This window comes from Mytilus trossulus, chromosome 8 (genome assembly GCF_036588685.1).
Source record: "Mytilus trossulus isolate FHL-02 chromosome 8, PNRI_Mtr1.1.1.hap1, whole genome shotgun sequence".
NCBI classification, from domain to species: Eukaryota; Metazoa; Mollusca; class Bivalvia; order Mytilida; family Mytilidae; genus Mytilus; species Mytilus trossulus.
Window position 1 is genome coordinate 19,412,388 of NC_086380.1, and position 144,179 is coordinate 19,556,566.

General features: G+C 32.1%; 6 protein-coding genes and 1 long non-coding RNA gene across 8 annotated transcripts; 4 read left to right on the top strand and 3 right to left on the bottom strand.

Moving 5' to 3' along the window:
- Nucleotides 1-921: 921 nt before the first annotated feature.
- On the top strand, nucleotides 922-17,167 carry LOC134680671 (sphingomyelin phosphodiesterase-like). Its single transcript, XM_063539805.1, has 13 exons — nucleotides 922-1,455; nucleotides 3,206-3,370; nucleotides 4,134-4,254; nucleotides 4,727-4,833; nucleotides 6,373-6,542; nucleotides 7,040-7,150; nucleotides 7,897-7,977; nucleotides 8,651-8,738; nucleotides 10,956-11,038; nucleotides 11,887-12,079; nucleotides 12,792-12,881; nucleotides 15,612-15,706; nucleotides 16,699-17,167. Exons 1-13 carry the CDS (start codon nucleotides 1,114-1,116, stop codon nucleotides 16,823-16,825), a joined length of 1,773 nt encoding a protein of 590 aa, XP_063395875.1. The 5' UTR covers nucleotides 922-1,113; the 3' UTR covers nucleotides 16,826-17,167.
- Nucleotides 17,168-18,386: 1,219 nt separating this feature from the next.
- Nucleotides 18,387-38,718, bottom strand: LOC134680672 (ion channel TACAN-like). Of its 2 annotated transcripts, none has more exons than XM_063539808.1 (12): nucleotides 38,563-38,718; nucleotides 35,771-35,889; nucleotides 34,597-34,713; nucleotides 34,011-34,070; nucleotides 32,994-33,089; nucleotides 31,977-32,066; nucleotides 31,192-31,257; nucleotides 27,621-27,682; nucleotides 24,048-24,140; nucleotides 23,441-23,505; nucleotides 19,937-20,005; nucleotides 18,387-19,614 (listed from the first exon to the last, which is right to left on the bottom strand). In XM_063539808.1, the coding sequence occupies exons 1-12, from the start codon at nucleotides 38,671-38,673 to the stop codon at nucleotides 19,468-19,470; spliced, it is 1,095 nt and encodes a 364-aa protein (XP_063395878.1). In that variant the 5' UTR covers nucleotides 38,674-38,718; the 3' UTR covers nucleotides 18,387-19,467. The 2 variants fall into 2 exon arrangements, with proteins under 2 accessions (XP_063395878.1, XP_063395877.1); XM_063539807.1 differs by lacking the exon at nucleotides 27,621-27,682 and adding an exon at nucleotides 27,742-27,803.
- A 4,632-nt stretch (nucleotides 38,719-43,350) lies between these two features.
- On the top strand, nucleotides 43,351-52,960 carry LOC134727425 (E3 ubiquitin-protein ligase RNF25-like). Its single transcript, XM_063591807.1, has 8 exons — nucleotides 43,351-43,473; nucleotides 44,954-45,029; nucleotides 45,692-45,794; nucleotides 47,142-47,209; nucleotides 47,690-47,759; nucleotides 48,152-48,370; nucleotides 50,269-50,487; nucleotides 51,398-52,960. The coding sequence occupies exons 2-8, from the start codon at nucleotides 44,965-44,967 to the stop codon at nucleotides 52,958-52,960; spliced, it is 2,307 nt and encodes a 768-aa protein (XP_063447877.1). The 5' UTR covers nucleotides 43,351-43,473; nucleotides 44,954-44,964.
- A 17,425-nt stretch (nucleotides 52,961-70,385) lies between these two features.
- Nucleotides 70,386-101,990, top strand: LOC134680673 (carbonic anhydrase 2-like). The gene is made up of 8 exons (XM_063539809.1): nucleotides 70,386-70,586; nucleotides 93,187-93,210; nucleotides 93,932-94,108; nucleotides 94,749-94,894; nucleotides 95,736-95,828; nucleotides 97,788-97,854; nucleotides 99,098-99,255; nucleotides 100,432-101,990. The coding sequence occupies exons 1-8, from the start codon at nucleotides 70,523-70,525 to the stop codon at nucleotides 100,618-100,620; spliced, it is 918 nt and encodes a 305-aa protein (XP_063395879.1). The 5' UTR covers nucleotides 70,386-70,522; the 3' UTR covers nucleotides 100,621-101,990.
- Nucleotides 101,991-119,697: 17,707 nt separating this feature from the next.
- LOC134727426 (uncharacterized) lies at nucleotides 119,698-120,252 on the bottom strand. Its single transcript, XM_063591808.1, has one exon. The coding sequence runs from the start codon at nucleotides 120,250-120,252 to the stop codon at nucleotides 119,698-119,700; it is 555 nt and encodes a 184-aa protein (XP_063447878.1).
- An 8,151-nt stretch (nucleotides 120,253-128,403) lies between these two features.
- LOC134727427 (uncharacterized) lies at nucleotides 128,404-128,958 on the bottom strand. The gene has a single exon (XM_063591809.1). The coding sequence runs from the start codon at nucleotides 128,956-128,958 to the stop codon at nucleotides 128,404-128,406; it is 555 nt and encodes a 184-aa protein (XP_063447879.1).
- A 6,512-nt stretch (nucleotides 128,959-135,470) lies between these two features.
- Nucleotides 135,471-140,271, top strand: LOC134681713 (uncharacterized). The gene is made up of 3 exons (XR_010100671.1): nucleotides 135,471-135,642; nucleotides 138,156-138,320; nucleotides 140,001-140,271. It is a non-coding gene; the product is annotated as an uncharacterized LOC134681713 (long non-coding RNA).
- Nucleotides 140,272-144,179: the final 3,908 nt, after the last annotated feature.

The following is a 144,179-nucleotide window of genomic DNA, read 5'->3' on the forward strand; positions in this document are numbered from 1 at the left end:
CCAAACAAGTACAAAGTTGAAGAGTATTGAGATCCAAAATTCCCAAAAGTTGTGCCAAATACGGCGAGGGTTATCTATGCCTGGGATAATAACATCTTTAGTTTTTTCGAAAAATTCAATGTTTTGAAAACAGGAAAGTTATAAAAATGACCATATTATTGATATTCGTGTCAACACCGAAGGCTGGTGATACTATCAGAGACGAAACGTCCACCAGCAGAGGCATCGACCCAGTGGTGTAAATAGTTATCAAAGGTACCAGTATTATGATTTAGTACGCCAGACACGAACACATTAAAAATGTATTTGAAAAAGAACACACTCACACAAATGATATAATGGGAAAAGAATGGGTCCATTATCCGAGGGCTAGTGCATTCTTACAGGTGCCTAGATTATAATGATGACAATTCATCATTTTACTTTTCTATACTCAAAAAGGAAAGAAAAGAAACGCATTTTAATATAATAAGAAACAAAGAAAGAATATCAGTTTCTCTTTATTCTCGATAATAAACTATATGAATTGCCGAAATAGAAATAAGTCTTTCCACCCACCATCCCCCTAAAAAGGAAGTGCTGATGTACTTAAATTTCTCGATTAGAAAACTAAAGAAGTAGATTTAAAGTAAGACACTCTGGTCATTTATGATTCGTATTTTGACGATACATTTGAATCATTACCAGGTTGAAAGGAGTCATATTTATTATGATAAATTTACGAAAACTAGATCTTTAAGTATATACACATATGATCAACCCATGTGACAGTAATAAATTTCTTTTATGTTGAAAGTTTATTCACTTTAAAAGTTTCCTTATGATCTAACACATATATATTGTACTGAATTAGAAATACATTGTTTCGTTTCCGATTGATTGGCGGTAAACTCGACCAGGAAATGATTTTTTTTCAAACGCAGTACATGTATTAAATCTGAGGTTAACATGTTTTAACATATGTAATGGGTTGACATTGTCATCCGATTAAATGGTCATATGTGATGTTATAATAACACCTTGTATACACTATATTGTGATAACATCAATTGTTATCACATGGACATTCAACCTACTTTTGAATTTAGACGTGTAGTTACATAAGTTATAACCATGGACAAGACATACTTCTTTATTATTTCGGCAGTAGCCTCAACATTTTTCTTGTCACTTGGACCAATATTGTACAATCGCTATTTGAGTGGTACTGACTCGACACATGACTCGAACTCAATAATAGCTGGAAATATACGACAGAAGCCTCCGATAAAAATAGTTTGTGGCAATCTAGAAAATATACCGTGTGATGTTTGTAAATTGTTTGTGGTTGGACTACGTGAATTAATAGGAAAGCAAGCACCAGAAGCTGACATAGTAAAATTTGCAATTGGAATTTGTAACACATTTCATATAGAAGATGAGAGGGTTTGTCAGGGCATTGTTCGAATGTTTAAGGTAAGTCTTTTGTAGACGAAACACGCGTCTGGCGTAAATATAACATTTTAATCCTGATCTCTATGATGAGTTTATTTGCAACCACTTGGTCGATGCCACTGTTGGTGGAGATTTATTTCCCCGAGGGTATCACCAGCCCAGTAGTCAGCACTTCTGTGTTGACTTGAGTTATCATTGATATAGATATAGGAAGATGTGGTGGGAGTGCCAATGAGACAACTCTCCATCCAAATAACAATTTAAAAAGTAAACCATTATAGGTTAAAGTACGGCCTTCAACACGGAGCCTTGGCTCACACCGAACAACAAGCTATAAAGGGCCCCAAAATTACTAGTGTAAAACCATTCAAACGGGAAAACCAACGGTCTAATCTATATAAACAAAACGAGAACCGAGAAACACGTATATATTACATAAACAAACGACAACTACTGTACATCAGATTCCTGACTTAGGACAGGTGCAAACATTTGCAGCGGGATTAAACGTTTTAATGGATCCAAACCTTCTCCCTTTTTCTGAAACAATAGCATAACATCACAACATAGAAAAACATACGATAAAATATCAATTGCCAGACTTAACTCAATCAAAAAACGTATGATTATGTCTATAATTATAAGTTATCTGTTAACAAACTTTGAATTTTGGTAAAAATCTAAGACTTTTCTACCTCAGGAATAGATAAACTTAACTGTATTTGAACTTCTAGTACTTTTTGGTCGTCAATGCTCCTCAAATCCGTACTTTATTTGGCTTCTTAAACATTTTTTGATTCGAGCGTCACTGGTGAGTCTATTCCAGACGAAACGCGCGTCTGACGTAAATATAATATTTTAATCGTGGTATCTATGATGAGTTTATCTGTTTTGGATCATATTAAAGTGTTGAATAGTAAATATATAGAGAGAGATCGGTCATACGTCAAATAGACACACACATAAAACATAACTACTAAAAAAACTCCTTAAAGTACTATATTTGGAACAATACAAAAAGTCATGTAGACATTACTAGTTCATAACTAAGAGACCACATGCGTTGAAAAGCAAGGATATTCGTATACCTGTTCTAATATTTGAACATAAGGCAGAAACCATTTGATTTTCGGGGGGGGGGGGGGGGGGGGGGGGCTATGGATTCTTTTTCTGGACATAGTTGAAAAACAATCTACTTTTTTCGCGACCAGTCGAAAACATTTTTTTTCTTTCAATTTTAGCATTACATATACTGGCTGGGGTTAAAAAAAAACAAATTATTTTTTACTCCAAAAACTGGAAACAAACTTTTTTTTCCGAAAAAATCCATAGCCCCCCCCCCCCCCCCCCCCCCCCCTGAAAATTAAATGGTGGCTGCCTAATACACTATACTACAAACGAATGGTTTAGCATTAAAAAAAAACAAAACATAAATGGCCAAATGTATATTTTAATGAAACAAAATGTATATTTAAATGCAACAAAATATATCAAGCTTTGCATGCAAGTCCTTTCATAATTATGTCATATCACAAAACCTAGTAATAATGACAATTATAACAAATTAGGGAGATAGAAGAAAGGCTAGATTATTTTATCATGTTTATACATCTAGTACAGTTTTTGCAAGTTATCTCAAATAATCTACCTTTAGACCGTGACGTGGAAAAGTACTAAAGGATACACAAGTCAAAACAAGCAGAAAATAGTCTTTCAAACGAAGACGTATGAAGGAACAAATCTAATTATAAAGATGTTTTAAATTTTACAGGATGAATTCGTCGGAGTAATTGAAAAATTGGTTTTGTCTCCAGAAGAAGCATGCGGTCTTGTAGTTGGGGAAAGTTGTGGAAAATCCTACAATCCAGATGATATGTGGAATATCACTCTTCCAAATGTTCCAAAACCTCCAGTGAAACCTTATGTACTCCCACAGGTAAATCGTTCTCCACCCAAACATTTATATAATATGTGGAACATCACCCATCAAATGTTCCAGCTTCAAGTGAAACAACACGATCTCCTAAATGTTTCCAAATCCCCCGAGGAACCACACATGCTCCTATAAGTAACTTATTTAAGACTTGATGTTTTATGGAATATCACTCTTCCAAATATCTCAAAGCTCCAATGGAATCACATGAATTCCCACAGGTTAAATATTTCAGACTTAAACATTACGTGAAACATCACTCACAAAATGTTCCAAGCTTCAAGTGAAACAACACATTCTCTCAAATGTAAATGCAAAATCAAAAGCTCAAACACTACAAACGAATGGAAAATCATATTCCCGAATTGGTACAGAATTAAGGCAAAATAAGAATACCGCTGTTCCTATGTCATAAATCGATTCCACGTTCCAAACTAAAACTGAGGGACTATGCACTATAATAGAAAGACAATGGAACAACAGAACACTGAACTGTGACAAAAATAATGGCCAACATACATAGAAACGAACTTTTTAACGGACTATTATACAAGGTTATTTAGTACATATATTTCTTTATGTAGAAACTGTAAATTAAACAGTAGAAAAAAGACAGCAAGCAAAATATATGATTACATTGTAACAAGAATTTATGAAAATTAATTAAAAATAAATTATTTGTTAACTGGTTGTTTACTTAACTTGCTTCTTTATGTGCTTCAATTTTGCGTTTGTCATGTTATCACGGATATTATTTTTTAACTAGCCTGGATCTCCTAAACTTCGGATACTACACCTAACAGATATCCACATAGACAGCCAGTATCTGGCAGGAGCTAATGCTGATTGTGGTGAACCTCTGTGCTGCAGAATAGGAGATAAGATGAGTAAGTATATATAATGAAAGCAGAGAAATAAAATACTTATTAAGATTTACTTTTACTTCTATTTAACCAGAAACACAAACTTGATAAACAAATTATAAACAACCAATGAAGTGTAGCTTGCTTCTTCTATATGAACAATCATAGCAAGACTACATCATATTGAGAAGGCACATACAACAGTAATTCGTTATAGCTCTTTCTTCTTCAATTTTACCATGGTCTATTTTCCGTTACAAAGTCGCATTCAAGGCTCACTTGTTTATACAATATATATTCTCTACGATATTTAAAAGTTTACCATCATGGAAATCCGTGTAAGAGATGTTTATTTTTTGCCATCTTGATGTTTTCTTTTTATGTATTTTGCTCTGGTGATGCATTTTCAAACCTCTTACCGCCATATATTCAAAGCTTTTGTTCTTGTATATGTAGGATCGATTAATTTTAATTTTGAATCTTGTCTTTTTTTTAGCAACTGGTGCAAAGGCTGCTGGTAAATGGGGTTCATTGGATGATTGTGACCTTCCTTATGTTACATTAAAAAGTTTATTTGAGTATCTCAGGAGTATTAAAGATCAGGTAAATCATCAGTTATCTTAAACCATTTTTTTTTGTGTAGAGTAAATTTTATTCAGCTTATATCACAGACCTTCAAAACAAGGAAACTCAATTTGACTAAAGTGTTGTTTTATATTTCTTTTTATAAATAATTGTTTTATTGTTTTGTTATTTTGCTGTCTATCTGACATGTAGGTAGCCCATATCTGCATTGAATAATTTTTTGCTTTTACATTGTCATCGAATAAAACAATCCAGAAGGTATTGTCGACCTCACAAGAGATTGTAGATCATTTGTATGCCCCACCCACGATAGTAGAGGGGGCATTATGTTTTCTGGTCTGTTCGTCCGTTCGTCCCGCTTCAGGTTAAAGTTTTTGGTCAAGGTAGTTTTTGATGAAGTTGAAGTCCAATCAACTTGAAACTTTTTACACATGTTCTCTTTGATATGACCTTTCTAATTAAAGTTTTGACCCAAATTTCACGGTCCACTGAACAAAGAAATAAGATAGTGCGAAGCTCAGGTTAAAGTTTTGGTTAAAGTTTTTGGTCAAGGTAGTTTTTGATGAAGTTGAAGTCCAATCCACTTCAAACTTAGTACACATGTTCCCTGTGATATGATCTTTCTAATTCAAATTTAAGAAATTTACCCCAATATCATGGTCCAATGAACATGTAAAATGAAAGTGCGAGTGGGGCATCCGTGTACTTTGGACACATTCTTGTTCTCCATTTCTTTGTACATTTATATAAACTGTGGATCTGGAGATATTTAGACCATGACTGTTTTCATGACATTGTTTTATATCCTCATTCCAGTCATTGGGATATGGCCATATGCAGGTAACCATCGATATTTTACGTCACGTAGCATATGACGGAGTGTAGATGAACAGGAACTGTACAACTTTCTGTTACACATGAGGTTTTTTTACACAAAGAAGGCCGTTAGTTTTCTCGTTTGAATTGTTTTACATTGTCTTATCGGGGCCTTGTATAGCTGACTATATGCGGTATGGGGTTTGCTCATTGTTGAAGGCCGTACGGTCACCTATAATTGTTAATGTTTGTGTCATTTTGGTCTTTTGTGGATAGTTGTCTCATTGGAAATCATACCACATCTTCTTTTTTATATTCGCTGCCATGGGTTGTTTTGGGGTTCATGTTACCCAATCTATTTGTTAATGTGTGGACTGTTGTCGTGTGAAGGCTCTCTGTTGGTCATTGTGTTGTCTGTGTTTCTTCCATTTGTTTATTCTCTCGGTTTCTTCTTCGCTTTCTTCCTATTGTAATTGCGTTTGTTTAATTTACATTGAAGATATATATTTTCATGAACGAATGAATTTTTAAAATTATTTCCATGAACGAAAGAATTTTTGTAGTGGTTTGATAACATTTGGACACATTCTTTTGATAATCATTATAGAGTTATTTTTCGCCGACCAATATTTTAGATATATATTTTGTTGCTTTAACTAAGCTTACTGGATTCATTAACATAAATCATTAAGTTTTACCAAAACATTTCAACTATAGTATTGTTTTACCATCTTATTGTAGTTTGACTATGCAGTGTTTACTGGAGACCTGCCGGCTCACAACGTTTGGAACCAGTCCAGATCAGACATTATTGGAGCTATGGAACTTGTAGCCAAAATGTTCCTAACCTATCTGCCGGGTAAACAGATTTATCAGACATTGGGCAATCATGAAAGTGCACCTGTCAACAGGTGAGAAAAAGACTAGTGTGAACGTTGTGTCTTTAAATCTCGTATTCTGGATGTTTTAATTGCACTTGGTACACGTCTAGAAAGGTTAAGAAATTCATTATCAAAAACTCGTTTAACTAAATCAAAGTAGTTTGTCATTTGACTCCTTTAAAATATTTGTTACTTTGGATCTCTCTCTCTATCTCTGCTCTTTTGTTTGCAATCCTAGTTGAGATGATTGTTCGTCCAAATAAGTTTTTACTCCTTTCCGAATTTTCTATCACTCCAATTATTTTAACATGCATGTATAGCGCACGCAAATCTGAATGCACTTGAATAATTCAATCTGTTAGTGATAAAATTAATCTGTCAACTAACGATGTTTCCATTTTTGTTTTCTTTTCTTACGAAATCTTTTTTGTAATGATAATCACGGAATCTTCAACTTTTCATGGGAACTAATACTCCTGACATTAGAATAGACCTGCTATTAGATATAATTGTTTTTCTTAATTCAGTTTTCCACCGAGCTACATAACCGGAAATGATGCTGAGACTTGGCTGTATAACGAAACAGCAAAACTTTGGAAAAACTGGCTACCTGCAGATACCATGAAAGATATAAAAAGGTAACAAAACATTAACATTAAGTTTTCAATATTTTAAAATTATTTATTTATGATAATATTTCAACATGAACCTTTGCAATATGCATGTTTATCTTGTAATAATGCTTCTGGATTGAAACCCAAGTTTCTTCTAAACCGGTTTCAATTGACCAAATCTGAATTTTATCGTAAATCTCTGACAATTTAAGTAAATAATTTGAAATGAATTATTTCATTTTGTTGCATTTTATTTGCATGGACATAAACTCAATTGCTTTGCTTCTTTCATTGGGAGTGTAAATATATATAAAGACGGACGTCGCTCAAAATTCAACTTTTGAAATACGTAACTAGATTTACATAGACTTTTAAAATGCTCTTTATTGTAAAATATAAATAGCTAATATAGAATTGGATACATTCTGAAAATGCCTCGTTACTTTAAAATTCACATTTTATATAAATATCCCCGAAGGGTACATTTGAAAAACAAATCTATCATTCTCTTTTTCGAATCTGGTAGTGTAATTTACATATATAGATGCGTGATACAGTGCAAAGTATTTCTTTCAATCATAAATGTGAATATAGTCCTTTCTTTAAAATCTTGTTCTGCATTTTCGGAAATGTAGACAATGTTTATGTACCAATGTTAGATATTATTTCGAAAGTCTTGTGTTGTCTGTAAAATCTTCAGATAGTTTGATGATTGTTACCTAGTTTTGATCATAAAAATATCTTGTCATGGGATTCTTATTTCGTTGTAGAGCAGGATATTATACAACAATGATACAACAAGGACTCAGAATTGTGTCCCTCAACATGAACTACTGCAATAATCAGAATTGGTAAGTAAAAACATTAGTCTGAGTACTAGGTTGAAAATTATATCAGAATACAAGATTCAAGATTATTTCAGAATATAAGGGATTTTCATAATATTTGGTTGAAGAGGATTTCAGAATTGTCATTTCTAAAATTTAAGGAATTTTTAAATGCTTATTTCGATTTTTAATAACCATTTAACCAAAGATAGGAAAACTTCATTATGATTATGTATTACTTAAATTTGGCAAAACATTATGACTTGATGACAATTGACGGTCTGTGTTAATCCTGTTTTTTTTTTTAAACTTGTTTCCTACAGTTGACAACTTCTACTTATTTGACGGAAATGAACAAACCACCAATGTGATATTTGTCATATTATGAATGTTTTTTTGTTAAAAAAATAAGTTAAATTATGAGAGAGACACAGTAGTCATTGATACCAACACAATCGTTAAGGGTCTCCCAAAAGTTGTAATTTGCATTGTTTCCAATTTATAGTATTTGCTATTTTTGTATATTTTGAAAGAGGGACAAAAGATACCAGAGGGACAGTCAAACTCATAAATCGAAATTAAAATGACACTGAATATAATTAATACCCATAATCTGTGAGATATAAGTTGAAATACGTTTAAATGTTCGTAATTAATACTCAATCAACATTAGATAAATAAAACGTTAAATCTGTAGGTGGTTATTGATTAATACAACTGATCCCATGGGACAACTCAGCTGGCTTATGAATGTTCTACAAAAGGCCGAGGACAATAAAGAAAAGGTACGACACATATGAAATACAGCTGATAATTATCAATATAATATATGTAAAATATGTATTTAAAATAGTCCAATTAAGTAATTGATTGAAATTTAAACCTTATAACAGATATAAAGTGATTCATTCGTTTGATCTGTTTCATTTTGCCCTTTGACTAGGTTTTTTGTCGTTTTTAATTTTCTTCTGAGTTGTGTGTCATTGGGATTTTACCTTTTTATACTCAACTTAAATAAAGGCAACAGAAGTTTACCGGTGTTCAAAAGTCATACATACATTGAGAGAAAACAAATCCGTGGTACAAACAAAAATCAAAGGAACACATCAACTATAAGCGGAAAACAAAGGAACAGCAGGAACACTGAAGTGCAACAAAAACTAACGTCAACATACATAGAAACGCAGTATTTGATGACATTTAAAAAAGTGGGTTGAACCTGGTTTTATGGCTAGCCAAACATGTCGCTTAAATGACAATGTAAAACAATATCGTTAAAATGACAGCACAAACACAAGCATGTAAAACAATATCGTTAAAATGACAGCACAAAAACAAGCAAGAACCTTAATAACAGAGGAACGCACAAACAAATAATATAATGGTCGACACAACATGCAAACAGCAGAACAACAACGGACATCTAACATCAACAACATACACCAAAGGACAAAACGAACAGTGACGCACTTACGAAACGAACATGCAATCTCGAACTTTATAGCTCTTCATCATTTATATAAGCTTTGGATTTCAAATATTTTGGCCACCAGCATCACTGAAGAGACATGTATTGTCGAAATGCGCATCTGGTGCCGTTAATTTTATTACTACCACTGGGTCGATGCCTCTGCTGGTGGACTATTAGTCCCCGAGGGTATCACCAGCCCAGTAGCCAGTACTTCGGTACTGGCATTACAATACGGATTTTTTTTGTGTTATTTAAATTTGCTGTTACGAAATATTAGAAATTATTATAAATTAAGGAATGTATCTCCCTCATGCAAAGCTCTGATTCCTTTCACGGATTTGGCTATTCTTTTTGGACCTTTTGGATTATAGCTCTTCACCATTTATATAACATTTGGATTACAGATATTTTGGCCACGAGCATCACTGAAGAGACGTGTATTATCGAAATGCGCATCTGGTGCAAGAAAATTGGTACCGTTAATTTTATTATACCGTGAATTATTTACAAAATTCCAGTCCAAATAATTTTCGTGACAATGATTTTTTTTTTTATTATTTGGAATACAAACGATAAGACATACTACTATCCAACTAACTGAAACCATAATAGAACCTTATATATTAAACAAACCCATTAATGTTGGATATACAAAATACTGAGACACGTCGTAAAGAATCGCAAATTCACACTCGATATACTAGTTATATTCGGTAATATGTCACTTTCGGTACTTATAACACGGAAGTAAATTTCTTATGTAAGATTTATTTGGACGGAACTTCCAAGTCTGTTGTAAACTGAAAAGGGGGAGAGGGAATTAAACATGATGAATCTTTACTGTTTCACATCAGCAGATTTTTGTACTATTATCTCGGACTAGATCATTTTGAACATACGCAAAATCAATCTAATTAAAATTAAATCCTTTAATTGCTCCTGTTCTGATATATCGCGCATCAAGATCTTTTAATTTTAATTAGATTGACGCAAAATAAAGGAACTTTGATTGACAACATGACACTTTCAATCTATAATTTTATTTCAGACCAAAACCATAAAATAATTGACAATAACAATTATAAAATTGAGAATGAAAATGGGGAATGTGTCAAAGAGACAACAACCTGACCATACAACAGACAACAGCAGAAGGTCACCAACAGGTCTTCAATGCAGCGAGAAATTCCCGCACCCGGAGGCGTTCTTCAGCTGGACCCTTAACAAATATATATATACTAGTTCAGTGATAATATACGCCATACTAAACTACATTATACACAAGAAACTAAAAATAAAAATAATACAAGACTAACAGAGGCCAGAGGCTCCTGACTTGGGACAGGCGCAAAAATGCGGCGGGGTTAATAGATATATGTGGTGTGAGTGCCAATGAGACAACTCTCCATCCAAATAACAATTTAATGAGATAACTTTTTACTTATCGTATTACTTCATGTCATTTTCAACAGTGTCTCTTATGTATCTGTCTCCTCTCTTTTATCATTATTTGATCATGATTCTTTAATAGGTTCATATCATTGGTCATATCATCCCCGGTGGTGGCAGCTGCTTAAAAGCATGGAGCTGGAACTACTATAAAATCATCAACAGGTATATCTCAAACTTGCTAGGAAGAAAGCAAATTTATTTTTTAAAGTGTTGTCTATGTCATTTATTATAAGAATATCATTGCGTTGATCAGTCTGTATATTTAACAAGCTAGGGCTTGAATTTACCGAAAAAAAATAAGGATTTTCTTAGCCCAGGCATAGATTACCTTAGCCGTATTTGGCACAACTTTTTGAACTTTTGGATCCTAAATGCTCTTCAACTTTTTACTTGTTTGGCTTTATAAATATTTTGATATGAGCGTCACTGATGAGTCTTATGTAGACGAAACGCGCGTCTGGCGTACTTAATTATAATCCTGGTACCTTTGATAACTATTTACCGTGTTATTGTTAATACTCCTGGATTTACCAAGTATATATTCGCTCAGCTTAGTTTTGATATTTTCGTGTCAAGTTTGATTTTTTACCTGTATTTATTCATGAATGTATCTATTTTAGCTTATTTTTATTACTTCAATTAAAAGCTTCTTTTCTATACAAACCGTTTTCATTTTTCTTATTCGTATCTTATGTACAGACTACCCAACACTGCAGAACCATGCCAGTTGCTCTCGCAATAAATATAAGGAGATATAAAATACGACTCCACTAGCTCGGTGTATTTGGATTTTCGATATTTGACCTCCTATAAAGGTTTGAGCTATTGTTTTGTATCAAATATAGGTATCAGCCTATAACGATGTAGAATATTATAATATAATTGTGGTGCTGTGTTTTTTGGTTTAAACAAAAACAAGCAAATATTAAAAGATTGATAGTTCATACTAGTAATTCTTATTCTCATTTATTGTTTTTTTTTTCTTTACAAAACTGTTTTTATTTGACTAGATATGAGAGTACAGTTACCGCACAATTTTTCGGACATGTTCATAATGAGATGTTTACTATGTTCTATGATGAAGTTCAGTTTAAGAGACCAACAAGTGTCCTCTATAACCCAGGAAGTGTCACTACGTTTTCTAACTTAAACCCAGGATTCCGTATATATGAAGTAGATGGACATTACAATGGAAGTTCATGGGTATACATATTATTTTAATTTTCTACTGTGTAATCCTTCTTCCGATTTATAATGGATATCATAGTTCAGCTTTACTTTTACTAAAGGTATCTAACTCCGGTTTTACTTGGTTTACATCAAACACCTGATGAGTAATTTCGAAAAAGGTTCGGTTTAAAAGTAAGCAGATATTAAGGGGCAACCAAAAACATTGATGAATATTCTTAAAGGATATCTACTTACTATTATTAAAGATAATCCATTTTAAGATTTAGAAACAAGTCTGTTAGCATAAAGCAAATATGCAAAACACGTTTAAAACATGTATACCAAATGTAACCAGTGTGTTGTCAATAAAAACAAAGCAAGCATCTTGATTGCGAAAAACATTTTTTTTATTTACAATTCTGATTTGTTCCTTCATTATAGGGAATTTTTGTATCTACGTTGGGCTTAATTTTTAAGGAATAAAAAGTTGTCTCAATTTTGAAAGAGGATATGTTAAGGTTTGAAATGAATTCATGCTATACTTTTGCACAAACAAAAACAATAAGATTAAAGGTGCTTTTAACAGTTTCTTTTGATCACAATATAAGTTTCACGTCTTGCAATATTTCTGTTTCTAAGTTTCGATTACCTATGAAATAGATCGACGGCACAACGATATTAATTCCAAATATATAAACTAGTAGTAGTTGTGATACAGGTTTGATTAACACTGTTTTCTTTTCAGTATCCTCTAAATTACCAGAATTATTATTTGAATTTGACAAAAGTCAATAAAGACAATACGCCAGTGTGGGAACCTGAATACAATGCAAAGGTGAGAATTCAGATAGCTTAACAAATTTTAGGTTGCGCACCTGAAAATGGCATAGGATGTACAAATCATACTATCTCAGGATACTGTTATATTATATTTTGACATAATTGTTTCAGTTATATTTCCTCTTCACTTGCGATAGCAGTTTACTGAAGTTCAAAGTTTGAAAGTCAACTAGTTATAAAGACAAATCAAGATTAAACAAAATCCGACAGAATGGCGACAACTTGTGAAGAACAAAACGGGGTGCGTCGACAGAAAAGGCGTATCCTCCCATAGAGGCAACAATACCATGCGAGTTCACAATTAATCAAAATGCGAAAATGGGAAATATCACAAAATCGATTGCTGACAGATCAGACAATTATATTGGTATCTAAAATATTTAGATCAAGAAAACATGTTTTTAAAGACTTGGACACCGTGACATCGTATCGGACAACCAGCTCGTGATGGTTACCGTAAAACTTAAGATATGTCGATTTCAGTTCTTTGTTTTCCTTATAACTCTACCAGAGAGATTTATGTGTAAGAAGCACACCCCTGTTGATAATGTCCATATAATGTGACTTTGCGCGAGCGTATCGTATAAAATGAAATAAGAAAGCGGCATAAAATGGAGCAGAGTGTATATCACTGCTGAGAAGTGGGAAGATGACAACAATCATCACGTTTCTCATACATTCTATGTATAATTTATACATGTGTGTCAATATCGAAAAGAAAGGAAAAAAGATCTAGACATGGGGCAGACCTTCTACTTTTAGTAGTATTCTTTACCCCATGTTTAGAAGGATATATGAGAAGTGAGCACTCATTGAAATGTACATAATGGAGTGACAGAACATTTTCAATATAACTAAAAATTTGTATGGGTTCCGCGGAACCCAGTGTCTCACCTTATTTTGCTGTTAATCACAGGCTCAACAAAAATGAGGAAAAAAAACAATAAAATTATTCCTGTTGATACTATCTTTTGATCATAAAAAGCTTCTGTCCAAGTTTGGTAAAAATCAAAGATAGTTTATGATCTAATAAATGTTTTAAAAACTTAACTGCAGACTGCATGTACTGTTAACTGGAAGAAAAACTAAGTCCATTTATAAGTAAAATACAGATACACAGGTACAAAATTTTAACAAAATTTCCTTCTAGATACTAGCTTTTGATCATAAAACAGCTTCTGTCCAAGTTTGGTACAAATCTAAAATGGTATAGGAAAGTTATTAAAAAAACAAACTTTAACCAGAGTGAATGTAATGTTTCCCGGCAGAAAAAGTCCATTTATAAGTAAAACTGAAAAAAAAGGATTTTTATTTTTACAAAATTTACTTCTGGATACTATCTTATGATCATAAACAAGCTTCTGTCCAAGTTTGGTAGAAATCCAGTACAGTTTAAGAAAGTTATTACAATTTTAAAAAATTTAACCACAAAGTGAATATTTGTGGACGCCGCCGACGACTATGCCTTCAATGAAGGATGTAAATGTATATGTGGTATTCACAGTTTTGATGTGAATTCTCAGATAAAAACAAAAAGTTAACTGCAGTAACCCTATTTTTTTTTTACCAATCATGCCTGTATGTGTTGTTCGTATATATTAAGTCAATAACATGATTTCTATGCGATTGTGTTACAAGTGAGAGATTAAGCTAGGTTTAATTCACCATTTTCTATACAAGGAAATGCCTGTACAAAGTCAGGAATATGACAGATGTGTTTTATTCGTTTGATGTTTGGACTTTCCATTTTGAATTTTACTTTGAGTTTGGTATTTTTGTTACTTAACCTTTTTTTCAAGTTTTTTAGTGAGACATGTTAGTTCATCATATATCGTAGATTTTAAATGCTCTTTCGAATATATGAACACACCTTTGATAAAGTGTCCATGTTTTGTTAATCTGGCATAGTCATTAAATGCATCAATCAGTGAGCTGAAATTCTTCAATCGGTTAAGAGCTGTGAAATTTGACACATGTTGGGTCTTTGTCCAGCAACTCGCATGGGAAAGATACAAAACAACAGTCTGGAGTTTTAGATCTTAGATCCAAAAGGGTATAGGTCTCTAATTTCCTCCTGTGGTTCAAAATCACGAAAGCAATATAAGTTTGGCGTAGGTAAATGAAATGAAAGGTGTACTTTTATCTATGAAGGAATCAGATGTTGCTTTCTATAGATTTTTGGTGGATATTTTTTGCTTTTATTGATGGCATTCAAACTTTTAATAGTTGTACATATTATATAAACAAAAGTTACATTATCTTTGAATATCATATGGTTATCAATGTTTACAATTATTGCAAACAGTCTGTACTGAGAGAATTAGCAACAATATTGAAAGTGTGTTGGTCTCTTAAACTAGTGATTTGAGTTTTGATAATGGATGGGAAAGAGTTCATTTTGCATATTGCGAAATCCAATAAAGTTATTTAAAAGAAAACAATGACCTATTTGAAGTTTATAAAAATATATAATGTTATCCTTTCGGTCTGAATTATATAGGAAAAGTGCCGACTTTGAAACACATTTCTTAATGACAATGTAAAATATCTAGAAAAATGTAAATACATATATTATCTAGTATTGAAGTAAGTTTTGATACTATTAATAAATACAAAGTGCTTAAGTTACGGTAGGGGTCAGTCGTGATTTGCATATTGGCTAAAACTGCCTCTGAAATACTGGGGAATTGGTTTATTTTTAAAATATTTAATTCCTTTATTTCAGGCTGATCTGGGACTAAAAAGTCTATATCCAGCAGACTGGGATGATCTGATCAATAGGTTTAAAACTAATGACACACTGTTTCAGATATATTATAGGTAAGGTTATATTCAAATGGAAGATCATCAAAAAATAACAAATTAACATTAAGCTTGGTCCTTAACTAGAACTAAATGTATGTGTTACCTTGTTTTCAAGCTACAAGATTTGTTTGAATTCTACTAGGGAAAACACGTTTCTCTGACTTGTAGGAAAACTATAAACTTGAAACATTGAAATGAATGAATCTTCAGCCAGAAGTGAAATCTTTCAGCAAAAAAAGGGAAAAATTAAAATTTCTGATATCGTTTCTTGTAAATAACAGAATTATAATTTTTCAGTATCTGTACATCTTCTTTGCAACATAAAATGCTATGATTTAATATATCTCCTTAAACAATATATGTAATATATGGAGCAGGATCTGCCTACCCTTACGGATCACATAAGATCATCCCATTTTAAGTGGGGTTCGTGTTCCTCAGTCTTCGGTTTTCTTTGTTATGTTTTGCATGCTGTTGTTTATCTTTTGTTTCCATTGTTTATATTCCACTTATAAGTTTGAATGTTTCTTTGGGATTTTCTGTCTCTCTTTTACACAAAACATGATCAATTGTTTTATGTAATAAACTTTTTCTGTGAGTAAACACAAGTTATTTCTCTAAGATAAAAATAGTATATTATAGTCTTTAATGTAAACATTTGAAAAAAGCCTATATATATTGCATATCTTTAAAAAAAAAATGCTAGTTAACAAAGGTGGTAGGGTGTTTTGTGCAACTGCCAATTCAACTAAAAATGAGACTAAAGATATTCAAAAAAAGACAATTTGTTGCAAAACAACCCTTGCACAACAACCAACAGTGCATAAAACACAACATAGAAAACGAAAAAACTGAAACATTAACCCCCAACAAAATCTCTAGAGATCTCAGGTTCTCTACAATTGTTAACAGATCCAGCTCCAAATATGGAACCTTAGTGTTTTTCTCATGCAAGTACAAAATAAGTGTTCTTCGTGTTAATATTTCTACATTTTTTGTTATTTCAGGTACACTCAAAAGTTAGCAACCAAAGAAATATGTGGTACTGACTGTAAAAGTTCTCTCTTGTGTGATCTTAAATCAGGACGTTCACATGACAATGCCAATCTATGTAAAGATGTCACAGGATATTAGTAATACTAGTAATCTGTGTGACAGTTTAAACTGACTCCGAAGTATTGAGATTGTAAATATAGATGTGCAATATACATTTATCTATGCGACATTCAACTAACCTATTTGTGACCATATAAAACGAACATTAAAATCTGAGATTATTTACAAAATTTGTGATATAAGAAATGTTTCAATTGGTCAATTATATTAGTATATCAATGTTTACTTTTAAATCAAATCTGAGCCTAGACCAGTACATTTGTTATCATAACATGTGAAAATTGTTCTAGCAAACTCTGATTAATGAGCAGTTATATTTCTTACATATATTATGTGCAATAAAGTCTTATTTTTACTGAATAATTTACCAGATTTGTAATCACATAAGCAACACGACGGGTGCCACATGTGGAGCAGGATCTGCTTACCCTTCTGGAGCACCTGAGATCACCCCTAGTTTTTGGTGGGGTTCGTGTTGTTTATTCTTTAGTTTTCTATATTGTGTCATGTGTACTATTGTTTCTCTGTTTGTCTTTTTCATTTTCAGCCATGGCGTTGTCAGTTTCTTTTGGATTTATGAGTTTGACTGTCCCTTTGGTACCTTTCGACACCTCTTTTACAGTGAAGGAATTTTTATAGGACCCATTCCTTCTCTAAAGACCCATATAATATGCAATGCATAACAAATGGTAGTCCTTGTCAAGAGTACAAAATGAATGTTTCAAAGGACAACCTTAATATATATTATGCAATTTTCAAAAACAAAGTTAATTCATACAATATGGAAAATGCAAGTTTCTAATGGATATTCATTAGGTATACATCAAAGATATGCTATGTGGTATGGAAGGTGCATTTTCTTTTATGAAAAGTGCAAATTAAAATTGTTTTATGTTTCCCATGTCAAACAGAGCTAACTTCTATGTCGTTTGGTCCCTGGTAGAGAGTTGTCTTATTGGTAATCATACTACATCTTATTTCTACTCATTGATTGCCATGTTTTTACGTGCCTTACAGTATCCAATAATCAATATCAAAGAGAAGTCTTGTCCCAACAAAGATACCATATAACTAGAATGTTCACAAATGAGGACAATATAATAAATCAAACAGATATATATTATTTATTGTTCTCAACAAGCTTTATCTGGTAAGAATGGCAACATAAATAAACTCTTTTATCAACTAACAATTCTGTCACAGGGAAACATTATTGGTACAGACTTCTATTGATTTAATATTACTAAAATGCAAATAATAGAAAAACAGCATTTTGTGGATGGCTAAATTGTAGGTTCTACTATAGTACTACATTTAGTTATTAGTCCATTGGAGATAATTCCATTACATAAATAAATTCTTAACCTTATAAAAAAACTATTATAACATACATACTATAAAACAGTTTATATTTATTGTGTTCCACATGTATTTGCTTGCTGTACTTAATACAGTGCCAATGATTCCACACTAAGTTACGCCAGAGCCAGGTCTTTGATAGCACATACTTAGTGAATTCAGAATTTTAGAGATCTGTTTGTGATATGTGTCCATTGAGATGTGTGTTGACTACTCCATGTCTCAATTATACTGTTTGTTTTCTTTCCCTTAACTTCCATTCGCATTTGAAGGAAAAAAATGCAATACCATTTTTATCATTAATTATCTGTTACATATCTATTTTGTGACATTCTTAAATTAGCACACTACAAAGAATCAAATATTCAAACAACAAAGAAAGCACCAATATGGACTCTTAGAATACAATAAATGAATACTCAGTCAGAACCTGCTACATTGTACCTCAGAAAACAAAATAGTTCTCACTTGTTTGAAAGATGGATGGATTGTATTGCTACTCAAAGTCCAGTAATATCAATATTTTCAGAGAGTCTTTCAAACCATGTAGTTCTGACCTTGACCTGTTCACTCTTTGCTGCTAAATGTTTTGAGGAGAAACATTTTAATTTTATTTGGCTCGACTCAACTAGCAACATACAGCAATCCAAGAAACACGAAACTACAAGACCAATGATGCCTAAATAAAACTAATAGAAATTTATATAAATATAACTAACATGTATTAAAGTGCATTGTCATGTGAGCTGATTTTGTAAAAAAAATAATTTCAGAGTATTTTTACACATATAAAAACTCATTGATGAAAAAAAAGATACTGTTTTCAAGCGCTCTAATTAAGAATATATCAATAAGTTTTGAGAAAGTGCTTCAACCAAAACTATAATGCCCCAGTGCTTCACCTGAGAAATGACAATATAATATCTAAAATATTCTAAGATAAAAAAATTAAAGACCAGCAATTAACAGATTGTACATTAGTTCTCTTCCAAAATACTTCCAATCCACAAAATACAATTGTGAAATTAGAAATAAAATTGCAAATGTATTGTTATTTTATTTTAAGCATAATAATTGCTTCAACATTCATATTTTTCTTCTTTTGCCAATTTTTTAATTTAAAAATCTAATTTTTGGGCAAAATAAACTTTTTGTCAAAAATACAACTATGTGTTCATTCTATAAATGCAATTGTAATATGGTATATTAGTCTTCTGAATTCAAAACAAATTGTGACAGCTGTACAAGAATTTAAAATTAAATATTCTAAACATCTGATTGGTCAGGATTGTGTCATGTGACTATTTTGCAGCACCATTATTGAATTTGTATTTGCTTGTTAGACTACGACTCCTCATTTCTCCTTGGATCTTGCCTTGTACTACCTTCAGAGTAGTTGTTATATTCCCAACAGACAGAATAAAGTGGATTATAGCTAGAGCAGTCACCTTTAAAGAAACAAAAACAATGATGTTGTTACTTCAAGAAATTACTACATAAATCTACAGCCTCTTGGATTAATGTTGAGGGTTTCCAGATATACTTTTAGATTTCTTCTGTTGATAACCCTTATGAATGAAAAAATGTCATATATTGTACATGCTTCCAATTTTATTATTGCCATATCCACTTTTAACATTCTTCTGTTTCTTTTTACGATTTAGTTTGCTGGTGTACTATTTTAAAAAACATTGTTATTTTACTGGTTTTAATTTGACTGAAAAACTCAAAAGACATGATAAGCTTTTTAAAACACAAAACACTACCCACCTGCCATTCATTTGTTTGTGGTAGAAGTGACAACTTGAATAATGTGTAGGCGTTGTACATCTGGAAAAACTGAAATGAAAAATATAGGATATAGCATGAATGTTTTATGGAATGATATACACAGTATTTGTGAAACTAAATTTCTCAAACTTTATGATTCTCTGAAGCCATTCGAGTATCGATGTACTTTGGATTCAGTATAATTCATTGGATACCAATTTTTGTGGGTTTAGTTAAAACATGTTAACCACAATTTCATATGTTCATCAAATTACAATTTTTCTAGAGGCTTTGAAAAGCATAGATAAGCAATACCACGATTTCAAATATCCACGAAAATGCAAGTTTTCCTCAAGGCTCAATCCAGGCCTTACTATATATGTGACATTGACTTTGTCATTGCTTAGTAAGTACATGTAAAGGAATCTAATCTATAGTTATTTTTTAAAAGTGTTTGTTTTTTCTGTACTGGTTTTAATTGTATGTAATGGGGGGGGGGGGGGGGGGGGGGGATACTCGAATGGCTTCAGAGAATCAAGAATATCATTTAGCATAGGCTAATAAAAGAAACAGTTCTTTGTGATTAAATGTTTTGCATATTCAATGCAATGAAGGAACCTTTTTCACACATCTCTGTCTTCACAGGAAGTGGGCATTATAATTAAGACTATTGTACTTCTCCCCTTACTCAAGCAAGGTCTTACAATTAAGGAATGACTGTAATATTTTTTTTATGTCTATGAAGAAATAACATAAACTAGAGGCTCTCAAGAGCCTGTATCGCTCACCTGATTCTACTTGGGTTTTTGAAATCATATAAAAAAATATAAAATTTGGCTAAAAGTGACAACACAACCTCATTTATAAGAAAAGGAACATGTTTAATTTCATTCAAAAGTCCCCCACTGGCGGCCATCTTGGATGACGGATCGGCTACAAAGTAACAACACTTGGTCAGCACCTCATAAGGAACATTCATGCCATGTTTGGTTTTATTCCATTCAGTGGTTCTCTAAAAGAAGTCATTTGTATGCATTTCCCATAGGGTCCTATGTTAAACTAAGTTCCCTGCTGGCGGCCATCTTGGATGATGGATCAGCTACAAAGTAACAACACTTGGTCAGCACCTCATAAGGAACATTCATGCAATGTTTGGTTTTATTCCATTCAGTGGTTCTCTAAAAGAAGTCATTTGTATGCATTTCCTTATAGGGTCCTATGTTAAACTAAGTCCCCCGCTGGCGGCAATCTTGGATAATGGATCGGCTACAAAGTAACAACACTTGGTCAGCACCACATTAGGAACATTCATGCCATGTTTGATTTCATTCCATTCAGTGGTTCTCTAAAAGAAGTCATTTGTATGCATTTCCCATAGGGTCCTATGTTAAACTAAGTCCCACGCTGGCGGCCATCTTGGATGATGGATCAGCTACAAAGTAACAACACTTGGTCAGCACCACATAAGGAACATTCATGCCATGTTTGGTTTCATTCCATTCAGTGGTTCACTAGAAGAAGTGATTTGTATGCATTTCCAATAGGACCGAAGTGATTTGTATGCATTTCCAATAGGGTCCTATGTTAAACTAAGTCCCCCGCTGGCTGCCTTCTTGGATAATGGATCAGCTACAAAGTAACAACACTTGGTCAGCACTCCATAAGGAACATTCATGCTATGTTTGGTTTCATTCCATTTAGTGGTTCTCTAGAAGAAGTCATTTGTATGCATTTCCCATAGGGTCCTATGTTAAACTAAGTCCCCCGCTGGCGGCCATCTTGGATGATGGATCGGCTAAAAAGTAACAACACTTGGTCAGCATCCCATAAGGAACATTCATGCTATGTTTGGTTTTATTCCATTCAGTGGTTCTCTAAAAGAAGTCATTTGTATGCATTTCCCATAGGGTCCTATGTTAAACTAAGTCCCCGGCTGGCGGCTATCTTGGATGATGGATCAGCAACAAAGTAACAACACTTGGTCAGCACCTCATAAGGAACATTCATGCCATGTTTGGTTTCATTCCATTCAGTGGTTCTCTAAAAGAAGTCATTTGTATGCATTTCCCATAGGGTCCTATGTTAAACTAAGTCCCCCGCTGGCGGCCATCTTGGATGATGGATCGGCTACAAAGTAACAACACTTGGTCAGCACCCCATAAGGAACATTCATGCTATGTTTGGTTTTATTCCATTCAGTGGTTCTCTAAAAGAAGTCATTTGTATGCATTTCCCATAGGGTCCTGTGTTAAACTAAGTCCCCTGCTGGCGGCCATCTTTGATGATGGATCGGCTACAAAGTAACAACACTTGGTCAGCACCACATAAGGAACATTCATGCCATGTTTGGTTTCATTCCATTCAGTGGTTCACTAAAAGAAGTCATTTGTATGCATTTCCAATAGGGTGCTATGTTAAACTAAGTCCCCGCTGGTGGCCATCTTGGATAATGGATCGGCTACAAAGTAACAACACTTGGTCAGCACTCCATAAGGAATGAATATTCATGGTATGTTTGGTTTCATTCCATTTAGTGGTTCTCTAGAAGAAGTCATTTGTATGCATTTCCCATAGGGTCCTATGTTAAACTAAGTCCCCCGCTGGCGGCCATCTTGGATGATGGATCGGCTACAAAGTAACAACACTTGGTCAGCACCCCATTAGGATAATTCATGCTATGTTTGGTTTTATTCCATTCAGTGGTTCTCTAAAAGAAGTCATTTGTATGCATTTCCCATAGGGTCCTATGTTAAACTAAGTCCCCGGCTGGCGGCCATCTTGGATGATGGATCGGCAACAAAGTAACAACACTTGGTCAGCACCTCATAAGGAACATTCATGCCATGTTTGGTTTCATTCCATTCAATGGTTCTCTAAAAGAAGTCATTTGTATGCATTTCCCATAGTGTCCTATGTTAAACTAAGTCCCCCGCTGGCGGCCATCTTGGATGATGGATCGGCTACAAAGTAACAACACTTGGTCAGCACCTCATAAGGAACATTCATGCCATGTTTGGTTCCATTCCATTCAGTGGTTCTCTAGAAGAAGTTCAAAATGTAAATTGTTAACGACGACGACGACGGACGACGACGACGACGGACGACGGACGCCAAGTGGTGAGAAAAGCTCACTTGGCCCTTCGGGCCAGGTGAGCTAAAAATTTGGTACACACTGAATAACGCGTGAAGCGGTTTATTTAACAGTGTGCACCACATTTTTATGTTAGTTCAAATAGACAGAAAAAGTATATATCATTTCTTATAATTTAATTCTAAATTCCATTTTAAACTGTAGAAAACAATGAAAAAACGTTGATGACGTCACGGTCACATGACTAAATTATGTCTATGGGCTCAGAACAAAATAACGTTAGCCAATCAGAAGATGCGTTACATCCAAAATTAAATCATTCAGGTATAAAAGGACATGTCTATAAGCAGTAAATGTATAGCCAGTCAAGGTCGTTAAAAAAATCAATTTGTTAGTAAATGTTCCATACTTACATAACCTCCAAACAGGAATGGCAACAGAAAAACTAATCCCTTGAACATCCAGGACATAAATCCCTCTAAAAAACAAAAAGAAAGTTATATTAGGAATGGCAACAGAAAAACTAATCCCTTGAACATCCAGGACATAAATCCCTCTAAAAAACAAAATAGAAAAGTTAAATTAGATTATCAAATCTGCTAAGTTAGAAAACAATGCCTGAACAAAGGTTTTAATTGCTTATGTCATAACTGGTTTATGTTTCATAACAACATAATATGGTTTTAAAATTATATGTAATGATGTTTTTGATTCTACTCAAAATGGTATTGTCATATAATATTTTGATATCACATGATATGCAAGGGTAATGAAGTCTGCAGACACTTTTTAATTTGTCAAACGATGAAAAAAAAGGTTGATTAATTGGCGCTGTAACCTTGACCTTTGACATTGCCTTAAAATTACCAAGTCTTTTTTTTCAATCTTAAAGTACATTATTACCAAATATGCAATATTTATTGAAATGAGTACAATAGAGGTGTGATCCAATACAGACAATAATAAATGGCCAGAGTGGAAAGTATTCAAACAAGTTTAAAATATTATTTATATACTAACCAACAGTAACATCCATATCATGACCCTGTCCTAACGCTCTCAGTCTGTATAGGGATCCCTTCTGGTAGAAAAACTGGAACACATATAATAAACCTAGAAGAAATGGTACATAAAAATAAAATGATCAAAGGGAAGTAATACATTTGAGGAACACATATAATAAACCTAGAAGAAATGGTAAAAAATAAAATGATCAAAGGGAAGTAATACATTTAAGGAACACATATAATAAACCTAGAAGAGATGGAACATAAAAATAAGATGATAAACAAGTCAAAGGGAAGTAATCCATTTGAGGAACACATATAATAAACCTAGAAGAGATGGAACATAAAAATAAGATGATTAACAAGTCAAAGGGAAGTAATCCATTTGAGGAACACATATAATAAACCTAGAAGAGATGGAACATAAAAATAACATGATCAACGAATCAAGTAAAATAAACTGCTCAAAGGAAAGTAATCTGTTTGATTTAAATCTATAGCAAATTTTATGTTTAGTTTTCTGACAATTGAATCAATTTAGTGATTCTTTTACAACTAACTTTGACTATGATTTCTGGAGTATTATTTCAGAAAAAAATAACACATAATTTAAAAATTTATACTTGACCATACAATTGATCTATAAAAGATCAAGATTGTTTTGGCTATTTAATAATAAATACCGAACAAATTTACATTATAAATAAATCATAACTTAAACTTTTAAAGAATATAAAGAGAAGGAATCACATCAGACAAGAAAATTACATAAATTCAAAACACAATTTTTTTTATCGTAAATATTAGTTCCTCATGTCAGAGTATTTATATATATATCATTTAACTTAATCTATGAGATAAATTACCTTTAGTAATGAAACAACAAAATATAGATGTTAAGCAAAGTGCTTGTAAGCACTGAAGGGTAAAGATTGTGATAATTTATCAGTGAGAAGTAAAATAAGATATTGCATTGTCAATAAAGCAATGGTTGTAGTTGATTCAACTGAAATTCTGGACAATGGGAGATAACTCTTATTTTTAAAGATATCTTTAAAATGACATCATTTATATCTTTAGAACAGGTATAAGATTCCTGCACCTTGCAAAAGTTATGTAACTTTCTTGACAGGTGTAACATTGTTCTGTTACTTGAATATCCGAGCATACTGTGGATTCATTTTTATTCATGGTATACCAATTTTCATGGGTCACAGCAAAACACGAATTTAAGAATTCAACGAAGAATAATCCTGATAAACGTGTATGGAGTAGGATGTTTATTTCCGGTTAAGTTATGCAGTTCAAGTAAAGTGTTGACTAGCGATAAACCTTGTAACATAACACATGTTTTTTATTGAAAGAAGATACAAGTATTTTAATTAAATCAATAATAAATATAAAGAATATCAGTGATAATTTACTTTTTAAAATTGATTAAAACTTCATGGAAAATAACTGCAAATTGTTAATTACCGTGTCATAGTGATTGAAAATCAATGGGATTAAGTACGGGGATATTGCCCATAGGTAATATTGTTTTGACAGGAACATTTATTTTCATACCTTTTACTTAAATGGCGGTTTATTATATCGTGATTAGGGAAATGAGCTTTCAATCATTAAGTTTTGATTGCATTATAGAATTCCGACTAGCATTTATAAATTGTAAAACAAACAAATAATTAGTTGTCTTTGTCCATTATTGTAATAAAAGTTTTTAATGAACACTTTAACCTAAAATGACCAAACGAGGATTGTGACAATTCAAAACTTTTTCAATGAATTTCTTCTTAATAGTTTGTTTTATTATTGATCAAACCAAGGAGGTTATATAATCTCCAAATTCAAAAAGAAATCGACGAATTACGAATCTGTTTTTTTGTTTGTTTGTAATCAGCGATCCACGAATTTACGTATACCACGGAAAGTCTTTTTTTCTCTATCCATGAAAATTGATACCCACGAAAATAAATGAATCCACAGTATATTTACATTGATAAATTTCTGTAATTGTTCATGGATAGGATGTATAGATTGTTATGATCAATGTACTATATTTTGTGTATCAAAAAGGTAGTGATTAGCCTTGGAAGATTTAGATATCAAGTCAGTTTTAACATAGGGTTTGATTGCATTTCATTCAATCTTTACCCAAAAACTCATTTCATAATCAAAATGAGGTCAAGAACAACAGACATGAATGTCAGACCATAAGACATCTGTGTATCAGATATAGTACTGCATCTCATTTATCTTCAGAAAATGAAGCAGTGGCCATAAAGGAAACACTATACGTCTTATTGATAAATAAACAGTGGAGGATTCAGGGGGAGGGTTTCGTGGGTTGGACCCCCCTTTTTTTGGACGATCAATGCATTTGAATGGGGACATATAGTTGGAAGTTCCAACTTGAACCCCCCCCCCCCCTCCCTTTGTCCTGGGTTTGGAACCCTCCCTTTTTCAAATAGCTGGATCCGCCACTGATAAATATTATCATCTGATGCTTTTGATACCTTGGCTTTTTCTTATATCCTTTCTTGTGCCTACAATTTTTATCTATTTATAAATTCTGATTATTATACATGTATCAGTCAGAAAGTTGTAACAAGACGAAGTAATCTAGCAATGTATAGGGAGGAAGAAACAGTGTAGATATAGAAAGAAAACAGTTACATATAGGTGTTAGCTAGGGATGAAAAATATCAGTAGAACTAGAAAGAAAATGGTTACTTACAGGTGTTAGCTAGGGAGAAAAAATATTGGTAGAACTAGAAAGGAAATGATTATAAACAGGTGTTAGCTAGGGAAGGAAAATATCGGTAGAACTAGAAAGAAAACGGTTACATACAGGTGTTAGCTAGGGAGGTAAAATATCGGTAGAACTAGAAAGAAAACAGTTACATACAGGTGTTAGCTAGGGAGGGAAAATATCGGTAGAAATAGAAAGAAAACGGTTACATACAGGTGTTAGCTAGGGAGGGAAAATATTGGTAGAACTAGAAAGGAAATGGCTATATACAGGTGTTAGCTAGGGAGGGAAAATATCGGTATAACTAGAAAGAAAACGGTTACATACAGGTGTTAGCTAGGGAGGGAAAATATCGGTAGAACTAGAAAGAAAACGGTTACATACAGGTGTTAGCTAGGGAGGGAAAATATTGGTATAACTAGAACGGAAATGGTTATATACAGGTGTTAGCTAGGGAGGGAAAATATTGGTAGAACTAGAAAGAAAACGGTTATAAACAGGTGTTAGCTAGGGAGGAAAAATATTGGTAGAACTAGAAAGGAAATGGTTATAAACAGGTGTTAGATAGGAAGGAAAAATATTGGTAGAACTAGTAAGGAAATGGTTATAAACAGGTGTTAGCTAGGAAGGAAAAATATTGGTAGAACTAGTAAGGAAATGGTTATATATAGGTGTTAGCTAGGGAGGAAAAATATTGGTAGAACTAGAGAGGAAATGGTTATGAACAGGTGCTGTATATAAAAGAAACAGGTGCTTGGCTGCAACAGATAACAGTGCTTACATATAAGTAAACAAGGTCTGGATATAGGTAAATGATTGTAAACATATACATACTGAGGTACAAACTAAAACTAAGATTTTGAAATCTATAGGATTGGTAGGAATATCCATCTTGCCTGAAATGTATAAAATATTGTGTAAAAAAATACCTACTTAGGAGTAACAATATACCTACTTAGGTAAAAACTAAAGAAAAGATACTGGAATCTGAAGGACTGGTAAGAAACTCCATCTGGCCTGAAATAAGGATATAAAAGTTAGAATATGCATTCATAGGACAAAAGTGAGTTCCCATTATAAACAAAATTTCCTTTCATTTCAACTAAAAAAAATTTTTTTTCAAAACACTTTTTGAATGTGGGAATTAACTTTTGTCCTATGACTGACATTGAGCGAAAGGAAGAAAATCCTTCGGAACCAATGTTGATATACAAATAAAGAAAATTATGAATTGTCCCCTTTTGATTTTTTCCATTTTCCATTCTACAATTTTTTACAAATAAATGTTACTCAATGTTGTTCTAGTAATACTATCAAAGTTTTTTAACTACCAATTCCTCCATTAACCCTTTCACTGATAGGTGCCCTGACAGAAGCTACTCCCACATGATGGCTGCCAGGGCTATTATCACACAAGTGGGAGATCTTCATGTTAAATATCAATGAAATCTTGAATGTAGTTATTTATGTCTTAATTTTATTCACTTACACCATAGAGAGTTTTGTTAATGTTTTGATAATCATTATCTTTTTTTAAATTGCAAATTTTCTGCTTAAAATTGTAATTTTTTAACCCAAAACAGATTTTTTTTTTTAAATTTTAACAAAGTTGAGCAAATTCCTTACACTAAGCAATGTCCATTTCAAGTGTTTTGATACATTAAACGAGATTTTGTGTCAAAAAGTATTTTAGTCTGGATTCAATTCTAAAATATTCCCTTATTTCATATTCCAGTAAAAGCTGTAAAATTTCATCTGATTTTGACAGTTTTCGCCAAAAGGAAGTAGCATGTTTACACTTTCAGTTGGATATTAAACAAAGTAAGATAACTTGTGTATGCAATGTTTTCAGTTGGAAATATAACCAGATGCTTCGCAGGGCGTAGCTTTATACGACTGCAGAGGTTGAACCCTGAATGGTTGGGGCAAGTATGGACACAACACTCAAGCTGGATTCAGCTCTAAATTTGGATTGTGATTAAATAGTTGACACAGCATAGGTTTCTGACACAGAATGAATGTGTTCTAATGAACTTAAAATTTTTGTTTTCTCTTAGAGCAATTCACTATGCTGTTCAATATTAATCCTCTCAAAAAATGTTTGAAGAAATTTTCTTTTTATTTATGAAATTTCAAATGAGAAAAATTGAACCCAATATTTTAATCACATCCCCCTTTCCCTTATTCCAAAACTAATCTCAATTAAAATATTCTAATTGAGTTTGCAACAATAACTACTCATTTAAATACATCTGATATTAAGATGTAAAAAAACTGCTTGTTAACACTGAATGGTAAAGATTATTTAAATTTACCAGTTGGTAGTAAAAAGTGAATATACATTGTATATTGTATATAACAAAGATTTAAGTTGATTCTGGACAAAGAAAGATAACTCCAATTAAAAAGAATTCTTGCAATAAGATATTTCTTGCTTACTATTTTGGACAAAGAAAGATAACTCTAATTAAAAAAAAAATTGCTATTTCACAATATTGTGAAATAAGATATTTCTTGCCATTGCACAATACTGTGCAATTGAAAAGACTTGCTATTGCAAAATACTTAATATATAATAATTTTAGATCCTGATTTGGACCAACTTGAAAACTGGGCCCATAATCAAAAATCTAAGTACATGTTTAGATTCAGCATATCAAAGAGGCCCAAGAATTTAATTTTTGTTAAAATCAAACTTAGTTTAATTTTGGACCCTTTGGACCTTAATGTAGGCCAATTTGAAATTGGGACCAAAAATGAAGAATCTACATACACAGTTAGATTTGGCATATCAAAGAACCCCATTTATTCAATTTTTGATGAAATCAAAAAAGTTTAATTTTGGACCCAGATTTGGACTAACTTGAAAACTGGGCCAATAATCAAGAATCTAGGTACATTTTTAGATTCAACATATCAAAGAACCCAACCGATTCATTTTTTGTCAAAATCAAACTAAAGTTTAATTTTGGACCCTTTGGACCTTAATGTAGACCAATTTGAAAACATGACCAAAAGTTAAGAATCTACATACACAGTTAGATTCGGCATATCAAAGAACCCCAATTATTCAATTTTGATGAAATCAAACAAAGTTTAATTTTGGACCCTTTGGGCCTCTTTTTCCTAAACTGTTGGGACCAACACTCCCAAAATCAATACCAACCTTCCTTTTATGGTCATTAACCTTGTGTTTAAATTTCATAGATTTCTATTTACTTATACTAACCTTATGGTGCGAAAACCAAGAAAAATGCTTATTTGGGTCCCTTTTTGGCCCCTAATTCCTAAACTGTTGGGACCTTAACTCCCAAAATCAATACCAATCTTCCTTTTGTGGTCATAAACATTATGTTTAAATTTCATTGATTTCTTTCTATTTACTTAAACTAAAGTTATTGTGCGAAAACAAAGAATAATGCTTATTTGGGCCCTTTTTTGGCCCCTAATTCCTAAACTGTTGAAACCAAAACTCCCAAAATCAATACCAACCTTTCTATTGTGGTCATCAAACTTGTGTCAAAATTTCATAGATTTCTATTAACTTAAACTAAAGTTAGAGTGCGAAAACTAAAAGTATTCGGACGACGACGACGACGACAACGACGACGACGACGCAAACGTGATAGCAATATACGACGAAAATTTTTTCAAAATTTGCGGTCGTATAAAAAACAAGGATTCCTCTATGAAAGGGTTACAAGGGGTTGGTAATTGGTCTTAAGTAGTTATCACATGAGGGTGACTTGGAACAATTACTGCAAACTGAAACATGATAACATAAGATTCTTCCAAGTAAATTGTATTTGGAATTACAAAAGGTGCCCAGTTATATAAATATCCCAAAAAATTGTAAGGGTTCTGTAGAACCCAGTGTCTCACCTACTTAAGCTGTCAATCGTAGGCTCAACAAAAACGAGGAATAAAATTAATAAAAAATATTCCTATCCTAAGTTTGTAAGAAACTGTTGATACATATCCAGGATAGTTTGTGAATCTAATAAATGAAAGTTTACAAAAGATATTAAAATTTTTAAAAAAATTAACCACAGAGTGAATGTCATGTTTCCTTGCAGAAAAACTAAGTCCATTTACAAGAAAAAAACAAAAACAGGATTTTTATTTTTACAAAATTTACCTCTGGACATTATTTTATGATCACAAACAAGCTTCTATCCAAGTTTGGTAGTGATCCAGGATAGTTTAAGAAAGATATTGAAATTTTTAAAAAACTTAAACCACAGAGTGAATATTTTCGGACGTCAATGACAACGAGGATGCTGAGGACGTCGACAACAACAAAGACGCTGCCAACAGAAAGTAGAATCTCTTTTCCCGCTTTTTTGACAAAAGTTGGAAGCTGGACAAAAAGGCCAATTTTGACATCTTAAAGCATAAAACCTACCAAATCAATGTTATACCAGCACACACCGTTGATATAAAGTGATGAGTTATCCACCAACCTTTTATTCTGTAATAGACATTAAATATACACCCAATATTATATTTGAAAACAAAAATCTGTTGAAGCCTTCTATGTGGTCATTTACAATCTTAAATTTAAGAATGCTAAAAAAAACTAGATTATTCCTTTTCCTTTGATGACATTTATAACTTCTATTCAATATTTTTTCCACTTGTATTTGTAGTATTTGTATTTTTATCCATCTGATGAGTTAAGCCCTTTTTCAACTGATTTTTATAGTTCATTCTTAGGTTGCATTGTTACACAGCCACTGTCCAAGGTTAGAAGAGGGTTGGGATACCCCTAACATGTTCAACTTCGCCACATTCTCTATGTATGTGCCTGTCCCAAGTCAGGAGTCTGTAATTCAGTGGTTGTCGTTTGTTTATGTGTAACATATTTGTTTTTCGTTCATTTATTGTACATAAATTAGGCCATTAGTTTTCTTGTTTGAATTGTTTTACATTGTCATTTTGGGGCCTTTTATAGCTGACAATGCAGTATGGGCTTTGCTCATTGTTGAAGGCTGTATGGTGACCTAAAGTTTTAAATTTCTGTGTCATTTTGGTCTCTTGTGGAGAGTTATATCATTGGCAACCATACCATTTCTTCTTTTCTATATTATGTTCCTTCTTGTTTATCCTTAAACCAAATAAATATTTAAAATAAAAATGTATTTAAATATAAAATATGGTTTTAAAATATTATAAACATTTGAGCTTTACCTGGAACCATTAATTCTGAGTATGTTTTCTCGAATAGTCAATGTACAATAATACCATACCAAAAGGAAATGTAATACTGCATCCATCCATCTAAAACATAAATATTAAATGTAGATTCAAACTCGTGATATTAGTGATATCCACCTAAAACAAAGAATTAAATGTAGAATCAAACTCAGGAAACTTAAGTCACAGTTTTCATCAAAAAGTAAATACTGCTCTTTTGTAAAACTAATAAGTCCTTATGTTAGGGGAGGCTTCCTAGCGAGAAACCATTCAGAGGTAAAATTGTAGTAGTTATTATCATCACTCCTGATATATCTGAATAAGCATGTCCTCATAATACATGTAATACATGTAATACAGACATTAAGCAGTATCTTAGTGTTTTGAATAGACTTTCATTTAAGCCCAATTGCTGATATATGAAATCTTTCCACTTCCAGTATTTGTAACAGAACAAACACATTGAAAATAAATTAAAGTGCTGCTAAAATTATGCAGTAATAATTTTGAGTTTTTTCAAGTAAATAATTGTTATGATAGGAAATCAGGGTTAAGATAGACAACTCTTTAAGCCAGTAATTCATTTGTTAAAGGCAGTTTCTTCAATGACTTTTTAAGTGTTTATGTATTAGAAACCAGTGTTTATCTAGGTAAATTGATGGTACAGATTAACACATATTTTTTTAAAAGACTTATCCTTTACTTAAGTCTTCATGTACACCTTCAAATACCTGTATACAATTTAACCCATATAAATACCTGTATCCAATTTAACCCATATAAATACCTGTATCCAAGTTTACCCATATAAATACCTGTATCCAAGTTAACCCATACAAATACCTGTATCCAAGTTAACCCATATAAATACCTGTATCCAAGTTAACCCATATAAATACCTGTACCAAAGTTAACCCATAAAAATACCTGTACCAAAGTTAACCAATATAAATACCTGTACCAAAGTTAACCCATAAAAATACCTGTACCAAAGTTAACCAATATAAATACCTGTATCCTGGGTTGAAGAAAAGAAGAGTTGAAAGAGCCAGTGTAATATAACTGACAGTCACTTTGAACTTCTCATAATCATGCTTGTAGGTGTACCTGAAATAGATGAATAAATACTGTAATATACAATCAGAGAATTAACTTGAAGAATTTTTTTATATGGTATTATGAAGTATTATATAGTTACAAGTATATAAATTTACTTTTCTACATTGGCTAGAGGTATAGGGGGAGGGTTGAGATCTCATAAACATGTTTAACCCCGCTGCATTTCTGTGCTTGTCCCAAGTCAGGAGCCTCTCGCCTTTGTTAGTCTTGTATTATTTTAATTTTAGTTTCTTGTGTACAATTAAGAGTTTAGTATGGTGTTCATTATCACTGAACTAGTATATATTTGTTTAGGGGTCAGCTAAAGGACGCCTCGGGGTATGGGAATTTCTCTCTACATTGAAGACCTGTTGGTGACCTTCTGCTGTTGTTTTTTTTATTGCCGGGTTGTTGTCTCTTTGATACATTCCCCATTTCCATTCTCAATTTTAAGAATTGGTAACACCTATATTATTGAGCCTCATCATGTTTTATTATGGCACAATGTATGGTGGGAAAACTAATTTAGATTGATGTGATTATTATGTTATTTTCTATTAAGTTTGATGAATGTATGCGTTTGTCTGGGTTTTTGGTTTCATTCTGGTGTTTGGTGGATGATGCAGGCTGTGGTAATGAGAAGTGTTTTTGATGATTTCTATTATCCCTCTAGACATTTGTATTAAAATATATTTTCCATGCTACTTGAATGAAAAACTACTTCCCAGGTCTATGACAATACATCTTAGCACATTAACTGATGATAATTTTGTCAAGTTCTAGCTTATCTTACGAAAACAAAAAAGTACTTCAGATAAAAAATCCATTTAATAAAATTGAGAATGGAAATGGGGAATGTATCAAAGAGACAACAATATTATTTTATTGACTCTTTTCTATTCACTATACATATATAAATATGATACTTACTTGTCAGCTTTGTTTAGTAGTGACACACTCACTTGTCCAAGAATAATACTCAAGTAAAGTCTGAAAAATACAGATCAAAACATGTGAGTCACAGTATCATGTGTTATGGCGATTGTTTGCAAACATCCAAAATGATTCATACTGTCTTGACTAGATGTAAATTGGCTAATATTTTTTCAACATGTAAATACTGAAGAAATTTTATTTGGGCCAAAAGACATAGCTACCCTGATATTGCTGGTTGAAATCTCGTCAACTTCAGAAAGCTATGACATATTGAGTTTCTGAACTTTGCTCAAAATATATAAACATAGAGAAATACTCAAATGAATCATTTTTTTAATACATGACATGTAGTTAAACTTAATCATTGAGGCCAGATTTAAAAGTTAAACAGCACAAAAGTGACATGAATCTTAATTTTTAAATATTATTCAATCATTACACTGTATATGCAATAAAATAAACATGAAAAGTAAGGATACTTGTACAAATCTGCTGTTTTCATTTTGATTTTTGTATGTCTGTAATTTTATTTTAGTTTGTAAAGTAGGTAGTCATTTATATACATGATATAGTATCTTACCCATTTTTGTGAGGTAGAATATCTTCCATATCTCTGAGAGAGTTTTTACGACCTAGCACCTTCTGGTTGAGCTCTTTCCCTGTTGCCCTTACTTCTGGATCGTCCGACTTATTAGCCCTAGATTAATTAAGTTAATAAGGTATTAGTACTATACTAATCATTTTGGAATTATTTATATACTACTATACATTTTCTGTTTTCTCATCATACTCATTGGCTAAAAGCATAGAAAACTTTTTCGATAAAATGTTAAATTTGCAGCGGCAAAAATCATGAGAGGTTAATATAAGAATTGGAACAGCATCCATGTACAAAATGTACCTAAATATAAATATAGATTTTCCTAGGTAACTTTAATTTAATGATGTATGTATATGACCATAGTCAAGTAAATTCCTGAGGATTTTTCTTACTTTTTCTTCTTGTTTTTGGTGTACTTTTCTTCTTGTTTTTTGTGTATATGGTTTCAGTAAACTTTATTGAAAATTTCAACTTCTGAAATTAGCAACTGCAAAAGTACATGATACTTTAAGTATAAAATCAGGGAGCAGTTCTAATAGTATCTTGAGCAAATAATATTAAATTCAGGAAGGATAAAAATTCCTATAACAAAGCAATTATTGTCTATTGATTTCAATTGATACAATGATCTATCAACCATCACCAATAAAATAACAGGGTTGTCATTAAAAAAATAGGTTGGTCTAAAACACTTTATATCACATACATCACATTTATCTTCATTTTGCCAAAGTTGATTTGTACATGTGTAATGATTATTCTAATGCAACATCATTTGTAACGTACATTTTGATTGGATAATGTTGTCAATTTTCATGGCATCAATTCAAAATTGCAGATGCCATTTGACATGTTTTAATTGTATGATTTGACATTGTTTTCTGTCAGTTTCATTAACAGTATTGTATTTTAAGCTCTTATGGCATCAATTTGTGATTTGATGGTAGCAAATACCTGAATGCTGGCTCCACTATAGTGTAGCCAGTAAACTAATATTGCAACCATCAAATCAACAATCGATGCCGTTGGAGCTTAAAATACAATACAGTTATCTTCTTAGTATTATACATTCATGTGTTTACTGTGTGATTATTTTTTTCATGTTGATACACCCAGATATTCATTTACATACATGCCATTAAAACATTTTTACCTTTTTAGAGATTCATGTATTTTTTTCATTCTGTATCTTTGATGTGCCACCCCATTGAGACATTTTTTCTGCAGAAGTCCAAGTTCTTCCAAAGTTTTCTTGTATGATTCATGATCTACCTAAAATTAAATTTTAATATATTTTTTAGGAAAATAGCCATTAAACAGTTTCGCATTTTCTTTTCAATTATGCATTCTCCTTAATATCACTATTTGGAAATACGCGCTGGCTTCCTTAAATTCCTTATGAATGTAAACTCAACCAATGATATTTCCCATATTGAATTAAATTTACCTTAAATGAACAAACAGTTTAGTAACTAAATGTACATTCAATTATACCAGTAATTCTTTTAATGCATAAATGTTTTTTGAAAGTTTTGTTTTCTTTTTAACTATCATATAATTAAGGTACAGTGAAAATAATGCATTTTGCAGAAAAAGAAAATGTTTTAAAAACAAAGTGCATCTCAGCTTAATTTATGCAATTAAAAATATAATCTCAATTTATTTTCTAATTCACACCAAACTTTATTACCATGATTTCTTGATGCTACCATTGTGAATGTTTTTAGGCCAAAAAAAATATATGTCTGTTTCCTGTTTCCCGACCGACCCTGACTCAAAACCCTAGATCTTTTTAGTCAATTCCGGAAAAAATCGTTTCCAGTCCGATCCAGATCCGTATTTGACTATACCAAAACAATCAAAATGGCTGCTCCCAGCACAAATGTGCTACATATTGAAATAAACAATTAATTTCCCCATAGGCGACAATGGTAGCCTTTTTCGAGATACAGACTTTAGAAAGTTTTTTTTTAGGAAACCTTGCTAGAATCAAAGAAAAGTTATTAGAACAGTATTTTTTGGTCCAAAAAATATATGTTCGCGTTGCTTTTCTTAGCGTATTTTGTACTTATCTCCCATGCCTATCAATTTTGCCCTTAAAAATATGTGTCTTGTCCTAGCGTTGAAAAGTCATCTCAGTGCCTTTAGGGCTACGGCATAATTTTTATTTTGCCTTTTGTATAAAGCAGAGTGCACGAAGTCTCTAATAATAAAAAATAACGGGCGCACATATCAACCAATCAGGATTCGCCATACTCTTAATTCTGAATACCATGTTATGCTCATAAAATGGCTGCGCCCATAAAATCTAATGGTGTATTGTAACCTACAATTAAGTTTTAAAAAATGTTGGCACTGGGAAGATTATTCAATTAAAGCTTCTTTAAAGAGATTAAATAATTTTAGGGTACAGGAACCTAACCAAACATGACATTTAACCAACTGCAAATCTGATAGGCAGTGCAAAAATAATAAATAAAAAAAAAATCCCAACCTACCGACCCTGATTTGTTTGCCTTGGAAACAGACATATATACATTTTTTTTACCTTATAATAAACATACATGATAAATAATAAAATTATGGAATGTAATAAAATACAACAAGTGCACTAAATTACTTCATATGAAAGATATAACATATAACAATACAAGCATACAAGGACAAGGATTTAAACAACTACTTGTTCTGTCTACAGGTCAAGTATATGGCCTTGAACAAAGAAAAAACATACATGATGTGTATGGATTTACTATGGAATGGAAAGGTTTAAAACTATGGTTGTTTGCATATTACTATATGGCTTTATCAGCTTGACTCATCCAGTGTTATCAACTTTTATTTTAATTCAAGAAAGTCAAGGTTGTGGAAAATAACTACTCAGATTCCAGAGATTACAACTACACTGTATTTAAGTAACCATTGGCGGATCCAGGGGGAAGGTTCCGAGGGTTTCTTACTTTGTTAGGTAAATAAATGATACTTTTTTTTTACGATGAATACATTTAAAACAGGACATGTCATGCATATTGATGGAATCTCCCCTTTTAGAAAATCAGTCACTGAAAAGACCTGCTGTTTTATTTATTTTCTATAAGTTGTAGCTATATATATATAGGACAATGGAAAATTTACGAAAATAAAAAAATGTTTAGAAAATGACAATGGATGATATGAAAATGAATATGATGCTTTTTTTTTTAACAACTTTGTGTTACAGGAAAACTGCTGAAAAGGAAAGTGTTGTTGCAAGCGACTGACATTTGTGAACACCAGGGCAACAAGACATCACTTTCTATGGTAGGGCTTGTGAGCAAATAATCAAATAGGATAGTGGCTTAGACCTACAATGTACAATGTACATGTATGCCCAGTCACTTGCTAGCATGAGCCCTTTAATTAGCAATTGATTTAATATTGCTCTTTAACAGCTACCTGAATTATGGAGAGTTAATACAACTAGTGACATGTACAAATGTAGTAAGTGGGTGATAAAATTCAATGATCAATGCAAATTTGGAAGACTAGCCTAATTCTGTCACTTTATATCCCAAATAAACTAATTATCTAATTAATTTATCCCATACTGTTACACGTATGAATAGAGTGTATTATGAAGTTATAAATTAACAAGTTTCAAGGCCAAAAAAACATGATAATGAAATGTTTTACCTTGAACTCACTGGCAGTGTCATTCAAGCTTATCAGCTGTTCACACTTTGACAAGGTAATACAGGTTTAAATAAATGCAATAGTGACCTCAAATAAAGTACATTATTATCCCTTTTTGTAAAGCATCCTTTAATTGCAAATAGAAAATTAATACCTGTCATCTTGCACAAAACAGACTGATAAATGAGGCCATAAAGTTCTGATTTCATCAGAATTTGAATAGTCACATTTTATTGTTATGACGCATTAAAATTGTAACTATTGTAATATTACCTCTAGTTGCATATAATCTTTTTCTAGATCTTCCCAGTCCTCCATCATGGACCTTACAATAGTGTTTCCACATTTTTCTCCACTCAAATCTTGGTCTGACTGATCATCCATCTCTGCATGCAAAGTTCCTTTGAAGAAATTACTTCCGGTTTTAGTTCAAAAGGTCATTTCTTATTCTTTTTTCTATTTGATGTCCAACCTTTACAGGGTCACCGCATTAGAAAAAATATGCGTTCGCTTTTGGTCTCGATAATTAGCAACAAGAAGCGTCAAGAAGTTCCGACAAGAAGCGACAAGAAAATCTTTTTTTTATATAATAAAAATATATGCATTTAGTCTTTTTTAATAGGGGCAATGAATTGATAATTTTTATTATTATACTGATAGATGAAGAAATTAAAGATCATTAAACATTTCATGATGAAAAAGGGATTGTGTAGTTTTTATTATTAATATCAAGGATTTGTATAGTTATCTAACTATACAAATCCTTGTTAATACAAATCCTTGTTAATACAAATCCTTGTTAATACAAATCCTTGTTAATATATATTGATAGATGAAGAAATTAAACCATGATTTGCCAGTGATGAAGGGATTGTGTAGTTTTTATTATCATATGAATAGAGTGAAGAAATTGTAAGAGCAAAGGAAATGCACACGCTATAAAATGAAAATAAAAACAAAGGTTTTTTCACTATTTCTTTGAAGGATTTATTGCAAAAAAACCATGAAAAATATAATTTCCTTTCTATAACTGTACAATTCATTTTTCATGATATGACCAATGTTAGCTGTGGACGGCTGCACCCTATAAGGTAATACACAAGGTGGAACATCAAATGAGATTAACGAGGCGCGTGTCCCTTGTTTTATTGATAAAATAACATCCATGATTAACACCTTCAACTTTGTACACGCGTCAGACTATACACACGCGCCAATATATACAATCATTGTAAATAGCGAACGCTTATAGATTGAAAACTCAAGCTTGTCATTGATTTCCCAATGATGCATAAACATGATAAATATCGTTAAATGAGGCAATACACTATATAAAATGATGTAAAAGATTGAACTCGTATAAAGAGAAAAAAGGAATGATATTCCTGTTGATATATATTTTTTTTAATTTTTCAAAATTTAAATTCGTCAGATCCTGACGCTGGTGAAGAAACTATTATTGGTCAAAACTCAATTTACATACAGTGAATGGGAAGATGAATATAACACTATATATTTAATATGTATACAAATGTGAAATCACGAATTTTCAGTGATGGGGAATATCCAGACTACTTTCCATGTAATGTATATAGGTGTAATACAAGGAGAAAATTTATCTCCCATCCTTTTTTCTATTTATTTAAATAACTTAGAAAGATTTTTTCAGAACAAAAATATAAACGGTTTGGAATCTTTATCGGATCAAATAGAGAATGAGCTAAATATTTATTTAAAACTCAGTGTTTGATGTATTGTACGCAGACGACACTGTTTTTATATCAGAAACACAAGCAGACCCACAGGCACTTGTCTCAGATCCCCCCCCCCCTAATATACCTTAATATAACACTAAAAATGTTAGTTTTAAATATGCTGATATTGAGTTAGATATTGTTGAAGAATTCACATATCTTGGTGTATTATATTCTTGAACAGGAAGTTTCACAAAAGCAAAAAGGCACAAGCTGATAAAGCAACAAGGGCTATGTACGATTATGACGATATTTTAAAAAGGGGAGATTACATAATTTAGATATTTTAAAAAGTCAGCTAGAATTATTTGATAAAGTAGTTAAGCCTATCAGTATTATTATACGGCCGTGAAGTCTGGGGAATGGGTAACACCTCTGTTATAGAACGTGTTCATCTACAATTTTGTAAATGACTGCTTAATCTAAAAAAAACACGCCTGATTTTATGATCTTTGCCGATTCCCACTGGATGTTTTTATTAAAATACGTACTATTAATTATTGGGACCTAACAGCTTGTAACTGGAGAAGATAAGAAGCATCCACATCCAGTTATTCATTCTATACAATCTTGTTACTGGTAGATACAATGGAAATTTAGCTTGGTTCAAGAATGTAAAATTTGTGCTTGATAATTGTGGACTATCAAATATATGGAACACTATAGATATTTTATAAGTAAAAATTGGTTGCATGATACTGTTAAGGGCATACGATACAGTTTTGATTCTGTATTTACAAGTTCGTGAAAATTTGCATATAGGCTATTTTTTACCTGATTAAATCAAATATGTAATAAAAAATATACCTTCATGTGCTACTTTTTGAGTAAAATGAGGTCGAAATTTTGTATATTTGCCCGAAATTTAGATTTGTGGCCGTAATTTCTTTTTCGAAAGAAAGACATAACTTTTATGTTATAAAAGATAAAAACAATTTGTTTTTTGTTAAATAATCGGTAATTTCTGTATTTTATAAATATCTTAAAAAAAATGCATTTTTTTTTTATCAGAAATAACTCATATTTATCAAATGTTCATGAATTGAGGTAAAAACGTAATTTTTTACTGTATGTTTATCACAATTAAAAAAATTCCTCTATTTACAGTTTTATAAAATTTGGGTCACATAATCTCCCTGCAAAATGAAACTAAATGCCGTTTTGAAAAATAGGGGTCCATGAACTCGTTTTCAATTTAAATCAGTTTGAATGATGAAAATCAGTCGAAAAATGCACCTTTTCCCGATATGTCACAGTTTGACGTCGCGAAAATAACAAATTACGTTAGCAACGTCATTACCTTCCCTGTAACTGTATCGTATGCCCTTAAATTAAAATTAACTGACCAGTTCAGACAGACATGGTATGCTACTGTACAGAATTATGCAACAGCTCTAAATTATAAGTTATTCAAAAATAGTATAAATTTCGAAACTTACTTTGATATTTTAGATGACAAAAACATTGGCATGCCTCTTTTTATAGATTTAGAACTTTGAACACAAAAATTGCTATCGAAATTGGTAGATGGCAAAACATTCAGAGAGAAAATCGTATTTGTACTTTGTGCAATAACGGTGATTTTGGCGACGAGTTCCATTACATTTTAGAATGCTCGGCAATAGACGATAGTAGAAAATTGGTACTAAAGAATAATTTTATAAACAGACCAAATATTTTTAAATTTCAAGGTCTCATGAATAGTAGCAACCCGTTTGAACTAAACAATCTGTGCAAGTTTATAAGAATTATTATTAAATGCCTAGAATTTCCTGGGTAATTACTTTACATTTGTATTTAAAATTTATACTTTGTTAATTTTATTTAAGAATTGAATGCTTCTTTTTGTAAATTTATTGGGGTGTAAAAGCGTTGACCAAAGTACATTTTGTATTCCGCGCTTCATACAAAATGTACTTCGGTCAACGCTTTTACACCCCAATAAATTTACAAAAAGAAGCATTCAATTCTTAAATACAAATATATGTCTCTATACCATTGGTTTAAGAGAAGAATAAAGATATATGTCAGTTGATGTCAAGGCCGTGACTAGGCATCTTACTTTAGTGAGGCGAACATTTTTTTTTTGGAGGGTATAATATGAATGGTGCAAAATCCTGCATTCTAGGCATTTTTAGAGAGTTTAATAATGTTTTGAATTTGGACACGTTTTATATAAATTTTTCATATTTTAAGACTTTTACTGACACAAAATTTTTAACAACTATTCAAATTCATATGTAAGATAATCATCGAAATATCACTGATTTGAGTCTGCTGCCAGAACATAGAACAAACATCGATTCAATAGAGTTTGCCATTTTTTTCTATGGCCGGTTTAGTCAAATCGTTTCAGAATCATAATTTGGCCTGCTGATATCCTTATCGCGATGAACATGGAGAATGGCAAGACTGCACAATCTCTCGCCGCTCATGCATGCTCTTTTCCAAGTTTTCCGTCGTTTCAGGGCAGTCTGTGTTTCTAAAGGTAGCATATTATCATCCACACAATGATCAATGTCTCAGTCTCCCAATTCCTTCTCCATCAGCAATTATAATTTATCTCAGGTGTTTGAGAATATTTGACTGACTTGACTGACGGCAGAACTGGTATCGTGGCATCTATTATATCAGAAGTGCATTTAACTTGATTCATTCAGTCACACATTAAGGTTTAAATATCATACAGGGGCGGATCCAGCCATTTAAAGGGGGGCATAACCGAGGACATTGATCGTACAAAAAAATGGGGATTCCAACCCCCGAACCCCCCTCTGGATCCGCCACTGCAGGGGCGGATGCAGGAATTTTCCAAAGGGGGGTGCTATCCCAGGGCAAAGGGGGGGGGGGGTGCAAAACATATGTCCCGATACAAATGCATTGATCGGCCAAAATAAAGGGGGGGGGGGGTGCGAACCCCCGGAACCCCCCCCCCCCCCCCCCCTCTGGATCCGCCACTGCACTGTCATATCAAATATAATATAATCAAAGCAATGGTAGAATATATAAAATAATATGTTTTTAAGACATACATGATATATTGAGTAGTGTTACAGAGTTATTTAAATTTTTGTTCATAGATGTGTGATAATTTTTGCCGGGTAATAATTTTTCAATAAAATGAAATGATGCCATTGTTTACCATATATGTCTTTATAATTTTTATCATATTATGTTGTACACTTGGTCTACGTGTTATATTGATCATAAATTAATTGATTTTTTTTATTTGAAAAATCTTTCATTACATCCGGAAATTACTTCCCGTTTTTGTTGTTGTAAAAATCATTTTAAACTAATTTCTTTCGTTTCTTTCCCCATCCCTTACTTGATCTAAATTTTGACCTGTCAATGTGTATCGGCATTGCGTAACATTTGACAGCTTGATGGTTAACATTCCCCACGCATATAAGATACAAGCTGAAAACCAGTAAGTTTCAGATTATTAACTGAGCATTTAAAATTTGTGCTGTGAATTTATATTCATTTTGGTCTTCATTTAGTCAGAGACATATATGTGTATATATGTCTCTGATTTAGTTAACCTGTCCAAATATAATTAATTATCATACAACTTCTTGGAAAGATCAGAGATATATATACTATGTATTTATATGTCTCTGGAATGATATATAAAATGTGTACTTTGACGCCTTACGGTAAATGATGTATCCATAAAAATCTAAATAGAAAAATACCACCATGAGGATTATAAAGATAATCATGATAATCCACGTTAGACGACACTGTAGTGTGCACATAGCGTAGAGAGCTTCAAATCTGCTCTCACGCCCAGCCAATAAATTGGTGGCGCTCTCTCAAACTATTGTACAGATACAGACTATATTTGCATGTGGGAGGTGGTTTGTGTCGACTCCTTCCAGGACCTCATTTGTAGTGGCCTATACTGCATTCTTATATGGCAGTTCCAGGATACATTTTTCAGAGGAATCTGTCATGTGACTTCAATCAACATGTAACAAAAATGCATGCATAGTCAAAATTCCAACACAAGTAGGTGAAAGTTTGATTTCATAAGTAGTTTCACAAAATATTTGGTAAACTACATGTACATGTAAAATCTAAAAAGATGGTCACCCTGCCTCAGTCTTACGGGAATCTAGATTACATACTTATGGAAGAAAAATTAGTTCTATACTACCCTACAGAAAGCTGATTATGAAAGTGCTGGAAACTATTGATAGAGCAGGGATACAGCTGCGCCTTTTATCCGGTAAATGACGTCATAAAGGCATGTGAAATTGAAGATCTCTTCTGTTGAAAGACATGATTCCAGAAATGACTATTAGATCATCAAGATACATGATATTAGATTTTGACTAAACAGAGATATAGATTCAAAAGAACTGGACATTGAATGCATTTCCAAATGTACATTGTAAAACATTCAAGTAACAAATGTCCAACATTTGTCCAATTTTGGAGATTGGTTAAAAAAAATAATCACTCTCAAAGATTTAAATAATTATATTGTTTTGAAGTTGAACTAATAAACTACTAAGTGTTTTAATATGTCTAAATCAAATTAAACATAAAATAAACATTTGATAAGGGAAAAAGAATTAAAATACTGTTTTCAGAGTGAATTTCTTAGAACTTTGTATTGTATGCTAATTAATTAAGTAAACTACTTGTCAACTCTTGATGACCCGGACTTAAAAATTCCATTTATAAGCTATCTCTTGGATAAATCTGATAGTCTACTGGTATCAATGAAAGAATATATACATGTACATTATGAACGAGTCTAAATTGAAAACTACGTTCAAACCTATGATTGCGTTGGATAAAAACCGCAATTTTTATATGTGTGCATGTCAATCATATTTCGTTGTATATATTTAGATACATATACATGATATATTATAAGTTTTGATATTTGTTTTCAGACTTGATTAATATGGAAGAACTTGAAGTTTTGGAGTCGATATATCTTGATGATATCAAAGTTAACAAGGATGAACAGTAAGCTATAATTAAGTGAACTTTCACAAGATAAATTGATTATTGGTTGACTATTATATCATGCATGTTCAGGACAAATCTTTTACAAGAGAAATGAGTTAATGAGGTATATATTATAAGAATGACTGATATTCTATTCCTATGTACACTATTGATGTAAATTTTATTTGTTAGACAAGGAATCATCTATGCTAGAATTCATGCTTGCATAGTATGTAGAAGTTGATCAAAGGGTAAAATCTGAAGTATTACTTTATTTATTTCACTTGACTGGGCGGGGTTTAACGGGTTCACTTATTTAAGACCAGTCCATCTATAGACAGGTGTTTTGGGATAAACTCATCAATGAAGTGTCCAGTTAATTGCCCATATCATACACACACTTCATTTGTATATCCCTTTGGTGACACTGATAGGTGATTAGAAATCAGTGTCCTTATCACACACATCTTCAATTAGACTTTCATTATACAAATAAAAACATAAAGTCCGCACCAATTAGATGAATAAATTAACATTGGTAATAAGAGTAGCTAAAGCCTTATTTGCACATTCTGCAGACTGGGAAATAACTTAATGAATAAATATAAATAAGTCTTTAAAAAGAAGTTCAAATTTCTTCGTTTTGAAGACAATAACCATGAAACATTGTGCATTTACAGAGATTCACCTGTCAGTATACAGTTACAGTTACACCCAGCCACAGGAGATGAACTAGATAAAAGATATGTTTGTATGACCTTGACATTGAGCCTACCTCAACAGGTTTGTACTGTAGTATAGATATACTACTACTGTGGATTCATGTATTTTTGTAGGTACCAATTTTCGTGGATTAAGGAAAACACATGTTAGTGGATATATTTATTTTTATTGTACAAGTCTATAGAAAATTTGTTATTTCTTGAACCTTATATTTCATGGTTCTTACACCACGAAAATTGGTATCCACGAATAATAGTGAATCCACCATACATTACATTTACTTTTTCCATTGGTTCATCTTTTCATTCAACAAGTTTTCCATCACCCTTTTCTCTGTTGTACTGAATGAAATTTTGTCAGCAGCTTAAATGTGATGAGTTGTAACTTGCAAGCATTTTTTGGATCTATTAGATACTTACTTTGCTAATGATTTGAATTAATAAGTTGAATGAACTTAAATCTTTTTCACACTTTTCTCAAGTAATGCTGAAAAAATTACTTTAATGTTTTGTCAGTAGCTTTGTGAGCTTAAAATAAATGTGAGCTGTTAGTGTATATTTGGAGTTAATAGATTGTTATAGGTGTCAAATTTTTAATAGATTGTTATAGGTGTCAAATTTTTAACAGAATTACTGGCCTTTGTAGCTGGCAGCAGTTTTTGCATTCAAGTTTATTCTTTCACCAGCGACGAAGTCAAAGGGGATTTGCACTCTGTTTGTCCGTCCGTCCATACGTCAGTCTGGCAAATCAGTTTTACAGACTTTTTATCATGACAAGTTACAGGTCGAGTTTGATTTTCATGATTTTAGCTTTTTTCCTTGTTCAGTAAAAGCCCTCTCCTTACAATTAAACTTTTGTTGAAATACTTAATTACTAAATTTCTGTTCAAAGTGAAATAACTTAATTTCTGTTCAAAGGGAAATAACTTATTTTTTCAACTTTCCCTAAGATTAAATTTTGATGAAATACTATACTTATCAATTACTAAATTTCTGTTCAAAGGGAAATAACTCATTATATTTTTGGAAGACATTGATTGTATATGACATTTTGGATTTTTAACCTTTTCTTTCGTAAATTGTTTGTAGAACTGACTAGTAGGTTTGTTTGTTATTTCATGTAGTTTACAGTATGACATGTTATAGATCAAGTTAGAATTCCGTTCCATTTCAATGAGTTTTTAACCGGAAGGGTATTGTGTATTGCCATGCAATACTCACAGATACATGTTTAAAACTAAAATCAATGTCACTAGTAAAAACAAATACAGTTTGTTCATTTGATTATACCTAATAATAAGACACTAAAATAAATATCCATTAAATGATAAATTTTTAGGAACCATAAATAACTGGTACTCTGGAATGAAACGAATATATAGAGCTCTAATGTTTCAATATTTTTCAGTACCCTGATGAAGTACCAGACATTGTCATCACTAATCCTAGAGGTATTGCAGAAGAGGAGGTACAAAGGTAGGCAATGTAGTTTTGAGGTTTTATTTAAATTTATAAATGACAAACTTTGAAAAGAACATGTTTTTGTTACACACATATAGAATAAATGATTGAAAATCATGCATGGTATATATACACCAAATTTCTTAAGCTTTTATAGAAATAAGGTGATTTAGTATGATTGCCAATGAGGCAACTGACCATCAAAGTTCAAATGATGTAAGCATTATGGACTTATATAAAAAGCATAAATATTACATACAACTGCATGTGACAGTGAGTGGAAGTTAGAAATATATAGAAGCTATAATACTTTGAGGAATGGAAAAATTGAAAGTCCAGAGTGCAATATATGAATGCAAATACATGTCAAATAAGATGAAACATGAAATTAACTGAACAAAGAAAAATCTTAGAAATTTCTATTATTGTAGAAAAGAAAGGCAGTTTAAATTTTCATTATATGATAAAATACTTTATTGTTGATTTATTTTTCAGTTTACTTGAAGAATTAGAAAACTTAGCCTTGGAAAGAGTAGGTGGACAAATGTTGTATGAAATAATTGAGGTAAGGTTATATGGGGTAGGATTGTCTACTTATCAAGAACGGACATGAAATATTCAATCATAAAGAGAACCATTAAATATAGACACTTAAACATTTAATAAGAACAAGATAGTCCAGTGAATTAAAAAAAATGCTGTCTTCCTTACTTATTCAAGTTTTTAGAGTATAGAAGGGAGATAACTCTTTGTTCAAATTGATTTACCTGAATTTACAATACTGTAAAACAGAAGCTCTTTAGGGCAATTAAAACAGACATGTTACTATTGTATACTAAAAGTACCAACTTAGCAAATAACTTCAGTCAAACGTGGAAGAACACAGACAAAGGTTAATCATCATTTACCATTTTGATCCAGATAAATATTGACATCAGGTATTTATGTTATTTTCAGCTTGCCAAGGAGAGTTTAACTGACGGGAATGTACCATACTGTCCATGTACAATATGCTGTGAACACTTTACTGAGGAAGATATGTTTACCAAGACTGATTGTTATCATTACTTCCATAACAACTGTCTCCAACGTTACATAATGCATCAGCTAGATGTACAAAAGCAGGTTGAAAAATCACGTATACAACATACAGAAGTTAATGAAGATGACAAAAAGGTATATAAAATTACATTACTTGTTTTACTTCAAGTTTAAGGTAATCACTAATGTATTGTGTGCTGAAAATGTGGCACTGTTAAAATGTTGGCCACATAATTTCATCAGACAATGCCAAAAGTCTATCAGACAATGTCATGATCAAAAGTCCAGTAAGAGTTGATTGAGATTGTTTAGGACTACACTAAATGACCAATCGTTACAACTTAAGAACAAATGGAAAAAGGCCAGGACAAAATGCTGACTCATATTTTTAAAACATATATTTGATGGACTAGTGCCAATAGTGATGGTTTATTTTAAAAAATTGCTTTGCTCTGAAATGGCTCATTGTTGAAGGCTGTACAATGGCCTATATCTGTTAATGTCTGTGTCATTTGGTCTCTTATGAAGAGTAGTCTTATTGGCAATTACACCACATCTTTTTTTATATTTGCTCAGAAATGGCTAAACATTAACAGGAAGAAATGTTTTATAAAAAATGAAAGAATTTACAGGATGATAAATCAATATAAAGGTGATGACAGAGTTCTTCTCAAGGAGCAGGTCCGGTAAGGACAGATTTTAGCCCCAAATTTCAGGTTCATCTGACAAAAGATTTTGAAAACTGTTTAAACACTTAAGTGTCTATTTCAGTTGATTCATTTAGTTTATGTTAAAAATTTTAACAGATTTACTCATTCAAAAACACTCCGATTCAAGCTTCATTATGAAAAATCTATCAAATATGCTTTTTTTAGATGTTTTTTGTCAAATATGAAAGTGGCCTCATCTGTGTTCATCCATAACCTTTATATATGTTATGTATTGTCATCAAATACAACTTATATTTCAATATTGAGAATGAACACAAAGGCAGCCACTTTCATTTGAGATGGAAACCGTCTAAAATTTAACTAAAATGTTAAAATTGTGAAGATTTCAGTAATTTAGCATGCCTTAATGATGCTATAACCCGATATATGTATATTGTATTGTCAAAAACAGCCCAAATTCAGTCAGGGGTACTACTTGTACAAGTGTATTTTATTTACTTAAAGAAGTGAAAAAAAATATACACATACAAGTAAATAAATAATGTTTGAATAATCTCCCCTTAATTTTCTGAAAAATTTACTTGTATAAGTAAATTTTTCTTACAATCCAACAAAAATCCTCAAGTTTTGAGATATAAAATCATGCCTTTAAAAAATTTTCCCAGGTTTGCTCAAATTTTTTCATTAAAGATCAATGTTTCATCTCATTAATTCATCAAAGAAACTGATTGAGCAAAGATCTTGTATATTTGCGCAAAGCCTTCAAAAATTGCTCCTTTGGGGCTTGTAAATGAGCAGTGTTAAGAAGATAAAAAACAAATGGGACTTTCATTGTCCATGAAATTACACTTAAATGATTATTAAAGACATATGTAAAGGGTACACAATTTAAAATTCTATTAGAGCAAAGAAATCTTAAGAATTCAAGAAAAGAAGAAAGGATAATTTTTTTTACTTATACAAGTAAAAAATTCTGAATGCCTAAGGGACATAACTCAGCCATTTTTTTTTTACCTATACAAGTAAATAAAATTCACTTGTATAAGTATCCTACAAATTTACTTATATGTGTATATTTTTTTTACTTCTTCAAGTAAATAAAATACACTTGTATAAGTAGTACCCCTGACTGAAATTTATGTAGCAGAAGTATGCTACTTTTCAATAAATAAGTAAAAGTTTACATTTTGAAAAAGTTTGTAAAACTGCTATATTTTGGGGCCAAAAAGGGGTCTTTCTGGACCTACTCCTTTTATTGCTCATTTTTGAAACTGAGGAATATTAAAACTGTTTTCCATGAATCTCTGTATCCCATTGCTTGATTTCTTTAATCAAATTTTTAAATTTCCCTTATTGTTTCAGATCAAGTGTCCTGTATGCAGGGAAGAAATTTGCTATGATCCAGAATTTTTACAAGATGATTTCAGTAAATTGAAAAAAGATGAGACATTATACCAACCATCCTGCGACATGAGAGTATGGCAGAAAAATATGGCTGAGCTCTACCTAAAACAGAAAGATAAAGGAGGAATAATTGATGTAGAGGCTGAGAAAAACAAATATCTACTAACAGATTCAGATGTAAGTTTACAATGCAAAAAATAATTATGATGGTTCTGACTTACTCTGAACTTCTGAAGTTAATTTTCAAGCAATAAGGACATCGTCTTAAGAAGTTAAGATTGAGCTTATTTCAGCTTTAATTTAAAGTTTGGTAGATATGATATGATTGCCAATAAGACTGCTATCCACAAGTTAACAAATAGCATAGATGCAATTAAGAAATGGTCATCAAAGCCTGACTTGACAAAATGTTACACAATTAATATTAAAATTAAAAAAAACGTTTCATCATGTTCCATAATCAACTTCCATTACTGTGCATTAAAATCAATCTAAATTTTTGGTAGACATTTCTAGCCATTTAGGTAATACTATAAACAGACTAGGAAAAATGGTGTTTTCAGTTATATTTGCATTAGGATTATGTAGTTAAATAAAAAAGAAAGGATATGTGGTATTAATCCATGACACAAAATCAGTTCATCATCATGCACAACAAAAAACACACTAAGCAAAGGAACTGCTCTTTTTTTGTCAATCTTCGTCTCAAAGTCATCGTGAGACATTCAACACAGAACGAAAACAATTTCACCTCATTGCAAGTTTAAGGAGACGGACCCCCTAACACTGTTTTGATTAGAATTATATTCATCTGACAATCACACCACAACTGTAAATTTAAGAACAAAAACCATGGAGTAAGTTCAATAAAAAAAATATGGCACAGAAATAAAACATGTACTGTCAAAATTTAGCCCAACAAATACATGTACAACCAATACAAACATTCAGACTACCACAGGGTACATCAATATATATATGTTGGATAACTTGGTAGGAAATAACTAATGTTTAGGACAAATAATTCCAGTAGACTGTAAGAAATAACAGATTTGTAACTTATCTTTATTTATTATTGCTTTTTCAGAATGAAATTCCTATAATTGTTTCAAAAGTAATAACTAATAATACTGAAAATGACCAAATAAAGCAACCAAATTTAGATAAAGAGGATTTAAGAAAAAGAACTTCAGCCTCCTCAAAATTCCACAGAACAGGTCATGGGCAAGGCAGACATGATAGAGAGCCTCATTTCCGTGGTCGTAAATTTGATGATCGATATGATAGGCCTCAGTCTGCTTCTGATAGACCAAACCAAAGAAGAGGCTATGGTTATAGACCATCATCAGGTAGACAACAGGAATATTCAAAAAGGGAGTATGATAAAAGACCAACATCTGGTAGCAACTACAGGAGAGGGATTGGTAGGGGAAGTAACTCTAAATCTCCTAGAAATGATTCTTCATTTAAGAGTAAGGATTTTAGGGATAACACAAATGAAAAGCATAATCCTGGAGATAAAAGTACCAGTAATGGTAAGAATGGATTGGAGGAAAAGAAATTAATTAACAAAGATTCAGAATCACCAAGGAATGACGTAAAAGTGAATGACATGCAGAAAAAAGAAATAGAAAAAAGTAATAAAAGTGAGTCAACTGCTGAGAAGAAAACGGGAAATAGAGAAATGAGAGGCTCAACGAGTGATAAAGGTAGTGGGGAGATTAAAGTTATACCAAAGGATGAGTCAAATCAGGAGGAGAAAGTGGCTTCTAGTGATTCTAGGATTTCTGAAAAGGACAAAGCACCAGCAAACAGTACCAAACTTCCAGTATCAAAATTAGAAACTAAAAATTCATCACAGGTCACTCGTGATCAAATAAAGAATGATGGATATAAAGGTAGAGGTCAAAGGAAGCATGCTGGTGAGGTTAATAGAGGGGAAATTAAAAGTCAAGGTCGTTTCAGGGATGAATATCATCATGATAATTCTAGATGGAGAGATCAAGATCATTACTATGGTAACAGAAAATATTATGATGATCATCGTGATAATAGACACTATGATAGGCGAGGCCAATATCAAGATGAAAGGAAAGGGCAAGGTCAGAATTATGATAGAAAAACTCAAGGGTATTATGATAACAGAAAAATCCATGAATCAAAACAGAGGAGTGAAAATAACCGCAAAACAAGTGAAGCCAAAGAACCAGAAAAACAATCATCAAGTGATATAAGGTCATCTGAATCTGCAAAAACTAAAGAACCAGATAAGTTGTCTTCAAGTGATTCAAAATCAACTCAATCTGCAAAAACTAAAGATATTTCAAATGTTGACTTAAGTAAAACTACTCATGAACATGGTGCTAAGTCAACTGCTTTAAATAAAGAAGAAAAACCAAAGCATATACGAAAAGATGTACATAGGGACGAAAAAACAGGAGTACCTCACAGAAATAGAACCAGTATTAACAATTCAAAAATGAATTCAGACAGACAAGAAAAACGAGGATGTGATAAAAATAAAGACACAATAACAGCGAGCTCAACTACCAAAACAGATACTAGAACTGGTAGGCCTCCAGGATTTGAAGTTAAAGGCCCACCACCGGGATTCTCAGAAAAGTCTGTCAAACCACCACCAGGGTTTTAGTATAAAGCCTACTACAAATGTATTGTTTTTCTCAACCTGCTTGGCTTTTAGTATATATGAAATCTGTCTATTTTAATATGTATTTAAACCAAGTATATTTTATGGAACAACCCTTAAATATTCTGACATGAATGGAAGAATATTGTTGTATAATGCTACCCTATTGTCTTTCTACAGTTATTGTTGAATGCTTAGAAAAAAAAATCATATTTTTATCACATAATGAATTATAGTTGAGTAGATCTGAAATTTCCAGAAAATTGTATGGAGAGTTGTAAGACACAAGAAATTGTCAATTAAGTTATAATTTAGTATTCAAAAGTACAGCCTTTAAGGCTTTATTTATATATATTTTGAATGGGTTGTGGATGTTAGAAATATGCTTTCCAACACCTATGCTACTTTTTTTGGAATACATATTTAGCTTTATTTTAGCTTACATGATGTTAAGGAAAATAACATTTGTTAAGTTTTAATATATTAATGTTAAAATAATAATTTTCATTTGTTCATTAAGTTTTATTTATCAAGGTTGTAATTACAAGATACAGTACTGTAGAAACACGCATTTTCGTGGGGTTAAAATTTCTTGTTTGTGTATATTAAGGTGGTACCCAACACTTTAACTCAAATTAATTTGGCTCGTTTAATTTTCTTAAACTTTTGACAAAGTATTTACTTTGACCCTATGACAAAAATATAAAAAGCAATACAAAATTTGAACCAACTGTTTTATCAGAAAAATTACACTGGTTATATAGCAGTTTGACAAACACTTATTTTGATCACTGAGAAGCTTAATATTTCCATGACAACACAACGTAATTAAAACGTTTATCGGATTTTACAGAGTTATCTCCCTGTAGTGTTAGGTACAACCTTAATTAGATTTCATGGGGATTTAATTTCAAGGAATCCAATAAATGGAAGTGATATTATATATATGTTAAATTTTCGTGTTTTATTTAATTTGGAGGATATATTCTTTCCACGAAATAAATGAAACTAAATCCTCCACTAACATTTCTGCTTCTACAGTAACTAAGCATTTTTATCTGAACATTTTTTACCATGGAGTTCTGTTTATGCCAATGTGAATGCATGAATGAATATTAATTCTCATTAACTCTCTATTATGAATAATAGACAGTAAACATGGTAAATATCAATAGTGAAAAATAATATTTTATAAAAAGTAAATTACAAAATGATTGCTGGTGATTTTAAGGGATAGTTTGATAACTTTGAAGTCTGACAGCCTAGGACTAGTTTATGGATTGTAGTTTAGTTTTGGTGAAGTAGGTACATGACAATACAGGGAGATAACTCTGTAAACAGCTATATATTCAATGAGATTTGTTCGATAGTGTGTGGTTCATGTTTTTATGAAATTTTTATATTTTCGTCAAAGGTCAAATATATAGCATGAAATGTAACAATGATATGAAACAGGAACACACCAAAGTTTATATAATTGACATAAAAGAAAACAGAAAAAGACATAAATTGGTTTATATTTACTGTTTAAACACTATGATATTTTTCATAATCTTGCACAAAGGACTGTCAATTAATATCTATAGAATTATATATATATATCAGGGTAAATCATCCACTATTTCCAGTATTCATTGTAAAATTATTATAAAGGAATCACAGCGACAGCCATATTATAGTATATGCATTTTAAACTATGATTTTTACTAACAAATGGGATTTTTATGGAATTTATATTGTGTACTGGAGCAATGCATGATGCATGTGTTAATTAATTCAACCATTTCGAAAACTATGGAATTAAAAACTATTGCAATTAATGTACTGGAAGCTCCTGAAATTATAAATTGAGTAACTTAAATAAATGGGACACCTGAACATATTTATTTCACTCTTGATAATTGTCATTTAAAAAAGTAAAAATATTTATGATGTGCAAAACATATTTTTTCTGTAGTTTTTATTCATCTCTGTAACAGATTCATTTGTTTAGCAGGTTTTATTGTGTACAAATCAGTACAATAACATATTAAAATGATGCATTGTACTTTTAAAAGCAAAAAGCTGAGACAGATTTTTAACATGCTAGTCCACAAGGTATCAGTTCACAGGAAGACATAATTCTGACTACCAGTATGTCACCCAAAATGTCACATGCTTAGCAAAGAACCAACAAAAATAAATATTAAAGTCTTTGGTTTGACATTGATTAAAACCCCTTGACCTGCCCTTCTAGAGGCTCACATGTTACCACAAGAACCCAAAGACAATATAATGTGATGATTAAACACTTGTGAAATTACCTTTCAAAGACATTTTAAGTTACTTTTATGAACTTATTTCAACTTTTCATCATCAATTTCTTGTCTGTTGGATCCTTTCAGATTTTTCCTCAACACCGTGTTGTTTTTAGAAAGGGTTGTGGCATCCTTTTTGTTATGAAAGGGAAGTAACTCCTTACTACATGTAATCCCATATGGCAACTAACCATGTATGGTAACTAACCTATATTTTTCAGGACACCCTATATTAAATATACATAGTCACCACATGTAGTCCTTTAACCAATCATATCTCTATAAATCTATAGGAGGTAAGATATATATTCTGATACCTCATGTATCTGGTACATTCAGTATTTTTTTAATTTATTTTTCAAAATAATAAAGTGTCACATATTCAGCATTTATGCCAAGTAAGCAATAGAGATTCCTCAAATTTTGAAACAAGACAATTAAATTTTCTAGATATAGGAAGATGTGGTAAGAGTGCAAATGAGACAACTCTCAATACAAGTCACAATTTATAAAAGTAAACAATTAAAGGTCCAGAGGCGGATTTAGGGGGGGGGGGGGGGGGGGGCAGAGGGCCGGGACCCCCTTTTTTGGAAAAAAATGGTTGCTCATATAGGGAATAATTGAAGCGTGACTGAAGCGGGCCCCTCTTAGGTCAGTCAGTGGGTCCCCACTTATGAAAATTTCTGGATCCGCCACAGAGGTCAAAGTACGGTCCTCAACACTAGGCAGCAAGCTATAAAGGGCCCCAGAAATAACTAATTTAAAATCAGTCAAACAGGAAAACCAGCAGTCTTTTCTATAAAAAAACAGAAACAAGAAACACTTATGAACCACATCAACAAAAGACAATTACTTAACATTAGATTCCTGACTTAATTTTCTATTTTGACAGGATTAATTGTATAGCAATTGTTTTTTATTCAACACAAACAAAGGTCTGTTTGAAGGTTTCTGTTAAAAAGTATATGTGTCCCTTTGACTTTCATTTGATTTCACAGAGGTGAGATAATGTAATGTTTAGGAAGAGTGAAACAGAGTGAAACAGCCTTCAGAAAAGATATTACAACTACAATCATTAACCATTCAGGTTTTCGAGGGCATTGTTTTATCTTTCAATATAATTTATGAATGGACAAAGGGAGACTACCACATTACTCAAACTTGTATACAAATATTTTGTAATGTGTATTTGTTAATTTTTCGAAACCATTGGTACCAAATTCCAGGGAATGAGGTGAGACAACTCTCCATCCAAGTCACAATTTATAAAAGTAAACCATTAAAGGTCAATTTACGGTCCTCAACACAGAGCCTTGGCTCACACCAAACAGCAAGTTATAAAGGGCCCCTAAAATGGCTAGTGTAAAACCATTCTAACAGGAAAACCAACAGACAATTCTATAAAAAAAAAAACACCAGAAAATTACAAACACTTATGAACCACATCAACAGACAACAATTACCAAACATCAGATTCCTGATTTAATTTTCTTTTTGCCAGGATTAATTGTTTAGCAATTGTTTTTTTCAACACAAACAAAGGTCGGTTTCAGGTATTCAAGGGCATTGTTTTATCTTTCAATATAATTTATGAATGGACAAAGGGAGACTACCACATTACTCAAACTTGTATAAAAATATTTTGTATTATGTGTATTTGTTAATTTTTCGAAATCATTGGTACCAAATTGCGGGGTATGAGGTGAAGTTCTATCTCTAGGATATTGGATTTTATGGGTTTGCCAAAGACCATATATAAGCCTGTAGAAAATATGTTCTTCATTAAACATTTAAAATGAGATGTGTTCTTCTTACTTATAAAATCTACAAATAAAATGGTAAACATTGTACCATGAATTATAATTAATCCACATTTATACATCTGTATACATTTTGATCTTTATTTATTGAATTGTTAGTTATCCTTTATCTAGGTTAATTCAAGGACAGTTATAATTGTTATAATTTTAAATTGTTTGAATAAAATATAAGTTACATATGGACAACAGTGTTTTGTTTTATGTGATTGCTAAAGTGTATGTAAAGGACATGTGTAAGCTCTTGAGGGTTTCAGGAAACTGTATTTCTTGATTGATTGATACAATATATATATTAATACTTTGATCAAGTGTTGTTTTGACTTGGACAATTGAGTTTTGTTTCTCCAGTCAAAATAAAATGCGGGTGAATTAAATTACAGATTTGTTTTATCACTAAAAGTTCACTTCTGAAACCTTTAAGCAAATAGAAGTACACTTGACCTGCACCATTGTTAGGGTCAGTGCCCTAGACGTATTTTTATAAATATATGTTAAAAATAATGCTTAAAATCCAAAAATACCATTAGAAAATAGATAAAACACTTATGGGTGTTTACCACCATAGCCTATCAATAAAAAAAAATAGCAGTCAATTTAATATACAATTCAAATCAGAAATACCAGTTGCTTTCAACAATAATGAGATATTGGTGGCTTTCACTGTCACTAAGAGAATAAATAATCTGACGAAATCAGACACAACTAACTGGATCTTTTTACCCAAACTAAAGAATGATGGAGAGAACTTCACAATCGCAGAAATGATCAGCAAAATATGGTCGTCAAATAGACAAACGACTTAAATGGTCAATCAACTTCCACAAAGATTTGTATAGTTTGCTGTTCTGAAGTAAATGCTCCTTGTGAAATGGATCTTGATGTAGTTTTTTTAAAGCGATTTATAAATGTGCATCTGATAATTTAAACTTAAGTGCTCTCAATCAATTAGAAGATACAAAATCGTCAAGTAGTTACTGTAGACATATACAGTAATTTTCAAAGGATTCATATTTTTTTAAAAATTGGATGGTATTACAAAGTGGTAACTTAACAACAAAGTTTTAAAAGTAATATTTATTAATTGGTTGCATATAACATATTCCTCAGTGCACTGTCAAGATAGTAAAACTCTTCATGAAATTCTACTATCTCAGTTTTAAATTTAATATGAAAATATGAAGATGTGATAGGATTGCCAATGAGACATTTGTCCACCAGATATCAAACTGAGGTAGATGTAAGTAGTGTTAGGCTTTGAAAAACTTACAAAACTTACACAATTTAACAAGCTATAAAAGCAATTACTGTATCTCATCTTTATACTGAACAACCCCTATTACAGAACACACTTGAATGCAATTAGTATTGGTTGTTAATTCATTCTCGTCCTGAACATGCATGAAATATCTGCCACTGGAAGTTAAGAAACCAGCAATGAATCATTAGTCAATCTTGTTCTCGTGCTAAAGCTAGTTGAACGACTTAACGTATTTTTTACGTTTCTTGTTTCAGGGTAATATATGAACGAGCTATGGTGTAGTATTGGATTATCGCCCTCAGATGAATTCGATAATGTGAGAATTGCTGTATCAGCACTCTTATCAAGTGCTATATAGTATTCGATTTCCTGTACAAGTATTTCCGACACAAGACTTTCTTATATAATGACACATACTTTCTAAATAATTACGGATGAAAAAGCAGACAGCTTTATCTTCCCCCTTACAAATGGCGTATAAATAAAATGTCAAGTGAGAGTCCTTAAGTTTCAATCACTTTGTACTAATCATGACCTGTCGTGACGGTCGAATAAAAGAAGATACTACACCGTCTTATGTCAAAAGTGTTTCACTTATCTGATATTTCCCTAGTATTTCATATGAAAACACTTTTTCAGAAAATATCAAAATATAATTTGAGGTCTTATTTTGATGCATGATATACTTTTCGGGTTGGAGGGGTTCTCATGCCCCTATATGGTTAAAAAATCAAAAAATTAAAAAGACAAACAATATTTCACATGACACAACATATTAAACTAGAGAATAAGCAACACCCAATCCCCACCAAAACCTGGGGTGATCTCAGGTGCCTATGGAGGGTAAGCAGATCCTGCTCCACATGTGGCACCGTCGTGTTGCTTATGTTATAACAAATCCGGTAAATAGTCTAATTCGGTAGGTCGCATTCATTAAAGGGAAGGGGATTGTAGTTATGACGTAAGGAACATATCCGATAGCATCTGTTAAACGGTTATTCCATAACGGTAAACCAAGTCGTAGTGGCGTCCTTAAAATTTACGAAGGGTTGATTTTAACTTCACCATTTGGAACTCTTGTTTCAATAGCTTCATTATTTGCAGCAACCTGCTATCAAGAAAATCATGATAGGATATACAAGCACGGGAATATCGTATCAATTGGGAGATAAATACCCCGTATGCAAGTGCTGCTGTAATGTTGCTACTTAGAAATGGAAAGTACAAAATTGGAAAGCTGAAATCCTCTCTTTTGTCGTAAAGTTTTGTTTTCAACAAACCCTCATTATCAATTTTTAGATGACAGTCAAGATATGAGGCCAACTTAACTTTATCTGTTGTATCATTTATCTCTAGTTCGATTGGATAGATGCGTTCAACATAGTCACCAAATTTTGAATTATTTAGTGAGAGAACATAAAGCGGAAAGTACAGTTTAAGGATATTGATAACTTCTTATCTTTGTTCTTAGAAGTTTCTGTATGAAGTCAGCCTCATAATAATAAAGAAACAAGTCGACAAGAAGAGGGACACAATTGGTTCTCATTGGAATGCCGACAGTCTGTTGAAAACACGTCCTTCGAATGTAACAAATATGTTGTCAATCAAGAAATCAAGCGTCCTGATAATGTCAGATTCAGAGAATTTTTACCTATATGAAAACTTTTGTATTCAGTTACTATAAATTCAGGGAATTCTTCAAAATACATGTGCTCTTGACGATTTAAAATTAACATTGTAAGGGATCAAATGTTGTTTCTTTGATATGTCCGTTCTTTACAAATAAATATGGTCAAGTAAATGTGTAATTGAACAATCTAAGATCAAAGACAACTTTTTGTTCGAATAATAATTTCCGTTTCAGGTCACTGCGTGGTAGCTGTCCTTGAAAAAAAATGCTAAGCTGTATTGCTATCTCTCTGAATTTTATACCGGTATGGTACAAATAGTAAAGTATACTTAATGATTTTTTTCCACGGTAAATTTCCTAGGAACCTGGTCACTTTTATTATCACAAAAACAAGGAGGACATAGTAAGGTTACTGTTAACAGTCGACCCCCTTCACCTAAAAATAAAATAAAAAAGAAATAAATAAAAAAAGAACAAAAATAAATAGGTGTTTTTTTTTTTTTAGCTAAAACAAGTGGATGCGCAATTTGTATTTAATTCAGTATCACCAAGGGAGTCATTTGAAAGATAACTTTAATCACTTAAATTTCGCTGTGTTAAACAGTCAGCATGTCGCCTCATTTTAAATAATTGCGTAAGAACAAAGAGAAGTCAAAGTTTTTTTTGTCAAAAATGAAAATCTTAATCAGATGTAAAAGTTAAGTAACATAATCGAATGAAAATAAAGGTCAACATACATCCTAGCAGTTCAATTGTTTTCCTGTCTCAATTTGAGAAAAATTCAAGTGCAATTCTAAACTTTAAATGTGTTTTCAATTAGTCATTAGTCATCACTCAATGCCATCTTCATTGACATCCTACATATTTGCACTAAATTATGTCTTGTAATATTGTCATAATTCCTTGGAATCGTAAGCACTAAATTTATTAGGGCCCCGCCGACTAAGGCGGGTCGCCCTATAGTGATCAGTCTGTCCGTCCGTCCGTCGTACCGTCCGTCCGTCCGTCCGTCCGTCCGTCCGTCGTACCGTCCGTCCGTCCGTCCGTCCGTAACACTTTCGTGTCCGCTCCATATCTAGAGAACCATTATGATTTCATACTTAATACTTAACATGATTATCAACCAACACCAGAGGGTGTGTCATGTTGTATGTACAACTTTCTAGGTCAAAGGTCAAGGTCAAAAAATTTGGTTTTAGTTGACAACCCCCTGTCCTGTGGTGAAGATCGTGTCCGCTCCATATCTAGATAACCGTTATGATTTCAAAGTTTATACTTGACATCCATTTCAACAACCAACAGAGGGCGTGTCATGATGTATGTACAACTTCCTAGGTCAAAGGTCAAGGTCAAAAACTTTGGTTTAGAGTTGACAACCCCATGTCCTGTGGGATTGTGTCCGCTCCAAATCTAGATAACGGTTATGATTTCAAAGTTTATACTTGACATCCATTTTAACAACCACCAGAGGGCGTGTCATGATGTATGTTCAACTTCCTAGGTCAAAGGTCAAGGTCAAAAACTTTGGTTTAGAGTTGACAACCCCGTGTCCTGTGGGATTGTGTCCGCTCCAAATCTAGATAACCGTTATGATTTCAAAGTTTATACTTGACATCCATTTTAACCACCACCAGAGGGCGTGTCATGATGTATGTACAACTTCCTAGGTCAAAGGTCAACGTCAAAAAAACTTTGGTTTCAGTTGACAATCCTGTGTCCTGTGGTGAAGATTGTGTCCGCTCTATATCTTGAGAACCATTATGATTTCAAATATTATACTTGACATCCATTTTAACCAACACCAGAGGGTGTGTCATGATGTATGTACCACTTCCTAGGTCAAAGGTCTGTCTGTCTGTCTGTTGATCTGTCCATCGCTAACAAATTTGATCCACACTATATTTTGAGAGGACAGCTGTTATTATTTCATACTTTATACCTGACAAACATTTTCAACTTAACATATATATAAAGCAACACCAGAGAATGTGTCATAATGTATGCATCCTAGGTCTAAGGTCAGTCTGTCAGTCTGTCCATCCGTTTGTTGTTCTTAACAAATTGTGTCCGCTCTACCTCTCGAGAACCGTTAATATTTCATACTTTATACTTGGTGGGTCATAATATATTGAAGGCATAATTCTAAAAATATGTGACAAATATCAATTGGGCAGCACCTTTAAACATATTGTTCAAACATCAATCCATACATCCAGAAGTCACCTTAGAGTAGTCAACAATTAGTTCACATCATGCAGTCATATCACTATTATACTATGAAAGTAAGATGAGAATATTTATCAGTTTTAACTTAAAATCTTAGATTGAAATCACACATGAGACTCCTTAGAGTAGTCAACAATTAGTTCACATCATGCAGTCATATCACTATTATACTATGAAATAGTACTATCACTATTACCCCACGTTATTGACAGCGGGGCCCACAGAGATCGCTTCCATCTCAATGATATCTAGTTACACCAGATGTGAATTTTAAAAACTAATATTATGCTGTGATGATTATCGTAACCAAGCTATTTAGGGGGTTCGTTGGAAGATTGGTAGAAGTAGTTACTACTGTAATCACTACTAGCGGCTAAGCCATTCAACACTGAGGAACGTTGGGAGTTGGCACCCTGCTCGCAGGGTGCACTTGACTCCAATCTAATGCTTAGTTCACACGTAATTCGCATTCGAAACGTTTTACGTCCTAACGACGTTAGCTTTTAATTCGTATTGACAAAAACGAAATTCTAATTCGAATAAAAAAAAGAAGAGTGTGTAAACGAGATTAGCAAATTCAATTCGAATTAAATGTACGTGTGAACGAGGCATTAATTAATTAGTGTTGTCAGTTTTCCTATAGAATGTCGGTGGTTTTATCTGGGCACTCCGGATTCCTCTACCAATAAAAACTGGCCGACCTGAAATAGCCCCAAAGCGGTCCTTAAAAATGGCGTTAAAACACATAAAATTAATCAAACCAATCTTTTTGAAATTCCACGACCTAATATATGCTAGTGAAAATGGAACAAATGACCGCGTGTATTTAGAAATAAATAATATACTAGCAAACAACAAAGGATCATATAAGTTGTACGGGTGCCACATCTGGAGTATAGGATCTGCTTACCCTTCCGGTGTGCCCCAGTTTTTAGTGGGATTCGTGTAGCTTAGCCTTTATTTTTCTATGCAGTGTTTTGTGAACTATTGTTTGTTTGTCCTTTTCTTTTGTAGCCATGGCGTTGTCTGTTTATCTTTGATCTATGAGTTTGAATGTCCCTCTGGTATCTTTCGCCTCTCTTTTGTAGTTTTTCTAATGAGTTCCTAAGCTGTTTTTCGTGGTATTTTTTTCACCAAAAGTAGTCGGGTTTCCAAATACGTAGTGCCCGGCATTGAAGCCAATGCTGGGGAACACATACTTATGTTCGATCTATACCAAGAATAATTAGTATTTCAGGCTGCATTCTTCTGATGTTTCAGTTTTAAAAAATATATCAATTACCGACTTTTGGAATAAATGAATTAAGTTTAATAACCAACTGACAGTGTCATCAGCCAATGTTGAGATAGTTATGGGTACAAAGAAATGATTTTACTAATTTTTTTACATCGCATATAATTTTTTTCAAAACTCTTAGCTTTGTTTTTTTAAAATTATTTAAAAAGAAAAAAGTTGAAATAATATGCTCTTTTTTAAAAAAAAACCAAAAAGATTTGACACGAAAAAGCAACAAATTTGATAAAACTTTCTTATAAAAACACTACCTATAATAGTTTGTTTTAAGTAAAATTTATTCAGATTGATCACTCTATCTTAAGTGAAAGTACAAAAACAGTTAAATTGTGAAAATGCACTTTTTCAAATGATAATAGCCCAAAAATGGATAAAATTGATGAGAAATTGGAAAGCCATTAAAAACTTTTATTTTCAAATGACCTTAGAAAAGTGTACCTCCGAGTGCGGGAATTTCTCGCTACATTGAAGACCTGTTGGTGACCTTCTGCTGTTGCTTTTTCTATGGTCGGGTTGTTGTCTCTTTGACACATTCCCCATTTCCTTTCTAAATTTCAATTTAACCATATGACTTTTTCTTCAACATTTTTTTTCTTTCTGACAGTCATATAAACCCAAACATCAGTTTATAAGAAGTGCCTTGTAAATGGACCTAGCTTTATTTGGCTCCTCATAGATCCTTAATTATCACTGCTACAAAACTCAGAGGGCCGTAGGCGCAAAAGTAAAATGATGCAAAAGTGCGGGAAACTTAAAAGATATTACTTAGTAATATTTATCAATAAAATTTTGTTAAATTATGGGAAAATGCATCAAAGTTAAAAATATTTACCATTAAGTTATAAAATAAGTTGGAATAGAAATAAACTCAAATAAAACGAATTAAAGAAACTTAAATTTGTTTATATATAGAACAATTTCCTAAAATATCAATGTTTAGTACTTATCTTTCTGAAACATGTTTGATACTGTCTCAAAAATTCCCCCTAACTTGGGAGGCAAAACATAAATATAAATAATGTTTAAACAAATGGATTTGAACAGTTAAGATTACTTTTAACTCTTCCCTTATCCGTTATATTATTATTTCTTCATTAAACAAAGATCAAAGAAAACTATGCACTGAGTTATTCATGTGTCAAATTAAATCCACAGTGCAGTTCTGCTATATAAAGTTATGCGAAATTCGTAAGTTCATCTGTGAACGATGTTAAATTTAAATATATTTAGCAGACTGGATTGTCTATTTAAGGTTCCTGTTTTAAGTCGAGTTCAAAAAGGTAACACAGATGAGAGTAATTCCACCAAAAAAGAAAGAGAAATTACACGAATCAAAGACATCAACACAGATTTAAAAGACGGGACAATTTCCCGAATACTAGAAGTCAAATTGCAAGGTAAAACTCTAAGAACCGTAGAAGTCTAGCTGCAAGGCAAAACTATAAGTACCCTAGAAATCCTGTATTAAGAAAAAACTCTGAGATCCGAAGAAGTCTAGTTGCAAGGCAAAACTATAAGGACCCTAGAAATCCTGTTATCAGGAAAAACTATGAGAACCGAAGAAGTCAAGTTGCAAGGCAAAACTACAAAATGTATGAGGACCATAGAAATCCTGTTAGCAGGAAAAAAAACCTCTGAGAACAGTAGAACTTTAGGTGCAAGGCAAAACTCTAAAGACCCTAGAAATCCTGTTATTAGGAAAAACTCTACGAACCGAAGAAGTCTATTTGAAAGGAAAAACTCTAAGGAACCTAGAAATCCTTTTACCAGGCAAAACCCTCAGAACTGTAGAAGTCTAGTTGCAAGGCAAAACTCTAAGGACCCTAGAAATTATGTAACAAGGCAAAACTCTGAGAACAGTAGAAATCTATCTGTAAGGCAAATCTCTACGGACCCTAGAAATCATATTACAAGACAAATCTCTGATAAACGTAGCAGTCTAGTTACAAGGCAAACTTCTACGGACCCTAGAAATTTTGTTGCAGTACAACACTCCTTACGATTGTAGTAGTCCCGTTGCAAGTCAAAACTCTGAGAACCCTAGAAATTCTGCTGCAAGGCATAACTCTGCGTGCCCTAGAAATCCTGTTGCAAGCCAAAACTCTGAAGACCGTAGAAGTTCTATTGCATGATAACACTCTGACGACCGTAAATGTCATGTGGTAATGCAAAATTCTAAGAACACTAGATATCCTTTTGCAAAGCAAAACTCTGAGGCCGTCGAACGAAGTCCTGTTGCAAGGCAACAATCTGAGGACCGCAAAAACCTGTTTGCAAGGTAACACTCTGAGGACCGAAGAAATCCTATTGCAAGGCAAAACATTGAATACTGTAGAAGTCCTAGCGCAAGGCAAAACTCCGAGGACCGACGAAGTCCTGTTGCTAGGCAAAACTCTGAGAACCACAGGAATCCATTTGCAAGTCAAAACTCTGAGGAACTGTAGAAGTCATGATGCAAAGTTAAACTCTGAGGACCGAATAGAAATCATGTTGCAAGCGGTTTTCTCATTGTTGAAGGCCGCGCGGTTGCCTATACATAATTGCTATGTTTTAAAAATAATTATTCAGATAAATCATCACATTACGATATAATAAAATTGACATAAACATTTAGGTTTCAGAAACAGAGAAAAATTGTTTCTCAAATTATACAAAGGATACACTTATTTAACAGTACATACTGTTTATTTTTCCCCTCCATTTTGTTTTATAAATGTGAAATAAGTGAAAAATATAATAGCGTGGAAAAAAATAAACGATTATTAAAAATATCAGTTACTGTAACTTATTAAAATTTGAAAACGCAAAGTCGAAAACGCGAATGTTTTTCTTTCCGATTTCACATTTCGACTTTCCGATTTCGCGTTTTCGACCTATAGAATATGAAGCGCCAAAACGCCTTGAAAGATTTTTGTCTTAATTTTATGCCAATTAACCAGGTTTTTTTTTACTGTTTTAGTGATCCAGCTATCATAAACTATACGAAAAGAACATACTCGTATCATACCAACAACTCATTTTAGCATAAATGTGTGTATATCCGATACAAAATTAGCTTTTGAGGTAAATGTGCTTTGACACGATAGATTATTACACTAAAAGACGCACGAATGAATCACAATCTTAGATTGAATCATACTCTATAAACTAGAAAATACATACTTTTTGTATGTTATAAACGTTATATTATATAATAACTGGTTTTGAATTGATGAAAGGACACACATTGATGAGATATCATTTCAGTTATCAACGTCTTAAAATATGCTAGTTTTCAACCATTCAAAACCAGTCTACATACATAAAAGTTCATCAAGTTAAGATCATTGAGAAATCGGTTAAAAGTCTGTAGGTTTCTTGTTTACTAAGTTTACTCAAGCTGCTCCGTTGTCTTGGGTCCAATTGTACGAGCCTTGACAACTTCGACCAATAGAATTAAGGTTGTTTTAGAAAAAAAACTTATAGCAACAATTTTTTCAGGAAGTAAGTTTAGTTTAAATATATTGTATTCGCTTTGAGAAAAAAGAATTAGACACAACATATGTTATTTTATACCTCCCAGACACAACCAATGTTGATACATACCACGAGGAATATTTTGGATCTCCTTATAAAATTAGAGACTAGTATAACAATGTGCACATTTGATCATATGAAGGTAGACACGGTATCTTTTCCAAAAAAAGAAAACCCGATATTTTTATGTCCAAATTGCAGCCTTCTGGAAGCCAACTGAGAACCTGAGTTAAAGGGGGAGGGTTGAGATAATTAAAAAAAACATGTTTAACGCCGCCGTATTTTTGTGTCTGTACCAAGGAGCCCAAGGCTATTTTCTACTCTTTGGTCAGTTTGTTGTCTCTTTGACACGTTCCCCATTTCCATTCTTAATTGTACTTTTATTTAAATATGAAAAGACAGTGAAAGGCAAAATGACGCATGTCCTCAGTATTAAATCCACAACTACATATTGGATCATATATAACGTCACCTACCAATAATTCACAATTTAAGAAATATGCTGAAAATTCTTTTTAAATTGATTGATGATTGTTGGTTTCTTAACGTCCAGTGGCAAACATTTTAAGCATATTCTACAAGTAGAAAGTATCATAAAATAAAAGTGTCTGATGAAAAATTAACATCTATGTTAAAATTTATAGAGTACGACAGCAACCCAAACTTCACCAACAAGAAAAGGAATTTTCTAAATTTCAACGTGTTTTAAGTTGGTAAAATATTGATTGAAGTGTAACCCTATGGTTTTAAACACTACGTGACTATAAGATGCATATCGTAAAGACTTAAACATGTTAAGAAAACTTTCTTTCTTTGTTAGTCAAAATTCAATTAAAAATCCATTCCATAGTCGTTCTTGTAACAAATATGTTTGCAAACAACGCAGATTGGCCTATTGCTTTTGTTACTCAATTTCTCCGATTCGATACTCACTTGAATTTACTCAATACTTACTTTTTGTTACTCGATAATTACATTTTGTTACTCGATACTTAATTTTTGTTACTCGATACTAACTTTTTGTAACTCGATACCTTCTTTTTGTTACTCGATACTAACTTTTTGTAACTCGATATCTTCTTTTTGTTACTCGATACTTTTTTTTGTAACTCGATACTCTCTTTTTGTTACTCGATACGAACTTTTTGTAACTCGATACCTTCTTTTTGTTACTCGATACTTTTTTTTGTAACTCGATACTTACTTTTTGTTACTCGATACTAACTTTTTGTAACTCGATACCTTCTTTTTGTTACTCGATACTTACTTTTCGTTACTCGATACCTTCTTTTTATTACTCGATACTTACTTTTCGTTACTCGATACCTTCTTTTTGTTACTCGATACTTTTTTTTGTAACTCGATACTTACTTTTCGTTACTCGATACTTACTTTTTGTTACTCGATACCTTCTTTTTGTTACTCGATACTTTTTTTTGTAACTCGATACTCTCTTTTCGTTACTCGATACTCTCTTTTCGTTACTCGATACTTACTTTTGTTACTCGATACTTCCTTTTCGTTACTCGATACTGTCTTTTTGTTACTCGATACTCTCTTTTTGTTACTCGCTATTCTATTTTTGCTACTCCATACTTACTTGTTGTTACCCGATACTTACTTTTTGTTACTCGATACTGACTTTTTGTTACTCGATACTGACCTTTTGTTACTCGATACTACTTTTTGTTATTCGAAACTGACATTTTTGTTACTCGATACTATCTTTCTGTTACTCGATACTTATTTTGTGTTACTCGATGCTTCCTTTTTTGTTACTGAATATTCTCTTTTTGTAACTAGATACTTTCTTTTTGTTACTCCAAGCTCGATACTTACTTTCTGTTACTCGAATTTCTATTTTTGAAACTCGATACTTACTTTTTGTTACTCGAATCTCTCTTTTTGTAATTCGATACCTTCTTTTTGTTACTCTATACTTACTTTTTGTTACTCGATACTCTCTTTCTATAACTCGATATTATCTTTTTGTAATTCGATACTAGTACTTACTTTTTGTTACTCGATTCTCTCTTTCTGTTACTCGATACTAATTTTTTGGTACTAGATACTCTTTTTTTTATTACTCGAATCTCTTTTTTTTGTTACTCGATACTTACTTTTTGTTACTCGAATCTCTCTTTTTGTAATTCGATACTTACTTTTTGTTACTCGAATCTTTTTTTGTTACTCGATACTTAATTTGTGTTACTCGATACTCTCTTTCTTTTACTCGATACATATTTTTTGTTTCTCGATTATCTCTGTTTGTTACTCGATGCTTACATTCTGTTTCTCGATTCTTACTTTTTGTTTCTCGATACTCATTTTTTTGTTACTCGATACGTACTTTTTGTTACTCGATACTTACTTTTTTGTTACTCGATTCTTACTTTTTGTAACCACATACTATTTTTTTTACTCGATACTCTCTTTTTTTACTCAAAACATACTTTTTGTTACTCGATACTCTCTTTTTTTACCCAAAACTTACTTTTTGTTACTCGATTCTCACTGTCTGTTACTCGATACTTATCTTTTGTTACTTGATACTCTCTTTTTGTTATTCGATGCTTTTTTGGTGTTACTCGATACATACTTTTCGTTACTCGATACCCAGTTTTTATAATTCGATACTCACTTTTACGACTTGATACTGGATAAAAAGAAATCCTCTAAGCTGTCAAGAAAAACTAGAAATACGCTATTTCAATATTTGATATAGTTTGTTTAAATATCTATCAGAACAATCTCCTTTGGAATATCGTACTTATATTTCTAAATATGTAAAAAAAATCGTCTCCTTCGATAGATTTTATTCTCAGATGTTATCATAGGATACATATTTGATATGAATATTTGTTAATTTCGAATTTTGTATGTTTGTAAAATCATTATTTGTATGTCATGCATGTAAAAACTAACTATTTTGATTTTATACCAATAAATATTTTGATTTGATTTGATTTTGATCTTATCTCAAAAAACTAAAAGGCCTTATTTTATTTCCTGATTCCAAGAAATATCAAACAAACAAAAAGAAAAATACAATATCTCCATAACTATATATGCAAATTAGATAATTTATGATTCGTCTACGAGTTTAAAACCTTATCAAGTCCTTCCAAAATATCTTGTTAAATAATTAAAATCGAAATTATAAATTTCATTATAAAAGTGAACGTCAACCGTACATAGTTAAACATTTAAAATGATAAAATAAAATAAGACAATTGTTTATAGAAGGATCAAAACGTATGATACTATGATAAAATAAAATAAGACAATTGTTCAGAGTTGGATCAAAAAGTATGATACTAATTGTTTATAATAATTATATCCTTAGATAATATTAATAAACAATTCTCTGGCAAGCCTCCAACTTTCGATGGTTCTGTTCCGCCGATATAAGTACATACTATACTATGCTGTGATGTGCTGATTGATCATATGTTTAAGAGATTCGCAGCTGACCACACTAAGACGTACTAATTGGATATCCAGTATTTAGCGACGAAAGAATAATGTTTTATTCTGCAACTTTATTTGTGGTGTTTGGCTTAATTAATGACTTTGTCACATGTGCAGGTAGGAATATATTTATGCATTTTTTAAAATTTTTTAATACTTATTTATTGGACATGTAGCCGGCAAGTTTGAATTTAATTATTGAAAGTTGTTCGGCGGTTTTATCTTTTACTCCAAACCTAGTTTATGTATTTATGAATCGTTTAACTCTCTGTATACAATGTCTGGTTGGATTTTGGATAGAAAGTCAACATTACATCTCAAGGAATTTCAAAAGTCTACTTATGACTTTTATAAATAAGATTTGGGGAAAAAAACTTAACACATTTTTATGAATCTTCTAGTAAAAGAAAGATGTTTTATATACGCTGCAAGCATTTTATATTGAAAATTAAAAAAACAAGAAAATGAATTACATCAATTCGCGTACACATTTAGATTTAAAAAAAATTGTCATCAAAGGGAATTATCATTCAATAGGTTAGAACAGATATTTCATCAAGCAATAAAGAGGTTTGACGTTCTTAAAACAAATAACTGCCAGCAAGTTTGGAGGAAATAGTGATGTTGCATGCATAATACAGCGATGTTCACTTTTTAACCACAGTCAGTGGAATTACATTTAACAAGTGATTTTAAAAAGCATACATTAATTCTTTCCCAGAAATAGGATCGACAAACAAGCATCACATGATTTTTAAAAAAAGCATTTCTTTCATTCCAAGAAATAGGACATAACATAAAATTCCTGTTAAACAAATGATTAATCAAATCTTTGTTTAATTAGTTCTTAAGGTGTATACTTGTCGTCCTCTTTTTAGCTTTTTTGCATTTATTCAGTTTTTGAGGTGAATTAAGACAATTTCGAAAGCTTTACCTACGTTCAGCAGATCATATTCAACAGTACTTTTAGTACATTTTATATAGTTGCTGATTTATGTCCTATTCTTGGGAATGAAGAAAAGTTTCTTCAACTAGCGATTAAAAAAAAAAAAAAAATAATACAGTTATACGGAAGCGTATTAGCGCCACACATTTTTTTTTCCCTATGTTTGCGTTATAACGCAAACCTTTGCGTTATAACGCAAAATGTTACCTTTGCGTTATAACGCAAAATGTTACCTTTGCGTTATAACGCAAACCTTTGCGTTATAACGCAATCCTTTGCGTTACCTTTGCGTTATAATGCAAACATTTGCGTTACAACGCAAACATTTTGCGTTAAACGCAAACCTTTGCGTTATAACGCAAACCTTTGCGTTGTAACGCAAACCTTTGCGTTATAACGCAAACATTACCTTTGCGTTATAACGCAAACATAGGAAAAAAAAAAAAAAAAAATGTGTGGCGCTAATACGCTTCCGTACAGTTAGATGCATAATTTAGTGAAGTGTAATATTTGCACGTATCTTGCTTTTACCGATAAGATATGCTTTCGTGGGTTCAAAAAGAACGGTAAACAACTCCTTTTTTATAATTCGGTGAAAATTTAAAAGATCAAGAGATTTATTAAGTTATTTCCTTGACTTGTTAACTTATTATAGTTATGTTATGAAAAAGTTCTGTGAAAATAAACAGATGTATCGTTCCGTGTCTTGCAGCAGACGGATGAAATCGTTATGATAATTCATTCATTCATGGCTTGAAAACTTTATTAAAGGGAACTATACAGGAAGCATATTTGTTCTCACTTTATTTGAACTTTTGTTGATTGTTGTCTCATTCGCAATCATAACCCGTCTCCTTATTTTGATCATAAAAATATGCAACATTTAAATTTAAATATTTTTCATGTAGGTAGTTAAATGTTGGGTACAGATGTCTTTGATGCAATACTGAGATTAGACGATTTAATTATAATAATCTTTATTGCAAAAAACATGAAACCCTGACGGGTTAAAATGCAAACATAGTACTTTGTATACACAATTGAAAAGAAACATAACTATACATGATAAATATAATGCAGATGATCCAATCAAATCATTTGTATAACTGTACAGGGGCGTGTGTGTATGGAACATTATGTAACATAAAACAGCAACACTATCAATATATAAGAGGTGGGAGGCAAAATGCAATTAAGATATGTATTTACAACATCATATAAATCATTTTCGACAACACGCCGTATGACAAGGTTTAATAACATCGACTCAGCAACACTGAGACAGCAAGCTACCGTATGGCAATGTTTTATTAAATTGTTGGTTTTACATTTGCAGGACCCGGACTTTATAATACGTATATACACTTTAAGCTTTCTGTGTTCGATAAAATTCATATTAACAAATACAAATGCTTCACCCCATCAAATGACCAACACAATAAGGCAGCAACCATTCGGTTACAAACTTTTTTTCCCGCATTCGGTGAAAGACGATCTATTTTTTTAGCGACAAGTCGGAAACAATCTTTTCTTTCAATTTTAACATTACATATAGTGGCAGCTGAGGGTGAAACAAATATTTTTTTTTCTCAGGGTCAAAAACAAATTATTTTTTTCTCCAAAATCTGGAATCTGGAAACAAACTTTTTTTTCCAAAAAAATCCATAGCACCCCCACCGAAAATCAAATGGTTGCTGCCTAAATGAAACATTCTCCGTTTCCATTCTCTCTTTTATTCATTTGAAATTTAGTAATGTTAGATCTGCGATAACGAATCATTGTCCCTCATCGACAGCAATCCTATCTGCAATGTATCCAGCACACTGATGCACTCCGTCTGCAATGTATCAAGCGCTGTGGTGCACTATGTCAACTAGGCTATGAAGTATATATTTCACTGGTCGAGTGAGGCATTTCCCTGTCTGCTTCATCACGGGACATGATGTATGGTGGCATGTGATATGGTGCAGATCAGCTGTTTTAAACCAATATCTATAATCTGTAAACATCTTCAACATTAAGATATAAATTTTGCTGGTTAAGCCAAGTTAAGTAGAAAAATCCAAGACGCATGATGTTAGTACTAGAAAACCAGATGTCTTCTATTTAAATGACTATCTGGTTAAATCCGAATTACCTGTTATGTTCGTTTCACAGTTATGAAAGTTAAACATTACACATGAGGTCACACATGAATTCAGGAGTTTCATCAATAAAAAAAACAACACACAAGCATCGGTTTTAACTAGTAGAATAGAAGATATGAACCTCTTTCTCCCGAATGTAACCTACCAAATTGGGCCTATCACCGGGTTTGCATATGTGTGAGCAACACGACGGGTATCCCATGTGGAGTCGAATCTGTTAACCCTTCCGGAGCATATGAGATACATATTATATATATATATTTGGAAATCAGGGATTTATATTTAGTAATGACGAGGAGGACCATGGGGGGATCAGTTCACTCAACTATGCTTGGTTCCTTTCGTTTTCATAGAGACATGCATAAGCAAATTTGTATTTACATATACAGGACTTCATTTTATACATATCAGTAACTGTGTAATATGATTATCCAGATACACGGAAATTTAATTTCTAATTTCATTTAAAAGTCAGCGCGTAGATCAAATTAACACCAATCTTTTTTTTTAATGTTTTTAATGCATGGTAGCAAGATAACACGCAGAATAAATTAAAAAAAAATCTGTTTTTTTTTTAATGTTTTTAATGCATGGTAGCAAGTAAATGGACTGCTTGTTTGAGTAGAGGGAGGCTGTTTTCAATTATAAAAAATAATCTAAAACGTGATATTCAGAAAATGATGAGATTACATATTGGTACTTGATGTTCAGACAGTTCAGTTGGAAACAAGTAGAAGTCTATGGAACTAGATAGGAGATAGGCCTTTACCCCACCCTAGTATCAAAAGAGTCAAATAAAACAATCCTGACCGTGATATAGTCCTATAATATAAGAATTCGTAGGTCTACAAATTGCTTGCAAAATTATGTTCCTAATCCATCTTTTTTTCTATCTATCCTCATTTGATAAACTTTTTCCTCTCGCCATTTTACTTAAAATACGTGATTTTCCCTTATGGACCAGAAAATTGAGATTTATTACTATTATTTGAAATTATATCTTTAAAAATGATAGTGTTTTACACTTTAAAATGATAGAAAAAAATGAGACCCTGATAAAAGAAACTCTCATATAACCTCCTTGCTCTAACATATAACATTATAGACTTTTGAAACAATCAACTCGTTAAACCTGTTTGGAATAGAAAGGGAGCTACCATTTGATTTTTATGGGGGGGGGGGGGGGGTTAGGCTAGGATGAAAATTTTGTCCTGCATTTTTTTTTAGTTGTAATCTCTGTCCTGCCTTTTTATTTTTCACTCTATCCGGTCCTGTTTTTTTTTTTTTAGTTTATCCTGACTTTTGTTTTTGGCAAGTGTTTCATCCTGCTTTTTTTTTACTCAAAACTCCTGTCCTGCTTATTGTTTTTCAAATTTCATCCTAGCCCCCCCCCCCCCCCCCCCCCCCCCCCCCCCCCCCCCCCCCCATAAAAATCAAATGGTAGCTCCCTAACATGCAGACAGATGTTCAGTTGACATTTTGCATCAAAAATGTGTTCTGAGTTATCTGATGATGATCATATTTGTTAAGTTTGACATCTTGACTTCTCTATGGATATATGATGTTTGATCAACGCATGTAAGTGTCATCAATACAGTGCTATGCGATTCGAGATGGAATTGTTACATCAAAACTCAATTATTATATTTTTTTCTGACAACTCTTAGTTCTATGCCGTATAATTTGTTAGAAAGGACATATATAAAGACAATTTGATTAGCAATATACTAAAAGGACAATTTCAATTAGTGCGAAATACACACATTCTGGAAATTTAGAAATATTAGAACCCATGCAAAACTGGGGCTTATTTGGGGCATTGGAAGTGTAAGAAGTACATGTCTTAGTGTGGTTTAGGTTATTACATTTACATCTTTCATAATGTTGATATCTACACAGACTTATGTTCTGCTTTAAAATCATATACTTAAAAAATATTTGTTTTTAAAACGCCACTTGTTAGGATGAACATGTAAGCCCCTATTGGGAAGAAGACTTTCATATGGTTTTTATGTGCCTTAGACATATACTAGTACTATCTACATGTAGATGTTGACTGTGTAGTGGGATAGCAGCTCGAAGGTTTAATTCGATAACCATACTGATTAAGCTTAATTAGAAAAAAATAAATGTTATGTTATCTTTACTAACTTACGCAGATGGCCTTGCTCTCAATAATTACCATGTCAAAACAGTAAGTGCATATCACACAGGGTTCTTAGATAATTTAGAAGCGGTTAATCTTTTCTGCAAATCGACAAAATATGTTTCAAAAAATTAATGAATTATGTTTTTTTATCCATTAGTTTTTAAAACTGTTCTGTCTTAAAAGTTATAAAATTCCCAGAATTCTTCAATTTTTTTGGAGTTAAGTTATGATTTTAGAATTTTTGTTTTAACTGATTTTAAACGTTTTTAATGAAGTTAAATGACATTAAGAGTTCTAATTTTTTTTTCGAACATTTCTCCTCTGCCAACCTGGTAATTAATTCTTAAGTGTTATATACTTATTGTTTGCACTTCACGTTTAGCTTCGATAGTCACTAAATCTGCAGTTGATCAAATTTACCGATGACAGCTTATGTATGTAGATGTGGTTCTAACCATTAACAAATACAGATATATCTTAAGCTTTCTCAATTAATGTCAAGTCTATTGATTCCGACTTCGAGTAGTCTTCATCAATGCTTGTTTCAGACATTTGATCCAATGTTAAAAAAGCAGCCTGTCGCCTACATAGATAATAATCAATACATGTATCACCCGAGGACGTCAGCCCCATTTACACCTCGATAGTATGGTAAATGCACAATGATTGCTTTCAATAATTTAAAACGTTTTTTTTTTGTCTTTTTGTACGATAAAAGCATAAATGCAATATATCCAATTATATTTAATGGTATTGAGGTTTATGTAAAGTGCTCAGTGTTCTCTGATGTTCACAATGTCGTGTTTTGTCTTTTATCCAATTAACTCTTTAGACCGTACAATAATTTCCGAAGTGCAATATACAGATGATACTTGGTAAACATTTCTAAAATACTAAAACACATCTAGAAAAGATGATGAATCATTGGCGGATCCAGGGGGGGGGGGGGGTCCGGGGATTGGACCCCCCTTTTTGGCCGATCAATGCATTTGAATGGGGACATATAATTGGAACCCCCCTTTTGTCCTGGTTTGGCCCCCTTTTTAAAATGGCTGGATCCGCCCCTGTGAATGATGGATGGGTGATCGTTTGAAGTCCAATGGCAAGTTAAAAGCATATCAAGGCCGAAAACATCTTAGTGCACCCATCTTTGTACTCTCAGCGGGATTTTTCACATTTTAGCTTAGAAAGCTACAGTTTTGGTAAGACATGCCACCCTATCCTTCTTTGCTGCTACGTCCTAGCGAAGAAGCAGCAAGCACAATGTTTTCAATCTATATTTTGACACAGCAGGAGATCGAACACACTACCTCCCGCACTTTAGGAGTACACGCTACCCTGAGACCACCGGGCGACAAGAATTGAATGGTGTAGCGACAAAAGAAAATACTTCATGATTTTGGTTCTTTGCTTAGGTTGTAACTATATAGTCTGCCGTCCTTGGTTGAAGAAGAATATAATCCATACAGGAATATTTGTGAAAAAGTATACTTCAAATTACATAATAAAGGCGTTAAGTATAAATGGTAATCCCATCAAATGTGTCTTTAGTGTTTACTTATATAATATTATAACACGGAAAAAAAATTGTAACTGTAGTGCGATATAGATTTTTGAAAGTTATTTAAACTTTAATAAGCTGATTCATTAGAGGAAATTACTCGTTAAGAGACAAGTAGCTCTTGTCCTATGTATACATGTATGTTTGATCAGTATGACAATTTGTATTTGTAAGAAGCTTAAAATAGACGATAAAAATAGGTTTTCATGGCATTCATGTACAAGTTGGCATGCCAAAATTAATATCCGACTGTCAATATCAAAGCTATGCTTCTGCAAAGAAAAATTGTTCTATTCACATTTTAATTATAAGTGTTTGTAAGTGAAATGAAAGGGGAATATTTCACTAATAATGTAAAAAAAAACTTGTTTCATTTTTTTAGGGCAAAGATTTATTGTAAATTTGTAATACCTAGAAAACTAGGCTTATTTTTATGCATGGGAACTCCTTGAGTAACATGTTTATATAAATATTTTCGTTTTCCGGAGATTTAATCTGGTACGCGCCAGTTTGAAAATTTTAGAAAAACAACCTTTCAACTACGCGCTCGACTTCATAACTTGTGCGCACGACTTTCAAAATGGTGAGCACAACTTTTCAACTGATACATACGACTTTCAAACTCGTGCTCATGACTTTCGAAATTAGTGCGCAGGATATTCAAAATGGTTAGCAGGACTTTCAAATATGGTACGCTCGACTTTCAAATTCGTGAGCTCGGCTTCTTGACAGGTGAAGTTTGGCCGACTCTATAAGAACGTGCTCACGAGTTTTAAAGTCATGTGCATCCGTTTTAAAATATGGAGCACTAGTTTTAAAGTCACGTACACGAAACTTTTTCAAACTGGTGCGCATCAGAATAAATCTTCGACAAACACAAATATTTATATTTTCATGACACTAAAAGGGCGCTTTAAATTACCACCAAAAAATTCACGTTCATTTGCAAATAAACTAGCGATTATTAGTATATATTGACTTCAAAGGAGAAAATTATAAGGGTCGCAAAACACAATTTTGTGTATCAGATTAAAAATTAGTATTACAGCTTTCATCCGTGTTTACTTACGAGGTAGCTAGAAGGTTACATAGGAATCATATAACTGTAAAAATTTATTTTTGAAAAACTAGTAAACATTACTATACATAGAAGTAGGGGTTTTATCAGATTACCATAATTTAATATGAGGAGATGTGATTGATATAAAGGATTACACCATTGATTATTATGAATAACGTCAATTTTGACAATTACATGTACAGTGCTAAAGCTTGTTCTGCTGATTCGACAAGATTTGAAGCCGACTCCTGGAGTGTGTACATCTAACTGATACTGTCTAGCATGTGGCAACATTAAACAAATGATTAGTTATCGTACATTGTTAATGCTTTATCCATAAATGAGACCAAATTCCTGAACGATATCACCTTCTTAATTATTGAACGATATCCATTTTGCAGCAACCCTAATACAGTCTGGTAAATTCGATACAAGTATACCCATTCGTTCTAACAATCTCAAGATATCTTTATGTATATATTTTTGATTGATTGTTTTTGCTGTTTAACACAATTTAAAAAGTGAAAGGAGAGAACACGAAAACGCGAACACGCGAAATGGCCGCATCCGGCCACCATACCCATACCCATCTCATTTACAGTTTTAAAACCGGACGAGAAAAGTCCAAGAAACCATGTGTTAATGCTAAAGTCAGCCCATGGCGTAATTAAAAAGTATTGGTATCACTCTTCGGATGTGTTCTAATGCACATATATCATATAGGGGAAACACATTTCAAGTTGGTGTAAGAATTTCGAGTTGAACTGGCGTTGACTTTTGCTTTATGTTGAAGGCCCCGCTTTGACTACTATTATTACATAGGTGGAACAGCAGTAAAGCTTTTGCTATTTTAATATATTTTTCGAAAATTAAGATTTTCGTGTTAAACCCCACCTACCCTAATTTTCAAGTATATTCAAACCTATCAAAATTTTACAGAAAAATATCTTTCACATCTTTAATGTATAATACTGTGTTGATAGCAAAATTACCGAACTCAAATTCAAAACGAAAAGCCCTTTGTCAAATGGCAAAATCAAAAGATCAAACACCTCAAACGAATGAAAAAACAACTGTCATGTTCCTGACTGGTGCAGACATTTTCTTACACATGTTGAATGATTTGTCGTCGTATTGTTCTGTTAGTTTGATATCTTACTTATATAACATTTACGCTAACATCATAGTTTATTTTTATTGGGATGGTTTTTTTCAACTTAAATTATGTCAAATGATAGTTGAACAATCGAACAATCCGTATTCAATTTATAATATGACTTCCTAATTTTTTTTTTATTTCGATTCAATTATAAACTATTATAGATGAGAAAAAAATATCATGGCCACATCCGCATATCTAACATCCCCATCCGGGATGTTATACGCTTTGTGCTATACTTCACTATTCATACATCTCTTGTTTCCTCGTTACAGCGGACACAAAAGTATAAGGGATATTGTATTCATTTGGACCAATGATATTACGTAAAGTTTTATTCTTATGTGTTTGTGAGGGACAACATCAAAAGTTCAATGAAGGATGAAAAAACTTAATTCACATAGTTTTTTCACTGACTCCCCGCCCCCAAACCCCCCTCTAAACTTAATTTGGGAAAAATTGATTGACCCATATGGATATATGTAAAAATCAATGTCGGGTAACCAAATCTTGCAGCAGTTCAGCCCCCACCCCCAAACTATTTGATTTTTTTTTTTTTTTTTTTTTTTTTTTTTTTTTTATCTTGCATTGATCTTTTGATGTCGGCCCTTAATAACTCTCGTTGTGTATGCCAAACCTTGTGGGCAAGCCAATGTTTAAAAATGTAGGAGTTTCAATACAAAAGAACATACAAAACAAAACCCACAAAAATACAATTCTTAGAGAACAATCAAAAAGTTTTAAGGGATACTTTACCTGAAAAAACCCCAAAAAATTATGATCGGATAATAGATATATCCTCTACGTTTAGGAGAAGATTAATCTGGGATGGTCCGGAAATGGTTAATACCAAAAATGTACAATGGCAACGTATTCATGGTTATCTGTGACACAGATATTTCATAATGGTCAGCATGCGTCTAGTGCTTGTGTCTTTTAAAAAAGGCAGTATTTAACGTTACAAGTTGGAACCATATTTTTGGAACCATAAGTTTAAAAAAGGTTTCTTGTAATAAAGAACCCTCTATCACGGTAATCATGATAAGAAATGCAAGCCATGCACTATCGTATCAACTGAAATATATTCCGTTTGCAGGCGTGGTTGAAATGTTTCTATATAAACATGGAAAGTTCACAATTGGTACGGGGAAAATAATTTTCTTTTGTGAATTTTAAATATCATTCACTAGGCTCTATCGAGAGCATAATACGTATACGATTTACAGGAAAAAGTTTTAATTATATAAATACGAAATTTCAATTTTTGTGTATTTGTTATCTCAAAGGGTGGAATACGGTATCTAGATGTCATCACATTACATAAGCTCCCACATGATAGTAAGAGCGAATGACGCCCTTCAATAATTGATAAAAACATCTTTAAAGTTATCAAAGATGATTAAAGAAGTTCATTACACACACCCAACATACCACTCAATTCCCAAATTAAAATTCTACAGCCTCTTATATATATAAAGTGATTCTTAAAATACTCGTGTATACTTAAAATATTTGGCAGAGACCTGTAGTACATAACCTTACACCAGATACTGATAAACCTTTGTTATACATATATACAATGTAACAATGTATAAAGATCAAGCTATATACTATTAGCTATGATAACAATTACTGCTATGTCTAGCTTCATAAAATCATGGACAAAGTACGTTTTAGAACAGAAATCATATTAGTTTTGGAGTAGTAATGTACGGAAGCGTATTAGCGCCACACATTTTTTTTTTCCCTATGTTTGCGTTACAACGCAAACCTTTGCGTTATAACGCAAACATTTGCGTTATAACGCAAACATTTTGCGTTAAACGCAAACCTTTAACGCAAACCTTTGCGTTATAACGCAAACATAACGCAAAGGTTTGCGTTATAACGCAAACATAGGAAAAAAAAAAAAAAAAAAAAAATGTGTGGCGCTAATACGGAAGCGTTTTAGCGCCACACATTTTTTTCCCCTATGTTTGCGTTATAACGCAACGCAAACCTTTGCGTTACAACGCAAACCTTTGCGTTACAACGCAAACATTTGCGTTATAACGCAAACATTTGCGTTAAACGCAAACATTTTGCGTTATAACGCAAACCTTTAACGCAAACCTTTGCGTAATTATAACGCAAAGGTTTGCGTTATAACGCAAAGGTTTGCGTTATAACGCAAACATAGGGGAAAAAAAAAATGTGTGGCGCTAATACGCTTCCGTAGTAATGTATTCACGCTGAGTAGTGCTGTAAAAATTTATCCCTCTTGATAGAGATACAAATCGATATTGTAACTTTTGCAAACATTTTTTGGGCCTTTTTAAAATAGTTTGTTTGGTGTGAGCCAAGGCTCTGTGTTAAAGGCCGTACCTTGACCTATAATGGTTTACTTTAATAAATTGTTATTTGGATGGAGAGTTGTCTCATTGGCACTCATATAACATTTTCCTATATCTATATATACTTTAACCTCCCGTATCCATAATTGGTTAGCATACTTGATTTTTAAAGGGAGTTAGGTTGGTGGAGGAGACGGAGGACGATGTTTTTTAATTGACGAGGGATTAAATAAGCTTGTCTAACAACGGGTGAAAAACATATTTCGTCGACAAATCCAATCCATGAGCGTGGAAACATTCAGTTTGATTGTGTAATTGACTTGATTTTAGAAAGATTTGTTAAGTACATATATCTGGTAGCAGAAAATTTGTTTAAACAATTTAAATAATCTAAATATTTCATTCTTGAAGAACAAATACCAGAACTTAGGAACTTAATTATAAACATAGACCATCTTGTTTAGTGTGTTAATCGTCAAAGAAAATCCTTCCTAGACAATGTTATCATGTTCAGCTAAAACGTTTCTAATATATTGGTTCAAAACAACATTATATCTTCTAAAAATCAAGCATTTTCTATACTTAACAACCATATGGAAGAGATTTTCGATTAGCTCAAAACGCTTTAAGATATAGAAAAAAGTAAAAACACAAAAATTCTGAACTCCGAGGAAAATTCAAAAAGGAAAGTCCCAAATCAAATGCCAAAATCAAAAGCTCAAACACACCAAACGAATAGATAACAACTGTCATATTCCTGACTTGTTACAGGCATTTTCTTATGTAGAAAATGGTAGATTGAACCTGGTTTTATAGCTAGCTAAACCTCTCACTTATATGACAGTCGCATCAAATTCCATTACATTGTCAACGATATGTGAACAAAACAAACAGACACAATAAGTAAAAATGTCAAAAATAGGGGTACAGCAGTCGGCCCCCAGCAGTCAACATTGAGTTATCATCTTAATCACTATATAAAAACAACAAATGTAACGAAATAGCACAAAAAGTTAAAAGTTAAAATATCAGTTCTTAAAAGTATATAGTACCAGATGCTGGACAAACCTTTATCAATTAATTAAGATCTGTTCACAAATGTACCAGTAGTTGATATTTACTCGTAGAAATAAGAAAAAAGTGCATAATTGTAAAAAAAAAACCCCATAACTGCTGTAACCTATAATTGTTAATATCTGTGTCATTTGGTCTCTCGTGGAGAACTGTTTCATTGGCAATCATATCATACAACATATTCTTTTTACATGAATAGTACTGTAATGACTATAAGCAAAATGTTGAATCTTAATGAGATAAAATCAAGAAGATATATGATTGCTAAACTATTCACCAGACATCAAATGTAGCAGATGTAAGCAAGTATAGGTACCATACTACCTTCACACAAGCTAAAGTTAGTTATGAAAGATTTATCCCCCCTTAAAAAACTAAATGTTAGACTATTTCACACAGAGACAAAAATTCTCATTATTGGTGTGACAAAATTATTGTGTGCAATAATTTAGTAAATTGTATTTTTCTGTGCGTACATGGAAAGAAATGTCGAGCGGAGGTCTATCAATCTACAGTACAAGATACTTATATTTGTAGAAGTGTCCACCAAAATACTACAGAAATAATTTGGCTAATGATTTGTATCGTGTCATTTAAGTCTGATATTTTAGTATTCTACTACTGGCATCCGGAAGCGGTTATCGTTAATTATCATTTATACCCAATTACTAAACTCATTAGAAAATGTCTCTAAAAGATTTGAACGTTTACTAGATAGTAACGAATCTCAAATGAATTGATAAATATAATCGTTTTGTTGGAGAGAAAGGGTATCTGTTGTAGCAAAAAGAAGATGAGAAGGAACGCTTTTACAGTACATTGTTCTGCTTCAGTTATCTTTGTTTTTTCAGGTGCATGAGATGTACCAATTGAACTAGCAATACCTTTGAACAGTTGTACTTAAGTCATTTTGCCTGCTGCTTTTTTTCTCGGTTTGCTTTTTAAACTTAGATTATTGGAGTGACAAAATGATTGTGTGCAAAATTTTAGTAAATTGTAATTTTCTGCGCGTAAATGGAAAGAAATGTGGAGGTAAAGGGCACAACAAACAAACAACAAAAAAATATAAGAATTTTAACCAATAGAAATCCACGTTGCATGATGAAAAAAAAGTAAAATCACAAAAATACTGAACTCAGACGAAAATCAATTAGGAAAGTCCATAATCACATGGCAAAATCAAATAACAAAACGCATCAAAAACGAATGGACAAGAACTGTCATATTCCTGACTTGGTACAGGCATTTTCAAATGTAGAAAATGGTGGATTAAACCTGGTTCTATAGCGCTAACCCTCTCACTTTAATAACAGTCTCATCAAATTCCGTTATATTTACATGATGCGTTAAATAAACAGTCACAATTAATAAAATAGTCAAAATATGGGTACATCAGTCATCATCGTATAACAATTTTAAAATCATCATTTAATTTTGTCAGAGTTGTAGGGTTTCAACTCAACTTAGTAAGATTGAAAAATAACCATTTGAAAAAAGTTACTTGTAACTTTAAAATATGATATGCCAACATGAAAATTTAACGTATTATTGACGAATATCTACAAAATGTATATTCTATTATACCACCAATCACTACAGTGGTCAAGTCTTGTATTGATTGTACGTAAGCTAATCTGTCGTAACCACAGTTTATTGATTATGTAAAAGCAATCAAAGATAAGTACCATATGTAAAGACGAACTTCTTACGGTAGTGTCTTGTATATCCATGATAATCTTCTGATTATTGGTTTTGACTTCTGTAATACTGACCAGTCAATATGATCAAAGAACGCAATATTATATGTTTCTTATATACAGATCGATAGTCCTTTAGAAATTGTTCGTTAAACTGACAAGTGACTCGATTTCTTCTACTGAAACTTTTTGATGCAGAAGAAACAGTGGCGAAAGCCAGAATTTTCAAAGAGAATAAAATTGAGAATGGAAAAGGGCAATGTGTCAAAGAGATAACAACCCAACCAAAGAAAAAAAAACAACAGCAGAAGGTCACCAACAGGTCTTCAATGTAGCGAGAAATTCTCGAACCAGTAGGCGTCCTTCAGCTGGCCCCTAAACAAATTTATACTAGTTCAGTGATAATGAACGCCATACTAATTTCCAAATTGTAAACAAGAAACCAAAATTAAAATTATACAAGACTAACAAAGACCAGAGGCTCCTGACTTGGGAGAGGCGCATAAATGCGGCAGGGTTAAACATGTTTGTGAGATGATCTCAATGCATGGAAATTACCTTTAAAATCACTAAATGTATGGGAATGGGTATTGTCCACAGACGCTCGTCTCAGAATTTTTTTTCCTAAATGCCTTTATATAAAAGTATATAGGGAAAAATATTCTGAGTCAAGTGCTGTAGTATTGTCGGAACATATTGGTGGATTCATATCTGACATGTCTGACGCGGCTTATAACAAGCATCAATCATTCAATCGAGGTTAGGAATGATTCGATGTAGTTTCGAATGGAATTTTGAATGTTTATATATTTCCTATATCCTACTAGTGTTGTTACTCGCGAGTGTATCATAACAAAGACTAGGTTATGAAGGCTAGATGAGATGCACACACAAGACGGCATATACAAATACACAAAGATTTATGTGGTATTTAAGTGTGCATTAAATTTTAACTTCTAAAAGATTTTGTTTGCTTTATGTGGACCATTGTAAAATCTTAAACAGCTGCATTCTTACAAGTCCCTATCACAATTACAAAATGTCACTTCGACAAAGCATACAAATCAATCGAAATTAACATTAAGAGTCGTTATGATATTTATCTTTGATAATATATAGCAATCATTATATAAATATTCCATAATCTTAGGTGTATTTTAAATGAATTAGTACCATGATCATCCAATATATTTCCGATTGTTTATTTTTCTGTATATCACTACCACTATAAATTAGAAGTGTTTGCAAGATGTGCTACCTTTACCTATATCATGATTTTTCAATGTCACTGTTGTCCGAATACCATTCCACAAGACAACTATTGTCACCAGTGGAACATGTGTTGTAAAAATCTGCAATTGTATCTTATGCCATGCTGGTTTATTTTTTTTATTTTTGCTGTCCGAATTCCATTTCACAAGGGATGTATTCCGCCACTGAAACGTAAAGAAGACGAACCAATTTATAAGTTGCTATTTTCATTTTCTAGCTAAAATACTGCTGGTGATCTATTTTAGACCCCCAGGGTATCATAATTTCAGAAGTCATTATGACGTTTGTGATTGTCTGACGAAGTTCTTAGAGCAAAATTTGAAAAAAATCCTTTGGCGATAGCTACTATCATTCAATACATTTCTAAAATAAGGAACATTTAGAGTTTGACTTATCAATACTTATTAACACCTGAATATAAAACCGTTCATTACTGAAGTCTGTTTGCATTTTGACCTCAATATATTTATGTCTTTTTTGTTTGTTTCTTGCATGGTAATTCTCTCATCGATGTATAGTTCAAGTATCCTTTCAGTTTACACGTGCTTGTAATGTTAGTTTGGCATTGTCATGCATATAAAAAAAAAATCATTAATATGCAAAGTATTGTCTGTATTTTAAAACAACCATAAAAAGTTATGGTTAAATAAAATGATTTAGCATAATTTGAAGGATTTTCTTCATTATATAACGTCTGGGTAACATTTTTATAACATCGCTCGTCCTCTTTGTCTTTGAAAGTTATGCATATTTTTTTTAAGTCAAGAGGAACTTTTATGATTTTTGAAAAGTCTTAAACAGCCTTAAATAAACATTTTGATCCTTATTTTACATTTAAATTTTTTGTTGCTATTTGAGAAGGAATATGTTTCTAATAAAAGTGTTTTAATCATGTTTATTTATGCAAAATAAAAGCATATCTAACCTTGAACCTGGTCACTTATCATTGATTTTGTACCAAGGAACTCGTCGTTTTAATTCTGAACGAAATCTGCTGGCAAATAATTACAGTCTGATCTCTGATCCACAAATACATAACGCAAATATGCTATAAAATTTAACATTGAAAAACCTTCAGGTGTCTGACGAATAAGAAATATAATACACCAGAAATAAGGAACAGATATATTATATTACATAATACATTTCATTACATAGATTACCTTAAGAGTTCGACCGAGATATCCATAGGAATGTCCCATTTCATTACCATTTGTCGTACTACAGTTTGACCGAGATATCCAGAGATATGTCCCATTTCATTGTCATTTGTCGTACCTCAGTTTGAACGAGATATCCATAGATATGTCCCATTTCATTGTCATTTGTCGTACCACAGTTTGAACGAGATATCCATAGATATGTCCCATTTCATTGCCATTTTTCGTACCACAGTTTGAACGAGATATCCAGAGATATGTCCCATTTCATTGCCATTTTTCGTACCACAGTTTGACCGAGTAATCCTTAGATATATCCCATTTAATTGCCATTTGTCGTACCACAGTTTGACCGAGATATGTCCCATTTCATTGTCATTTGTCGTTCCACAGTTTGACCGAGATATTCAGAGATATGTCCTATTTCATTGCCATTGGTCGTACCACAGTTTGACCGAGATATCCAGAGATATATCCCATTTCATTGCCATTTGTAGTACCACAGTTTGACTGAGATATCCAGAGATATGTCCCATTTCATTGCGATTTGTCGTACCACAGTTTGACCGAGATATCCAAAGATACGTCCCATTTCATTGCCATTTGTCGTACCACAGTTTGACCGAGATATCCAGAGATATGTCCTATTTCATTGCCATTTGTCGTACCACAGTTTGACCGAGATATCCAGAGATATATCCCATTTTATTGCGATTTTTCGTACCACAGTTTGACCGAGATATTCAGAGATATGTCCTATTTCATTGCTATTTGTCGTACCACAGTTTGACCGAGATATCCAGAGATATGTCCCATTTTATTGCCATTTGGCGTACCACAGTTTGACAGAGATATCTAGAGATATATCCCATTTCTTTGCCATTTGTCGTACCACAGTTTGACTGAGATATCCAGAGACATGTCCCATTTCATTGCTATTTGTCGTACCACAGTTTGACCGAGATATCCAGAGATATATCCCATTTCTTTGCCATTTGTCGTACCACAGTTTGACTGAGATATCCAGAGATATGTCCCATTTTATTGTTATTTGTCGTACCACAGTTTGACCGAGATATCTAGAGATATATCTAATTTCATTGTCATTTGTCGTACCACAGTTTGACCGAGATATCCAGAGATTTATCCCATTTCATTGCGATTTGTCGTACCACAGTTTGACCGAGATATATAGAGATACGTCCTATTTCATTGCCATTTGTCGTACCATAGTTTGACCGAGATATCCAGAGATATGTCCCATTCCATTGCCTTTTGTCGTACCACAGTTTGACCGAGATATCAAGAGATATGTCCCATTTCATTGCCATTTGTCATACCACAGTTTGACCGAGATATCCAGAGATATATCCCATTTCATTGTCCTTTGTCGTACCACAGTTTGACCGAGATATCCAGAGATATGTCACATTTCATTGTCATTTGTCGTACCACAGTTTGACCGAGATATTCAGAGATATATCCCATTTCAGTGTCCTTTGTCGTACCACAGTTTGACCGAGATATCCAGAGATATGTCACATTTCATTGTCATTTGTCGTACCACAGTTTGACCGAGATATTCAGAGATATGTCCCATTTCACTTCCATTTGTCGTACCACAGTTTGACTGAGATATTTAGAGATATGTCCCATTTCACTTCCATTTGTCGTACCACAGTTTGACTGAGATATCCAGAGATATGTCCCATTTCATTGCCATTTGTCGTACCATAGTTTGACCGGGATATGTCCCATTTCATTGCGATTTGTCGTACCACAGTTTGACCGAGATATCCAGAGATACGTCCTATTTCATTGCCATTTGTCGTACCATAGTTTGACCGAGATATCCAGAGATATATCCCATTTTATTGCGATTTGTCGTACCACAGTTTGACCGAGATATCCAGAGATACGTCGCATTTCATTGCCATTTGTCGTACCATAGTTTGACCGAAATATTCAGAGATATGTCCCATTTAATTGCCATTTGTCGTACCTATAATCAGATTCTCCGAGTGTTGAAACCCGTATTTTGACCTATAATGGTTTAATTTTACAATTTGGATGAGAGAGTTGTTTCATTTGCACTCATATTACATCTTCTTATATCTACTAGCTCCAACATTTGTGTTTGAAGTCTTTATCGTTGCTTTATTCCCTTAAGTCAATGCCAGCGATTTAGTATTATGATTTTAATCTCGGTACTTCAGTATGTTTCTTGATTTTTTTTACTTAGCTTAAAGCATATGATTTGCATATTAAATACTATTGACGTGAATGCGTGAACAATTTCGTGAAAATTAAAAATACCGCTAACTCACCTATTCGCGGTCTTAACTGAATATACAAATATGAATAGGAATGATTACAAACGAGTTAACTGACCACAAGAGACCAACAATGACAAAAAAAACCTAGCAGCTGTAGGTAGCGACATGGCCAAATGTAACCCAATTCAAATGACAAATGCACATGGTTTCCATTTAGATTTAATTATTTTATGCTTACTTTATCTTTACTTTATCTTTACATTTTTTTATATTTTAGAATGGGGCTACAGTTCACCATATGTCCCATTTCATTGCGATTTGTCGTACCACAGTTTGACCGAGATATCCAAAGATACGTCCCATTTCATTGCCATTTGTCGTACCACAGTTTGACCGAGATATCCAGAGATATGTCCTATTTCATTGCCATTTGTCGTACCACAGTTTGACCGAGATATCCAGAGATATATCCCATTTTATTGCGATTTTTCGTACCACAGTTTGACCGAGATATTCAGAGATATGTCCTATTTCATTGCTATTTGTCGTACCACAGTTTGACCGAGATATCCAGAGATATGTCCCATTTTATTGCAATTTGGCGTACCACAGTTTGACAGAGATATCTAGAGATATATCCCATTTCTTTGCCATTTGTCGTACCACAGTTTGACTGAGATATCCAGAGACATGTCCCATTTCATTGCTATTTGTCGTACCACAGTTTGACCGAGATATCCAGAGATATATCCCATTTCTTTGCCATTTGTCGTACCACAGTTTGACTGAGATATCCAGAGATATGTCCCATTTTATTGTTATTTGTCGTACCACAGTTTGACCGAGATATCTAGAGATATATCTAATTTCATTGCCATTTGTCGTACCACAGTTTGACCGAGATATCCAGAGATTTATCCCATTTCATTGCGATTTGTCGTACCACAGTTTGACCGAGATATATAGAGATACGTCCTATTTCATTGCCATTTGTCGTACCATAGTTTGACCGAGATATCCAGAGATATGTCCCATTCCATTGCCTTTTGTCGTACCACAGTTTGACCGAGATATCAAGAGATATGTCCCATTTCATTGCCATTTGTCATACCACAGTTTGACCGAGATATCCAGAAATATATCCCATTTCATTGTCCTTTGTCGTACCACAGTTTGACCGAGATATCCAGAGATATGTCACATTTCATTGTCATTTGTCGTACCACAGTTTGACCGAGATATTCAGAGATATATCCCATTTCAGTGTCCTTTGTCGTACCACAGTTTGACCGAGATATCCAGAGATATGTCACATTTCATTGTCATTTGTCGTACCACAGTTTGACCGAGATATTCAGAGATATGTCCCATTTCACTTCCATTTGTCGTACCACAGTTTGACTGAGATATTTAGAGATATGTCCCATTTCACTTCCATTTGTCGTACCACAGTTTGACTGAGATATCCAGAGATATGTCCCATTTCATTGCCATTTGTCGTACCATAGTTTGACCGGGATATGTCCCATTTCATTGCGATTTGTCGTACCACAGTTTGACCGAGATATCCAGAGATACGTCCTATTTCATTGCCATTTGTCGTACCATAGTTTGACCGAGATATCCAGAGATATATCCCATTTTATTGCGATTTGTCGTACCACAGTTTGACCGAGATATCCAGAGATACGTCCCATTTCATTGCCATTTGTCGTACCACAGTTTGACCGAGATATCCAGAGATATGTCCTATTTCATTGCCATTTGTCGTACCACAGTTTGACCGAGATATCCAGAGATATATCCCATTTTATTGCGATTTTTCGTACCACAGTTTGACCGAGATATTCAGAGATATGTCCTATTTCATTGCTATTTGTCGTACCACAGTTTGACCGAGATATCCAGAGATATGTCCCATTTTATTGCAATTTGGCGTACCACAGTTTGACAGAGATATCTAGAGATATATCCCATTTCTTTGCCATTTGTCGTACCACAGTTTGACTGAGATATCCAGAGACATGTCCCATTTCATTGCTATTTGTCGTACCACAGTTTGACCGAGATATCCAGAGATATATCCCATTTCTTTGCCATTTGTCGTACCACAGTTTGACTGAGATATCCAGAGATATGTCCCATTTTATTGTTATTTGTCGTACCACAGTTTGACCGAGATATCTAGAGATATATCTAATTTCATTGCCATTTGTCGTACCACAGTTTGACCGAGATATCCAGAGATTTATCCCATTTCATTGCGATTTGTCGTACCACAGTTTGACCGAGATATATAGAGATACGTCCTATTTCATTGCCATTTGTCGTACCATAGTTTGACCGAGATATCCAGAGATATGTCCCATTCCATTGCCTTTTGTCGTACCACAGTTTGACCGAGATATCAAGAGATATGTCCCATTTCATTGCCATTTGTCATACCACAGTTTGACCGAGATATCCAGAAATATATCCCATTTCATTGTCCTTTGTCGTACCACAGTTTGACCGAGATATCCAGAGATATGTCACATTTCATTGTCATTTGTCGTACCACAGTTTGACCGAGATATTCAGAGATATATCCCATTTCAGTGTCCTTTGTCGTACCACAGTTTGACCGAGATATCCAGAGATATGTCACATTTCATTGTCATTTGTCGTACCACAGTTTGACCGAGATATTCAGAGATATGTCCCATTTCACTTCCATTTGTCGTACCACAGTTTGACTGAGATATTTAGAGATATGTCCCATTTCACTTCCATTTGTCGTACCACAGTTTGACTGAGATATCCAGAGATATGTCCCATTTCATTGCCATTTGTCGTACCATAGTTTGACCGGGATATGTCCCATTTTCATTGCGATTTGTCGTACCACAGTTTGACCGAGATATCCAGAGATACGTCCTATTTCATTGCCATTTGTCGTACCATAGTTTGACCGAGATATCCAGAGATATATCCCATTTTATTGCGATTTGTCGTACCACAGTTTGACCGAGATATCCAGAGATACGTCCCATTTCATTGCCATTTGTCGTACCATAGTTTGACCGAAATATTCAGAGATATGTCCCATTTAATTGCCATTTGTCGTACCTATAATCAGATTCTCATGTCCATGGCTTATTACTGAAGTTTTGTTTGAAATAAGGAAAACTTGTCAAGAGCATTTGAATACAAAAAAAGTGTTTGATGTTCAATAGTTGTCGTTTGTTGACGTAGTACATAAATGTTTCTCGTTTCTCGTTTTTGATATTGATTATACCGTTGGTCTTCCCCTTTGAATGGTTTGACACTAGTCATTTTAGGGGTCTTTTATAGCTTGCTGTTCGGAGTGAGCAAAGGCTCCGAGTGTTGAAACCCGTATTTTGACCTATAATGGTTTAATTTTACAATTTGGATGAGAGAGTTGTTTCATTTGCACTCATATTACATCTTCTTATATCTACTAGCTCCAACATTTGTGTTTGAAGTCTTTATCGTTGCTTTATTCCCTTAAGTCAATGCCAGCGATTTAGTATTATGATTTTAATCTCGGTACTTCAGTATGTTTCTTGATTTTTTTTACTTAGCTTAAAGCATATGATTTGCATATTAAATACTATTGACGTGAATGCGTGAACAATTTCGTGAAAATTAAAAATACCGCTAACTCACCTATTCGCGGTCTTAACTGAATATACAAATATGAATAGGAATGATTACAAACGAGTTAACTGACCACAAGAGACCAACAATGACAAAAAAAACCTAGCAGCTGTAGGTAGCGACATGGCCAAATGTAACCCAATTCAAATGATAAATGCGCATGGTTTCCATTTAGATTTAATTATTTTATGCTTACTTTATCTTTACATTTTTTATATTTTAGAATGGGGCTACAGTTCACCATATGGTAAGTTCTTATTTATTGTACAGCTAGTCAATAGAAATTTATCAAATGAAATATTCATACAAAGTTTTAAATAAAACGATGAAATATTCATACAAAGTTTTAAATAAAACGATGAAATATTCATACAAAGTTTTTAATAAAATATCTATAAATGTAGTATATTTTTAAAAGTAGCTGATGATTGATACATACAATTTTCTATTATAGTTTGTAGTACTATAAATTCATACTAAATTTTTCTTATTAGTGTATCTACCCTTGTGTGTCTTCAGACAGAGCATCACACGAATCTAAAAATAATATTTGAACAATTAGATACAACACCCTTTTAACAACTTATTTATAGATGTAAGCAACCTTTTGCAAAGTTTGAAATATACTATAAATAATAATAATAATGGTACACATTTTACTGCATCAGATGGGTATTCAAGCAATTAAATTCTTTGATTTATTTCTCCGTAAACAAGTGCTTTATATCTAACAATCGTTCTTAATATTGTGAAATATAATTGACGTGACCACTTGACATTAAATAAGGAGTAATTAAACAGTTTCCTGTTCAATTACCCCCCCCCCCCCTTTTTCCCTCAAAAAACAAAACCACAACAAAACAACCGACAAGAAAACGTTTGACAGAGAGAATAACTTACCATACACAACTAAGTAAGATAATAAATATATATTTAGAGATGAGTCAAGTTTTCTCTTCAATCTACAGGACCATCAAACTGGACGACACTACATGGCAATGAAGCTTGTGATCTGAGGGCACAATCACCAATAGACATTTCAGATGCAATGAAAGCTGAATATGACGAAGAACTGTTACCGTTTGTAGTCATGGGATTTGAAAAGAAAACAAACCAGTTAAAACTAATCAATAATGGACATACAGGTAAATTCAGTGACTTTTTTTTCATTTTGACGAAAACACTTAGATTTCATGTACTAGTGACTCCATTGGTGTATCTTTCTGCTTAAGAATTATAAACGACGAGCAGAATTCTTAACAAACAAAAAATACACTCCAAAAGTAAAATCACGAAAAAAACGAGCGCCGAGGAATATTCAAAAAACGGATAGTCCCAAATCAAATGTCAAATCAAAAGCTCAAAAACACATCAAACGTATGGATACCAACTATCATATTCCTGACAGGCATTTTTTTTATGTAGAAAATGATGGATTAAACCTGATTTTATAGCTAGATAAACCTGTAACTTGTATGAATGTTTATAACTCGAAAAATGTACAGACATACATCATTCAACTACACTATAATATAAATTAAGAAGATATCGGAGAGGAATATAAAACCGTCACAGAATGATCAGGAAGAAATGAAAACAATAGGAAAGGATAAATAAAACTCCGTTACGCTATTGCACAGAACATTTAAACGTATTGACCATTTTCAACCTTAAAAGCTTCTTTTACTATGGCCTATTGGGATTTTCTTCAATAGACATATACTCCAACAATAAAGAACTTATCTTTTTAAAAGTTGATAACGAATTTCTCTTTTTCCATGACAGCTCAACTTAACATACTAGGAGATCTAACAGTATCAGGCGGAGGCTTATCAGGAACTTTCAAAACCGCACAGTTACATTTCCACTGGGGCAGTGACAGTAACAAAGGCTCAGAGCATCTACGTAACACCAAAAAATATCCCTTAGAGGTAAAGTACAGATTAGATTCATAAAAGAAATTCTTATTGTTGTGTGGCTTGATAGCGTTTATAAGTCGGTAGCGATACACAGGTATTACTTTTTGTCGTTTGTGTCTTCGTTCGCGTCAAACCTTTTATTTAGTTCCGAGTGAAACGGTGCTTGTAATTATAAGATAAAGAACATTTACAGAATAGAATCAGCAGAATACTGTTTATAGAAGAGGAATTGAAAAACAATCGATGTTTGATGAAAAAAATAATAAAAGAAACACGCTCTTTGAAGTTTAACTTCGTATAAATAATGACAATTTGTCGTGCTTACACACTTATATTTGGATAAGAGTAAAAGAAGTGCTAGCTTATGGTAGGGTTGTCTTGATAGTTTAACTTCATATATAACGATTTCCAAAGTATCCACTTTATTTAGTAACACGAAACCTTTCTTAATCTTGGAAAATCTGGGAAAAGGGACACCAGTTCTTTCTTGACTAATAGCACCCGTCGTGTTGTTCGTGGCAAGTAAGGTTAGGAATTTTAACAAAAATGTTACAGTAGATTTCAGCGAGTATGAAGCTAATGGTAATATCTTAGGTTAGCTTGCTTGTTAGCTGAACCGTGAAGTCATTGTTAGCTCCGGTACACTACCCTCCTGCAATAGTAGACTAGCCCAACAGATAACCAATCTATCTCTCCGTAGGACTAAGCTACTTTAAAAGGAGAGCAGTATACCTTACCTAACAATGACTTCACGGTTCAGCTAACAAGCAAGTTAATCAAAGATATTACCATTAGCTACATACTGACTGACATCTGCTGTATTTATTTTCATATATTCTGATTTGTATTGCAGATGCATATAGTCAATTTTAACAGTAAATATGGGAATTTAGGAAATGCTGCTGATAAATCAGATGGTCTTGCAGTACTGGGCTTTTGGTTTAAGGTATAACTATATGATATTTCTACAATTGTATTATATTAATCAGATGGTCTTGCAGTACTGGGCTTTTGGTTTAAGGTATAACTATATGATATTTCTACAATTGTATTATATTAATCAGATGGTCTTGCAGTACTGGGCTTTTGGTTTAAGGTATAACTATATGATATTTCTACAATTGTATTATATTAATCAGATGGTCTTGCAGTACTGGGCTTTTGGTTTAAGGTATAACTATATGATATTCCTGGCCTTGCGGTCATAAAACTTTCGAGCACGAATTTTGTACTCAGACTCAACAATCAACCAATCAAAATATTGGATTTTGTGTTTCGAGCACTTATTTTGTACTCGGAGTACTGAGTAAAGTTTTATGACTGAGAGCCCTGCAATTGTATTATTTTACTTGACAAAACGTACATTCTGTCACTACATCAATTCTTATTCTAAATATTCCTTTAACTTTGTTATTTGAGGGAGTAAAGCCAGTTTATTTTTATTTGTAAGATACATGTTAGAAGAGGTAATATTTACGGTTTTAAATATTACTGAATTATTCATTTCTAAGGAAATTCTGGGAATCGGTCAAGTAAAAGCAAAAAAGAAGTAAAATGAAGCGAACTTTCAGTGCAATTTGAGGAAAACATTAATTTGCTTAATGTTTATATATACGACAAATCATCTTTCCCCTTGAAGTCACCTTTTTGTAAGTTTGATATTACTCCTTTATGTAACTGTTACTCGTCTTTAAACATTATGTTTACTGTACAAAAAATATACATATTGGAGTCATAATTCGGTAATATGATAATAGTCTATTGGCTGCTTAAATGCGTTTTACACTCTTCACTCTAATGTTGTTTTTATGCCCACGTGATAGCGAAGGGATATTAAGTTTTACCCTTGTCAGTTTGGATGTTTATTCTTCGTCCACACGTTTCAACATTCCAAATTTGGTTTCCGTTCATTAACATCAGTTCACCTCAACAAAATGTTATGAATCTTATACACAATGCTTATTACTACAAAATACAGATCAACTTTAAGTTATGCGCCTTTACAAATGAAAAAAAATGCGTTTCCGTTATCTAATCTAACCTTGTTTCAACCAAATATAATGAAACATAACCACAATGTTTGTTAACATAAAACTCTTATCAAGTACATATTTGGGTAGCATCACGTATACAGTTCTTGAGTTAGGTATCTTTATAATATTATAAGCGAGGGGCATCATTTGTGTCCTTGAACACATTCCCCATTTATTTTGCTAATGAAATATATTTTCATCATATATTTTATTCGAACAATAATTGTACCAAGTCAGGAATATGACAGTTGTTTTTCTCTCTTTCCATTGGTTGATAATATTTAATTTGGTCTGTTTTTATGGTTTTCCTCTTTTTTTGTCTTTACGTTGGAGTTCGATATTCTTATTTAATTTTTGATAAAGATATTTTGCAACACTAGTTTTGAATGCACTTATAATTTCACCTACTCTTGACAATGTTAACGATCACGTAAGAATGGGACTGTATCGGCATCATTTGCTAGCGAAGATGTTATTTATCTTACTAGTTGTTAAATAAACTCATCACAGATACCAGGACTAAAATTTTTATATACGCCAGACGCGCGTTTTGTCTTCAAAAGACTCATCAGTGACGCTCAAATCAAAAAAAGTTAAAAAAAAAAAAAAAAAAAAAAAAAAAGACCAAATAAAGTACGAAGTTGAAGAGCATTGAGGACCAAAATTCCTAAAAGTATTGCCAAATCCAGCTAAGGTAATCTATGCCTGAGATAGAAAAACCTTAGTATTTCAAAAATTCGATTTTTTGTAAACAGTTAATTTATACATATAACCATATCAATCATCAATGATAACTCATGTCAGCACAAAAAGTGCTGACTACTTGGCTGTGGTAATTGTTTTAAACATTTGTATGACATTCATTGTTTTAGGTTGTAGCCGAGGACAACAAAATGTTTGCTACGTTGGTGAGCAATCTAACATCGATACAAAACGCAGGTAATGAAGTAATAGTGAAATAATAAAATTTTGAAAAAGTGAAAGAAATGCAATGCTGAATTGGTATAGTTTATACAAATTATGACAGAATTACATTTTGAAGTAAACCAGCTTTTTTTTAAATGGTAGATTATGCAATTTAAAGAGATAGAGGATCTGATGATTATTTATCATGACCTTAACAATAATTCGGTCATTATGTGAATGTTAATGACTCTTATCCGTGCAAAATATAACATTAAACAATTCTGCAATCTGAAGCTAAATATTATTCTGTTCAAATAGTCAATACAATTAATTATTGTATCCTGAGCCTTAATACGTAAATACATTGTTAATTTATTGTATCGAAATAGGCCAGTTAATGTTTCCAGTTTTACTGCACCACATACATATTTTATAAATAATGTTTCTTCAGTGATGACAAACGTTGAATAGCCAAATTCTGACAAGCAGTCAAAGCTATGCACGAGAAAATTGCATTCCTTATTGTTTAACAACAAATTTTAATAAAACAACATATGTATTATGTATATGAGATGGTGATTAATGTGTTTAGTCCCTTACCCACAAAGTCTAAGGGGACTTTAGGTTTGCACTCTGTCCATCCGTCAGTTCGGCAATTAGTTTTCCAGACTTTTTGTCTTCATTCTTTGAAATATTGAATGATATTTGGTGTCGTGATAAGTTGCAGATCAAGTTAGATTTTCAAGATTTTAGCTTTTTCCTTGTTCAGTTAAAGCTCTTTTCCTAGAATTAAATTTTTGATGACAAACTTTATAATTAATTACTTATTAATAAATAGATTTCTGTTCAAAGGGAAACAACTATTTTTTTTAAAAGATTGGTAAATGCCATTATATTTAGATAAATGACATTTTTTGATTTTTTCTTTTCTTTGTAAATTGTTTAAAGAATTGAGTAGTAGGATTGATTGTTATTTTATGTATTACACTACGACAAGTTATAGATCAAGTTAGAATTTCGTTCTAAACAAAGAATCTCTAACCGGCAGGGAACTATGTATTGCCATGCAATACTCACAGAATGCTTTTTGTTTTTATTAAATATAAAAAGCTGTTTCTAATAAAGGTTATCTTTAACGGTGATCGTATTTATCTTTATTCTGAAGTCAGTATATAAATTAGACTTCATTTTATTTGGTAATTGTATTTGCTGAATGTAAATTTTTCTAATAATATTAAATTTTGTAAATAAAAATGTATTTGCTTGTCTATTTCAGATGCTGAAGCTGAAGTGACAGGTTTTCTAGTCAGTGATTTAATCATTCCCAAACTTGACAGATACTACAGATATAAAGGCAGTTTGACAACTCCACCATGTTTTGAAAGTGTCACGTGGACAATGTTTGAAGAGACTATTCCCATTTCAGAATCACAGGTATATAGATTTAGAAGAGAACAGATGGAACAATCATATCAGATATAGAAAATGCAAATGTTATCTCTAGCATTGTTAGACCACACACAGACGCATGTCATTAGGAAAAACAATTGGAAAACAACAAAATGCTTTAACGAATGTAGTTATACATCGAGCTTCGGAAGATAAAACGTATCCGTATCATATTTTTGTAATGAATGTTCAAGATGAAGCGAAAGCTATGTATAAATGATTGACACATTCTCTCGTACCAGTTTTGGCATATCCAATGTATAATATCCAGGACAAACTATTAAAACAACAATTTCTAATGTATTTAATTTATTTTTTACTAAAACAATTGCATTTAGATGAACAAAAACAAAGATACAGTGACTTGACTGTTAGTATTGCTAACATTTCATATTCAGCAAAATATGTGTGAAATTAAAATATGTTTGTAGGAAGTTTCCATGGGGAGATAATAATTTATTCTTTCAAAAAGTCTTTATTCAAAAGAATACTGTTTTAGTTAAACTTATCAATAAAGTATTGTTATTTCACACATATTTTACCGAATATATGATATTTTAATTCAAATGATGTCTGATTCTTATGAATATAAAAGACTTTTAAAAAGAAAAATTATATGAAAGCTTAGTTTGGACATTTTTTATAGCAATTCAAAATTACATTTCACCTTTTGTATGGTATAATATATCTATATAACCTGTTAGACTGATTTTGTCACAACAACATTAAAGTGAAGTTACAGTGTTATAGAATAGTAAGTATTTTTTTTTTATTATATCACCTTGCACTCTCACATTTTGACTAAACAGTTTGTTCAAAATTCTGACCAGTTGAACAGTTTGGTTTTATAAAACAAATTGCAATTTGGTCGGAATTTTGAATGAGTTGCAATAGTCGGATATAAACACTAACAGTCAAGTCAATGTAATATTTTTATATTCGTGGTGCGCGTATCGTCTAAAAAACACATATCTGACGTTCGAATCAAAACAGTTAAATTACAAATAAAGTACGAAGATCAAGAGCATTGAGGACCGAAAATTCCAAAGCTATTGAAAACCCTTCACACTATTTTTATTCTTATTGCATTGATGCATATAAAACCTTTTGAATACAAATAATAACCACATTTTATATGATAAATTATGATTTCTGTTGCAGTTAAGACAATTTCGAAATTTGAAAGAAGCAAAGCCAAGCCATAAAATTGTCAACAACTTCAGGCCAACCCAAATGTTAAATGGTAGACGAGTTAGCAGAAGTTTCAAGGTAGAAACAGACGGAGCTAACACTATTTGTTCCTCATCAATTGTAACAGTTTTGTTAGTTTACCTTCTTCATTTGTTATGAGCTTTGTAGACATAGGACCTGTTTAAAAGGAAACAATGAAAGTTATGTACATTGATCAGTTTAATTTAAAATATGCAAATTTGTTGCCTTTAATTACTCGAATGACTTTGTTTCATCGTAAGTCTAACTGATCTGTATGAGTATAACCCATACGTTTAACTTTTATTGTAGGCATAAGAATGAATCTTTGATTACGACATTTTAGGATGAAAGGACAAGTATTCTTCCTTTAACAGATTTGTTTTAGAAATGTTTTATTACTGTTATCTCATACTATTTACCAAGTATATTTCATCCAGGCTTCGAAAATAAAAAAATCTTGTAACTACAATTTTGGATGAAGTTTACTGTAATACCTATTCAACTCGTTAGCAAAAACATATTGCCATTTCTTGGGTATTTCGAATTTTATTATTTGACAAAACAAAAATAAATATTTTGACATGTGAAGAATTCAGTATTTCATAAAATGAATATGTAATATTTTGAATTGAAGTCGATGTATTCTAAATATCATCCCAAACAATGACCTTCATGTTGCACATGTTTCATAAGTAGGTCATGATTTTTTTTTTATGTGTATGTTGATAAAGTAGAGTTATTATCTCTTGTATTTGTATGTTTCATTTTGTTTAGGGAGCTCGTTTATTGACGTTCCCTCCCAATATCCAATCATCGCCTGTTATTTATTATCCTTATAAGTGCAAATATAAATAATCATAAACACAATCCTGATATGAACGATATAATCGTTGATATGCTTTAGTTGTATATTTGTATATATAATAAACAAAACAGAACAATGCAGAATGGGACAATTTATAATCATTATCATAATATTTTTTACAGTTGCATGTTAGCTCCCCTTAACCCAGAGTGTCGTTTGTTACAACAGTCTATTGTTGGTCTATTTGTTGAGGAGATGATATTTCTATGACACGATATAACACAACAAGTTTTAGTAACCACAATAATGTTCCTGTCGTTGACATGATTAAGAGATAACTGTATTGTATTTGAAGCTTTGCCGACATTAAAAGATAGTTTTACTGTCGCAAATTGGGTTTGCCGACATTAATCGTTAGTTTTACTGTCGCAAATTGGGGTTACCTGTAGTTGAAATAAATTTCTGTACAGAAACAGAAGAACGTTTCACTACTTAAAGGAAATAATATACTAAAATTTATTGGGATAAAGAATGGCCATTCTGCAGCATGAGTACAAAAAGAGAAATAGGCTTTTAGAAGCTTTAGTTTACAAAAAAAAAAGAATGATTTTTAGTTTACATAACAATTGATTGTAATTGCTTAATGTAATATATACTTGCCATTTTGATGTACAATATGCATAATAAACCAACTGATATCTTGCTTATTTTTCATGTTTGTTTTTTAAAAGAAAAGTGAATAAAGTTTTAACAATGATCTCAACTTTATAAATAAGAAAACAACACGACAACCAAAATCCATACAACGAAGAAAGAAAGATAATACCAATACAAAACAAAAAATGATATGTTTCATTAATTTAAAAGAAGAACAGGTGACCGATAACCGAAGATTGAACAAATGAAACCACTTAAAATACAGAAAACACAATTGTCGACAAGTTCAAGAATGACGAAGGTTACACCTTTTTAAATAGAAACGATTCTTATCAGTTAAAATTTAACAAAGTATATCATTATAAAACTATTAAGATTTGGTGTGGTTGTGAATGTGACAACTCTCAATCAGAGACCAAATCCATTCTGCATGACGAGCTATAAAAGATCTATAAATGACAAATATAAAACTCCAAAAAACTAACGGTATGATTCATTTAAACATCAACAAACGAAAAGCATATATAATATACCGCAACAAACGAAGCCACTCAATCACAGGATCCTGGCTTGGGACAGACACGTACAGAGTATTGTAGGGTTTATCATGTTTGCCGGCCCCTTAATCTGACACAGCAGTGTAACAGCAAAACATAAAAACTAACTATAAAAAATCCATCTATATCAATAAAAACTACACATATGAATACTTCAGTTTGGAATCAAACCTGCAACAATTATATAAAATGATCGTACAGTAGATGTTTACCCTATCGACGCACTGGTTTTTGCTTCTTTTGAAGTTCATGCGATTATTAAAATTGAGAATGGAAATGGGGAATGTGTCAAAGAGACAACCATCCGACCAATGAACAGACAACAGAAGAAGGTCCCCAACAGGTCTTCAATGTAACGAGAAATTCCCGCACCCGGAGCCGTCCTTCAGCTGACCCCTAAACAAATATATACTAGTTCAGTGACAATGAACGCCATACTAATTTCCAAATTGTACACAAGAAACTTTAATTAAAATAATACAAGACTAACAAAGGCCAGAGGCTCCCGACTTGGAACAGACGCAAAAATGCGGCGGGGTTAAACATGTTTGTGAGATCTCAACCCTCCCCTATACCTCTAGCCAATGTAGAAAAGTAAACGCCTAACAATACGCACATTAAAATTTAGTTCAAGAGAAGTCCGAGTCTGATGTCAGAAGATGTAACCAAAGAAAATAAACAAAATGAGACTAATACATAAATAACACCAGACTAATAGCAGTTAACTGACATGCCAGCTCCAGACTTCAATTAAACTGACCGAAAGATTATGATTTCATTATATGAACATCAGGCACAATCCTTCCCGTTAGGGGTTTAGTATCATACCATCATAGCATATATGAGAAGAACTTAACCCGTGTCATACCAACAACTAGTTTTTGAATACATCTGTTTAGTTCCGATGCAAAGACCTTATAAGTGAATCAATATTAACGCCAAAATATGCAATTTTTAATGACCTGACAACAGTATTGTAACTATATCCCTTGTTGATAAGTCTTTTCAAAGGTTTTGTTTGTTTCTTTTATTTTGTCTTATCTCAATGAATTTATGAAATATTAGCATCGATAATTACTGTAGCCTTAATTTAAACATTTTGAAAAAGAAATTTTGCTGAAAGTTACCTTGAAAACTGTTGCATCAATCATCAGTATTGTTGGTTTCCCTATAACCTTTGTTGTTCAGTGAGCGAGATAAAGAATTCAGAGGATAAAATCTAACGCCTTGTTTTGATAATGTGCATGTCCCGAATTCTGAATAACGCTAGTGTCTGTATCAGTTTATTAACTTTGTGTTTATTTAAAATTTTTATTAAAGACTTTGAAAAATTGTCTATGTTAAAATTAATGTTCTCGGCACGAATTAAGTCTAAAAAATGAAATAGATACAAGACATTGATATAAAAATGTCTTTTGTTTTACTTGATTGTCTTGTAAGGTTGACCGAAATACCGATTTGTATTCATTTAAAATTCGAAAACCAGCAAAGAGACCTGTCAATCAAATAAACATAAGGAGGTAACAAATGAAAATTTTGTAGAAACATTATGGATATCCGATGCAGCCGGTAAAAGAGTTTTGGAGAGGGCTGTTTAGAAATTTTGTTTAAGACATATACTTTGTTGTTTAATTGTGCTCAGATTGTCAGTAATTGTGGCTGTATTAACCAAGTGTGGAGGTTTTGAATTGTATACATTATTATCATGTTATGAAAGAAATAGTAAGCTGGTTCGTTTCATTACTTGTATTTATGCATTTTTAAAATATTGAATTCTTTTTCCTTTTTTCTATAAAAATAGTGCTGTATCGTATAATCTGCAGTTAAAAATATTACTTATATGGCATAATTTTTCAAATAGCTATTTCGTGTATCAAATCATGTTTGTTATAATAATAACAATGTATGCCCTCTTAACGGAATACATAAATGATTCAATGCATGTATTTTTAACTGACATGCCAGCTCCAGACTTCAATTTAACTGATACTATACACATAAGTAGTATAATACTTACCATCAAGATATGTCGGAACGACATATCAAACCTAAATTACAATCTATTGCTAGTCCATAAAGCTCAAATGACGATATTTTAGTGAACGATAGAAGAGATGACACAGATGTGTCAATATATATAGGAAGATGTGGTATGAGTGCCAATGAGACAACTCTCCATCAACTGAAAAATTTATAAAAGTAAACCATTATAGGCCAAGGTACGGCCTTCAATACGGAGCCTTGGTTCACACCGAACAGCACGCTATAACGGGCCCAAAAAAATACTAATGTTAAACCATTTAAATGGGAAAAACCAACGGTCTAATCGATATAAAAACGAGAAGCATGGTTGAGCCGTTAGAGCAAATGGATAAATACATTCAGACAAACAAAATCTAGGGATTTTTTTTATATATTTTGTGTGAAAATGACAATAAAAATGATGGTCGTAGTGTGAACGTAGTAATGTCGTGAAAAGAGCGTGATGAAGACGGCAAGGGCGTGCTAGAATCGTACTATAGTCGTGAACAGCGTGGTAAAGTCGTAGTGGAAGCGTAGTTGGGTCGCGATGAGAACGTGATGGTCGTAGTAAGGTCGTGATAACGTCGCTGTGAGATCGTAACGCAATCTCTCCGAATAGAATCACGCTTTCGCTACGATTGTACAGCGACCTTTGCGATCTTACTACGATCTTAGTGGGCTCTCACTACGCTTCTACTACGACATAATTTCGCCACAACCGCACCACGATTGTTTTGAACATATTCAAAGTTGGCCACGCTCTTCACGATCTTGAAGACCTCACCACGACCGTGGTACGACCTTACTGCGACCTACACGATCGTACCACGATCATCAAAATTTGCATTTTTTTCACAGATCGTAGTGCGATCGTGGCCTAGTGGGACTGGGGTATAAAATGGATTGGTTTGAATCGAGAACAGACGAAATATGGTAACCAGTGCTGCTAAAAAACGGCCGTCTTTACAGAACGTCGTGTTCAACACGCTTTCGTAATCGTAAATACCCTAAATTAAATATGATGCAAAATTTTTATTTCATGCACATATATATCAGTTTGAAACAAAATACCATCTTTGCTTCATACATATCTACTTTTATTTGACTTGTCTGCCTCCAAAACATTTTTTCGGCAGTTTTAAGAAAGTTCATTTTATTTTTATTTTGTACATGTTCAGTGGCAGATATAACGTCTTTGACGTCGCAATCCCACAGAGTCGCTGCATTATATAACTATATGTTAACCGTCGAGAACTACTCTAAAAGAATGACGGATTTTATTTTACCATGGTGTTTTTTTGTTTTGTTCCGTTACTGAGGATATGTTTTGTCCTTTATGAATCCATATTACAAATTTGACTCCAATAAGGATAAATTTTGTCTCATAGAAAAATCGGTAGATTTTATCCGATAGATTTATTTTCCCATTTTTATCGGATATAATAGTTATTTTGAAAAACTATAAACGATAATTATTCATTAAAGTTTCGTATGCATTAAACATTTATTAAATGGTTATAGAAATATCGAAGCAATTCTTTTAGTTTATATCATTAAATATACAATAAATTTACTTTAGTTATTTGGATTTAATTACCTTAAATGAAAGGGTGCGAATACAATAATATATTAATGTTACTGTATCAATAAATTGCATAGTATACAAATCCTTGTTCTAATATAAATAATAATAATTTGCATTGGCGAAAAAGATAGATACTTTTGTTCTGTTGGAAGAATCGTAAAAGTACTATTCCTCTAAATTTTATTTGTTTAATCGGACGGCGTAGAGTATAAATTTTATTTTTATTTTTTACATATTGTGTATTGAATTCAAACACGAACGCGGACCTCGATGAGAACACCTGAATTGAAAGTTTGCAAACGTTCTTCTTCTTCTGTGGGTTTTTTAAGGACGGCTTTCCTACTGGAAATTGCGCCCTATATGTTCCTAATTTATTTTTATTTTTTTTATCAATAGAATCTACTTAATGTTTTATTTTCAATGACTTTTGTTGTGAGTTTTACAAGAACCTAGTGTGTCGCTCATTTGTTGTTTTTATCAGATGTTACTTATTTGCTTTTGAAATAAACGACTTAAGTTTTGATCAGTTGCCCCAGCCAGTGGTCCCGTGAGAATCGTGTATACGCACTATCCCACGGAGGTACTAACCATGGTAGTGTAGGTTAATTGCAAACTGGAACCAGACATTGACCTGTTCTCTGTCTGGTGATCAGTCAGGCAGAGGACATGCCACTGTCTAGATCCCGAAATGCAAAAAACTGTTTCATGATATACCCCCCCCCCCCAAAAAAAAAAAGCCAAATTGTATATATATGTATATATGTATATAAAGAATAATAAATTAACTTATTACTATAACAAAATACGGGACTTTATACTTTTATATTAATTTACTAGGGTGCTCAAGGATTCCAGTTTGAATTGTACTTGCTTGTTTTTCCCGTAAGTACATTCGATGTACTTGTGCTGACGCCATTGTTAAACAAGCTACATACACGACAATCTGGTTAAATATTTAACATAATTTCATACCCTGTATATCACGACTACCATGCCAGGGGGTGACCACTGGTTGGCACCGCTAATCTACTTGTCTATATGTTGTGTCGATGACTTAGCATAAATTAATACTTGAATATTAAAAAAAAGTGTAATAAATTTAGCAGCTTAAATATGAAAATGAATGTAATGAAAATTAATTCTGTAGTGCTACGTAAGTAGTGAATTCTTAATCGAGGTCGAGTTGAAAATTTAAAGATATCGCTCTCTTGGTGAGTACTGTTCCTTATCTTAGGCAAAGAGTTTCTTTTGTGTATTTCTTTCTATATAGTGAAGGTAGCTATCCTGGTGTTTTGATGTAGGTGAATATAGCATGATAAAAGTCTTCAACTATTAAAAGTATTCATTAACAAATTTAACAATTTTTTTCTTGTGGCAGAAAATGAATTCTCCCTAATATAGGTAGACCCCTATTTTTTTGTATGAATTATATGTAAAAGGTAAAACAAAATACAGCATTGGAATTTAGTTCAGATAAAAACTAATAAAATCTAAAAAAAAAAAATGCTACGTATTGTTGAAATAAGGTAGTCTTTTCGTACTCAGCACATATTCATAAATGGGAGCAAAATTATAACCTTTTAGTAAATTTTTAAGTGAAAAATCAGTAACATTTAACTTTTTTAGTTTTTCAAATAAAATTTTCCTTTCTAAATTGAATAATTTACAATTTAACATATAATGCTCTACACTTTCGATCTGGTTGCAGTTTATACATAGATTTGAGGTAACTACTCCAATTTTATTCAGGTGCTTATTTAGTCCAATATATCCTGTTCTTAATTTGAAGAGTAATATTTCTTTCTCTCTTGTTAAATTTGGAATATTAATTTTAAATAATGACCTATCTTTGTTTGTTTCCCAATCTTTTTGCCATGAATTTTTCAGAAATGTTTTACAGGCAGTTTTAATGTCTTCTTTAAAGAGAGGTATACAATCTATGCAGTTGTCTAAATTAAGTGCGTTTTTGGCTTGTAAATCTGCACTTTCGTTGCCCATTACTCCGACATGACTTGGTACCCATTCAAATATAATTTCTGATCCACCCTTTTTAAGTGAAGTCAAAACTAAATAAATATCGTATAAAATTTGATTCTTTACTTTAAAAATAGGAGCTCTGATGGCTTGAAGAGCTGACAAAGAATCTACAAAAATTACAGTTTTAATAGGTTTAAAATCTTCTAGCCATAAAAGACTTACAAATATTGCCATTAATTCTGACATAAATATAGAAATATTGTTTGGTAGTTTAAAACCTTTTTTTATTTTAAGTTCTGGAACAACATATGCACAACTGGTATTACCATGTGGGTCTTTAGATCCATCTGTAAATATTTGCAAATGTTATGAATATTCTGAGTCGTTTAATATTTCGGCCTCACTTTTAATTAAATGTGGCAGATCCTCTTTACTTATTTTATCCTGAAGTTGTGTTTTAACTTATGATTTTTCGATATGCCATGGTGGACATGGACATTCTGAATATCTATAAATACTTTCAGTAGAAATTTATTTTGAGCTAGACAATCTCTTGCTGTTATTGAAAAGGGTTTTCGTTTAACGTTTTTGGAGTAATAATCAAAAATGAAAGTGTCATTTACCGCGGCTTTAGGCCGGGCGTGAGTTATCAAAACTAGTCATATTTAAAAAAGCTTTTGCTATTAGACTTTGTCTTCTTATTTCTAAAGGCGGATCTCCCATTTCAACTTGCAAAGCTTTCAAGGAAGCTGATCTCATTGAACCAGTACATATACGTAATGCTTGATTTTGAATTTTATCTAGACATTTTTTAGTACTAAAAGAAGCTGAATTATAAATTTCACATCCATAATCAAGTTTTGATCTAATCAAGGAAATATAAATAGTTCTAAGGATATTGCTGGTTGCGCCCCATCTTGTTCCTGTAAGTACTCTCATACAGTTAATAACTTTTAGACACTTTGTTTGTAAACTTTGGATATGTTTATGCCAAGTTAAATTTCTGTCAAAAAATAATCCTATAAAACTATTTCTAATGTGTGATTACCAAGTTTTAAAGATATATTTATATTGTTTCTTCTTGTAAATATCTTAGCAACAGTTTTACTTGGAGAAATTTTCAAGCCCCATGTAGAGCACCATTTACAAATATTATCCAAGTCTAGTTGGATTTTTTCTGTAAGAACTTAATACATGAACCTGATTTCCATATAGCACCGTCATCTGCAAATTGTGAAATCTCACAGTCTTGTAAACATGTTGATAAATCATTAACCATAATATTAAATAAAGTGGGACTTATACAACTCCCTTGTGGGGTACCATTTTCAACAAAATAAGTTTCTGAAAAAGTATTATTTATTTTAACTTGTAGTGTTCTTGATGTCAAATAATTATTGACATAAGCTAGTAAATTTCCTTTAATACCAAAATTAACCATTTTCTTTAATAATCCGTGTTTCCATAGCATATCAAAAGCCTTTTGAAAATCTATGAAAACGCCAACAGTAATATATTTCTTAGCAAAAGTTTTATGTATTTCATTGTCAAGTCTACTACATTGCTGTAAAGTATTTTTATTTTTTTCGAAATCCACTTTGGTTTGGATTATATAAATTATTTTTTTCTAAAAACCATCTTAATCGGTTATTTATACCATCTTTTCCATAATTTTATTAAAATTAGAGGTCAAAGCTATAGGCCTATAAGACAAAGGATCACTTGAATCTTTTTCTTGTTTTAAACATGGGATGACTACAGAATGTTTCCAGTCTTTCGGAATCTCCTGTAAAAACCATATTTTATTTAAAAACAGCAAAGACATGTTTAAAGGTTTGTCGCTGAGATGTCTGAACATGCCATAACTTGTTTTATCTTTACCAGGTGAACCATCGTTTGTATCTGAAATGGCATCTTTAAATTCCTGTAAAGTGAATTGTTCGTTAAAACAATCTTGATTTTCTTTATATTATTTAAGAAACGTGTTGAATTCCTGCTCTTCAACAGTAGATTTTTGTTTTTTAAATTCATTATCATAGTTGTTAGAACTGCTACCTTCTACAATTTTTTTAGCAAAATAGTTTGCTTTATCAATAGTATTAGTTAAAAAGTGACCACATGCTATAAGAGCTGGTATCTCTTTTTTGCTGCTTATTTTACCAAGCATTTTTTAGATATTATACCATAAATCTGAAATATTGGAATTGTCATTCAATGTGTTACAATAACTTTTCCAATATATATCTTGTGTATCATGTAAAACTTTTTGACTAATTTTGTTTTTTCCCTTATAAATAATAAAGTCATGCCCCTTTCCTGTATGTCTAGCTTTGTTTCTAGCCTTATTTCTTTCCTTTATTGCTTTGGTGCATTGGTCAGACAACCATGGCACACAAGGTTTCGTTTTAATTTCTAAATTTTTTAATAGGAATAAACTGAGTTGCAATATCAATAAGCTCAGTAGTTAACATAGTATTAGAATTTTCAATATTATCAGAAATATAATTATCTGAAATTCTCTCATCACAAGCTTTGGAAAAATTCTTCCAATCAGCTTTCTTAAAATTCCATTTAAAGTTATTATTTTCTTCACTATTGTTAACTTTGATATCTATTTTAAGTGATATAGAAAAATGATGACTATTAAAAGTAGTATTTTGGTCAACTGACCACTGAATCCTGTGAGCTAAATTCAAACTACAAAATGCTAAATCAGTACATGAAGTTTTAAGGTTAGTAGGATTCAGGCGCGTGCCTGATCCTTCATTTAATAAACAAATATTATTATATAAAGTTGAATTTGCTAATTCTCTACCTTTCGTGTCTATTCTTTCACTACCCCATAAATTGTGGTGAGCATTTAAATCTCCACATAAAATAAATTCGGTATCAAATTGGTTTATTAAAGTATCATAATCTGCCTGAACTGTATCAGATTGTGGGTCGTATATATTGACAATCAAAATGTTTCTTATTATAAATAATGTTAATAGCTGAAATCTCTAATTTACTGGTTAACGATACCTTAGTAAAGATACCTTGTAAAAGAAGTTCCTTTGCAATTATTTTCACCGTTTAAATTGAGACTTTGTATGGTAAAAAAAAGTTTATAGATTATTACAGTATGAAATTTGTTTGAACCCATAAAACATATTAATAAGGCTCTGTGTACATGTAAAAAATGTAATGTATTATGCTACTGACTGCATGATGTTCTCCGGGACAAAATGACTCCCAGTAGTAAAATATTGCAATAAATAATATATACAAATTTACCGATTATTTATCATATATTAGATGGTTGACACCTGATTTCTGCGGATTTGAATGAAGTCAAATTTTATTTCCATACTTATATACAAATGAGATTCATTAACTATTTTGTGCACACATTTTTCTCTAATTCTGTGGCAATTTAACCCTTTCCGGTCCCATTATATAAAAAAAATCAACTTGTGTTTGCCGATGATCTCAGTAGTTGATGGGATGAGTAAACGGGTCATAACCTTTAAAGGCTCACTAAATGAACCAAAATTTTCTAACAGGTGTTAATGAAATGTACTACTTTTCGATATGTAGAAGGCACTCGAATGGATTCTCGTTTATCAAAAATAAAAATGTATTTGAAAATCATTAGATAGACAGATTATTACGTATTACTCTTTGATCGGACATAAAAATTCGATATTTTAACTTTTTCGATAGGATACATCCGATAATTCAATGGTATCACTGTAAGAATCTATATATACATATTCAAATATAAGTGTAATCGTGAAGCTTACTATACGGCTTGGATTTTGCACATTAATTTTGAAGGTCATTCAGTAACTCGGTTGGGCATATCTTTATATATTGGTCTGTGTTGAAGTCCCTTTTAACTAATGCCCAATTCCCTTATTTCATCTGTTTAATGGATGAATAAAGCATAAACAAAATTAATCCATACTGGCATGATACTGTAAATCAACTTATTTTCGCGAGCGATTTATTTTCGCGACTTTCGCGAGTAGAAAAATAACGCGAATATAAATCGTCGCGAATATGTCAATATTTGATCTTTCCTTTATAAACTTCGTCAAGTGAATCAGAAAATCGCGAAATTAAATAGCCGCGAAGTGGTCAAGAAAGGGTAAAACGCGAAATAAAGTATCCGCGAAAATAAGTTGGTTTACAGTAGTTCGATAAATTTTCCAAGCTAAAAAAAAAAAGCGCATACCAAAGAGATATAACTGAGTGTTTGTTTAAACTATATGAATAAAAAAAAAAAAAAAAAAAAAACCCGGATGCACAGATGTGCCACCAGAACAACTTTCATTTTAAAAAGTGCATTTCTTACAGCTCACATGATGACATCTAGAATCAAACGTCTCTTCTCTGTAATTATTTTTGTGTTGTTCCATTAAATATTTCTTCTGCACTGTTTAATTTCAAAACAAACATTGCAGATGAACAATAAAAATAAGGGAGTCTCAAGTTGTTTTAAATACGTGATTTTAGATCGTGATACATTACAGAGAAGTTTCAGATAAATATAGATATGAAGTATCAAATAATAGGAAGGGATAAAACGGAATTTTAAATTGGTTTATTTTGGAATAAATCCCTCTAAAAACAACCGAACTATGTGTTGTACAATCGAATCGACATTTAGAAAAACATATTGTAAATTTGAACGGTATCGAATCTTAAATAGTTCCCCTATAGGTATGATATTATGAATAAACGATGATGGACCTGGGGTAAATGTATAAAGTGATAACAATCAAACAATACACGGATTTCCAGTTACTTATTTTGTTTTTCCTTTTCTCATATTTCATTCTGGATACCATTACAAATGATAATTACAAATGTAACATAAAACAGCATTAATGCTACTTTTTCTATTCCCGGGAAAAGTACCGCAAGAATTATTTTTTTTAACAGTATTTTAAAAAAGAAGAAACCCCAGTAAAGCTGTAAAAAACATATACAATCTGAGTTACTAGTAAACAATATAATGCATAACCATCTTCCTCAACAAAGTCGTCCGATTTCAGAACTTTTCCGAGATTTTGCGATTTTAAAATCAACGATTGAGTTAACGAGCATTGATCTTTATTTTCACCTTGATATGTACCATGTAAACCTCTTCCAATTATGTTTAGTTCCAGCAGAAAGAGTCGTTATAAAGAAGGAAAGAGAAGCAGGAGCGTACAGGTTGTCAGCTTATTATGCTGCAAGAATTACAAGTGATCTTCCATTGGTTCTTATAAAATAGATTTTGTATATCTATAAAATCTGACTCATTTGAACAAAAAGTTTCTTGTAAACAAATAATGTCAGACCTATGTTTAACAGACCCTAAGTGCCATAAAAAATCTGGTGCATGGGCTTTAAGACCCTGGCAATTCCAGTGCAGTACTGTAAAATGTGCTGCCATGATTGATATTAGGTTTAAATACAAATATAATATATACATTTTTAAAAGAGATATTCTGTACAATTTACTCTGTAAAACAAATATTTGCTTATATAAGTTCAGTAAATCTTTTTGTAAGATTTTGTGGTTGTATTTCAAACCCAAAAACTTTTTTAACTAAATCTTTAATATAAATAAATTGGGCATTTTCTTCCTTAATAGCAGGTAGTTTCTTAAGTAATAAGGCTATAAATACTAATATATCTTCTATCTCTTTGTGTTCTTTGGGAAGGGGAGATTTGTTTTAGGACGGTGAACTATATCTTGTTTTTTAATTTCATGCTTTACTTCAGTCCGTGCTTCCTTATAACTGCACTTCTCTTTAGCGACCTTTGTTATGATTTTGATATTTTCAATTCTCTTGGGACAGTCTTTATTTGAGGCGGGGTGTTCCCCATTACAATTAATACATTTGGGGGTTTATCACAATTTGGTGTTGTATGTGAACCACCACAACGGACACATATTTCTGTACTAGAACATTCGTTCTGCATGTGACCGTAGCCTTGGCATTTAAAACATTGTATAGGTTTTTTAACAAATATTTTGACCTTATATGATCTAAAGCCCAGATTGACTCTTTCCGGTAGTTCCGGAGTATTAAAATATAATATTAAAGTGGCAGAACGTACCTTTTGATTCTTCACTTTATCGTAGAAGAACATTTCTTCTACCTTGATAACATTATATGCCTCTAGGGCTTCTTTAACCTGATCAATACTTATATCTGATGGGGTTCTATAAATACAACCCACAGAAGTGGACATAATTTTGGGAATATTAACTCTGATTTCCCACTCACCTAATTTGTTGAGCTTTTTTAACTCATTAAATTTATTTACATCAAAACACTCTACAAATAAATTGCCTGTTTTAGTTTTATTTAAAGTTTTAATTATACCAACTGTTTTGTTAAACAGTTTTTGTATTAAAATAGGGTTTTTAAGACCCAGTTTTGTTTCTGTATCAACACATGTAACAACAGCGAAAAACTTCTTCGCTTTGCTAACAGTTTTTTTTTCACTTCTAGTCTCCTTCTAGTAGCAGCTTTCTTAATAGTGCTTTGTACACTGTCACTATAAGTTTTTAAACCAGGAGAGATATTAATTTTCCTTTTCTTATGACGCTGGGTTTGCCAATTATGGGCTGCTTCGTATTCAGACGTACTGACTTCGCTGTCAGTACCTGACCTAACACTAATAGAATAAAAATACTTATGTGGGGTATCAACATGAGTATCTTGTAAATTATGCATGTACTCTTCAATGGGATCTACCTCAAATCCACTCCCTGTAAAATGTTGACTGTCATCCATTGCAAAAGCAATGGTGACTTTCAAAATATCTACTTAATAAATTAAACTAAATTAAATGTACTCCTGTAAAATTAGAATCCTAAGTAAATGTAAATAAAAAAAGTACGAATATCAAATACAGTATAAACAATATAAGCAAAAATTGTGCTCAAACATAGACAAAGTGCGACGTGTGTGACACCATTGGACTCACTACCAATTGCAAACGTTCCGATCAATGAAATTCATTTTACTATGTAACGCGACTTCAACGAAAGCACCTAGATGACATATTGTGTATTGAATTGAAAAATGAACGCGGACCTCGATGAGAACACCTGGATTGAAAGTTTGCAATTGTTCCGACCAATGTAATTCATTTTGATATGTAACACGAACTTCAACGAAAGCAACTAGATGAAATATTTTATTTCTACGACAATATTTTTTATTTAGAAATTACCGCTAAAATGCAGGAAATAAAAATTATATCAGAGCAACAATGCATAGTTGTTTCTTTTCCCTTCTTGTTTTTTTTTAATAATGTTGATGTTGATTTTAATTTGGTAGGTAGACTTATATTATATGCCCTAAACGTAAATATACGGTTTTTTTTAAAATGCATTAGACGTAAGATAATGTCGACTTAGAGCAAGTCAAGGTCGTTAAACTTAAATCAACCTACCCATCGTTATCGCAGACTACAATGTATCTCATATAAACAGAATACATGTTCATTTATAGCAAGACTTTTTGTACGTCACGGTGCATGACAGCACAATAATCCCTTTACAGAATCGGAACCACAATTCACAATTTTCGTATTTTGCTGCTTTTCCACAATTAACGCCCGTTTCGCGTCAGTGACCGGTATTAGAATTTGACACAGTTTTAAAAGTTTATTGAGCTGTTACTTCATTTACAATTTTGAACAGGACTTAACTGTTTATTAAATTCAACAAATGTCAGCACTATCTTCATCTTACAAGCTATTCCATATATCAATATACAGCTAGGGAATATTTGTTGTTGACCGAAAATATAAGAAACATCGATTTAAACTATGTTAAAAATAAATAATTTTTGTAAGTTATCTTTAATTTCTATATTTAATTTACGAGTACACTATAGTAAGACAGAAAAAGAGAAACGGAAATATACAGGAATACATAAAGTTTCGTAAGTCATGTCAATGGACCATACTTACATGTCACGAGTTTTCATAGCACTCAGCAAATTTTGAAACGAATATGTGAGATAAAAATCAACTGCATTTGGGCAAATTAAAAATATGTTAAACATCTAACTATTTTATTTTTATCAGATTCACAAGTTTTGCATTTTTTAAACCGTGCATCAATATTTTAATGTTTTCCTTTAAATTCCTTATATGTTACGTTTATTAATCATTCATTTGATTAAATTGTGCAGTATGTGACTTTAATAAGAATAAGAACACGCATTTATATAATAAGTCGATAAAGTTTGAAACAAATAAACGAAAGATACATCGATGTTGTGCTTGAGTGATTTACCTGTTAAAAGCTCGGGTCTCAACACGGTTTAAAACGATTTAAGGTGGTATGGGTGTCTTTCGCCATCTTGGATTGTAAAAAACAGAGAATCTAAGGTCCGTATTTTCTATTAAATTAGCAAAATTTGATGCAAGAAGGCAGATATTTCATGTGTTTTTACATTTAAAAGATCCAGTTTATAAGAATATAACTTATAAATATAAATATATGTACAAGTGTAGATTATTTTTGGTTGTTTTTAAATATTTTGAAATTGTCATTTTAAGGGGAGATAACTCTAAAACAGTGCATTTTCTGTTGGATTGTTCATGGAATTTTCCTAAATTGTATTTTAGCCGGAAAAAACGTACGGTGACCCTATCTTTTCTTTTGATATTATCAAAGCATTGTTTGAAAGCTATATTTTCCTAATTTATTTTACAATTCTATCATTTCGTTTAGTTTCTATTCACAAAATGGTGTTTTTTCCTGTATAATCCATACAAAATGTGTCATTTTGTCACGACCCGTAGCTTGAAAAAATGCACGGTGACCTATCATTTTTATAATATTTTTTAACATGTATCAATAGATACTACATTTTGGCAAAGAATGAACAAATTCTATCATTTTTATTTTAGACTCCCATACCACCTTAATACCATTTTGGAATAGTTTAACGGGGGCGTGGCCTATTTGTTTGACGTAACTTACCACCAACTTGAATTACATTGAACGACTGCAAGCGAATCTATTTGACTGGCATTAAAATGATTTGATATGCATTGAAATAAATTTAAAATGATTTTTAATTTTTGTCAATCTTTATCAAATGACGATTAATCTCATTTAAACAGCGTTAATGCGTTTTTGTCCGATCAAGTTAAATTCGGGTTACTAGTGCTAAGTGTAATTCAGTCACACCAATGAATCGGTAATCGTTTACCTATCCTATTGAAATTTCAACACTAAATCCTGGTTTTAAACATTCAATAATAGTAATGTTAATTTACAGCATGTTCTTAACTTATAATTAACCGATTTTATTTCAAGAGATTAATATTTAATGAAGTTAAATAATATGGTATACACTCATTATACGATGAACAAGACAAAAACATTTTCCGCTCTTCTTTTATATTGTTTTAATTACAGAGACAAACAGAACCAGTCTACGTAAAAGGACGTTTGGTTAGAGGTGGTCCTCAGATGATTCAGTTGAGTTTGGATGGAAAAAGAGTGTACGTAACATCATCTCTATACAGTTCCTGGGACCAACAGTTTTATCCCGAATTGATTACGTAAGAAATAACTATTATCTACATTTGAACTTGTATATTTCTGTTTTCATGGTTGCTTTTATGTTTTAGTTAGAAGAAAGTCAAAGAGAATATGAGATAACATGTAAACTAATTGCGTTTAATTACTACACTTTTATTACTAAACAGTAACTAAATTAAAATCGTGGTGCATCTCTGATTTATTGATTGTTTTAATTGATTGTATGTTTAACGCTTTTGCAATTCTCTAACAATAAAGGCAAATTAAAACTATACTTAGGTACAAAATCTAAATTAAAGTTAAAGGAAAAAAAAATAGTTTATACAATTGGACAATGTGATAAATACATTTATATACAAACAGTAGAAAACATTCCTACATAGCGTCGTCCTAATTGCAACACTGAACAGCAATGTATCACATGGCAATCACACCATTTATACAAAGATAAATACTGCCAAAATGATAAAATCTCTGTAATTTAAGGGTATCTCAAAACATATTGTTCACCTCTTTTTTTGTTATTAGAAATGTTTTCGTATCATCAAAAACTCTGCTTAAATATCAAATCAAAATAATATTCTAATATGATTAACCTAGATGTTATATAGTTTCATGTTATATTACATAAAGAGAAGATTGCTGTGTTCTAAATGATTATCTACTTTAGAAATTTAATGTCTTCTATAGATAACAGTTGCTCATGTAATTACTTATATCGAACCAATGGTAAAAGTTCCATTTAAATTATCTTACAAACAAAAATGTTTAAACCAAAATGTCGGTATGATATAGACAACGACAAACGATGACAACCAATCATACCAACAATGAAACTTTCGGGGAAATTTTTACAGAGGATTTATGTCCACAAAGTGTCAGTGTGCCTCAAGAATTGTCAAATTAAAATCACAGTAGAGTATAGTCAACTTCACACGATGACAAACAATCCTTCAAAGTTATAAAGTGTATCGCAACATCTGAAAGGTATTGCTGTAACTAGGTGCCAATTATTAACAATATTAAAAATAATAAAAGTCCAACAACTCCAGTTCAAACTGTTAAATCAAACTGAAGGAATATCATGGTCAACTACGCATTATAACAAACAATTTAACTACGAAAGTATTCTATCAGACGATCGCAGAGGAGTGGCGTTTACAAGTTGTAATTACGTCATCTAATCCAGAAATGGTCGAAATGATGAAAAAATTCTCAAATCAAAATAACGGGCTTCACATTATTATAACAAGCGATCCTACTAAATATGACAGCAATCTCAGAGGGGTTGCAATTACTGGTTCATTCTGGCTATTCCTACATTTTGAATTTTATAGGTAAAATAGTTCAATTTTATGTAGGAGTTCCCAGAATTTTTGTGTAAACAATGGGATTATGTAGGATTATGTTGTAACAACAATAATGAATCAAAGTAAATCCAGGTAATTCTTGTAGAAAATAAAAAAAAAAAAAATTTATATCACAATCTGTTATTTCATTTAATAATTACATAGCACAGTTTATGTAAATAATATTCAAAAGCACAATATGAATTTATAGCTATAATGGCATGCACAAGTGATTCCAATTATTTACAGTAATATATCAGGTAAATAATATAATTCGAAATATCAATGTTAAATCAAAGCATAAAGTTTGTTACACTAAACAAAGCACCAAAAGTATACTGAATTGACATTATTCATAGTAATACATTGAACATGATTGAACATATAAAAGAATACGGAGTCTTAATCAATGTGCAGAAGATGAGAAGCAGCATCTCAATACTCGACTGGAGTAAGTTCATCATTCTGTAACCTTATTTTCAGTGTTTGGAGTCTGTCATCTATTTTCCTGTACTTCCTCTTTCTTGGGATATGTTTCCCGCCAGCTCTGTACTGGCTTCTTCTTGTCTCCACAAACTAATCATACTGAAGATGTTTGGGTGAGCTGCCTTTACTAACTTCTTTAGCTTACTATGCCAACCTTCTAAATGGTTTGTTGTTCTAAGACATTCTGTTGCATAGTGATTCCACAGACTTTGGTTGTTCTCTACTCAGTAGCTGGTAACATAGTCAGTAAAGGTAGGTGTTGGTTTAATAGTATCTGAATCGTCGCTGTCTTCAAGTGCATTAAACCAAACATCTTCAATTGTATTGGGTGGTAAAAGTGACAATACTGCAGCTCTACGTACAAGTTGGTGAATGTCTCCCTTTTCATTGTATTCCGTTTGCAGACCATGCTTCTGAGCATTTCTCCAGATACACTGAGTGTAGGGGAAAAAGCACCCTTTGATGTTGATATCTGGGAAGACTGAAGTTGCTGCATTTCTGATGGCTATTTCATAGTCGAGGAACATCTTGTCTGGTTGAAGTAGGATGTTGAATTGATTACATAGATCTTTAATAATAGTAAGTAGCCTAGTGTACATCTGCGGATATTTACCGGGTAGAAAACTGTAAACCAGTGGAAACATAGTACCATCAACTTTGGCGTGGAAAGTGTACAGCTGGTAGAACAGTGTTGGACAAACATAGAATGTTCCATCACAGTAGATGGTGTCTGCTGCTGCTAGATGATATAGGTTATCTTGGGTACTGAATACAAGCATTCGCCCATTGGTGTTATCATCTGCAAGAAGGAAGGGATGGCCAGTAGTAGTTTGACCTCATTCACCATCTACTATGATATCTTCTACTGTTGTTGGTAGTGCTGGTATTAACTTGTGTCTTTCATTGTAAAGCTGGTCTTTGCATGAGTAGAAGGTTGGTATGTGTTCTACCAGTTGGTGTGTGTCATCATTCCATTCTCGGTCTCGTAGTTTTAACAATTCTTCTTCATAAATAGTTGGTATTGCAGCGAGTTCATCTTTACAACGAGACTTCATACATTGTAATACATCGTCTACTCTGAGTTGCATTCTGTCTGAGGGATGATGTGATTAGCATCCATTTTGGTTGGTATGTTGTTGTGTGTGTTGATAGTAGCAGGGCAGTTACGGGTAGAGCATTTCCAATAACATCTGTCTCCACATCTTGACTTTATCTGGAACTTGTAGTTATTGTGTATCAAGTTCTGGCTGCCTAATCTATTTGTTGTAAACTTGATATCTAACTGGTTTTTTTTGGGGGTTTATAGGGCAAGAAAAGGGTTGGGCTTATCTCGCCCCGTTAACACAAAGATATAACAGTTAAGCGTATTTAACATGTTTGGGCTCATATAGCCTTTATTTTATCTACTTTTCTCAATTTGAAATTGTTCTTCTTAGCCACTTCGATGTTCAATTAACGTTCTTCTGAGTACAAGAAATTCATCTTGTCTCGTACGTTTAACCAGTGGTCATGACTTCTTTTGATGGCGCTATAGAAAGTCGGTTCTTTTTCTTTTTCGATCAGTTTATAGGGGTACAGTTTATCTGAATAATCAAGGATAGAACTGTTTTCCTTTTCAACCTCGAATAGAAAGGTCTTTTGTGGAGGTCGAAATTTACATTTCCTAACCTGTATCTTGTAGTTCGTTCAGTTTTTTCCATTCCTGCATAACTTGCTGAAAGTTGACCCTCGGCACCTGTTGTGCAGGCGGTATCCTCATGTGGTTTACAGGATAGTGTTCTGTCATCATTGAGTACTGTGATTAACGGTCCTCCCTGTGTAATCATTTCCTCTGTATGTTGAACGGTATTTTCTCCGTTCCATCTTATTACTAGCTTGTAATCTCCATTCCTTGCTGAGAGGTCCCAGTTGGCGGTTTGATGTTCAAGTAAGTGTACAATGGTGAAGATATCTCCAGTCAACAACGAAGGTAAGCATGACTCATTGCTTGAGGTCATAATGATTCGCCTGACATGTTTAACTAAATGTGGTGATTAGTCAAATAAAGTTGATATCTAACTGTGCATTAGCCATGAACTGAGAATGATTATTACTACTACTAAATAAAGTTTAATGGCGACTACCCTTGCGGATATTGCGCCAGATTACCGTATATAAAATCATTTCAAATAAATGTTTTAAATTTATCATTATTTAGGTGTTAGCCTATATTATATATATTCATATTATAGAAATTTTGTGAGTTTTTTTTTTTTTTTCCTTAAATTTAATGAATCTTGTTATTTAAATCTGAGCTATAGTGTGTATTTTAATTATCTTGATCATCTATTGGTTAATTTATATTACTAAGAAAAATATATGTGAGCTTATTATTTCGTTATTTGTAACTTAGCTTTCTTTGTTTATAAATATTAAATGATTTGGTAGGTAGGTGTGTTTGTTTTTTTAAACATGAAAACTGTAAGTATCATATACTTTTGGATAGACATATCTAACTTTTACAAATATGCAAATCGTAGAAGGGGTCTGACATATTCCCGTACATTGTATACACATTAATACAATTATACCGCGGCTCGTACGTCCTTGGTAAATTGTGATTCTCTGTATATTGAATTTGACTTAAAGATAGCACCCTCACTTATAAAAGTTTCTTAAACTTACGTTCTCTGAGAAGAAAAACAATATATATATATTACGGTGTATGTATAATTTGAATCTATAATGTATTGTTGTAACATATTTGTGTGTAATAAATTGTAAGTGTTTATGTTTGCAGTTATGTATAGTATAGATGTATACCAGAGAGTGCTATCTTGGTAGTACTTGATTTAGTGTACTACTTTAACAATAAAAACTTTCGTAGAAGTTTTAGTGTATATTGTCAAATTCGACGGGGTTATGTTTCTTATATTTAGAAATCATAAACTGATAAATGATACCCTCCAGCTCTGTTACAACTATTAAAAAGCCAATATTTAGAAATGAAAAAACTAAGAAAAAAAGGTTAATAATATATATCTACCGAATTATTTGTTTTTGGTGTCGCTCGTTTAGACTGGAGTTGTTTCTCTTGCACTGTAAGAAATAAATTGTTGGTAAATACTTGCAGCCGTACCAAGTGGTAACTATGTGCTGCAAACATACACGGCGAGGAGGCTGCAAACAAACATTTTCCAGTCTAAACGGATGATTTAGCAGCCGTGACTAAAATGATAGACAATAATACTAATTCAAGGTTAGTATTTACACGGTGCATTGTTTTTGGTCGTTGTAAAATGTGCTGGTTGGTTCTAAAATCATCATATCACAAGGACTGGGGTTCTGGCAAGCCAGTGCCCTTAAAGAAAAATATCCCACAATAAGATAACTCATCTCGTCAGTCGACCCCATGTATAACCCTATCAATATTTTAGCTACGTATACGTGTCAATAGTTTATCCATTGACAGCAGCTGAATCACATTCCTCATAGTGTTAGTTAGGTACATATATATATATATATGCAGTTAATTCTTGTTGTGAGGTTTGTGTCCCCAATTTGATTTGGGATGGACCGACGAGAGAGTGATTGTGATTGATGATTTCAGGGAGATATGGCAGACTCCTGTGGCATGATATTTTACATATGATCACATGTATTTATAAGCAAACTTAAAAATCTATTCAATGCTAATTAATTTAATTAATTGCATTTTCATTTCCTTACTTAGATTTTCTCTTATCAAGAGTTCATTTAATCAGTTGTTACAGATGTAATAGTATTTTGAATATTTGATATGTGTTGTCATACTTGTTCAAATCCATGAATTGTTGTCCAGTGACTACTATTACAATATTTTGTTTAAAAGTAATTTTACTAATGAATTGCAAGCCCTAAAGTTTTATATTTCTCTTTACCTATACTGATAATATCTGACCAAAAGTATCCTATTAAAACAATTATAAGCATGTTTTTACAAAATTTACACTAAACATCATTGCTAGAAACTAGAAATAAATAGCTAGATTTTCAGTATTTTCTGAATAATTTTAGTTTTATCGCATACCGGTATTTATTAAATAATCCCATATTGGGATTAGTGTCTGAGAATATCCTGAAAATAAATTTTTATATGAGAGATCTTTTACCCCTGATGATTCAAACTTTTCCATCATTTTTTGTCTTTGTGGTATGTACTTCCTACAGTTAAACAGGTAGTGTTGCATGTCGTCCACTACTAAACATGTGTCACACAGTTCACTATTACATTTACCCATTGTGCATTTGAATTTATTAGTGAATATATAACTTGATCTAAGTTTAAATAGAGTTCTTTCTCTTTCTCTAGTACTCTTTGGTATGGTAATACAAAAGTTAATATCATTTTGAATAGTGCGTAGTTGTTTACTTTTTGTGTTATTTTCCCAGTATTGTTGCCACATTTTTTTAAGTAAATTTTTACATAAGCATTTGATATCTTCTTTGTAAAGTAGTATACTAGTTATACATGTCTCTATTGATAGAGCCTTTTTAGCTGCTGTGTCTGCCATTTCATTACCGCTTAAACCCACATGACTGGGTATCCATTCTAAAATGATATTTAAACCTAATTTAGACAGTTTACTATATATATATTGAATGTCATAAATTATTTGTGTTTTAACTTTAAATATACTTCCAGTGATGGCTTTAAGTGCTGACAGTGAATCTACAAATATTACAGTATTTTCTGGTTGAAATTCTTCTAACCAATATAAAGATAAAAGTATGGCTGTTAATTCACACATAAATATTGAAACATGGTGTTGTAATTTAAAACCTTTATTAACTTTGAGTTCTGGATTCTTAGATCCATCTGTATATATTTTAAAAAAATTACTATACTTGTTATCAATGAGGATAATTCCTTCACTTTTAATAAGGTGAGGACTATCCTTTTTTGTAATAATTTTTGTAAGTTCAGTTCGGACCTGTGGTTTTAGAACATGCCAAGGTGGGGTTGGGAACTCTTTACATTCGTATACAGTATTAGTATCTACATTATATTTATTTATAGTATCATGTGCAGTAACACAATATGGTTTTTGATTTTCCTTAATTTTTTCCTTGTTAAAATCATCAATAGCATTTTCTTGTAAACTCTTTTTAGTTGGGTTTGTGTCATTGAGACTAAATATATTAAGAAAAGACTAAGTAATAAGACTTTTTCTTCTTAACTCATATGGGGGGTCACCAATTTCAGTCTGTAGACCACTTATACTAGCAGTTGTATGTGCACCTGCACATATTCTTAAGGCTTGTGCTTGTATGCTATCTAATTTTTTCATAACAGAGTGGGAGACTGAGTTGTACACTTCACAGCCATAGTCAATCTTTGACCTTATCATTGATATATATAGTGTTCTAAGCGTAAAACAGTTTGCACCCCATTTGGTACCAGTTAATATAATTTCATGCAGTTCAACACCCTGGAACATCTACTTTCTATATATTGTACATGTTTTAACCATGTGAGCTTTGAATCAAAAATCATACCTAAAACTTGACTTCTTTAACAAATGACAATATGGTTTCTCCAAGTTTAAGTTTAATACATGGGGAACTACTCTTACTAAATATCATAGCTACAGTTTTTGTTTGTGATATGAGGAAACCCCATTTGTCACACCAAGTATTAATTGTATCTATATCCTCTTGTATTCTTTTTGTAGATATTTAGTGCTTTTTCCAGATAACCATATGACACTGTCATCAGCAAACTGTGACATAGCACAGTACTCTAAGTTATTGGATATATCATTCACCATGTTAAATAGTGTTGGACTTACACAACTACCCTGTGGTGTACCATTCTGAATTATAAATATTTCAGAGTAAGTATTGTGAACTTTAACTTGTATTGTTCTGTCACTAAAACAATCCTTTACCCATCCCAACATATTACCCCTTATACCTAGTGAAGCCATTTTTTATTAATAACCCATTTTTCCAAAGCATATCAAATGACTTTTGGAAGTCTATAAATACACCAACTGTGAAGTGTTTTTTGAGAAATGCTTTATGAATATAATTATCAATTCTAATTATTTGTTCCATAGTATTTCTATTTTTTCTAAATCCACTTTGATTTGGTGTGTAGAAATTATTTTTTCTAGATACCACCGAAGTCTATTATTAACCATTTTTTCCATAATTTTTACAAAATTAGACGTAAGGGCTATAGGTCTATATGACTGTGGGTCTGTGGTTTTTTTTTCAGGTTTAAGTACTGGTGATATAATGGAATGTTTCCATTCACTTGGAAGTTTTTGTAAAAACCAAACTCTATTGATAAAAAGTAATAAGACAGACAGTAATTTATCAGTAAATTGTTTGAACATAGAATATGTAATTCTATCTTTTCCAGGGGAGGTATCAGTTGTATCACTGATAGCATCTTTTAATTCTTGCATAGTATATGGTTCATTATAACTATCAGAGTTATCCTTATAATAGTGTAGTAATTTACTGCACTCCTTTTGTTCTATATCTTGTTTCTGATTTTTAAAATTTTCAGAATAATTATCATCACTACTGACTTGAGCATAATTTGTAGAAAGTATATCAGCTTTGTCTTGAGTACATTCATATTTGGTATTATTATATAACAGGATTGGTAAATTTAATTTTTTAAATGTTTTACCCATTATTGATTTTACTTTTTTCCATACATCTTATAATTTACTATCATTATTTAGCGAGTTACAGTAGCTCTCCAAATAGAGAGACAAACAGAACCAGTCTACGTAAAAGGACGTTTGGTTAGAGGTGGTCCTCAGATGATTCAGTTGAGTTTGGATGGAAAAAGAGTGTACGTAACATCATCTCTATACAGTTCCTGGGATCAACAGTTTTATCCCGAATTGATTACGTAAGAAATAACTATTATCTACATTTGAACTTGTATATTTCTGTTTTCATGGTTGCTTTTATGTTTTAGTTAGAAGAAAGTCAAAGAGAATATGAGATAACATGTAAACTAATTGCGTTTAATTACTACACTTTTATTACTAAACAGTAACTAAATTAAAATCGTGGTGCATCTCTGATTTATTGATTGTTTTAATTGATTGTATGTTTACCGCTTTTGCAATTCTCTAACAATAAAGGCAAATTAAAACTATACTTAGGTACAAAATCTAAATTAAAGTTAAAGGAAAAAAAAATAGTTTATACAATTGGACAATGTGATAAATACATTTATATACAAACAGTAGAAAACATTCCTTCATAACGTCCTAATTGCAACACTGAACAGCAATGTATCACATGGCAATCACACCATTTATACAAAGATAAATACTGCCAAAATGATAAAATCTCTGTAATTTAAGGGTATCTCAAAACATATTGTTCACCTCTTTTTTTGTTATTAGAAATGTTTTCGTATCATCAAAAACTCTGCTTAAATATCAAATCAAAATAATATTCTAATATGATTAACCTAGATGTTATATAGTTTCATGTTATATTACATAAAGAGAAGATTGCTGTGTTCTAAATGATTATCTACTTTAGAAATTTAATGTCTTCTATAAATAACAGTTGCTCATGTAATTACTTATATCGAACCAATGGTAAAAGTTCCATTTAAATTATCTTACAAACAAAAATGTTTAAACCAAAATGTCGGTATGATATAGACAACGACAAACGATGACAACCAATCATACCAACAATGAAACTTTCGGGGAAATTTTAACAGAGGATTTATGTCCACAAAGTGTCAGTGTGCCTCAAGAATTGTCAAATTAAAATCACAGTAGAGTATAGTCAACTTCACACGATGACAAACAATCCTTCAAAGTTATAAAGTGTATCGCAACATCTGAAAGGTATTGCTGTAACTAGGTGCCAATTATTAACAATATTAAAAATAATAAAAGTCCAACAACTCCAGTTCAAACTGTTAAATCAAACTGAAGGAATATCATGGTCAACTACGCATTATAACAAACAATTTAACTACGAAAGTATTCTATCAGACGATCGCAGAGGAGTGGCGTTTACAAGTTGTAATTACGTCATCTAATCCAGAAATGGTCGAAATGATGAAAAAATTCTCAAATCAAAATAACGGGCTTCACATTATTATAACAAGCGATCCTACTAAATATGACAGCAATCTCAGAGGGGTTGCAATTACTGGTTCATTCTGGCTATTCTTACATTTTGAATTTTATAGGTAAAATAGTTCAATTTTATGTAGGAGTTCCCAGAATTTTTGTGTAAACAATGGGATTATGTAGGATTATGTTGTAACAACAATAATGAATCAAAGTAAATCCAGGTAATTCTTGTAGAAAATAAAAAAAAAGAATAATTTATATCACAATCTGTTATTTCATTTAATAATTACATAGCACAGTTTATGTAAATAATATTCAAAAGCACAATATGAATTTATAGCTATAATGGCATGCACAAGTGATTCCAATTATTTACAGTAATATATCAGGTAAATAATATAATTCGAAATATCAATGTTAAATCAAAGCATTAAAGTTTGTTACACTTAACAAAGCACCAAAAGTATACTGAATTGACATTATTCATAGTAAAACATTGAACATGATTGAACATATAAAAGAATACGGAGTCTTAATCAATGTGCAGAAGATGAGAAGCAGCATCTCAATACTTGACTGGAGTAAGTTCATCATTCTGTAACCTTATTTTCAGTGTTTGGAGTCTGTCATCTATTTTCCTGTACTTCCTCTTTCTTGGGATATGTTTCCCGCCAGCTCTGTACTGGCTTCTTCTTGTCTCCACAAACTAATCATACTGAAGATGTTTGGGTGAGATGCCTTTACTAACTTCTTTAGCTTACTATGCCAACCTTCTAAATGGTTTGTTGTTCTAAGACATTCTGTTGCATAGTGATTCCACAGACTTTGGTTGTTCTCTACTCAGTAGCTGGTAACATAGTCAGTAAAGGTAGGTGTTGGTTTAATAGTATCTGAATCGTCGCTGTCCTCAAGTGCATTAAACCAAACATCTTCAATTGTATTGGGTGGTAAAAGTGACAATACTGCAGCTCTACGTACAAGTTGGTGAATATCTCCCTTTTCATTGTATTCCGTTTGCAGACCATGCTTCTGAGCATTTCTCCAGATACACTGAGTGTAGGGGAAAAAGCACCCTTTGATGTTGATATCTGGGAAGACTGAAGTTGCTGCATTTCTGATGGCTATTTCATAGTCGAGGAACATCTTGTCTGGTTGAAGTAGGATGTTGAATTGATTACATAGATCTTTAATTATAGTAAGTAGCCTAGTGTACATCTGCTGATATTTACCGGGTAGAAAACTGTAAACCAGTGGAAACATAGTACCATCAACTTTGGCGTGGAAAGTGTACAGCTGGTAGAACAGTGTTGGACAAACATAGAATGTTCCATCACAGTAGATGGTGTCTGCTGCTGCTAGATGATATAGGTTATCTTGGGTACTGAATACAAGCATTCGCCCATTGGTGTTATCATCTGCAAGTAGGAAGGGATGGCCAGTAGTAGTTTGACCTCATTCACCATCTACTATGATATCTTCTACTGTTGTTGGTAGTGCTGGTATTAACTTGTGTCTTTCATTGTAAAGCTGGTCTTTGCATGAGTAGAAGGTTGGTATGTGTTCTACCAGTTGGTGTGTGTCATCATTCCATTCTCGGTCTCGTAGTTTTAACAATTCTTCTTCATAAATAGTTGGTATTGCAGCGAGTTCATCTTTACAACGAGACTTCATACATTGTAATACATCGTCTACTCTGAGTTGCATTCTGTCTGAGGGATGATGTGATTAGCATCCATTTTGGTTGGTATGTTGTTGTGTGTGTTGATAGTAGCAGGGCAGTTACGGGTAGAGCATTTCCAATAACATCTGTCTCCACATCTTGACTTTATCTGGAACTTGTAGTTATTGTGTATCAAGTTCTGGCTGCCTAATCTATTTGTTGTAAACTTGATATCTAACTGTTTTTTTGGGGGGTTTATAGGGCAAGAAAAGGGTTGGGCTTATCTCGCCCCGTTAACACAAAGATATAACAGTTAAGCGTATTTAACATGTTTGGGCTCATATAGCCTTTATTTTATCTACTTTTCTCAATTTGAAATTGTTCTTCTTAGCCACTTCGATGTTCAATTTACGTTCTTCTGAGTACAAGAAATTCATCTTGTCTCGTACGTTTAACCAGTGGTCATGACTTCTTTTGATGGCGCTATAGAAAGTCGGTTCTTTTACTTTTTCGATCAGTTTATAGGGTACAGTTTATCTGAATAAACAAGGATAAAACTGTTTTCCTTTTCAACCTCGAATAGAAAGGTCTTTTGTGGAGGTCGAAATTTACATTTCCTAACCTGTATCTTGTAGTTCGTTCAGTTTTTTCCATTCCTGCATAACTTGCTGAAAGTTGACCCTCGGCACCTGTTGTGCAGGCGGTATCCTCATGTGGTTTACAGGATAGTGTTCTGTCATCATTGAGTACTGTGATTAACGGTTCTTCCTGTGTAATCATTTCCTCTGTATGTTGAGCGGTATTTTCTCCGTTCCATCTTATTACTAGCTTGTAATCTCCATTCCTTGCTGAGAGGTCCCAGTTGGCGGTTTGATGTTCAAGTAAGTGTACAATGGTGAAGATATCTCCAGTCAACAACGAAGGTAAGCATGACTCATTGCTTGAGGTCATAATGATTCGCCTGACATGTTTAACTAAATGTGGTGATTAGTCAAATAAAGTTGATATCTAACTGTGCATTAGCCATGAACTGAGAATGATTATTACTACTACTAAATAAAGTTTAATGGCGACTACCCTTGCGGATATTGCGCCAGATTACCGTATATAAAATCATTTCAAATAAATGTTTTAAATTTATCATTATTTAGGTGTAAGCCTATATTATATATATTCATATTATAGAAATTTTGTGAGTTTTTTTGTTGTTTTTTTTCCTTAAATTTAATGAATCTTGTTATTTAAATCTGAGCTATAGTGTGTATTTTAATTATCTTGATTATCTATTGGTTAATTTATATTACTAAGAAAAATATATGTGAGCTTATTATTTCGTTATTTGTAACTTAGCCTTCTTTGTTTATAAATATTAAATGATTTGGTAGGTAGGTGTGTTTGTTTTTTTAAACATGAAAACTGTAAGTATCATATACTTTTGGATAGACATATCTAACTTTTACAAATATGCAAATCGTAGAAGGGGTCTGACATATTCCCGTACATTGTATACACATTAATACAATTATACCGCGGCTCGTACGTCCTTGGTAAATTGTGATTCTCTGTATATTGAATTTGACTTAAAGATAGCACCCTCACTTATAAAAGTTTCTTAAACTTACGTTCTCTGAGAAGAAAAAAAATATATATATATTACGGTGTATGTATAATTTGAATCTATAATGTATTGTTGTAACATATTTGTGTGTAATAAATTGTAAGTGTTTATGTTTGCAGTTATGTATAGTATAGATGTATACCAGAGAGTGCTATCTTGGTAGTACTTGATTTAGTGTACTACTTTAACAATAAAAACTTTCGTAGAAGTTTTAGTGTATATTGTCAAATTCGACGGGGTTATGTTTCTTATATTAAGAAATCATAAACTGATAAATGATACCCTCCAGCTCTGTTACAACTATTAAAAAGCCGATATTTAGAAATGAAAAAACTAAGAAAAAAAGGTAAATAATATATATCTACCGAATTATTTGTTTTTGGTGTCGCTCGTTTAGACTGGAGTGGTTTCCCTTGCACTGTAAGAAATAAATTGTTGGTAAATACTTGCAGCCGTACCAAGTGGTAACTATGTGCTGCAAACATACACGGCGAGGAGGCTGCAAACAAACATTTTCCAGTCTAAACGGATTACTTAGCAGCCGTGACTAAAATGATAGTCAATAATACTAATTCAAGGTTAGTATTTACACGGTGCATTGTTTTTGGTCGTTGTAAAATGTGCTGGTTGGTTCTAAAATCATCATATCACAAGGACCGGGGTTCTGGCAAGCCAGTGCCCTTAAAGAAAAATATCCCACAATAAGATAACTCATCTCGTCAGTCGACCCCATGTATAACCCTATCAATATTTTAGCTACGTATACGTGTCAATAGTTTATCCATTGACAGCAGCTGAATCACATTCCTCATAGTGTTAGTTAGGTACATATATATATATGCAGTTAATTCTTGTTGTGAGGTTTGTGTCCCCAATTTGATTTGGGATGGACCGACGAGAGAGTGATTGTGATTGATGATTTCAGGGAGATATGGCAGACTCCTGTGGCATGATATTTTACATATGATCACATGTATTTATAAGCAAACTTAAAAATCTATTCAATGCTAATTAATTTAATTAATTGCATTTTCATTTCCTTACTTAGATTTTCTCTTATCAAGAGTTCATTTAATCAGTTGTTACAGATGTAATAGTATTTTGAATATTTGATATGTGTTGTCATACTTGTTCAAATCCATGAATTGTTGTCCAGTGACTACTATTACAATATTTTGTTTAAAAGTAATTTTACTAATGAATTGCAAGCCCTAAAGTTTTATATTTCTCTTTACCTATACTGATAATATCTGACCAAAAGTATCCTATTAAAACAATTATAAGCATGTTTTTACAAAATTTACACTAAACATCATTGCTAGAAACTAGAAATAAATAGCTAGATTTTCAGTATTTTCTGAATAATTTTACTTTTATCGCATACCGGTATTTATTAAATAATCCCATATTGGGATTAGTGTCTGAGAATATCCTGAAAATAATTTTTTATATGAGAGATCTTTTACCCCTGATGATTCAAACTTTTCCATCATTTTTTGTCTTTGTGGTATGTACTTCCTACAGTTAAACAGGTAGTGTTGCATGTCGTCCACTACTAAACATGTGTCACACAGTTCACTATTACATTTACCCATTGTGCATTTGAATTTATTAGTGAATATATAACTTGATCTAAGTTTAAATAGAGTTCTTTCTCTTTCTCTAGTACTCTTTGGTATGGTAATACAAAAGTTAATATCATTTTGAATAGTGTGTAGTTGTTTACTTTTTGTGTTATTTTCCCAGTATTGTTGCCACATTTTGTAAAGTAAATTTTTACATAAGCATTTGATATCTTCTTCGTAAAGTAGTATACTAGTTATACATGTCTCTATTGATAGAGCCTTTTTAGCTGCTGTGTCTGCCATTTCATTACCGCTTAAACCCACATGACTGGGTATCCATTCTAAAATGATATTTAAACCTAATTTAGACAGTTTACTATATATATATTGAATGTCATACATTATTTGTGTTTTAACTTTAAATATACTTCCAGTGATGGCTTTAAGTGCTGACAGTGAATCTACAAATATTACAGTATTTTCTGGTTGAAATTCTTCTAACCAATATAAAGATAAAAGTATGGCTGTTAATTCACACATAAATATTGAAACATTGTTTTGTAATTTAAAACCTTTATTAACTTTGAGTTCTGGAACTACAAAAGCACATGCATTTGTGTTGTTTTCTGGATTCTTAGATCCATCTGTATATATTTTTAAAAAATTACTATACTTGTTATCAATGAGGATAATTCCTTCACTTTTAATAAGGTGAGGACTATCCTTTTTTGTAATAATTTTTGTAAGTTCAGTTCGGACCTGTGGTTTTAGATCATGCCAAGGTGGGGTTGGGAACTCTTTACATTTGTATACAGTATTAGTATCTACATTATATTTATTTATAGTATCATGTGCAGTAACACAATATGGTTTTTGATTTTCCTTAATTTTTTCCTTGTTAAAATCATCAATAGCATTTTCTTGTAAACTCTTTTTAGTTGGGTTTGTGTCATTGAGACTAAATATATTAAGAAAAGACTTAGTAATAAGACTTTTTCTTCTTAACTCATATGGGGGGTCACCAATTTCAGTCTGTAGACCACTTATACTAGCAGTTGTATGTGCACCTGCACATATTCTTAAGGCTTGTGCTTGTATGCTATCTAATTTTTTCATAACAGAGTGGGAGGCTGAGTTGTAAACTTCACAGCCATAGTCAATCTTTGACCTTATCATTGATATATATAGTGTTCTAAGCGTAAAACAGTTTGCACCCTATTTGGTACCAGTTAATATAATTTCATGCAGTTTAACACCCTGGAACATCTACTTTCTATATATTGTACATGTTTTAACCATTTGAGCTTTGAATCAAAAATCATACCTAAAACTTGACTTCTTTAACAAATGACAATATGGTTTCTCCAAGTTTAAGTTTAATACATGGGGAACTACTCTTACTAAATATCATAGCTACAGTTTTTGTTTGTGATATGAGGAAACCCCATTTGTCACACCAAGTATTAATTGTATCTATATCCTCTTGTATTTTTTTTGTAGATATTTAGTGCTTTTTCCAGATAACCATATGACACTGTCATCAGCAAACTGTGACATAGCACAGTACTTTAAGTTATTGGATATATCCTTCACCATGATGTTAAATAGTGTTGGACTTACACAACTACCCTGTGGTGTACCATTATTCCGATTTATATAAGTCCCAAAACATTGATAGACAATCAATGACAAACTATTTAGAAGACCTTAATCTAAATAAATTAACAGAAGACGACAAAAAAAAATTGATACCTTTATAACACAAGATGAATGTCTTAAATTATTAAAGGAATTCAAAAATAACAAATCTCCAGGAGTTGATGGAATAGGAAAGTCTTTTTACTTAAAATGCTGGAACATAATAGGGGAAGATCTGGTGGATGTTTTGAACAATGTGTATTTAAACGGAGAACTCACAGAAACAATGAAGACAGGACTGATCTCACTAATATATAAAAATAAGGGTAATAGAAAAGACATGAAACAATGGCGACCGATTAGTCTACTATGTGTTGATTACAAAATTCTTACCAAATTCTTAAAAACACGACCGTGATGATCCGGGACTCACAACCCGAATGATTTTTACTACTACTACTAAATAGAGTTTAATGGCGACTACCCTTGCGGGTATTGCGCCAGATTACCTTTTATAGAAAAACGTTTCGAGGAAATGTTTTAGAATTTTCATTGTTTAGGTGTAAGCCTATATTATATATTCATATTATAGAAATTTGTGAGTTTTTTTTTTTGTTTCCCTTAAGTTTAATCTTATTTGAATCTGAACTATAGTGTTTGTTTTGGTTATCTTGATTATCTTTTGGTTAATTTAAAGTACGAAAAAGAAATATAAGTGAACTTATTATTCCATCATTTGTAACTTAGCTTTCTTTGTTTATAAATATTTTAAATTAAGTTGGTAAATAGCTGTGTTTGTTGTTTATACATGAAAAATGTAAGTATCTAATACTCTTTGATAGACATATCTGATTTTTACAAATATGCAAATCCTAGAAGGGGTCCGACATATTCCCGTACATAGTGTATACATTAATGCAATTATACCGCGGCTCGTACGTCCTTGGTAAACTGTGATTCTCTGTATATTGAATTTGACTAAAGATAGCACCCTCACTTATAAAAGATTCGTGAACTTACGTTGTAGAATAAAAAATTATATAATATATATTACTGTGTATGTATAATTATAATCTATAATGTATTGTTGTAAAATATTTGTGTGTACTAAATTGCAAGTGTTGATATTTTGCAGTTATGTTCTGTATAGATACCAGAGAGTGCTATCTTGGTAGTACCTGATTTAGTGTACTACTTTAAAAATGAAAAACTTTCGTAAAAGTTTTATTTTATATTGTCAAATTCAACGGGGGTATGTTTCTTTTATTAAGAAATCATAAACTGATAAATGATACCCTCCAGCTCTGTTACAACTTTTAAAAAGGCCAATATATTTAGAAATGAAAAAACTAAAAAGAAAAGGTAAATAGTATATATCTACCAAATTATTTGTTTTTTGTGTCACCCGTTTAGACTGGAGTTGTTTCCCTTGCACTGTAAAGAAATAAATTGTAAATACCTGCAGCCGTTAAGCCACCACGTGGTAACCATGTGCTGCAAGCAGACACGACGAGAGGGCTGTAAACAAACAATTTCCAGTCCAAACGGATGAATTAGCTGCCGTGACTAAAAATGATAGACAATAATACCAATACAAGGTTAGTATTTACACGGAGCATTGTTTTTGGTCGTTGTAAAATGTGCTGGTTGGTTCTTAAAATCATCATATCACAAGGACCTGGGTTCTGGCAAGCCAGTGCCCTTAAAGAAAAATATCCCACAATAAGATAACTCATCTCGTCCGTCGACCCCATGTATAACCCTATCAATATTTTAGCTGCGGTGTCAATAGTTTATCCATTGACAGCAGCTGAATCACATTCCTCATAGTGTTAGTTAGGTACTTATATATACAATGTACATGCAGTTAATTCTTGTTGTGAGGTTTGTGTCCCCAATTTGATTTTGGATGGACCGACGAGAGAGTGCTTGTGATTGATGATTTCTGGGAGATATGTCAGACTCCTGTGGCTTGATATTTTACATGTGATCTCATGTATTTATAAGCAAAATGAAATTTATAAAATTAAAAATCATCTTAATACTAATTATTTTAATCGGATTTATTTTTACTTTTTAACTTAGATTTTCTCTTATCAAGAGTTAATTTAATCAGTTATTACAAATGTAATTTGTATTTTGAATATTTGAGATGCTTTAATCATGTTAATTGTCATACTTGTTAAAATCCATGGATTGGTGTCCAGTGGCTAATATTTCAATGTTTTATTTATAAGTAATTTTACTAGGCCTATAGTTTTTGTCATTTTTCTTTTCCTATACTAATAATACCTGTAGGTTTTCTAACCCTGACCAAAAATATCCTATTAAAATAATCATAAGCATGTTTTTACATAATTTACACTAGAAACTAGAAATATATAGCCAGGTTTTTAGAATAGTCTGAATAATTTTACTTTTATCGCATACCCGTGTTTATTAAATAATCCCATATTGGGAGAAGGGTCTGAGAATATCCTGAAAATAAATTTTTATAAGAGAGAACTTTTACACCTGTTGATTCAAACTTTTCCATCATTTTATGTCTTTGTGGTATGTACTTATTACAGTTAAACAGGTAGTGTTGCAAGTCATCCACTACTAAACATGTGTCACACAGTTCACTATTACATTTACCCATTGTGAATTTGAATTTATTAGTGAATATATAACTTGATCTAAGTTTAAAAAGAGTTCTTTCTCTTTCTCTTGTACCCTTTGGTATAGTAATACAAAAGTTAACATCTTTTTGAATAGCGTGTAGTTGTTTACTCTTAGTGTTGTTTTCCCAGTATTGTTGCCACATTTTTTTTAATAAATTTTTACATAAACATTTGATATCTTCTTTGTAAAGTGGTATACTAGTTATACATGTCTCTATTGATAGAGCCTTTTTAGCTGCTGTGTCTGCCATTTCATTACCACATAAACCCACATGACTGGGTATCCATTCTAATATTATATTCAAACCTAGTTTGGACAGTTTACTGTATATATATTGGATATCATATATTATTTGTGTTTTAACTTTAAATATACTTCCTGTAATAGCTTTTAGTGCTGACAGTGAATCTACAAATATTACAGTATTTTCTGGTTGAAATTCTTCTAACCAATATAAAGATAAGAGTATGGCTGTCAATTCACACATAAATATTGAAACATGATTTTGTAATTTAAAACCTTTTTTTACTTTAAGTTCTGGAACGACAAAAGCACATGCATTTGTGTTGTTTTCTGGATTCTTAGATCCATCTGTATATATTTTTAAAAAATTACTATACTTGTTATCTATGAGGATATTTCCTTCACTTTTAATTAGGTGAGGACTATCCTTTTTAGTAATAATATTTGTAAGTTCCGTTCTGACCTGTGGTTTTAGAACATGCCATGGTGGGGTAGGGAACTCTTTACATTTGTATACAGTATTAATATCTACATTATATTTATTTATTGTATCATGTGCAGTGACACAATATGGTTTTTGATTTTCCTTAATTTTTTCCTTATTAAATTCATATATAGCATTTTCTTGTAAACTTTTTATAGTTGGGTTTGTGTCATTTAGACTAAATATATTCATAAAAGACTTAGTAATCAGACTTTTTCTTCTCAACTCATATGGGGGGTCACCAATTTCAGTCTGTAATCCACTTATACTGGCAGTTTTATGAGCACCTGCACATATTCTTAATGCTTGGGCTTGAATACTATCTAGTTTTTTCTTGACAGAGTAGGAGGCTGAGTTATAAACTTCACAGCCATAATCTATCTTTGACCTTATGATTGATATATATATTGTTCTCAGAGTAGAACAATTTGCACCCCATTTGGTACCAGTTAATAATTTCATGCAGTTCAATACCCTGGAACATCTACTTTCTATATATTGTACATGTTTTAACCATGTTAGTTTGGAATCAAATATCATACCTAGAAACTTGACTTCTTTAACAAATGACAATATTGTTTCACCAAGTTTAAGTTTAATACAAGGAGAACTACTCTTGCTAAATATCATAGCTACCGTTTTTGTTTGTGATATTAGGAAACCCCATTTATCACACCAAATATTAATTGTGTCTATATCCTCTTGTATTCTTTTTTGTAGATATTTAGAGCTTTTTCCAGATAACCATATGGCACTGTCATCAGCAAATTGTGACATAGCACAGTACTTTAAATTATTGGATATATCATTCACCATGATATTAAATAGTGTAGGACTTATACAACTACCCTGTGGTGTACCATTCTGAATTATAAATATTTCAGAGTAAGTATTATTAACTTTAACTTGTATAGTTCTGTCACTAAGAAAATCCTTTACCCATCCCAACATATTACCCCTTATACCTATTGAAGCCATTTTTATAAATAACCCATTTTTCCATAGCATATCAAATGCCTTTTGGAAATCTATAAATACACCAACTGTGAAATGTTTTTTGAGAAATGCTTTATGAATATCATTATCTATTCTAATTATTTGTTCCATAGTATTTCTATTTTTCCTAAATCCACTTTGATTTGGTGTGTAGAAATTATTTTTTTCTAGATACCACCGTAGTCTATTATTTACCATTTTCTCCATATTTTTTACAAAATTAGAAGTAAGGGCTATTGGTCTATATGACTGTGGGTCTGTGGTTTTTTTTCCAGTTTTAAGTACTGGTGATATAATGGAATGTTTCCATTCACTTGGAAGTTTTTGTAAAAAACAAACTCTATTGATAAAAAGTAATAAAACAGACAGTGATTTGTCGGTAAATTTTTTGAACATAGAATATGTTATTTTATCTTTTCCAGGGGAGGTATCAGATGTATCACTGATAGCATCTTTTAATTCTTGCATAGTATATGGTTCATTATAACTAGCAGAGTTATCCTTATAATAATGTAATAATTTACTGTACTCTTTTTGTTCTATATCTTGTTTCTGATTTTTAAATTTTTCAGAGTAATTATGATCACTACTGACTTGAGCATAATTTGTAGCAAGTATATCTGCTTTGTCTGGAGTACATTCATATTTGGTATTTTTATATAATAGGGTTGGTAAATTTAATTTTTTAAAAGTTTTACCCAACATTGATTTAACTTTTTTCCATACATCTGATAATTTAGTATCATTATTGAGAGAGTTACAGTAGCTCTCCCAATACATAGCTTGTGCAGTTTTGATAGTTTTTCTGCACATTCTTTCTTTTTCTCTATATATAGTGAAATCAGTACCTAGACCTGAATGTTGGGCACGATTTTTACAGGTGTTCCTTTGTTTAACACATTTAGTGCATTCAGGTGTCCACCATGGTACCTGTGGTTTTTTAGGTTTATTATTTTTTAATTTGACTGGGATGCACTCCCCAGCTATTTTGAGTATTTTGTTTGTTAGTCTTGAACATGTTTCTTCTATATTGTCAGAAATCATGTCAGGACTCAAATGTTCATTACACTTGCTGGAGAATGCCTCCCAGTCTGCTTTCTTATAATTATATACAGATTCATTTTCATCAGTTTGCATTTGTTTATGATTAAAACTAATATTTACAACATGATGGTCACTGCCATATGAACTAGTGAGGTCCACTGACCATGTTAATTTACTATCTAGACTAGAATTACAAAAAGACAAATCAATAGGGGACAGTTCTAATGTGCTGGGGTTACATCTTGTACCTGTACCATCATTAAGAAGTACTATATCTTTATACTCAAGGAAAGAGAACAGCTCTCTTCCCTTAGTATCTATATTTTTACCGCCCCACATAGTGTGGTGGGCATTAAAATCTCCACATAATATAAATTTTCCCTCTTTTTGATCAAATATATTGTTATAATGGGGTAGTTTTGTATCTGATGCTGTGTCATAAACATTGACCAGTGTAATATTATTATTATCAAAACTAAATTCAATACATGATATTTCTAAAACACTGTTAATATTCTTTTTCAGATATGGAAGATTTTCTCTGACATATATGGCTGTACCTCCATGTGATTTAGTATTACGTACAGAAAAATCAGCTATTTTATAACCTATTACATGTGGATGATCTTGTTCAGTTTTACACCATGTTTCCTGGAAGCAAATTATATCAGGCTTCAATTGTGACATAGCTATATACTCCGCAGCATTGTTGTTAATGCCGCGACAGTTCCAATGTACAACACTGAACATTATGTTATATAATAATAAACATGATAAATAAATAGTATAATTGATAGCCATTATTAGTTGTATATTGTTAATACTTTATCTTGGGCGATAAATAAATTATATCATTTCAGTTGTAACTCTACTAGCCATTTCCAAACCTAATGAGAGATCAAAATTTGACCCAAACATTTGTTTTACAACTATTCCTACAAAACCCATAATTGACTTTAAAGTAAAGTCTATGGGTTTAGTAGGTGTGCTCATAGTCTGGTGCATGACAACACTAATTACAGTTACCAAGTCTTGTATGGTACATTTATCTTTTTGGGGTGGTACTGAGCTCTGATCTTTTGGGGTTTTGCTAGTTGATTTAGAGATTTCTTTATGATGTTCATTGATTTTAAGCTGGTTGGTTGCTTGTTGTAGTGAAATATTTTTAGATTTCACCAGCTTTAGGGCCATTTTTTGTTGGGTCCTTTGTGGACACTCTTTGTCATTAGACATATGTTTACCTTTACAGTTTACACATTTTAAGTCTGTTGAGGTACATTGCTCGTTCTCATGTTCCTCTCCACATTTAATACATCTCTTTTTATTTCTACATTGGTTTGCCATATGCCCAAACCCCTGACATTTATAACTGTTACATTGAATAGGTCTAGGTACAAATAATTTGGTATTATATGTTTTGTACCCAATATTGATTGTTGCTGGTAGCTGGGGTGTCTGAAAGAATAACTTTAGGGATCTAGAAGGTCTTGCCATTCTTTTTCGTCTTTTCCTCTGAGTGGACCAAACATGTTTATCATAGTCAGAGGATTCCATGTCTGTATTATCAGTTTCATTGAGGGACTTATAAAACTCTTCCTCATCAAACTGACCAGAACTTGTTTTGTCCATAATGTCGGACAACAAAGAATATTGGTGAACACTTTTCAGTAAACAAGAAAAGTTAAATATCTAACTATAATAATACTAAATAAATTATTTAGATAGCAGACTATATTATTAATATAATATTCTAAAATAAATATCTGAAATAATACTAAATAAACACAAAATACAGTGATATATTCTAATTCAGTGCAGTGCTACAAAAACACGACCGTGATGATCCGGGACTCACAACCCGATTGAATGATTTTTACAGGAAAAATCTAGATACTTATAGTAATGCTTACACAATGTAATTATTTGGTAGAGATTGTAGTGTTCAGTTAAGACACTGAGCACAAGTTAATAGTGTTCAAAGCTAATCAAAGTTCAAAGTCATTTGGCTTTGCTTAATCTATTAGGCCAATGTAAACACTTATCTAAGATAATTAAGTACTTTTGATATTATATTCATTTTTAAAAATCATAATTTGTTAAAATAATGAAATTAATAAATTTTTTGAGGCTGTAGTTGAAAGTGTGGGTAACTATTAATTTTTTTTTTAAATACGTTTTTTTTTTTTAGACTTTCCAGAATTTTAAATGCTTTTACTACTTTTTCTTTCATTTTTTCTTTTTTAGTTTTTCAATGCTTTAACAGCCTTTTCTTTCAATTAGTTTTATTTTTTAGAAATTCCATGGTATTAAAATACTTAAAATTATTACTTTATGCATGTTTTCAAACAAAAAAGTCTCATTTTTTACATCTAAATAATAATTTTTATTTAATTTCCACAGATAAATTTACCTTTGACCAAATTAGACACAAAGACTAAAACAACATATTTTGCAATAACAACATGTATAATTGTTCTTCCACTAATCCCCCATGTAGGAATAGACAGAATAGTAAAATACAAAATGTAGGAATAGCCAGAAAATACCGAAATTACTAGGTGTTAGTGTGTAGCATTAAAGGGATAATTCGCGATTTTTCACTTTTCATCTTATTATGTTCATAATACCATAAAAAACATATTCACCAAGTTTTATTTCGATATGAAAAGTAATAAGGAAGAAAATTGGGAATTATTAATTTTATTTTTTCAAACTTCCTGACTTATGTGACGTAGTTTAAGTCTTTGAGCATGCCGGGAGTGAAATTAATCTCATTTAAGTCTTGTTCGTTAACCAGATAATAACGCTATTTAAAGCGCATCGACGACCTTTGGTGTAACTTTTAACCAACGAAAAGTGAGTGATAGCCATGCAACTTTTAAAATTAGATTGTAGGATTTATGTGTGGATTTTTTATACGAATTCTAGTAATTAAAGTAAATAATACAATAGAACATTTTTATGATTTTTTTCTTCAAACACTTTAAACAAACATATGAAACTGACACGATCGATAGTGTATTAAAAATACATGTTTGTATTCTGAACTTTTTGCGTCATTCCAGCAAACATTTTCACTTGCTTGTACTGTGGAAATAAAATGTGTATTAATTTGTGACACTTAGTGAATGTTGAATGCGTAGTTAAACTCAAGGTAATTAAAAGATTAGCATTATGTAATTCTAATCTTTTGATCTTCATTCAGTGACATCTAGACGTCACGGTTCACCATTTCAGGTGTGAACAACATTTCGTATGAATGATATACGGGAGTTAGTTATAGTTATAGACACAGAAATGTAAGAAAAAGAATTAAAATGAATTTACGGGAGAAATAAGTCGCACAGTAACTGGATAGCTGTTGTATATATTTTTATATAATTTGCATAAGTTCACTTTTAAATGAATTATTATGACTTCTGATTACTTTTGTAACGATAAAATAGTGAATTATTTTAATTGAATAAATTTATAAATAAAAATAGCCTTCTAAACACGAGTGTATGAACTACAAATTGTACTTTTTTAAAATTAGAATCGGCAACCTTTAATATTTCAAACAGATTGCAATTATATAATTTAGTCCATCCAAAGCGATCTTTATTTACCTATTTAAGAATTAATGTTCTCATCAAAATATTTTAAATCTCGCAACGCATGAATACTTCAGCTATTTGAAAAAAAGATGTTTTAACAAATTGAGAGGAATTTAAGAATGGAATCGAAAAATTACGAATAGATATTCTTTTCAAGTGTGAAAAACGTCAACCAAATTTATTCATAATCGGGAGCGTCCTGATTAAAATAGTCTTTTTCTCACAACGTATAATACTTTAGTAATTTGACCAACGATGTTTAAAAAAAAAGACAACGACATTTAATGTCATCTTAAAGTCTGTTCAACTGGCAAGAATACCCCTAAAGCGGACAAGCAGTTTTTTCTTTAAATTGCTGTCATTGAATATCAAGAAAGAAAATAAATCCCAAAATTAATTTGAAACTTTAATACTCAATAGTTTTCCTAGAAAATATTCACATCCCTTGGGGTTTGTTAGTGTACGTCCAGTTGCATATATTTTACATGAATGTCGGAACAATTGTGATGAAGTCGAATTTCTTCCTTTATTCGAGAATTATCTAATTGATATATAAATTTGTGATTTTACTATGTTCATAACTTCGATGAACCGAAGCAAGTTATATATCGACCTGTATTTAAATCGAATTGTTCCTCTTCTTCTTCCTTTTCTTTTGGTATACAATAGTCTATCGAATTCGATGATTACATACTGTTGGCATACGTGGACTAGTCTATTTACAAAACTGTTACCCCGATTTACACAAAATGTATGTTTCTTTCTTATGTTCAATGTATACAATGTATATATTTTAAATTGCGATATAGCTCCGTAACTTCACGGCTATACAGGCGTAGAAACGAATCGTCGACAACTGCGTACATTTTTTTAAATCAATATTTCAGGTATGTTCCAATCTGTCCTTAACTATTGACAACGAGTATATATTACATTTTCCCAAATTAAACCTTGGAAAACATGTAAATAGATTTATATTTCATCAAATCTTTTTCTTTGTTGGTATTATTTATATTTTTATAAATAATATTCTTTACACCAGTAATGTTATTTATAAACAAGCGTATGAGTTTAGTAATGACTAGTATATTATATCACTTTTGGACAC

Coding starts and splice junctions, on each gene's coding strand:
- LOC134727427 (XM_063591809.1), bottom strand. CDS start 128,958: ATGCTTGTATTCAGTACCCAAGATAACCTATATCATCTAGCAGCAGCA.
- LOC134727426 (XM_063591808.1), bottom strand. CDS start 120,252: ATGCTTGTATTCAGTACCCAAGATAACCTATATCATCTAGCAGCAGCA.
- LOC134727425 (XM_063591807.1), top strand. CDS start 44,965: ATGGAAGAACTTGAAGTTTTGGAGTCGATATATCTTGATGATATCAAA. Junction 45,030..45,691: donor AAAGTTAACAAGGATGAACA/GTAAGCTATAAT, acceptor GTGCATTTACAG/AGATTCACCTGTCAGTATAC. Junction 47,210..47,689: donor GCAGAAGAGGAGGTACAAAG/GTAGGCAATGTA, acceptor TTTATTTTTCAG/TTTACTTGAAGAATTAGAAA.
- LOC134680673 (XM_063539809.1), top strand. CDS start 70,523: ATGTTTTATTCTGCAACTTTATTTGTGGTGTTTGGCTTAATTAATGAC. Junction 94,109..94,748: donor AATCAATAATGGACATACAG/GTAAATTCAGTG, acceptor TTTCCATGACAG/CTCAACTTAACATACTAGGA. Junction 95,829..97,787: donor TACTGGGCTTTTGGTTTAAG/GTATAACTATAT, acceptor TCATTGTTTTAG/GTTGTAGCCGAGGACAACAA.
- LOC134680671 (XM_063539805.1), top strand. CDS start 1,114: ATGGACAAGACATACTTCTTTATTATTTCGGCAGTAGCCTCAACATTT. Junction 6,543..7,039: donor GAAAGTGCACCTGTCAACAG/GTGAGAAAAAGA, acceptor TTCTTAATTCAG/TTTTCCACCGAGCTACATAA. Junction 7,151..7,896: donor ACCATGAAAGATATAAAAAG/GTAACAAAACAT, acceptor ATTTCGTTGTAG/AGCAGGATATTATACAACAA.
- LOC134680672 (XM_063539808.1), bottom strand. CDS start 38,673: ATGGATGATCAGTCAGACCAAGATTTGAGTGGAGAAAAATGTGGAAAC. Junction 35,890..38,562: donor AAGATTATATGCAACTAGAG/GTAATATTACAA, acceptor ATTTAATTTTAG/GTAGATCATGAATCATACAA. Junction 34,714..35,770: donor ATACATGAATCTCTAAAAAG/GTAAAAATGTTT, acceptor TAATTAATCTAG/GGCTAATAAGTCGGACGATC.